The sequence below is a fragment of the Rhamphochromis longiceps genome, linkage group LG6, assembly GCF_057381845.1.
Source record: "Rhamphochromis longiceps isolate RC_006_pf linkage group LG6, R_longiceps_female_GT1.1, whole genome shotgun sequence".
Lineage (NCBI taxonomy): Eukaryota > Metazoa > Chordata > Actinopteri > Cichliformes > Cichlidae > Rhamphochromis > Rhamphochromis longiceps.
In genome coordinates this window covers 23,187,245-23,310,815 of record NC_140562.1, presented here as the reverse complement: position 1 = coordinate 23,310,815, position 123,571 = coordinate 23,187,245, and the positions used below count along the sequence as shown (strand labels likewise).

At 41.7% G+C, this 123,571-nt stretch overlaps 5 protein-coding genes and 1 non-coding gene across 8 annotated transcripts; 2 read left to right on the top strand and 4 right to left on the bottom strand.

Annotated features, from left to right (window-relative positions):
• Positions 1 to 8,676: 8,676 nt before the first annotated feature.
• LOC146667974 (ecto-ADP-ribosyltransferase 5-like) lies at positions 8,677 to 10,976 on the bottom strand. Its single transcript, XM_085409787.1, has 5 exons — positions 10,813 to 10,976; positions 10,560 to 10,655; positions 9,744 to 10,462; positions 9,233 to 9,280; positions 8,677 to 9,109 (listed from the first exon to the last, which is right to left on the bottom strand). Exons 2-5 carry the CDS (start codon positions 10,617 to 10,619, stop codon positions 9,031 to 9,033), a joined length of 906 nt encoding a protein of 301 aa, XP_085265913.1. The 5' UTR covers positions 10,620 to 10,655; positions 10,813 to 10,976; the 3' UTR covers positions 8,677 to 9,030.
• Positions 10,977 to 13,545: 2,569 nt separating this feature from the next.
• On the bottom strand, positions 13,546 to 27,447 carry glb1 (galactosidase, beta 1). Its single transcript, XM_085409786.1, has 16 exons — positions 27,229 to 27,447; positions 25,002 to 25,171; positions 24,510 to 24,660; positions 22,551 to 22,611; positions 22,371 to 22,465; positions 22,099 to 22,279; positions 21,879 to 21,937; positions 21,677 to 21,798; positions 20,781 to 20,821; positions 20,567 to 20,679; positions 20,314 to 20,388; positions 18,224 to 18,313; positions 18,026 to 18,139; positions 15,027 to 15,158; positions 14,488 to 14,727; positions 13,546 to 14,125 (listed from the first exon to the last, which is right to left on the bottom strand). The coding sequence occupies exons 1-16, from the start codon at positions 27,283 to 27,285 to the stop codon at positions 13,895 to 13,897; spliced, it is 1,932 nt and encodes a 643-aa protein (XP_085265912.1). The 5' UTR covers positions 27,286 to 27,447; the 3' UTR covers positions 13,546 to 13,894.
• Positions 27,448 to 30,606: 3,159 nt separating this feature from the next.
• ccdc86 (coiled-coil domain containing 86) lies at positions 30,607 to 32,042 on the top strand. The gene is made up of 4 exons (XM_085409784.1): positions 30,607 to 31,239; positions 31,428 to 31,557; positions 31,658 to 31,732; positions 31,865 to 32,042. The coding sequence occupies exons 1-4, from the start codon at positions 30,710 to 30,712 to the stop codon at positions 32,012 to 32,014; spliced, it is 885 nt and encodes a 294-aa protein (XP_085265910.1). The 5' UTR covers positions 30,607 to 30,709; the 3' UTR covers positions 32,015 to 32,042.
• A 5,274-nt stretch (positions 32,043 to 37,316) lies between these two features.
• On the bottom strand, positions 37,317 to 69,519 carry rnf24 (ring finger protein 24). Of its 3 annotated transcripts, XM_085409783.1 has the most exons (7): positions 58,398 to 58,872; positions 58,158 to 58,200; positions 56,173 to 56,322; positions 49,776 to 49,818; positions 49,147 to 49,188; positions 43,937 to 44,016; positions 37,317 to 40,689 (listed from the first exon to the last, which is right to left on the bottom strand). In XM_085409783.1, the coding sequence occupies exons 3-7, from the start codon at positions 56,313 to 56,315 to the stop codon at positions 40,548 to 40,550; spliced, it is 450 nt and encodes a 149-aa protein (XP_085265909.1). In that variant the 5' UTR covers positions 56,316 to 56,322; positions 58,158 to 58,200; positions 58,398 to 58,872; the 3' UTR covers positions 37,317 to 40,547. The 3 variants fall into 3 exon arrangements, with proteins under 3 accessions (XP_085265909.1, XP_085265908.1, XP_085265907.1); XM_085409782.1 differs by lacking the exons at positions 58,158 to 58,200; positions 58,398 to 58,872 and adding an exon at positions 69,050 to 69,519; XM_085409781.1 differs by lacking the exon at positions 58,158 to 58,200 and having other exon boundaries at positions 58,398 to 58,882.
• An 8,950-nt stretch (positions 69,520 to 78,469) lies between these two features.
• On the bottom strand, positions 78,470 to 78,551 carry trnas-cga (transfer RNA serine (anticodon CGA)). Its single transcript has one exon. It is a non-coding gene; the product is annotated as a tRNA-Ser (tRNA).
• Positions 78,552 to 101,304: 22,753 nt separating this feature from the next.
• Positions 101,305 to 117,843, top strand: smox (spermine oxidase). The gene is made up of 7 exons (XM_085409780.1): positions 101,305 to 101,444; positions 108,386 to 108,620; positions 110,481 to 110,707; positions 112,954 to 113,127; positions 114,304 to 115,024; positions 116,356 to 116,516; positions 117,301 to 117,843. The coding sequence occupies exons 2-7, from the start codon at positions 108,413 to 108,415 to the stop codon at positions 117,451 to 117,453; spliced, it is 1,644 nt and encodes a 547-aa protein (XP_085265906.1). The 5' UTR covers positions 101,305 to 101,444; positions 108,386 to 108,412; the 3' UTR covers positions 117,454 to 117,843.
• The last annotated feature ends 5,728 nt before the right edge of the window (positions 117,844 to 123,571 follow it).

The window sequence follows — 123,571 nt, the reverse complement described above, 5'->3', positions numbered from 1 at the left end:
TCGATCAGGCTTATTGGTTCTTGCGCTCGCACTACAATCAACCGATATCAGTTCACGTGTCAGAGGAAGAAAAAAGTAACACCGTCTAGTGTGGGCATGGACATTTAATTTATTTTTATTGCACAAAAAGACAAGATAAATGGCAAAGTGCAAAACTGCATCCAGGACAGAAATAACCGCATTATGCTGCTGACACTAACTTCAGTACTTTGCAAGCATCAGCCAAGATAGCATGCTAATGCTAAGCTAGCCAAGAACCCAGAGTGAAAGCTGAGTGAATGCCGACCCCAGCTGCCAGACCCTGAACCTTGACAGGTAACAAGAAGATGAGCAGTTAAGCTGCAGCTTCACTTTCTACCTGTTTATGTTTCTAATCAAAATCCCTGTGGCCCTTTTTGGTGTTGGTCTTCTTTTTCTTTTGGTGTGTGGTCAGCTTTGTATTCTACTACGAGAAAGATGTTAGAGACGTGTGTCCTCATTAGGTATTTGTGTTGGTGTGTATAACCTTAGCCTCAGGTTATATTGTTAAATGGTGATTATGAGTCAGTGGGTTTCAGCTGTTTTACAGAGTAACAGGAAAGTAACGTAATGAGTAGTAAAATGAATTACTTTTTCCTGGCAGTAATTAAGTAACGTACAGCTTTAGTTTTGAGAAAAGTGTTCTGGGTAATATGTGCAGTAATTACTTTTTTGAGTAACACTGATCACAGCAAAGTGAGGAAATACCTCAACAAACATGCACAAATATTTGACCCACAGCAACAATTAATTTGCATGAATGTAATTTAAGTTTATAAGTCTGAATATTTGTAACAAATTATACATAATTATTATTTTTAGTTATTCGGTTTAGTAACATGAACGAAGTGGGCTTATTTGTGTAAACAAACAAAATGATCACGTGAGAAGTTTCAGTTTTGTAAAATCTCCAGTGAAAGCGAATTTATTAACACAGGATATATATGAAACTTTAACAATGGCAGTTCATTCATACACTGGGACACACGAAAAACGAATTCAGTTTGAATAAAATGTTATTTATATGGCACCAAACCACAACACGTTGCTTTATATTGTAAGAAAAATCCCTACAATAATACCAATTAATAAAGACTAAACAAAACCAAAAACCTAAGTATGCCCATGATTCAGTAGCTTGTACAAACCCCTTTAGCAGCAGTAGCTTGATATAATCATTCTCTGTATGACTTTGTCAGTCTGTCACATCATTGTGGAGAAATTTTGGAAGTTGCTTCAGTTTCTTGAGGTTTGCAAAAATTTGTTCATGCACAGCTCTCTTAACAGCTCAGCATTTCAGGTAGATTGTGGTCTGGACTTTGACTGGTCTCAGTGCAACACCTTCATTCCTTTCTTACTCAGCCATTATGTTGCAGATTTGCTGCTGTGCTTGAGATCATTGTCCTGTTGCATGAGCAAGTTTGAGTCAAACTTTAAATGTCAGGCAGATGGCCTCACATTTGACTCTGGAATATTTTAGTATACAGATGAGTTCAAAGTGGTGGGGTGACCTCTACTGGCCACTCTAAAAACTACAGGTGAACTAACAACTGAACAGAATAAAACCATAACTACGGGACCTTTTGTACAGCCGCCCCCAAATGTATGAAGTACATTTGCTCACAACAAAAGGCAATTTTACAAACAAAGTCACGGTGATTGTCCTTTGTCTTCGTCCGGGAGGGCAGGCAGCACCACCAGCCTCGCCACAGGTCGGGTGAAGGTCCGGTCCTTCACCTTGATGTCAGCAGACCTGATGTGCCCGTCGGGACTGGGGTGGACTTTGGAGATGCAGCCCACGAGCCAGGAAGCACGAGGCAGCTGAGGATCTACGATCATCACCACTGAACCTTCTGTGACATCTGCGGGGGATGACCGCCATTTCTGCCGAAGCTGCAGGCTTGGAAGGTACAGCCGGATGAATCGAGACCAGAAGTGGTCAGCCAGCACCTGGGAGTGCTTCCACCTCCGGCGACTCAGGAGCTCTTCTCTGGGGTAAGCCACTTGAGGAAGTGCTCCGTCAGGCCGCCCCATCAGAAAGCAGTTGGGGGTCACTGGATCAGGATCACTGATGTCAGACGGGACATAACCTAGTGGTTTGGAGTTCAAGATGCCCTCCACCTCCACAAGGACCGTGCGGAGGACCTCTTCTTGAAGGGGTTGGGGTCCTACTGTAGTGTAGAGTGCCGTCTTGACAGACCTAATCGCCCGCTCCCACACTCCCCCGAAATGAGGAGCCGCTGGTGGATTGAAGTGGAAGACAATCTTATGGGGAGCCAGGAGCTTCTGCAGGTCAGAGGTCATGGCTGCAAAAGCTGCTTGGAGTTCCCTTTCTCCCCCACGGAAGTTGGTCCCTTGGTCTGAGTACAGCTCAGCTGGAGTTCCTCTCCTGGCAATGAAACGTCGAAGTGCCATTAGGAAGGCATCTGTATCGATGGAGGTTAGGACATCAAGGTGGACCGCTCTGATAGTTAGGCACTTAAAGATGATGCCCCACCTCTTCTCCACACGGCGCCCGATTTTGACCTCAAAGGGTCCAAAACAGTCCACGCCTGTCGAATAAAAGGCAGGTTTGTAAAGGTGGAGGCGCGCAACTGGCAGGTCCGCCATCTTGGGAACCGTCGGTCGGGCTCTCCATCTGCGGCACTCAAGACAGGTCCTTTGAAAACGCCTAACTGCTTCCCGGCCTCTCAGGATCCAATGAGTGCGCCGAATCTCCGCGAAGACCCTCTCTGGCCCTGGATGGCGCAGGCGACTGTCGACGTCCTGGATGAACAGGCGGGTGACTGGATGTGTCGGATCCAAAACTAAAGGATGGGAGCTGGTAAATGCGAGATCTTCAGAGCGGCGAAGACGTCCACCTACACGGATGACCTCATTCTCGTGGTCGAACTCAGGGGATAGTGCGAGGACACGACTGCTGCGACTGATGGATTTCCCCTGCTTAAGAAGTCGATACTCCTCAGGGAAGCTCTCCTGTTGAGCTTCTCTCAGGACGTTCATCTCTGCTCGAACGTAGTCATAAGCCGATGAAGTTCCACCGCCTTTGGCCGCCCCATGCAACTGCGTAATAGCAGCTTCCAGCAGCTGTGTCCAGGTGTCATATTTGCTGAAGTTCGAAGTGGCGGGGTCGAAGGTGGTAGAAAATCCACAAAAGGTCTCTTTACGGAGCTCAGATGGGCCTGGAGGCTCAGCCAGGGTGCCACTTGGCTCTGGAGGCCACTGTTCTGGACCTAGGAGCAGGAAAGGAGGCCCTTGACTCCATCTATTGGGTCTGGTCAGCTCGAGAAGGGACTTCCCCCGGGTTATATCATCTGCGGGGTTCTGGGCTGAGTCCACATAGCGCCAGGTGTGCGAGTGAGTTAATTCCTGGATCTCAGCCACGCGGGTGCCGACGAAGACCTTGAAGTGGCATGACTGGGACCTCAACCAGGTGAGTACAGTTGTGGAGTCAGACCACAGCACTATTCTCTTTATGTCCAGAGTGAGCTCATTTCTCAGGAGACGGGAAAGATGAGCTCCGGAGAGGGCACCACACAGCTCAAGTCTAGGCATGGAGAGAATGCGTTTAGGGGCAACACGGGAGCGAGCCATCAGGAAGGCTAGATGTGAGCTGCCATCACCTGTCACTGTTCTCATGTAGGCCACTGCGCCATAAGCCTGCTCTGATGCATCACAGAATATGTGAATCTCTCTCTCACTAACTGCCTCCATGATGTGCTTTGGGAGATACGGGCGAGGAAGCAGGACTTGTGCAAGGAACAGCAATTCCTCTTCCCAGGTTTTCCACTGCTGGAGTAGTTCTGGTGGAAGCTGCGGGTCATCCCATCCCCTCTGTTGATCCCAAAGGCGCCTCACCAGCATCTTGGCTCGGGTGGTGTACGGTAGGATAAAGCCAAGTGGGTCGTATTGGCTTGCGAGAACTTTATAAATATTCCGCATGGTGGGGGCGCCATAACTGATTTTGCGGTGTCTGTAACCCAAGGTGTCCGTGGGGAAGTGCCAGCTAAGGCCCAGAGTTGGCTCAGAGGTGTCTGATTTGTCTTGAGTGAGCCAAAGTTCTGCACTTGTGGATCTGAGGTCTTCAGGTAGGTGGCCAATGGTGCTGGGTTCATTACTGGCCCACTGGCGAAGGACAAATCCAGCAGAAGACAGGAGGGCTCTTAGCCTGTCCACTAGGTCCCGGGCTTCTTCAGGGGTCGGCACGCTCTGGAGAAGGTTATCAACATAGAAGCACTGTCCCACAGAGTGACGTAGCGGATCATCTCCTTCCGTGTGGTCCCTGGCGTGGCGCTGCAGAGCGAAGGTTGCACAGCATGGGCTGCAGGTTGTACCGAAGGGGAGGACCTGCCATTCGTAAACGGCCACCGGTTCCTCGGGGTGCAGATCCCGCCACACAAACCGCAGGAGGGAACGATCCTCGGGAAGAAGGCAAATCTGGTGGAACATACCTTTAATGTCACCACTAATGGCTACGGCATGCTCTCGAAAGCGAAGGAGGACACCAAGGAGCGATGCGCTCAGGGTAGGCCCAGGTAGAAGATGTTCGTTGAGGGCTTGGCCTTGGAACTGGAACGAACAGTTAAACACAAGGCGATCTTTGCCATTGTGGCTAACAAGGTGGTGAGGGATGTACCATGACTCATCTGCTTGAGCAACCTCAGAGGGGGACACCTTAACCACCGAACCGGCCTGGACCAACTTCTCTATCTCCGCCCGGTAGATCTTAGCTCGTTCTGGATCTTTCTGGAGCCTTCTCTCCACACTTCTCAAACTGGGAACGACAGCGTTAGGGCTAGCTTTAAGGTGTGGCATGTTCTCGCGGCGAAGGAGGGGGGTGGCATAGCGTTGGATGCCCTCGACATCTACACGAACTGTCTTCTGCTCTAGCAGGCTAACTGCATAGTTATCTTCTCTTGAACGGGTAACCACCTTGCCTTCTGGCACCGGGACAACATCTACCTGCCATAACTTCTCTACATGTTTGAGTAGCTCACTCACCTGGGGAGGAAGGGCAGTCGTGAAGAGGCACTGTTGTGGCAGCGAAGAGGAACCTATAAGGCTGGAGGGACCCTGTAGTGTCCACCCTAACCTGGTGCGCATAGCAGCAGGACCACCCGGTGGACCAAGACGGACAGCTTCAGTTGGAGTGATGAGCTGTGGGTGGTCACTGCCAATAAGAAGGAGAGGTTTGACCTTCTTGAAGGACTGGAGAGGCAGGCCTCGGAGGTGTCTGTACTTCCGCTGCAAGGACTCCACTGGGTAGCTGTGCTCGGCTAGGTCGATACGGGTGGTGGTGAAGGCGTTGCGGACTTTGTACTTCAGCTTAGGTTTGCCACCAGGGGAGATCTCAAATGAGACACATGATCCATGCAGAGTTTGCACATCTTGCCTGATAGTGCGCAATGGAAGTGTCTCTGGGATGCCTTGAAGGTCAAGCTTCTGGGCAGCGGTGGGTAGCAGCATAGTCCTCTCTGACCCATCATCCAAAACTGCGTGAGTGCTCAAAGTCTTGCCATTATGGTGAAGGATGACTGGGACAACCTTTAACAGGACTTGGCCGCTCTCTGTAGGACGATCGAGGTACAGGACGCCCGTAGGATTCTCACCTTCTCGTGGGGGAGCAGACACTGGGCCATGTGGCTTCAAGGACTTCGAATTCACGTCGTGAAGGACCTGCAGATGACGACCCTGACACAGGCTGCAGGGTTTCTTGAGGGTACACTGTGCTGCCTGATGGGAGCGTGCGCAACGCCAGCACCTCTTGTTAGTCTTTATCCAGTCTGTGAGTTGTTCGCGACTCAGCTTGATGACCTCCTGACACTGACTCAGGTGATGGGCACGGTTATCGCAAAAGGCGCAGTAGGGTTGCTGCCTAGCTTTGTTTGGAGTGGTACCTAGTGACCTGGGTGAGCTCTCTCCACTGTGAAGAACCGCAACAGAGCGTCTGCTTGGTCTGACATCAGGCTTCTCTCTGGTGATCGCTGGAGTGGGCAGGCCGTCATAGTCCTGACACCAGGATTCGTACTTTAACCAGGTAGCTAGGTCGTCCAGGGTGTAAGCCTGACCAGAATGGTTGTACATGCACCGACGGAAATCAGCTCTTTGCTCTGAAGGAAGCTTACTAAGGAGTCGAGCCACATGGGAGCCACACTGGAGTTCGACCTCCCCATCAGGGCCTAAAGTCTTCAGCATGCCCACGAGCAACTGGATGTGGAGAGAGAATCGCTCAAATGCGGCTGCATCCCCTCGGCGGATGTCAGGTGAGTCCATGACAGCAGCAATTCTTCTCAGGGCAAGCTGGTGGGGCTGCCCAAGCCTGTCGTTAAGAGCGTTCATAGTGTCACTGAAGGGCGTGGCAGAATGGAGGTAAGCGTCCGCTATCAACTTTGCTTCCTCCAGGTGTAGGTGATCTAACAAGACTTGGTACCTGAAGAGCTCTGAACTCTCCGGGGGCAATAAGTTCTCTAGCGCCATCTTTAGACGAGCAAATTCCCCAGGATCACGGCGTGAGAGCTTGGGAATGCTTGGACGAGGCCCCCTGTAGGTCAAGAAAGGAGTAGATGAGGACGGGGGTGGAGCTGGCAGTGGTTGCAATGGAGGGGGGTGTGCTCTCGGAGGTGGCGCTGGAGGGTAGGTGATCCTTGGCTGAGGAGAAGTGAACCCTGGCCTAGATTCATGTGGGGGGATGATCTGACTCTCCTGTGCAGCCATAGACTCCCTCTTCAGATCCTGGAGCTCTTTCATCATCATATCGATGCGGTCCGCCACTGGACCCTGGCTGGAGACAGACTCCTCCTTGAACACAACAGGAGGAGGTGGTGGAGGCCAGTTCTCTTTCTCTTCCTCTTCAGCAGGGGGTGGCTGGAGATGAACAGCAGGGGCTCTGGGCGGTGGACTGAGCTGCAGACTCTCTGCACGGTCCAGCAACTGCAGCAAACTAGCATGAAGGGCCTGGAAATTAGCCAGCCCGGCTCTCATCTTGTCATGCAACTGCTGGAACAGGAACCTTTCACGCTGTATATCTTCTAACTCTGCTCTCAATGGTGTGACATGGCCGTGTGAGCCGTCATCAGAGGGATCAGACGGAGGATGGTGGGAAGAACGGTTGTCGCCTCCTGTCCCACTTTCCTCCTGGTAACCTGCACCAAGCCCGGGGAAGTCAGTCCCATAAGCTTCATAGCGGAGGGGACGACGTACATTACGCCGTGGGCGCGCACCAAGAGCTGAGAAGTTCTGAATATCATCCATCTTGTTAGGGTAGAAGCAGCTTACATCCGGCTCGAAGGACCATTAATGTTGGGTAGATAGCTTGTACTGGAAGGACTGTAAGGTGCTTGTTCAGGTTTGCAGCTACCACTCCCCGGAGTGTCAGCCAGAACACTGCTCAAGGCCCGGATGAATGTTCAGAAGGGAGACAATGAAGACACCGAGGATAGTGCAGACTCTTGTATTGACTTCACACAGTTGAAGGTAACAGGGATTGTCAGAGGAGCAGGTATTGCATACAGGTTTAGGTGCGTGGGCATGGGTGTGTGTGTGTGTGTGGTCTGTTGCTCATTAACGCACACTTCTCACGGAATAACCAATTCTCTGCCGGTAATCTGGAGCAGAAAAGCTCAGGTGCTTTGCCCACGTTTCTCCCTGGACATAGTCTCTCATACAAAGCGGTGGGGTGACCTCTACTGGCCACTCTAAAAACTACAGGTGAACTAACAACTGAACAGAATAAAACCATAACTACGGGGCCTTTTGTACAGCAAGGTTCCCAGGTCCTGTGACTACAAAACAAGCCAAAGCAGCTTTACAAATCTAAGCTGTGCTTCATGATGTTTTTAGATAGAAGAAGCTTTATCCTGGCAAAACCTTCAAACAACCTTCATACCTGTTCAGAGTTTTTCTAATTGTCCTAAAGTTTAATACAGTGGAACCCTGACTTACGAATACCCCGTTTCACGAAAAATTCAAGTTACGAAGGCACTGAACGGCAATATTTTTGCCTGCCTGCCGCCAAGATGCGGTTTGTGATACATGTGGCAAGAAAGTGAGGTGTTGTGGCGACACCATTTACCTCGTCAAACACCTCAGAGTAAATCATATCACAGAATATGACAAGCGTATGTTGAGGCGAACTAAAGACGAGGAGGGGGACAGGTGCTGCTAGGGCGAGACAGACGACTCTCGAGGAGTCCTTTAGTGCTGCAGGCAGGCAACATGCTCAAATGGCGCACAACTTCAGTTTTCTGTATGATAATTCTGCATTATTAAGTGATAAGAACAAGTAATCTGACGTCCTGTAATCATTATGAAGCTATAATTTGAGATACAATAAAAGATACAGTAAAAAAAAAAAGTTTTTGTACAGAGTATCGGTATCGGATCAGTATCGCCGATACCACCCTGAATTATACTTGGTATCGGGTCGGAAAGAAAATCAGTGGTATCGCACATCACTACTGAATGCCACTTACCCTAATCAGTAAGGGCGTATTTAGTTTAGTCCTGTGAATCATACATTAAAGTTTTCCTGAAAGTCGTTTATGTTGTAATATACATATATTAAATATAATATACAATCATTTTCCAGAATTGCATTAAAGAATTATTGTATTTCCATTGTTGAATACTTGGAGGTACACCAGAAGCAACTGTACCAAACCTTTATTCTGACCTTATCGACACATATCGGCTTTTTTCATTCCCATCACTCATTTCCTATAATCATTTTAAAGGCATGCAAACCCTAACAAGAAATAATAAACACATACTGTATATATATTTCAAGTATGCTGTACATTTTTCTAGCGTGCATAAAGAAAATAAAAACTGAGTTTATAATTCACAATATATGACAGAAGCAGAAAACTGTATTTGACTATATTTTGACACAATACTGCAATACTGCAATTCACCACAATCTGCCAAATAAAGACCTAAAAAAAGGTGTATGAATAATCAAAGCAATATTGCAGATTATAAAACCCAGAAAACTCTGAATGATAACTGTTTTTGCTAAACAGCTAAAGAAACAGAAGATAAGGCTGCAAGCACTGATACAAGCCACAGGGTGGCGACAACAGCTGGAGGAGACCTGAAGACATGGGAAAAAAGCATATTATTATTATTATTATTATTATTATTATTATTATTATTATTATTATTATTATTATTATTATTATTATTACAAAAATAATCATTAATAATAATAGTTTACCTGTCTCGCTCTGCAACAGCTGTGGTAGTCTCCTGACCTACTGACATCCTGGATTGATAAAGGAGAGAAAATACTTTAAGTAAAATCTACTGACACGTGGTTTTATTTAAACCACACTCAACCCCAGTGGAGATGTGGAGAGCAATCCTCACATTTTAAAATCCTCTTTTTGCTACTTTTCACATCACTTAATTTTACATCATGCTTTCCAGAGTTTATAAAAGCTTTGATAAGCTGAGTATTCCCCAGTTATTACTGTGTACTTACAGCAATAACAACCACTAAGTTATAACAGAGTAACAGACTGTTTCAGACACCAATATTTCCCTCTTTTGATTTATGGGGCTTAAGTATTTTAGTATATGCAACTAGAACTTTTTTTTTTCAAATACATAAAAAACATATTTATATATTTAACATCACACTGAAAGATACATTTGTAGTTCTAAGTTTAATTTCTGTAGAACTAATAAAAAAAAATTCACTTTACTTGAGAGAATATGAATCTTACCGTGAAAAGATGTAACAGTTGTGTGAGCTTTTCAGTCCCGACTGTTTCAAATCAATCTCAAGGTATTCGTCACCATCCGATGTAGTTTTTGTTTTCACTTGTTCCACAGTGAAAACTTCTGCTGGAGATAAGAGTATTTCATCCTGTTCTTGACCGCACACATAGTCTTTCAGGTTGACAAAGAAGCAAGAAGTGAGATGTAAAATAGTATTCTCATTGACATGTTTAGGTCTCTTTAGCTCTTCATAGTCTGAATAAGCTAAAGTGAAACTTGTAAATCTCACTGTGGAGCCTTTCTGTGGTTGGTTTTTACCATCTTGAAAAACATAAAAGTTCTTGCACTCCTTTGGCTTCAGCAGCCTCATGGAGTCCATCAGCAGGAAATGAAGAGACTTGAGGTTGAAGTGGTCTTCATAGATGCTAACATTTCCACCCATTGTCTCTATTGCTTTGTTCAGTGTTTGTATGAACGATTTATCCTCATTAATATAGACTGAAAGTGCAGCACTATGCTCTTTTCGTCCTTGAGGGATCTGCTTTGAACACTCAATACTTTTATTCCACGCTTTCTGAAATCCTTCACTGTTATTTAGTTCTTGTTTTAACACATCTGACTCGATGAACTTCTTCATGGCCTCTTCACGGCATCCATAGTACAGATCATCCACAACATTTGTGGTCTTTTGGACATCCAGTAGTCTTGTTTCCTTCGCGGTCACCTAATTGATATATCACATTTAAAAAGACATTTAAAAAGACATTTTTAAATGTATTATTTTTTAACCTTCTAATATTTGTTTGAATTATGATTCTTACTTTGTAATAGACAGCTATAAAAATTATTGCAGCAAGAAGCATTCTTCTTTTCTGCCCCATTTTTCTGCCTCTTCGTCTACAGACTGCAAGAAACCACTGCAGGATCAAATGCGGATAGAAAAAAGTTCTTTAACACTTTACACAGTCCAGAAACATGGAACTGACAAGATGTGAATGATCAATTATTTGTTTAGTTTCCTTTGAATATGACAACTTCAAAGTGTTAATGTTGAAAAGGCTGAAAGGCACATACCTGAAACAAGGAGAGTAAACTTGCCTTAGCACCTCACAAAAAAGGGTGCAACAAACTGCAGGGAAGCCACAAGCACAGCAGGCTCCAGGAAATTTGGAAAATATATATTATGCAGCAGTAAGTGTCATAGTAATCCAGAAGTTAATAAATTGCTTGTAACTGCATACGGTAAAGTTTGAACAGGATGTGAAACTCATGATCATGCGCCTCATAACGAGAGCAACAGGAAACAAAACAGAGTGAAAGAGCGTTGAGACTGTAAGTGAGGTGTGAACATTACTGCCTTAGAGGGGGATGAAGTTAACTGTCACTGTTGCATGATAACATACTTTGCTTATGCAGACAGTGCGTGTTCAGCCCTTTAAAATAGTGAAGCCTGTGTGCTTCCAATTTGAGATCTACCGGACTGCGCTTTGGGTGGTGTCGTGTGGATCTACCACATATATGTGCTTAATAAATAATTGTTGTTGACCGGACCTGCTCTGAGTATTTGTTGTTTATTCTCAGCCCATCATAAAAGAATCGGGACAGAAATGAAATACATTATCTTACTATGCAGTTCTTTAGTCTTTCCTGTGTTAGGAAGTAACTTCTCACTGGAATACCTGATATCCAGTCATCCTGCTTTATCCACTGAGTTCCTGTAACCTTGTTCAGATTTGTTTTATAACCAGAGAAATCGCCACAGCGCTGTGAAAAAGTATCTTCCCTTTCCTGAGTTTTTCTTCTGTGTGTGTGTGTCTTTTTCTCACACTTACATGTTTCAGATCATCAAATAACTTTTAACAATTCTGTTTTCAAGGATTCAAGGAAGCTTTATTGTCATTCTCATCGCATGTTTACATGAGATGGAACGAAATTACATACCCACAGGTTTTCCACAGGTTTTCCATAAAAACAACAGAATGACAGGTAATAAAATAGTACCAAATAGTAATAAAATAATACAAATAAGTAATAAATAATACAGATAAGTAATAGAATAATACAAATTAAGTAAAGTGCAACAACCTGAGTAACAGTATAAAGTATAGAAGTGTAGGTATAAGTATTTTAGCAGCAAAGTATCTGTAGTGATTACACCACAGTAGCAGTTTCTTGTCCATTATGTATTGAGATGTCTCACAGCTTCTGGAATGAAGCCGTTTCTCAGTCTGGGGGTTTTGCATTTAATGGTGGTTTTGTTTTGAAACAATGATTCCATATAAAAGAAAAGAAAAGCAAAGTTATCCAGCCTACTGTGTAAAAAAGGTTATTGCTCCCTAAAGCTAATAACTGGTTGTGACACCCCTGGCAGCAAGAGCTGCACACAAGCATTTGGCAATGAGGCCTTCACATCTTTATGGATGAATTTTATCCCACTCTTTTTTGCAAAATTGTTTTAATTCAGTCACATTTGACAATTTCAAATCATGAACAGACTTTTTAGGACGTTCCAAAGTGTCTCGGCTTATTTCAAGTCCAGATATTGACTTGGCCACTCCAAACCCTGTTTTGATGAGCCATTCAGAGATGGACTTGCTAGTATGTTTCCAATCATTGCACTGCTGCATAACCTGAGCTCTTGAACGTCAGGGCATAAACTGATGGCCGGTCATGCTTCTTCAGAATTTTTTGGTAGAGAGCAGAATTCATTCATCCATCAAGTCGTGCAGGTCCTGCATCCTGACACAAGGATGGATGAATCCATTGTTTTATATCCAATTCTGACCCTAGCATCCAAATGTTGCACCAGAAATCAAGATTTGTTAGAGCAGGCAATGTTTTTCAATTCAATTCAATTTTATACAGCGCCGAATCACAACAACAGCCACCTCAAGATGATTTATATTGTAAGTTAGACCCTACAATAATACATACAGACAAAATCCCAACAATCATATGACCCCTATGATTAAACACTTTGGCGACAGTGAGAAGGAAAAACTCCCTTTTTAACAGGAAGAAACCTCCAGCAGAACCAGTCTCAGGGAGGGGCGGCCATCTACCGCGACTGGATGGGGTCAGAGAAGGAAGACAGGACAAAGTCATGCTGTGGAAGAGAGCCAGAGATTGTAAAATACTACCCAATCTACTTATTGTTGCCTTCCTATCAGCTGGAGACAGTCTGGCTATTCTCATCTGACCTCAAAACACTTTCACTCAGAGAACCGCTGCTCACTGGGTTACACAGTTTTGTGCAGGAAAATCCCAGCAGACCAGCACTATCTGCAATATTCAGACCACGTTCAGTCACTTGGACTTTATCAGGTTGTTTTCACCATGACTACATATCTAAATGCTTTGAGTTGGTGCCATGTGATTGGATTATTAGACATTTGTATTAACAAGCTAAGTATATCTAATAAAGTGGCCATAATGGCTTTGTTCGCCTTATGGTGATGGATACATCACACCCAGTATTTCCCACCACAAACAACGCTTACCTTTTATAGAGAGGACTACATGTTTTTGTGCACTTAAGTGCAGCCTCACCCAAGGCCACTTCAGAAGAACCTACAGCCATGTTTTTGGACACAGACAAGCCTCGGCAGCAGATCCCAACCCTTCCAACCACTGTACCACCACAGCAGCCAGGCGGACTGGTATCTTTTCATACAAAGACAAGACAAAGGGGATTTCTGAAATTCCAAATTATTTGGTTTTTATTTGAAAGGTGTATAAAGGTAAATCAAACTCAGAGTGCATGTAATGTAATGTAAAAGAATAAAAGCAGCAATTCCCTGATCTGAGTTTTGAACAACAAAGAAAAAAAAAAAAAAAACAGCTTTCAGTGGCTTTCACTTCATTCCCTTTTTGAAGAGGAAAAAAAGTCTGTGAATTTGGAATCATGTGGAATCAGTGAGGTAGAGAAACCCGAAGTTAATGTGCTGATAAAAAACAGGCTAAAATAATTCAGCAAAATGCACAAAAACACACATCATTGATATTATTTCCCAAATTTAACCACTTTTCATAGTTTAAAAAAAAAAAAGAAAGATTGTTGAGGTGACCCAACAAGTGCTAAATCAATGAGTCTAAATGTGCAAATAGATCCCTTTTGTGCAGCGGAGAGTTTTCTTATCGTCACAGTAAATCCTCTTTAACAACTGTGCTGTTTGTAGTCAGACTGGACTGTTGCATTGAGGATGGGGGTGTTGGTGAACTCCACAGTGCACGCTTTAGAGCCGCAGAGAGCCCCTTCAAGCTCCAGGACGGTCACATTGTTTGGTGCAGCTGTACTGAGGATGTTAGCAGGGACAAAAAGTGTCATCTGAGGCCCTCGAGTCGGCCAGTAACGTCCTACATTAAAGCCGTTTATCCAGATCTGTCCCTGAAAAACACAAAATCACAAAGACAAGCTACTTAGCCCATTTTTCATCAAAATTAAATTAAATAATTAACAAAAATTAAAAATATCTTGTGTATCTATCTAGATGTCAAAGGTCTAATACACCACCTGGTCCTAAAAAATTGTACACAATAATTTCATTTACCAGGATGCAACTAAAAATGAATATTCAGTCTGTATACAGTCACATAAACACATGTACTTTGAGGTCAAACTGTCACCTTCTATCCAGCAGACCCTCTAAAACCAAAAATATTAAATGCATAAGAACATTCAGCAGAGAAAAGCAAAACCTGTCTTTTGACAAGTTAGCACCAGTGCGTGCTATAAAACATGTCACATGCCTTTCTCCAACTGCTCAGCTTGATGTAGGTGTCCTGAGGGAGGTCTGGGATGCCGTCGGGTATCACGAAGCTTCCCCCGTAGAAAGCTGGAGGGGAGAGATCAGCTGGCTGAGGTGGATCAAAAAGTGCAGGCTCTTTTTCTCCGAGGAGGCCCTTCATGACTGCTTCATCAATACTGAGACTGTACATGGTCCAGTCGGTGAGAAGGTCCGCCCCCAGGGTCAGATTAGACACCAAGCCCTGTGATAAGAGAAGAGAAGATCTCACGGGACTGTTTTTTTAAACAGCTAACAATAATAATAATAATAATAATAGATAAACAGAAAATAGTTTTGTTTGTGTGTCAATTATTATGTTTTATTATCTGATCTCTGATTGATGAAACTCTGAAGAACCAAAAAAAACCCTACATGAACCTCTGGACAATTTTTACAAAAGTGACCAAATTCCGCATGACCATAGACCTGGGATACTTACACAAACACTAAAATGTCCAAAGGACAAACATCAGCACGACATGTTGTAGCACAGAAACAAACCTTGAAATCGTTGATCTGTTTTCCGTAGTTTACTCGGCCCATGTTCTCCACCAGTATGTCCACCTGACTTCGAGCCTTCCCGGTTACATTGATGCTTAAGACTTTATCCCTTTCAAGAATTCCTACAGCCAGCTTGAGAAGAAATTAAAAAAAATCTGTAAAAAAAATCCAGATTATAGCAGAAATAATCACATTTTCTTGATCAGTGCAAAGCAGTTTTTGGGGAAAAAGTGGAGATTATATCAAGTTTAAAAGCTTAACCTGTTTTGTTTACTAATCTATCTTATTATACTACCTGTAGTTTTAGACTTAAATGAAAATGTAAGAAAGATTAAGAACCACGAGGAGGTAACGGAAATGGCACTTTTAAAATATTATTTTCAAAATAATAATAACAAAAAACCCCACACCAAGTATCACATCTGAAAAAGATTTTAAAGGAAATTTGAGGGAAAACTAAACATCTAGAGCTCCTTTTTCTTTTCTTTTAATTTCAGTTCTTTTGAGATGAAGGAAGAAGAATCCAGATGCAAAAAAAATAAATAAAAAAATAAAACCTACTCAGTGAAAAAGGAGAGAATGATTTAAAGGTCTAATATATATATTAGGGGTGCAACGATATTCGTATCGATATTGAACCGTTCGATACAGTGCTTTCGGTTCGGTACGCATATGTATCGAACAATACAAAATTTTTGATTTATTTTATCAACTTTCCTTCTGACGATGCTGTCTGTGTTGAGCGCTCAGTGAATCTGCGTTCGACTACTCCGCCTAGGCTCGACAGTGCAGCCTAGGCGGAGTAGTCGAACGCAGATTCACTGAGCGCTCAACACAGACAGCATCGTCAGAAGGAAGAGCGCAGGGCATTCAGATCTGGCGTTTGGAATTATTTTGGTTTTCATGTGACGTATGACCCTGAAGGTAAGCGAGTCATGGACTAAAGTAAAACAGTATGTTTGCCATGCAATGCTCAATTACATGGGTGGGAGCTAGTGTGTTAGCGCAGTTAGCTCGTTAACATGTTGGCCATCTAGCCCCATGCACGGGGCGATCGGCGGTAGCTCGTTAACGGAGATTTGCCGTGTTGTGGCGTTAAGGTCATTTCAACGAGATTAACCTGAAAGCACTAGTGGGAACACAACGAATATGACTCGACATTTACGCCGACATCATCCTAGTGCAAAGACAAAAACAACAAGCATGCTACTAACTTTAGCCGAGTCATTTAGACAGCTGTTGGCACATGATTCTCCTTATGTGTTTAATATGCTGCTGAGAATATAGCCCAGAAGAAGCGGATAGTATAGCTTTTATTTTGGAAAGAGCCATTTCTCTGTAATAAACTCTCTTTTCCAAAGATGAGTGATTCCTCAATCAGATACAGGGCTCGCAATATCGCTAGCCCGACGTCCCGGAGCTAGCGATTTTTTCAGTCGGGCTACCAAAATCTATCTCTTCCCTGCCCGTCGGGCTATTGTAGGAAAAATATATGTCAATGCTTTTGCATTCTTTCAGAAATGTAGCTGGATGATACAGCAGAGGATTGGGAGAATGTCATGTGGTCAGATGAAACCAAAGTAGAACTTTTTGGTATAAACTCAACTCGTCGTGTTTGGAGGAAGAAGAACACTGAGTTGCATCCCAAGAACACCATACCTACTGTGAAGCATGGGGGTGGAAACATCATGCTATGGGGCTGTTTTTCTGCCAAGGGGACAGGACGACTGATCCGTGTTAAGGACAGAATGAATGGAGCCATGTATCGTGAGATTTTGAGCCAAAACCTCCTTCCATCAGTGAGAACTTTGAAGATGAAACGAGGCTGGGTCTTCCAACATGACAATGATCCAAAACACACCGCCCGGGCAACAAAGGAGTGGCTCTGTAAGGAGCATTTGAAAGTCCTGGAGTGGCCTAGCCAGTCTCCAGACCTCAACCCCATAGAAAATCTGTGGCGGGAGTTGAAAGTCCGTGTTGCTCGGCGACAGCCCCAAAACATCACTGCTCTCGAGAAGATCTGCATGGAGGAATGGGCCAAAATACCAGCTACTGTGTGTGCAAACCTGGTAAAGACCTATAGTAAACGTTTGACCTCTGTTATTGCCAACAAAGGTTATGTTACAAAGTATTGAGTTGTATTTGTGTTATTGACCAAATACTTATTTTCCACCCTGATTTACGAATAAATTCTTTACAAATCCTACCATGTGGATTCATGGATTTTTTTTTCCACATTCTGTCTCTCACAGTTGAAGTGTACCTCTGGTGCAAATTACTGACCTCTGTCATCATTTTAGGTGGGGGAACTTGCACAATCGGTGGCTGACTAAATACTTTTTTGCCCCACTGTGTGTGTGTGTGTGTGTGTGTGTGTGTGTGTGTGTGTATGTATATATATATATATATATATATATATATAAAATATTTATAAATATATATATATATAAATAAAGTTCAGTTAATAAACTGAACTAATAAAGACGAAATGACTTTATTAGTTCTACCTTAATTGTGGAATATCTCTTTTTTATTTATCCTGCTGTTGTTTGGCAGTAAAGTGTGCCGTCCTTGTCGTGTCATTGTATGCGGTTGTACTTTGTGCTTATTGCAGATCAGTTCTTTTCAGTGTTTCATTTCTGTTTTCATCTTTTGTAACATATCCAGCTGCATCTTTAATGATTTTATTATGATTTTTTTTCTTGTTTTATCCACAGCGGTTACTGCAAAAAAAATTATGGGTTTTGATGCAAAAGACATCGAAGTTTGTTAATGAATAAATAAGTGACTTACTAAACATGAACACAGGAGCCTAATCAAAAAAAACAAGACAACAACTTAATGAAAGCAAAAGTTGTGTAAGTTTAATGATGCATACGTTTGGCTTCCACCGAAATATTTAAGAACAACAGCTAGTCTAAACTTGAACTGACTGAGCGAACTGTGATAAAGTCTGGCTTCATATGAAGAACCACCTCCACCTAACATCTGATACTCACCCCGTCCACTGACACGTATGCTCTGTCATGGACCCCATTCAGTGGAGATGACAGTGGAGTTGGTGTGGTGCAGTCCATGGGCAGGATGGTCCTATAGAGCATAAAACCAAAAGCCTAGAGGAGCATAAGAGACTCGTTAATGACAGTACAAAGTTATTATTGCTGATAAAACGGGAAAAACGGAACAATTACTGGTACCTGATTCAAGTCGATGAAAGTCTGAGGATGGATGCTTCTGACAGGGCCAGAGAGAGACAGTACGTCTAGGGCATCCGACACGGTCTGGAGCTGCAGGTGGCACAAGGTCAAACTTTAATCTTTAATTTTCATCAGTCCATAAGCTTCATTATCCATTTTTTAATAAAGCAATGTGAAAATCATTATTAAAGTGCTAAAAAAGTAGCTGTTTGTCAGAGATTTACAGTTAACAAACAGTCAGGTGAATAAACAACACTGAGACACTCGAGATAGTTAACGTGCTGCACAGGTGAATCTCAGACAGAGCGACACCACGAACTGCAGCATTCGTTTATTTTTATAGGTTACATCGTCAATATGCAAATATAATCACATTTCCTGTTACGCAGGTCCTGATGCTGTCTGTGTGTAAGCTGTGTGTGTGTGTGTGTGTGTGTCACAAAGTGTGTGTGCTAATAATGTCACAGGGTGAGCTTCCTGTTTCTGCAGAGTTGGTACATTGTGTCTGGTGAAATATGTGAACATAAGTATAACATAACATTTGAAGCATAATCCAATAAAACAGTAAAAACTAGGGCTGAACGATTATGGAAAATAATCTAATTGCGATTTTTTGCCCCAATATTGCGATTGCGATGTGATATGCGATTATTTTTTAAGGTATTTGTCTTCTGTATTATTAAACAAAGACAAGCAATACATCATATAGTATGGCCAATACTATATTACATTAATTTTAAACTGTTCTTTCCTGGAAGACAGACCTCTGTTATGATGACATGAGGTGATGCATGAATTGATGACTGACATTTTTATTTAACTTCTTCAATCACAACAGTATATTTGAACATACACAATAGTTTATTTTTAGCTTACAAACATCTGAGCATAAAGTGCTGACAAGGAACCCTGGTGTAAACATTAAAATGAAAGTCAGTACAATGTGCAGATTGCAGAAATATACATAAACAAAATCAGTGGCTTTACCACACTCAGTTTTTCGACATCTGTGAACTACTAGACAGTCATTCAATTAAAAAATAATATTAAATAAATAAAACTAATAAATAAAAAATACACACATCTTACTGATCTCTGCAGTCAGTAACATTACACATAAAGTGCAAACATAATAGCAATTGTATAAACACACACACAAACACGCCTTTAAAGTTTAAAGGCGTGAAATTGGACGGTCTAGCCTTCTGATTAGCGTCACCGCTGTCTCGGTGGAGTTTAATAAACTCGGCCGTCTGCTTCTTGCTATCTAAAATATAACCAGACACTGGTGTAAATTCTCGACTGTCTCATACTTCTGTTTAATAAGTTTTCTGTTTGACGTTTAGTCAGCTGTGTGAAAACCAAGGAGGAACCCACCCGGGGGAGTTTTATTTTATCTAATCTAATAACTTTAATCTCAGCCAAACCGATTTACTCACGAACAAACAAAACACTGAAAAAAGCCCAACAATAACATTTTTAGGTTGTCTAAGTGACTTATATATTACGTTTAACCCGAGCAGCGAAACTCCGCGGTGATCTGAAAATGATGTGCCGGGAGTTGTGCCGTTCTCGGCCGCATCAGTAACCCTCGAGCTCCCGGCTAGCTGTCGAGCTGGTGGGTAGCAGACGCCTCTGAAAACGTCGAAGCACTTTTGCAAATATGGGATATCTTGATAAACCGAGCAGATATTTGATGTTTACACAACTACTTTCTCGCCTGAAAATATGTTAAAAGTTTATTTTGTGACCCAGAAAGATTAGTATGAGTAATTTTAAAACTTAGTAGCGGCCGCCATTGCTGGAAACTGGAGTTTGGCTGGGCCGCGCTATGAATTCTGGGATATGGTAGTAATTTGGACAGCCTTCGGCGCGTCGCTGTGACGTAATCGGTCTACAAATGCGGCCTCAGGAGGATGCAGCCCATGAATTGTATAATATAATCGCAGTATAATCGCAGCCTTTGCGGTTAGAAAATTGCACTTGATCATGTCGCGATATTATCGCAAATGCGATATATCGTTCAGCCCTAGTAAAAACTCTATAACACTGTTTTAATGACTTTATTAAAGGTGATGAGTATCACCCACCTTCTTCATTGTTACGGCACCATACGCATACTTTGGAGTTGTTGGTGGTATCGGCCCTTCTGGTACCTTACTGTACTGTTGGAAAAATGCAAGTTTGTCAAAATGGCTTATACAAGAAAACCATACTCAAAAGAAACAATGAATTACTTATTGTAACTACAGTTAGCGTATGCTAATGAAATGCTGCCACAGTGTTTTATTACCTTCACAGATATTAGACACTGTAAAAGTAGAAGCTTACGCTTGTTCGTACCATTTTGATCACCTCTCGGATGGCAAAATATTTCTCTGTGAGGTCTCCGGCTTCTGTGAGCGGAGCATCGTAGTCATAGCTTGTAGGCTGTGCAGCGTATGGCATATTGGCCCCTGAGGGTATTAAGTGACAGTCAGACAAAAGGCAGTGTTTTGTCAGAAGTCATGTGAAACAATCATCATCTCAGCAGATCAGTTTGTCAAAGTGGACTCACCATTCCAGTATCCAAAGTTGGTTCCTCCTATGAACATGTACCTGTGTGAGGAGGAAGGAAGGTGAGTACCGGTATATAAGCTAAAATATGCACCTGCTGTATTTGCAAATGTAGAGCAATTAGCTAGTATCCAATTATTTTACATAGCAATGTGTATATTCTTACAATAATTTAGCCCATTTCAATCACTGTTTGCCATAGTTGCAAACTCAAGATGGAAATGTTCAAGTGTGGATTTAAGATCAGACTCATTATTAATCACACACTACACAGAGTAATAATGTTTTACAGATCTGCTTCTTTTCACCTGCTCCCTGTAGATGTCACCTAAGAAGCTCATATGCCTCTTTGTTACCGTTATTCACAACTGTGTTGTCAAAGGAGATGTCTTTTTTTTTTTTATTGTAGAAGAAACATTTGGCTGAAACTTTTTGATCACACCACCCTGACACACTGTGGAAATGTAGAATGGTGTATAAACACAAGAGAATGAAAAAGGTAAATGAAGGAGAAATGCAAAGTGCATTATGGGATGGGGTGGTAGATCGGTACCAAAGATTTTTGTCACTTAAGCCTGTTGCAAGGTTGTTGCTAGGAACAGCTAATTTAATGTTTGTGTGGCAGTTGTAAAATTAAAACAATACAATACCAGTGCATAAATCATTTTAGCATCTTGCTAAGTGGCTGCTAAGCAACATGATGCTGCCATAATGTCTGATAGATAAGAACCTTCTATCATTTACCTGTGCACCATGTTTGGCCAATCACTGTATTAGGTGGCAGTTGTAGCAGTGGATTGATCCCTGGAGGCATCACTTCACCAATACATTTCTAGCTTTAGATGATACAGCCCTTCACTGTCTCTAACAATCAGTCTCTGAGATCCATAAACTCACAAGTTGACGTTTGCTCCCATGAGCAGCATCTCGCTGAGGACCTTAGCCACTCGAGTGGGCGACACAACCGAGTGATGTGATCCCCAGTGGTCCAGCCATCCAGTGTAAAATTCAGAGTTCACCTGTGAATTAAAAACAGCACCGTGAGCACCTAAAGAGAAAACGTACCATGCTGTGAGAACATTGTGAGGGCGACCCTTACCAAAGGCCCGTGAGGTTGAACTTGTCTCTGTGCTTTAAAGGCAGCAGTAACATTAGCACCTAGCAAAAGGAAGAGACAATAATAATCATGCATTTGTTTTTGCTACTTCCCTGTGAATGACTAATGAAATGTGACAAGGAGTCAGTGCAGAAAAAAAACAAGAAGTTTTCAGCTTAGAGTGTTCACCTCACTCTGCATTTTACCGTTGACAGATACCTACCCGGCCCAAAATCCACAGTGGCATAGAGGTCTTGTATTGAGCCACACTTGAGGTAGCCCAGCCCAGCCCCATCTGTAGTGAACAGCACCACCTCATCACCCAGGTAAGAGCGGAACAGCTTGGACAGGTGACGCATGTAGTTGTAGTCACAGGCAAAGTAACTGCCGTATTCATTCTCCACCTATCAAACAGGTATGTAATGATGATGTAAAACATAACAACAGCAGCTAAAGCAGGTACAAATCCAAACACCAGGAAAGTCCTGGACTCACCTGAACAGTGATGATCGGACCACCATTCTGATAGAGATACGGCTTTATCATAGGCAGCAACTTCCCCATCCATTTATCCACTGCTGCGATGTAGTCTGGAATACACAAATGACTCTGTTGCGAATTGTGCTGTATATACAATTTCTACTGGTTACATTACCATTTGCTTTTGTTTCTCACCTGAATCTGTAGAGCGCAGTACGATGTCTTTCTTTTTGAGAAGCCAGGCAGGCAGACCACCCTGGTTGGCAGAAATACACAAAAATAGATAACGTGAAATTTTAAATACACCATAAAGTCCAGTGAAACTTAAACAGCAGAAATATAACTTGCAATTCATACTAATATTAAGAAATTTTTGCTAAATGCATGTTTAAAGCTTTGAGGCATGGCATAGCATAGAAACTCAGTTTCTATTCGTTGCTAAAAAAGACAATTACTATGGGGACCACAGAGTATGTATTGCAGTAGAGGTTAATTATGAGGCGTGATGGGTTTCTGGGAATGTTATGATGCTTTGCACCAAAGGTTGGGAAGCTTTGCAATTCGGTTCATCCAGAGGGAAATATAAAATTTTACAGCGGTGTTCCGGGTCCCGAGAGGATCAACTCAACACTTGAAATTTGTTACTTATCCTTTTATCCATCAATTATTCATCAACAGTTTCTGACCAAACATTTAAATAAAAAGAAAATCACTGCTATCTGATTCATAAATTTCTGCAGATTTCAGATGAAGATGATACTAAACTGCACAGTGCTTCTGTTATAACAGCATGACTTTGCAGCCTGGATGATGAACAGGCTTGACTGCCTTCCAGACTTCTCACCATCTAAAAGCATTTAGCTTTAGTAAACCAAAAATACTGCAAAGAAGACCCCCAGGGCTGTTGAGCAGCTAGATCTGATATGAAACAAGAGCAGGACAATAGTCCTCTCCCTAAAGTTGGTCACATCAGTTCCCACATGTTTAGAGACTGTAGTTAAAAGAACAAGGGATGCTACAGAGTGGTAAACATGGCCCATCCACAACCTTTTTGAGGCATATTGATAACCTTCAAATCCAAAATTACCTTTTTTGTGCTCAACTGTGAATAAAAACATCACCAAATCACTGCACTATCCGGTTGTTAAGTCTGACGTCACTAGCAGTGTCTGGGTCTAAACTCCGCTGCAGGTCCATATATCAAACGATCACTATGGCATTACTGAGAGTTGAAAAACTGTCTAAAGTCTTTCATCTTTAATAAAATGATCAGCGTTCTGCTCTACCAGGTGTAACAATTGAGTTTAACATCCAGGCATCCATGAAAACGGAATTTATGACATTTAATGGAGTTAGAAGTTAGCAGGGAGTTAGCTCGCTAGCTTCTATCTAAATACAATATAGCATGTCCTGACTGCGGGGTTTTGGAAACAAATTAAAACGTACAGCTCTGTTATCACTTCCAACATAAATGAAGACAGAAAACTAAACAGCAGTGACGTTTGTAGGGTTACTGAAGTTGGGCTAGCTGGTATATAATGATGTGCTACGTGACCGCTAGCGACACAGCTATGTTAGCATAATATAAACAAGCTAACTTTTTTTCCACTCGATAAAAGTTAACGTGAGTGTTCACGGTGGTCAGGAACAAATGTAATCGCATGGCAGGATGCTGTAAAAGGACCAAACTTCAGCCAGGAGAACAACTGAGATAATCCATCCACAATACGAGGTTAGTCATTCATATACTGCTGCATGGGCTGGGCTGTAGTTACATCCTAAGGTTTTAAAAACTGAGCTTAAATAAATGATTAGTGGTAATAAAAGCCGAGGGAGGTCAACAGTGATCACTGACTGTTTTTTGAGATTAAATAGAAGAAAATACATAACATTAAACATGTTAACAACACAAAAGGCATATTAAACGCAGACTACTTTAGGCCCGGAAGTAGGATTCGTCACGTCATCACTTAACGACCGGATACACGGCGTCCCAGCTTTTTTGGAAACGACTGTGTAGATGACCAGGTAAGAAGCGGTTAAGGCTGATGGTGGGATTAGACTCTCCACATTATTAATAAAAGGCAAGTGCATGTTTTAAGTGTCCTGTAATAGTTTATTATAAAAACACAGTCAACAAACACTTTCACTCACCATGTCCCACTCTGCACATATGTACGGTCCTGGCCGGAGGATGACCAGCAAACCGATGTCCTGCGCCAGCTTAAGGAAATGCTCCAAATCTCTGTCTCCACTGAAGTTGTACAAGCCTGGAAGCGCTTCATGGTAGTTCCAGGGAATGTACCTGCAAAGTGACTGAAACGTCAGTGTCATCCAAACAAACAGGAAACCTGTCAGATGTGTTTGTGCTTTCATTAACATGAAGCTTTAAATCAAATCATACATCCTTAGTTCTATAACTATTTTGTCATGATTGCGCCATAAATTAATTTGGATTCACTAACATGTAATCTATTTACAGTTTAGTTTATAGAGCATCATAGTGCTAAGATTATGTGTTTGTTTGCATCAACAGAGCAAAACTGCCACAGTTATTAACTTATAAGCTGAGTTCATTCGCTTCAGTTTCCACATCAGTTCCACAGATATGTGAAGATTACAGTGAGTGAGAGGAAGTAAGCCTACGTCTGGATGGCGTTCAGGCCTGCCATGTACATCTTGAGCAGCCGATCTTTCCAGTAGACTCTGGGTATCCTGTTATAATGGATACTTCCTGATATGTATTGAAACTTCTCCCCATCTTTACGGAAGCAGTCATGCTGGTAGTCCACAGTGAATGAAGGAGATTCCCCGAGCTGCAGACAGATCACAACACAACAGATTCACATCTGAATCTTTTTTCCCCTTTTTTTTTTCATATTTGTCACACTTAGATGTTTCATATCATTTTACAATTAGACATGGATAACCCAGCCACATACAAAATATTCATTTTAAATGATCATTTAATTTCTTAAGGGAAAAAAGTCATCTAAACCTACCTGGCGCTGTGTGAAAAAAGCTATTGCTCCCTAAACATAACTGGTTGGGCCAATCTTAGCACTAACAGCTATAATCAAGCATTTGCGATACCTGGCAACATCACTGTGGAGGAATTCGGCCCGCTCTCCTTTACAAAATTGTTTTAAATCACACACATTGGAGGATTTTCGAGCATGAACAGCCTGTTTAGGGTTGTGCCAAAGACTCTCAGTCGGACTGAAGTCCAAACTTTGACTTAGCTCAACAAAAGAAACCTTCATTTCTTTTTGTTGAGCCATTCAGAATTACTGGTGTGTTTCAGATCACTGTTCTGCTATGTAACTCCGGTGAGCTCGAGCTTCAGATATTCTCCTTCAGAATTTGCTGGTTGAGAGCAGAATTCATGTTTCTGTCAATTACAGCAAGTTGTTCAGGGTCTGAAGCAGCAAATCAGCCCCGGAACATAACAATAACACCACCATGTTTGACTGCTGGTATTATGTTCTTTTTATGCAGACCTTCCAAAAAGTTCAGATTTTGTGTCATCAATCCACAGAATATTTCCCCCAAAGTCTCGGGGATCATCAACATGGTTTTTCAAATGTGTGCCTTTGTGTTCTATGTGTTGGTGGTTTTCTCCTTGAACTCTCCCATGGATGCCATTTTTGCCCAGTCTCTTTCTTATTTATGGGGCGATCGTGGCTCAAGAGTTGGGAGTTCGCCTTGTAATCGGAAGGTTGTCAGTTCGAGCCCCGGCTTGGACAGTCTCGGTCGTTGTGTCCTTGGGCAAGACACTTCACCCGTTGCTTACTGGTGGTGCTCAGTGGCGCCAGTGTTCGGCAGCCTCGCCTCTGTCAGTGCACCCCAGGGTGGCTGTGTAGCTTGCCATCACCAGTGCGTGAATGTGTGGATGATTGGATGTGTAAAGCACTTTGGGGTCCTTAGGGACTATTAAAGCGCTATACAAATACAGGCCATTTTATTTCTTATTCTTGAATCATGAACTTCACTGAGGAAAGTGAGACCTGCAGTTCATTTGATCTTGTTCTGGGTTCTTCTGCGACCCCCTTCATGAGCTGCTGATGCGAGGCCGTACACTCCTGGGAAAGTTCACCACTGTTCCACGTTTTCTCCTTTTGTGAATAAAGGCTCTCACAGTGCTTCACTGGAGTTTATGTGTTTCTTTAGATTGTCCCATGATGTGTTACTTTTGGAGATTGTCAGACTGGTTCTGTTTAAGTGATTTCTTGAATCAGCAGGCCTGGCAGGCAGTAATCAGGCTTAAGTGTGGCTAATGAGTCTGTGTATATTCATAATTTGAGAACGAAGGACATTAACTTTTTCACATAGTGCCAGGTACATGTGGATAACTTTTGTTTGTTTGTTAAAAAATGAAATGATCAGTTAAAAACTACATTTTGTATTTACTCAGCTTATCTTTGTCTAACATTACAAATGTGTTTAATGATCTGAAACATGTACGTGTGACAAATATGCCAAAATATAAGCAAACCAGGAAGCGCTGTTTCTTAGCACTGTATATTGCAGTGGTCATAATTTAGCAAGTTCGTGTTTTTATGGCACAGGGCTGACATCTCAGGTGATCTCAGGATGTCTCAGTAAAAGATGTCTCATTAAGATCCTGTAGTTATCCCAACATGGTTTTAAATGTTTCAGCTCTGCTAGACATTCCAGTGTAACCTATCGACCATTCATCTTTATAGTCTAAAACTCTGACAAACAACAACCGATACATGAGCCTGACACTACTGATGTTAAAAACCTTTATGATCTCACATCACAGCACCCAATTTCATGTTCGTGTAATGAGGCTGCAGAGTATGCACCAGACAAGTTTAAAACTTTATCTTTAAAAGCGTAGTCTACTCACTGATCGTCCAAAGAGCATCAGCAGAAGCAGCACGCTGCCAGTTTTGAGCACCAACATGATTACGAGTCTTCTCAGGAGTCCTGCTGCTCTGTTTCAGGCTCGGAGCGCATCCAAAGTTACCAAAACATGCAGAATTTATCTGAACACGGTCGGCGACAGACCTTACGTCCCTGGATCTACTGCGCGTGAGTCGTTTCATTTGGGCTCGCGGAAGTGAAATCATGTGATATGCTGGTGGAGTGTGGACGCTTTTACATCAGCAGAGGGCAGTGTTGAGCTTTTTATTCAAAGGGTTTGAAATAATGACAGTCACTGTTTTGAACTATGGGATAGAAGCCTTTTTTTTAAATGTACAATCTGACAGTATAGAGTAAAAATACAATATACAGCAGAAGGAAATATGGGTAAGAGAACGACAATGTATTAAATCCGCAATATTTTTATGTCTGGAAATCATGAGAGAGGTGAGGAACAGATGGTCTGGACCTGTGCGGAGGAGGGACAATGAATATACTGGATGAAGGATGTTGAATAAGGAGCTGCCAGGCAGGAGGAAAAGAGGACGTCCTAGTTTTATTTATTTATTTTTATTATTATTTTTTAAAATATTATTATTATTGTGCCGTATGGTGGCGTATGGACGCTTTTAAGCCAGCAGGTGGCAGTGTTGGGCCTTTTATTTAAGGCACTGAAGACGTTTTTTTTTTTTTTTTTTTTAAATATTCACAATGTAACATTTTACTTTAAAAGGTGTGTCAAGTAAGCTGTTTCATTTGGACTGTGTGTGTGTGTGTGTGTGTGTGTGTGTGTGTGTGTGTGTGTGTGTGTGTGTGTGTGTGTGTGTGTGTGTGTGTGTGTGTGTGTGTCTTTTAGTTACCTGCATTTTTCTCTACTAAGTAAAACCCAAGCAGATGAACCTATGAGGGACACTGTGGGGTGGCCTACAGATACTTGGCCTTGTCCTCGGTGTGAGCAGGGACACTGTGTGAGAAAACTGTTTGGATGTGGTTTAACTAGAGATAAGAATGTGGAGATAAAGACTTTGTGCAAGTTTTTGAGAATTTTGTTAAAAAATAAAAACAGTGGAGGTTCACCTCTGACAGGTGAGATCCCACCCTGAAAAACTTTAGAACAAAGTCAGGCAGTACAGTCACGAGTTCTTGGCCCTAAAGTTTTTACACCAATTGGTCAGGCACAGTCTAATTCTACTTAAAGCTTCGATCTTATCGCAGTTAAAACAAAATATTGAATTCTTTATAAGCAATATAATTATACAGAAGGCTGATGAGCCTATGAGCGGTGGGATGGCCATGTGTGTGGAGGGAAAACAAGTTCAGGTTCCCCTGTGATGGGCAAGATTCCCCTACAAAACAACACCCATGAACACTTGAAAACACTTGGCCTGTTTTCTGCTGTGAGCAGTAACATGTGCAACAGTCTATCTTCTGGGACCTTGCAAAAAAAAATAAAAAATAAAAAGCTTTCAAATTTACAGCAGATAGAAGTGAGAGGGGGCAGAGCTGTGCTATTTAAGAAGGCTTTGGTACGCTTTGACGTGGATTGACTTTATTGATGCCCGGGGCTTGGAGTGGCAACTTCTAATATGCTTTTTTCAGGTGATGCATCCTTATGCTGAAAAATACTGACAGTTAGTGTACCAGAGACTTGGATCAAATACAATTATTAAATTAAATTACAATTACAACAGCAAATTAAATTACAACAAGCAAACCTGTCTCAGTGTTCCTGTCAGTACCTGGTTAATAATCGATTAACATGCCCTTTATGGTTGGATTAGACAGAAAGGAAGCTTTGGGAAGGTCTAAAAAGGTGAAAGGTCAAATCATGTCATAGTTTCCTGTCCTCCAGGTGCAGTTCTGTTGTCTAGCTCTATAAGTTGCATGCATGTTCTTTTCCAGGAGTCGGTGTGGTCGAGGGAAGACTCAAGCAGGCAAACCTGTTTCGCATTTCCACTTACTGACAGCACTTTCCTGTCCCAATTCCTCAGTCTCATCGGAGACTCCTCTGTTCTGGAAGGTTAACTGCAAGCCTTACCCTCCCAGTTCCTATGGAAATACTTGTCTGAATCCATGTTTTGGTAACACTTACCTGAGGGAAGTCCTGGTCCTTGGAAAACTGCTTGTGAACATTGTGTGCTGTTGCACATTCCTGAAACTGTTCACTGAAACCTGTTAAATGGTTCAGCTGTCTCCCGTCACTGTGGATCTTGGGTAACACCTAAACACTAACACACTTTGCCAGGATAGTGATGAAGTCACTCTGGCATTAAAGTCAGACTCTTCCATCAGGGTCTGAAGGGTGACTAAATGTAATCACATCAATGAAGGAAGAGGATTTTTAGTTAAGAAAAAATGTTTTCACATCTCCCACAGTTAAGGCTCGGCTAAGGTTAAATGGCATGACTGAGGTCTCAGTTTTAATATCTGCTTCTAATAACTTCTGGTATTTATACCTGTCATAACTGCACTATGAAATATAAAAATACAACAAATCAAAAAAGGGGGTTGCAAGCTTTACTACTTGCATGGGTGTGATGTGATGAATCCAAACAAAGCCCTATTCCTTCTTTTTAAACTAAATTTGCTGCCCTTAAGGAAAAAAAAGTGTAAAATTGTTAGCTTATTTAACTTATTCAGTTGCATTTCTGAAAATTAAATCAGTAATAAGTTTGTAAATCGGGATCAGGTTGAGATCAGTGAAGCGCAAACTGATTCTGAGGGTTCAAATCTTTAAGGACCTCTACTGGTCTTTTTGGCCTCAACCCAAAAAGCTCAAAAAGGCCTCACAGCAGCTACTTACATTACTGAGGTTTACATGACATTTGATTTGAAATCCCCCTGTTTTAAATTTAGTAAAATATGAAACAAATTAAAGTTTACATATGAAGTCGGCCTATGAGGTTCTTCAGCCTTCATCAAATACTTTGACCACTTTCCTCTTGTTTGTATTTTAGCGTCATTTCAGGATCTTTCTCTCTGTGTTCTGTGGTTCACTTCCAGCAACCTCGCCTTAATAAGACATGCAACCAAAGACACTGACTTCTCAAATTTGATTGTGGCTGTAAAGAAAGAAGACACCCAAAATCCAAGTGTGTTTAATTAGTGTATATGTGAACTGTGACAAGCTAAATTCACTCACTATCTAACTCTAGAGGTATCTCTGAGACTGACTCACTGATGGAGCTAACTAAGCTACACATTGATGGTGTCACATTTATATGAGCATTATTACAAAGAGCAAACACCACAGTTTTCATGATAAAAGCTAAAGCCAAACAATGGCGCTCCTTAGAGGAAGTTCAAATTTGTAGTTTGCCCTCCAGAACTGGAGGTGGCGGTAATGTGAAGCCATGTTGTTTATCGTCGACACCGGAAATAACGCGACGTACACAACGCTGGGAGAGCTCACACGTGGAAACAGAAGTACGGTTTAGTAATGAGCTGTTACTTTATTTAAAAATATGCCAAAAAGAGGAAAACCCGTGTCAGAAGAGAAAGCCGCCGATGAGGCGGAACCGGGAGCGGAGCAGGTCCAGGAACCACCGGCGGAGGGCAGACGGACCCGCAGCGGCCGCACGTTCCGGACTCCAGCACCGGTGCTCGGCTCTGAAGCCCCGGTGAGGACTCCCAGCCGGAGGAGCAGGAGGTCAGTCCTCCAGGAGCTACCGGTAGAGGTGGAGGAAACAAATACAGAGGAGAAACCTGTGAGTCCGGCCGAGGACAGGTCCAGCATGCCAGCGGAACCAGAGCCCTGTCCCGGGGCAGAGCAGCCGACACCGGAACCAGCTGAGCCACAGACAGTGACTCCAGCGGCGGATACAGAAAACAAATCCACAGTTAACGGCAGCGGAGACGCTCCTCTGTCCAGACCTGTTCCAGCAGAGCCGGTCCCGAAGAAGCCTCACCTAGCTCCCAGTGAGAAGCCCCGCCCGGCCATTCCTCTGGGAAAACCGAAATCTGGAAGAGTGTGGAAGGACCGGAGCAAGGCGAGGTGAGGACGATTATTATTATTATTATTATAAAGTACTGTATGTGAATGAAAAGTACGTACATGGCAGTTAATGAGGATGGTGATGAGAGTTCTTGGTAATAAGGTTTCGTTTATAATGAGATGTCTTGTACAGATCGCCCTAAAGTTTGTTGGTAAAACTTTAGTGTGAACCTTTTTTGTCTTCTAAGGTTTTCAGCTTTAGTGAGAGACAAACAATTGTGCTCCTCTTGGGAAAAGAAGATGGAGGCCAAGCGGGAGAAGGCACTGGTGAAGCAGTATTCTTTGCAGCTTAAGGATGAGAAAGCTCGGCAGAAGGAGGTAAGGAGGCAGGCTGTGTGAGTGATGCAGGTCTGCTTGACCATTGTGTTGTCAACGCTTTGCACCTCACTTGTTTTTGTGTTTTTGCCTGTTTTAATAGGAAAAGAGGAAAAGAAGAGAAGAAAACTTAAAACGTCGAGAAGAGAACGAACGCAAAGCTGAGATTGTTCAAGTGGTATGTCGACTTGTCTCCAGCTAAAAGAAATACTGGCATATTCTTCAGTCCCTCGTGTGTCAATGCTTTCTCGGTTTATTGTAATATTCCAATCAGCTCATATTTGACTTTTATGTCTCATTTGTTTCTCAGATCCGGAATACATCAAAGATCAAGAGGATGAAGAAGAAACATCTCAGAAAGATTGAGAAGCGAGACACGCTGGCTCTGCTGCAGAAGTCACAGAAGCAGAGCGGCAAACCCACAAAGAAACAGAAGAACTCTGACCAAGATTTAACTTAAAGTCCAGAAATAAATGTGATAAAATTTATCTGTTCTGGATTTTGACTCATTCTTGTCTTCCACTCATTTATTTATTAAAACTTCACTGAGGCTGAGGGGGAGCACTGGTGGCTGACAGTATTTTTATATCACTACAAACTCATTTCAGTGCAACTATAATAATGCTGGTTTTATATTTGTGAAACTGTGTTTGATGATTAATGGGCTGTGAACTGATGGTTTATTCAGAACTTCAGAAATGGGAGTCTGAGATCATTTATGAGCAGATTGTCCTCCAAAAGTACATTTTTGAACTATAAAAGCATCGCGTTCTTAAGATTTAAAGTCTTGCTAGTACTGAGTTTGACCCCCTTTTTGCCTTCAGAGCTGTTTTAATTCATGGCGTAGATTCAACAAGCTGCTTGAAACATTTCGTCAGAGATTTTGGTCCATATCACTGTCATGTCCTGTGGGACGCAGCCATCTGAAGATAGGTGCACTGTAGTTTTTTTTATTTTTTTTTAAAAGAGTCCAATTCAATCAAAAGATTTTTCTTTGTGTCTGGAGTTTTTGTTCTGGAGGAAGAAGATCTAACATGTTTTTCTCCAGACAGCCTAAGAAAAATAGAAGTTGTTTAAGTGCAGTTAAAAAATGATTATATGAATAAAGCAGAATCATCCTGCTGTAAGAGATGATGTCCACTGGATGAGTCTGTGGGACTTTTCTTCTAACCTTGGTCGTGACACGTTAACGTCACCAGTAAGTATGCATACACAAGACATGGCTTTAGCATGTTGAACACACGCCCTGCTTCTCTTCACCTGCGACCAACCCGATTCCTTTGTAATCTGTCAATAATCTCACAATCCTGGAGATGCACGCATGAACAAAGCAGTTTGTTAAACTTAGGTGACTGCTGTGAAAGGAATGGCCATCCTTCAAAGGTGTCTCTTTCATGTCATTCCTCATGTCTGCCATTCACAGTATAAAAGACGGGAAGAACTCACAGCTTGAGGCGAAGTTGCTCATCTGAGGTGCAAGAAGACTCGGCACTGAGACAAGTTCGCAACTGAGCTGAGAGAAATTAAAATACAGGAGTGTTGTAAGTAACACACTTTTAATAGGTTGTTCAGCTTTCTCTTTTAGACCGTTTGCTTGTTAGACAGTAATGTTTAAAGTCAAAATATTACAATTTTCCTTTTGGTTTTCAGGCATTACAGAGATCAAAAATGCTTCTGACCATTCTGATACAGATCCTGATCATCGGCGAGTAAAACACAGTTTCTCATTTATTCTCTTTCTGTCTCATACGGATGTTTTACTCATCAATCAGCAGCATCAGCAAATGCCCAGACAAATTCCACTGTAAATTCAACCGCTCCCACCTTTGCCACTGCCACGACTGCAACAAACATGACAAGCACAATCAGCACCGCTACTGCGAACAACACTGCAACAACATCTAACAGCACTTCAAGCAACGCCGCGGTGGCCTCTCCCACTGGGATCATGTTCATGAGCAGTCTGGCTGTGTGCTACTTCACTGTCTCACTCTTTAAGCGCCTCCTTCCTGTTTAGCTTCTTCTTGTGTTGCCTTCATCTGATCTTTGTTATTCACAGAGAGGCATCGCACACAGTGTATCCTTAAATATCAAACAGTGTAATCATGACATGAAGCACTTCTGTTGACAGGTTTTAAGATCTAGGTGATGCAAAGTGGTCACGTTTTAATAAAAGTGATCAAACCGAAAGTTTGTTGTTCTTTTCTCTTCCTTACTTTAAATATATGTTGAAATGACCTTTTTGATCACTTTGACTCAGATGGAGTTATAACACTGTAATAAAAAATCTTATTATTTCCTGAAATAATTCTGAAAATCGATTTTTATGTAATTGACATAAAGTAAGGAAGTCTACCTTCGATTATCTGAATTCAAGAAGAAAATAAATCAGATCATGGAGTCTTTTGAAGCAGATTTTAAAAACAGGATAGACAGTGGAAGACCGATCAATAGTGTGATCCCAACAAAACCGGGACATGAGGTAAAGTGGGCCATCTTATCGCTTTAAAATTCAACAGAGAGTAATTGCAAACCATTTCAAACTGTTGCCAAAGCAACACTGGATGTTCAGCATTTAATTGATTTTGGTCTGAGGTGGCTGAGAGGACCAGGCCTAGTCCTCGATTTCACATGAGTGGGCTGATGTATCTATGCTAACTTGTCAGTTTTAGGGTTGATAATTAAAAAAGACAAACAAACATCTATCTATCAAGTAATACATCATAATCTATGTCAGGACAGCCCCTTGTTAAATAAAATACTGATATTATACTGATAAACTGCCTTTTACGAAAAAGCATTTTTAGACACTGGACCAGTTTCCCATCATGGGTCAGATCAAATGAGTCGTCTATTGGAGTTTTCACAGATATTCTGATGGTTTCTCTTCTTAAAAACAATATAAAATATTTGCTAGCACTTTATAATAATGTCACACTATTAAGTATTAAATAAGGTATTAGCAAGTGCTTAGTTCATCTTTTACAGAGCATTACTCCTCCTTAGTGTGTCATTTATAAATATATAATCATAATGATGTATCTGTATTTATAAATGTCATCATAAATGATGAATGAAGCTCTTACTAGCACTTTACTAATATATTACTAGTGCTTAATAGCGTGACATCATTATAAAGTGCTAACTAATATTTATAGATTTTAAGTTTGTGGGTGCTAGTTTGTATGTCGTATGACACAAATTCAAACGCTCACTAAAATGTGCACACAAGACATGAGTTCACAGTCAGATAAAAGGGAGAGGCTGAAATAGGAATGCTGACATAAAAGTGATTGGTGTTGAAGTAAAGTAGCATTACACTAGCATTAGGATAACAATGTCCTCAAACTTGAAACTTTTACAGGGTGACAAAAACAAGCCACACCAGTACTTTCTCAGCCTGTTCTCTCTGTCAGTTATTAACATGTGTATGAGCCACTGTTTACTGAAACAGACACAAAACAGACTGAGTGTGCTGTGCCCTGATGAAGGGTTTCTAACATGAGTTAAAACCAGCTGCTGTGTCGAAATGCCGTGTGGCCAGATGTTACTGAGTGCTCCCATTTGTTTAAGTAGAAACAACCTTATAGTAGCCACGACAACAGTGGATGAGTCCTGAGGACGAGAGGCTGGGGACAGGTTAATTGAATTTTGACATCATCCCTTGATGCAATAAATGCATATATTCTTACTGACAGGTAAAAATATTCAATTTAAAGCACAAAGTGAGACTGTTAGAGTGTCCCTGGCTGTAACAGTGGTTGGGAACATTTTCCACTGTATTTCAAATAAAAGGACACCTACGAAGGGTACTGTAAGTCCAAGTCTTATGCACTCAAACCACTTTTAAAAACCATGCAAATCAATATTGAAATTAATATTTTAGATAGACTGAAGGCCACTATATTAGGTAAACCTGTTCAGCTGCTCATAAACCCAAATATCTCATCAGCCAGTCATGTGGCAGTGACTCCGTGCATTTAGGCATATAGACATGGTCTAGGTGACCTGCTGATGTTCAATCTGAGCATGAGAATGAGGAAGAAAGGGGATTTAAGTGACCTTGAATGTGGCATAATGCTGGGGCCAGAGTATTTGTAGTCTGATTATTGTAGTAATCTGAGTATTTCAGAAACCAATGATGTGCTGGGATTTTCCTGCACAACCATCTCTAGGATTCACAGAGAAGATTCTCACAAGCAACAGTAACTCCAATAACTTAATTGGATATGCCTAGAAGCATCTCTGAATGCAAAACACGTTGATCCTTGAAGCAGATGGACATACCGGGTGCCACAACTAAGGACAGGAAACTGAAGCTACCATTCACACGGGCTCACCAAAATTGGGCAACAGAAAATTGGAAAAATGTTGTCTGGTCTGATGACTCTCGATAACTGCTGAAACATTTGGATGGCAGGGTTAGAATTTGGTGTAAACAACATAAAAGCATGGATCCAGCTTACCTTGTGTCAATGGTTCAGGCTGGTGTTGGTTTAGTGATGCGGGGGATATTTTCTTGGCACCAGCTGAGCATCATTTAAACACCACAGACTACCTGAGTATTGACCATGTCCATCCCTTTGTGGCCCGGTGTGTAGTACCCATGTGTGTGGAAGAAAAATGTTTGCAGCTACATCAAAAAAATGTATCAATTTTGTCAAAACTTGTTATTAAAATTGTCCTGCTTCCTTTCATATGCAGGAAGAATCCTACTGGGCATGCCCAGTGTCATGATTCTAGTTTATTTCTTTTTGGAGAAAATAAAAGTGTTACAGTTGCCTCTCGTCTGTCCTGCTCAACAACCAGGACCGCATCCATCTGCAATACCAGGAAGTATGCAGTCAGCAAAAAATTATTATATTGTAACTGAAAATGCAGTTTAAACATTTGAGTATTTAACCAGAAGGTGGCGCTGGTGCATCATATTTACTGGCAAACAGTCCCAACAAGGAGTAAATGATATCAGTGAAGAAAAAAAAACCCCCAAAGACTTAAGCAGAGGTGGCCTTAATTTTCTGAAGCCATTGTCAGTCACCAGGATAACAGTGGAACATAATTTTTATTTATATGTATAATTTTGATTTAATTCAAATCAGGTTTATTTATATAGCATCAAATCACAATAACAGTCGCTTCAAGGTGGTTTAAACTGTGGGGTAAAAATCTCTAAAATATTCTGGAGAAAAATTTAGACAACTAAGCATGAGCAAGTTTGTGGATTTAACAGGAAGCCAATACAGAGAATTTCTAGTGTCACAGTATAGTTTTGGATCAACAGAAGGCTTTCAGGGAACTTTTAGAACACCCTGCTAATACTGAGTTACATCAGTCCAGCCAAGAGGTACTGAATGCATCTTGAGACAGGACATACAAACATTATTTTTCCTGAGTTGTCAATTTAGTGATACATTTTGACTACATCTGGAAGAGGAAAAGACAAAACACAACAAATATCCTTCCAAAACTTGGAAACTTTATTTACAGTTCAACTCAAGTCACATGCAACATTTTCTTGAAATGAATACCCATGAAATTAGCAAAAAACAAGAAAAAAAAAAGCATATTATTTTCTCCAAAATAACAATATACAAAAATAGAGCTTACAAATACTGACTGTCTCCAAAAATATTCTGGCTGCAGAATTCTTAGTTTTACAAACAAATGTCTGTGAAAGTCCACAAACGTAATCAGTGTTAACAAAAAAGAGGCAAGAGGGTGTGTTCAGGTACGCTGCTCAAGCTGGGAGGTGGGAGGATTTGTTTGGACATTTAAAATAAAAACGGGGGGAGGGGGGGAGTATTGGTGGGTAAGGAGGTCACTACTGGAGCAGTGGTGAAATAAATAGCACACCATACAAACAAGAAGAAAGTTCACTTCAGGGCGTCAGTGATAGAGATTTCAAAATAAAATTAAATGGTCTGGTCGCTAAAATCAACCACGGAAATGTAACGCAACCCTCATCTGAAAGGAAAAGGTAATAACTTGACTCTTTTATGAATAAAACTGAGTCTGTCACATTCCCCCATCAAACGCCTTGCCCTAAAGGGACAATAATAAAAGTGGCTTGTGAGGCCGTCATTCGGAAGCTCTCCACTCACAATACGAGTAGATTCTCGGTGTAAAACTGTGCTCCTGACTGTCGTCTATTTATAGCCCGAGGTAACTCAGGAGCGGCGCTGACGTCAACGGTGATTTCAGCGGTGGGAAGTCGTTCATTACTATATTCATGACTGGCTCAGCTTCCAGCCTCTTCTGCTTACAGCCTCACAGAAACTCCCTCGCATCTCTTTGCTCGATCAATCTGATTCACCGTGGGTTGGCGCGCTCTCTTTTAGCGGGATCGGGACGGCACGCGGGAAGGAAAAAAAAAATCAGGTGGAAGGTGTTTTACAATCGAGCAACATTTAAGATAGAGCAGACTGCGGGGAAGTGTCAGCTGCCGTTCAGTTTACAGGAAGGAGCTTTTTCTTCTTTGTGCACCGTGTGTAAATACACTATTTACGTTACTAGCATCTACATACATCTAACAGTGGTGAAACAAAGTGGCAACTTGACTACGCAAAATAGCACATTTTCACATTAAATCTCTCCTTTTTCTCCTGAAACATACATTCAAAGACAAATCCACTAGCAGGAACAAAGCATTAAGACTTGTGTTATTACCAGCGTCTATCGGGGGACAATGGAAGAAAGATAAAGTGAAGATCTGGGATTAATAGAAGTGCAGAAAAACAGTCACAGCCTTTTTGTAACCGAAACCGAGAAGGCAACAAATTCTGCCCGTCACACGCTGCAGGATTTGATGCTGCTTCATTTGTTCAACATAAAACTCTTTTGAAGTGGAGATGTTGTCTGATACACGCCCTGCTCACCTAGTGTCCTAATAAGTCTGTTTGGGATTGGCCAATACGTTTCAATCAGCCTTAACATTTTTATGTAGCACCGTGCTGCTTCCATGCAGGAGGAGTGACCGTCACACAAGACAGAAAAATAACCCTGTTTTTGTTCTTATTTAATGTCCACAGAGGTCAACACTGCGGTGTGTGTGGCCTGACATTCAGATCAAAGCAACAATGGAAGAAGCATCGTCCACGTATTGTGAACCTCAACCTTTGTGTAATAATTGAGAAAGAAAGCAGCCAGAAAACAGAACAATCAGTTAGCATGTTAGCCCTGACAGAAAGCTCACTTTTTGTAGTGGGGGCTCATTTTTTGTTGCTGTTGTTTGTGCTTCTAAAAAAGGTAACACACAGCTGTTACTGAATATCACACATCATTGATAAAATGACTATCTCTAATTCATCTCAGAGTGATGAAGCTTTTTTCTTTTAGCCCAACAAGATATTAACAGGAGACAAAAACACAAAGGTCAGGGGTTCAGGGTTAATGTATGTGTGGCACGAAACAAAAGCACCTTGTACTATACAGAGAGAGGCGAGGGGCGAAAGCGCCAGAATACCACGGCCAAAAAGCTGAACCTGTGTGCGCGTGTGTGAATGAAACTGCTGCTTCATTACAACCTGCTGACTGCTACCTCTGTGGGTGGGGGCCAGAGGGGGGTTCGCGGCTCGAGCCCCTCCCAATGTATGTGTGGAAATGTTGCCTGAAAGCTATGCTGAGTCCACTAACTCGTTCTCTCTATGAAGCTGTACCGAGATATCACAATAAATATATATATATATATATATATATATATATCTATTTTAAAAAAGCATAAATACTAGAGCGGAAGCAAAAACAAATTCAGCGGTAAAAGCAGCGTGCTTAAACTCAGAAGTCATTCAGATTCAGATTCAGAGGGACGTGCGGTGATATTTCGAGTGACGCCGACTCGACCGTATGACACTTTGTTTCTGTGAAATGTTTGCGAAGACGAGTCTCTGCGGCACCCGCGCAGCTCGGCTTCAATGAAATAAAAACGCTGCGAAGCAAAGCGCAACATCTGTGTTAGTTGGGAAACGTCTGAGTGCTTGATTACTTCCGTTGGGTCTGTTTAACTGTTTAAAGATTAAGCATCAGTGCATACACACCAACACAATTTGAGGTTAAAACAGTGGGCACTGTGAAATGTTGATTTCCTGTGACTGATCCCAACTGTGAGTAATGCCTGGATTGTGGAGGGCTGACAGTATCCACACATGGCTGATGCTATAATTTGTTCACTGCATCATCTTTATGTGTTTGAATCCTTACAAAAAAGGAGAACTGTAACATTATGAATGAGTAATGATGTGGGAACAAATTCTTCATGTTTCATCTGAATTGTGTGCATGTGGGTTGTGTGCGTGTAAAAACCTTTCACATTCAGTCAGACATAAAGTCAAGGATACTTTGACTTCGGTTTCTTGTGTGTGTGTGCAGCACAAACTAAACAAACTTTCCAAATTTTCCCTTTCTGATGTGTATGTACATTTTGTTTGTTAACAAAAAAAAAATCCAAAATGACCTAACCCTGGTTTATTTGTACTGTACATGGAAATGAGCGTTAATGATAAAATATATTGACCTTGGGACTACGAGCCACATGCAAATTCAGGTTTGCCTTTCTCATAAAGTGCTTGTTAAATAAAAGAAAAACTATTGAGATTTTAGTGTACTGTAGTTCTTTTGTCTTTTCCTTCTTCCTCCTGGTCTTTCGCTGGTGTCCCCAGAAAAGTGCTTTGGTTGTGAAAAAGTTATCGACCGTCTCGGTCGAAAAGGAAAACTTCTTCGTTATCAGCTCTTCTTCATTGTCCGTGAAAATAAAAATACATGAAAACACATGACTCTCAGTTAGAGCAGATGTCAGGAAATCCTTTTGTGAACCGATGCAAAAAGATACGAGAGGTGGCGATGGCGGCAGATTCGCAGCTTTTGTGTAGATCTGAGCATTAGCTCCAGTTTCTCCAGTCTGTCCACGCACTCATACCAAAAGTGTACCTGTACAGGTAAGAGCATGAGTGTCGGGATGCGTGTGTTTGTAGTGTACTGTGAAGGAGGCCGTCAGTCTGCTACACCAAGTTCTCAATACCAGGCAAAGGCTGCTCTATCTGCACAGGAGGGTCTGTGCTGCCGGCCTGCTGGGCGAGCTGCAAGACGGGCATGTTGCACAGCGGGCACACTTTCCTCACCTCCAGCCACTTAATGAGGCACCTGAAGGAAAGAAAAAGCACAGCGCTTATAGTTAAAGGCAGGGATGAAAGAAGAGTGATTCAGAGGGTACAGGAAATATAGGATAGCAGCTTGTAAGCAGGAAAAAGCATCAAAATCAGAATCAGCTTTATTGATTATTATGGGTTCACATACACGGAGATGGGCTCCGGTTAGCTCTTAGCTCTCAATGTACGTAACGGAATTGATAACTGACAACAGCAATACGTATGGCATATTTATATTTACATGTGCAGTGGTGCCACAATGTTGTAATAAATTATGGAATAAACAAAATGTGGTATGTTTAAATCAATTTAGAGAATGTGCCATGACAGTTTTTCCACCAGTGGGCGCTAATAAATCGCATGATGTAGCCGTTAAAACATTCGCTTTACGGCAGCGGTCCCCAACCTTTTTTGCGCCACGGACTGGTTTATGCCCGACAATATTTTCACGGACAGGCCTTTAAGGTGTCATGGATAAATACAACAAAATAAAACTAGAACCGGTACCGAAAAAAAGAAGATTTATTCATAACACACATGAAAAGATCCAGGAAAACAGAGTTAACGATAAAAACGATAACAAAATAACGCTGAAAACCGATAAAAACCCTGAAAACCACACATTTCACACCTGAGCCTCAACTCTCGCGGCCCGGTACCGGTCCGAGGCCTGGGGGTTGGGGACCGCTGCTTTACGGGGGTTACACTTCTTTATTAAATCTACCCCATAGGGTACGTCATAACCACAGACCCCTTTGATGGAAACGAGATGGTAACGAAGTATGAAGAACTATGAAGAAATGCACTGACACTTTTGTAAACAAATAAAAACAAGACAAAATTTCTCTGGAGAGACGAGATCCAATCAGAATTAATCTCCTGCAGTAAGGTTAGACGCACACGTTTGATCAGCCCCCCCATTTTTTAAAACCTAAAACTAGACCAAAACTACAAGAATTTAGATGCCTAAATTATGACTAAAACTAAGTATGAATTAAAGACTTGCACATGAGTCTCAGGAGGGGTCACAAGTTAGTGATGTTTTACATGATAAATTACATCTGGAAGACCATCTGGTATAAAATCTATCCCAAATTTAAAAAAACAAACAAACAAACAAAAAAAAACCCACGCAGAGTGGAAAATAAAGGGGGCAAATAAATATAAACCTCATATACCAAAGACAACTTTTTTTTCTGGGTTTATCCTAAAATATTTGTGTCTGCATGTTCTCCACATGCTTGCGTGGCTTTCTATCCGGTTGTTCAGTCTGACGTCACTAGCAGTGTCTGGACCTAAACTCCGCTGCAGGTCCATATATCAAACGATCACTGTGGCATTACTGAGAGTTGAAAAACTGTCTAAAGTCTTTCATCTTTAATAAAATGATCAGCGTTCTGCTCTACCAGGTGTAACAATTGAGTTTAACATCCAGGCATCCATGAAAACGGAATTTATGACATTTAACGGAGTTAGAAGTTAGCAGGGAGTTAGCTCGCTAGCTTCTATCTAAATACAATATAGCATGTCCTGACAAATTAAAACGTACAGCTCTGTTATCACTTCCAGCATAAATGAAGACGGAAAACTAAACAGCAGTGACGTTTGTAGGGTTACTGAAGTTGGGCTAGCTGGTATATAATGATGTGCTAGCGACACAGCTATGTTAGCATAATATAAACAAGCTAACTTTTTTTCCACTCGATAAAAGTTAACGTGAGTGTTCTCAGTGGTCAGGAACAAATGTAATCGCATGGCAGGATGCTGTAAAAGGACCAAACTTCAGCCAGGAGAACAACTGAGATAATCCATCCACAATACGAGGTTAGTCATTCATATACTGCTGCATGGGCTGGGCTGTAGTTACTTCCTAAGGTTTTAAAAACTGAGCTTAAATAAATGATTAGTGGTAATAAAAGCCGAGGGAGGTCAACAGTGATCACTGACTGTTTTAGGAGTTTTTTTGAGATTAAATAGAAGAAAATACATAACATTAAACATGTTAACAACACAAAAGCCATATTAAACGCAGGCTACTTTAGACCCGGAAGTAGGATTCGTCGCGTCATCACTGAACAACCGGATAGGAGTTTTATTTCCACCTGGCCTAATGGGGGCGCCCTTTTAAAAGCGTTCTTTGCCACAAGTTTCATCTCATAAGTAAATACGTGTTTTGTTTCTCAGTCTTTTGGTCATTACCCAGAGCTCATAATAATAATTAAGTGGTCAAATGTAGATCACCAGAGGTTTGGCTTTCTGTCTTCCAGTGGCTGTGTTCAAGAGGAAAATATGAAACATATATCAGCTCATTAACCAGCAAAAAAAACAACACATACATTTGCAAACCGTCGCACATCTATTCCTAGAGCCGCTCAGACCCAAGTGTAGCCAAAATCCTCATAAAGAGACAGCCAGGTGAGAGGAGATTTATTTCCAGCTCTCAGAGTGCAACACTTTAAGCCGTTAATAACCACAAACAACATCTACAACTGTATGTACACATCCACAAATCTTGATACAGATTTTGATTACATGCAAGGATCAAGACAAACATATCTCTAAATTCACAAATAATTCTGCACTTGCATGACTCACTAGCACTTCTTTTATTTTATTTCTTTTTCATTAACCAAACATTCACTGGAACCCTATTTTTCTTGTATAATCTGCCTCTCTTCTCATCATTTGTAAAAAGATCTACCCAGCAATACCCTCCTCAATAAACCTTTTCCTCTGCACAGCGGCATGCCTTTCCTTACCTTGCACTAGAGCAGAGCAGTGTGTATATATAGAGGTGAGAGGTCACTACTCTTGCAGCAACTGCAGAGAAAAACTAGGCCAAGGGAGGCATCGTGCTGTTATAATGAACTCAGTTGAAGTAGGAGGCCATGGAGGGAGGTGTGGGACAAACAGGCTGAAGCAATCCAACATGTCATCTGCAGTTCCCAATTCATAAACACTGGGCTTTAGTTTAGTGTCCCAAAAACATGCAACTCTGAGGCATTTGTTATTGTTGGCTTCCACACAAACGCAACAAGCTTGACAATAATTGTTCACCCTAAGTCTCTGAAATTGCAGAACATCTAGCGATTTGTATTTACTATACCTAAAAAGTGGGAAAATCAATGGAAATACACCATCCAGATAAAGAAATCTTTAATGACTTGTTTGTCCTTGACTGGATGTGTACAAACGTGTGTGTCTGTGTGTGCTTGTGCATGTCAATAAGACCGTGTACTTACTTCCTATGAAAGGCGTGTTTGCATGGACAAATCCCCAGCTCATCTTTCTGTTTGAACTCCTCCAAGCACACTGCACAAATCTGAAAGAGATCGGGGGAGTTAGGAGGTGCTTTCTGTATAAAGCCATGCATCATTTTAGCTTTGTGTTAGTGAAAAGAACAAACACACACACACAAAAAAAAACTTTTACCAACAACACCAAAAACTTAACAAAAACCCACCCCAGAACAGCCTGAAAAAAAACCCAAAACCACGGAAAAAAGTCCAAGTGACCAACTATGCCTGTTGTATAACTCTGATGCAACACTCATGGGGACTTGTTCCGTTCGCGGCCAAGAGGCCACACATTACAGTAGTTTTGGTTTTCCCCTTTTCAACAGGAAAGCAATCAACACTGTAATGCAGATGGTGAGAGATTATCAGTTCATTTCTGGAGTCGTAAGTTAGAAAAGCTGAGAGATCTTCAGATCTGGTTTGAATGAAACAAGAAAGCATACTAAAGCCCACACTATGACTACAATTCAAGACTTTAAACTCGATTGTAAGACAGTAACCATTTCTGGGCAGTTCAGCTCAAGTTCCCTGAAAAAAAAGTCCTTGTCAGGGTCATTAAGAAATTCCCGATGAGCAGGATGTGGATGCCATTTTGGTTTAAACAAAAACACTTTCAACTAGCGTAACAGGTCACCTTATAGTTTTAGCTAACTGTTGTGGTTGTGTGGAATTCTTGGAAATTAGGAAGTGAAACATGTGGGGATGGAAAAAATAATATTCCACTGATCCGTTCACCCCTCCACCGCCTGCAAATTCTATTTTGGTGGCTTTAGATGAGCGTGATGATGAGCCCTTGGCCTTTAACTGGGTTAAGAATAGATCCTGGGTTCGTAATGTTGTCACAATCGATTGCAGTAATATTATGATAGCCTATTATGAGCAACACTGGCTCAATCATCCCCTTCCCCCTGACTTTGAGTAACTGCAGGCCTTTCATCAAAGAAACAATGCAGCCCTTTCATGTAGTCGCTGGAATTCAGCGCTCATCAAAATTCCCCTATGAGAGACCCAGCAGAGAACGTTATTTCTAAAACTCCTACACTGTAGGAGTTTTAGAAATAACGTTCTCTGCTGGACCTACAGCATCCATCCATCTATACATTTTCTTCCACCAATCCGATTCAAAGTTGCAGAGTTACTATAGCCTATCCCATCTGTCATAGGGTGGAAGGCAGGCAATTAGTTTTCCCCCATACAATACTGAGTTTAAATTAACTGGCAACTCAAGAAAGCATTGTTAAACCCAGATTTATCTTCATTACAACTGCTTGGGAAGGCTAGGAGAGCTTCCTAGCCTTCTTGGTAGTCTTGGTAATGTGGCCAGACTAATTTAAAAACGGTTGCCATTACTCCCCAACTGTTTTACATGGATTACGACTTTTCTGCACTTAGAGTAACAGGTTTTCTTCACTTCACCCATCTCTTTTTTGCTTCATTTCATACATATGGAAGGGAACAGACATAAGTATATTACTCCAGAAATAGAAAACTAGACTCTGAAATCACATTAGCTTCTGTCTATTTTCTCTCTTTTTTGTGTTTGATCAATGTAGCTGACTGACACGCACGCTCATTTTAAATTTGTGCAGAAGTGCAAGCATTGAGCGATGCCTGTGCATGACCGTCGGTGACGCAGGTCTTATTATGATGGAGATGCTGACGCGAATCTATGGTGGGGCAAATTATACAGTTCACAAACACCCAAGAACCACACGGCACACTAAGCGCTATTTGACGTGCTACTTATTTCAGGCATGCTGGCTACATTTGATCAATTCAGATGCAGATGGATTTCTCTTCCAGTAAGAAGAGTGCTCTCTCAATTTAATGTTGCTTGAAACAAATTAAAATGAGAAGTATCCTGCAAGAGTCATCGTTCCCAACCGTTCCTATAACTTGCAGCAAATCTTACTACCTATCCATGCCATCAATGGCCAGCTGGGATGATTTCACAGTGGAGGTAAAGTCTAGGGAAGTATTGTGAACTCTGAAATAGATAAACTGTTGGTCTATGAAGCCAATTTTCATACAGCCTTTACAGTAGAAGCTTTTAATGAGGGGCTCACTGGCTATTCAAACTCGACGACATTTTCTCTCTAACTTCTATTTTACAAGTGCTGAATGGATGACTGTGGATGAAAAGAACAGTATGGGGGGCTTTAGCTTCCACTCCTGAGGAGTTTTGGACACACAACACTTCTCTGTTAAGATGTCTGCTTTGGTCTCTTGATTGGTGAATAGATCAGTGTTCTTGTTTTTCTCAGTGCCTTTTTCTGTGGCGTCACCCTCACGGCTTAGATGTGACACTGTCGGCCAACTTTTGACAGAACCTATTTTTTCACTGTTAAGTGGATTAATCCTGCAAGCTTCCAAAAACTGTACAAAAAAAACCCAAAAGACACTCTACCCTCTTGTTGATTTTATTGAAGCAAGAACAGTACATGAATGCCAAGCAATGCTCTGCACGTACAAATTTACCAGACAAAGAGCGTTCTTCATTCAACTCAGCCAAGCAACAGAAAGAGATCAAATTAACAGGTAGAGAAAAAGACCATCCGAGGATCAGCGTAATGCTTAAAACGAAATTGTGAGAAAGAGCAGACGTGTGAAGGACTCCGATCTCCTCATCTCTAGTGATGAGAACATGTTGCCTAGCACGCTGGGACCACAAACTGTAATTACCACCCACAGTCTTACCACTTTCTACTGTGTAAAGAGGTACTAAGAGGAACATTAATACCAAGAGTTTCACAGTTTCCCCATCTGCAGACGTTTACTTTCATTTCAATCTCTGCATGTACACTTTTTAAAATTAAAAGTTTAGAGGAAGCTGAAGTTTATGATGATGCACTTACATTAAAATCAGGTTACTAACCTTTAGCCATCATTTTTTAACAGGAACACACAACATGTAACATACAGTTAAAAAAGATTTTTTTAAAAAAGCTCCACCAATGTGTAAAAGAAACAAAACACTCGCCAAAACCCATCAGTGACAAACAAAATGACGCTATAATGTATTAGATGTATTCTTTGAATTTAATGCAGCAAACATCTCTAAAAGAAAAGAAAAAAAAAAGCAAAATAAACTCCTCACAAAGCAAAACGAACCCTTACAATGCCAAATATTTGCTACATGAGTTTATGATACCTCCATATTATCAATCTAATTCTATTTTTTTAAAGATACAATGTAAACAATAACTTGCCCAAATTCCAAATAACACAAATTAATTAATTTCGTATTTGTCAGAAACTTCAATAAACACTCTAGTTTCAAATAATTTTACTTTTCTGGGCTTTTACACGGTTAAAACAACTGAATGTTTACAATAGGCAGTTGCTGCCACTTGCTAACTGTATTCTTGCATACATATTCCCAGGCTATTCATCCAGCTCAACATCAATAACTCTCAACATATGACCAACAACCATATCAAACTGATAAAGCAAATTACACAGCACTAGATAAGATGAATGAAAGATAAAGATATGAAATCATTACCTCTGCCCTACATAGATAGGAAAATGCAACCACAGCAAATAGACACAGTGTTATGTATTGCACTGCTGGAACATGACAGGCATATTTCATGCAGGTCTCAAAGCGTGACTTTTAGTTTTTTTTTAATCAAAGTCATTCAGCACTGATGTGTTTGTGCAGCTTTTCCTATTTTAAAAACGTCCCAAAAACAACACGATACACTTGGGAGTTGGGGGGAGGGTTTCCAAGCATCTGGTATATTTTTAGATGTGTGCACTTGTTTATAACTACAAATACACACACACACAAAATAAAAAGTCTGAGAAGACACAGAAGCATGAACTTCATGTGATGCTATTACGACAGCCACTCTTTACATAAAACCGACATAACATGTAAGACTGGGATCAAAGCCATGCTAAAAACAGCACCAGCTTAGGATGGTGCTGTTCAAGTTACAGACTTATATAAACACTCAGTGGGTTCCATATTACACTGCTATGCTATATATATAAAAGACCAAATCCACGTAGCTTAGGCTGTGCTCATTTCCACCGGGTAATCCTGTGAGCCTGGAACTGGGTCAGCCTTGTGTGCATATATATTATTGTCCTTAAACACAGCTTGGTTACTCTGTCACGCGCTTCATTCACACGACACTTTGTGATGCTTTCTCCCTCGATTCCTAATAACATAAATAAAACCCCGAAGCCTGATGGGACAGCAGGAAATTCCAGCACGGCTGATGAGAAAATATGGCCATGCCTGTGCCAAAGCACACACGAAGATGCTATTTGTTGACATTTCATTTTCGCTGCTCTGTTAAAAGGCTGTCCGCAAGAAGCGATGCAGCTTTACTTCTGCGTTTGTAATTTTCCAACCACACTGAGCTGACACCGAGCATTACGTAATAATAACAGGGAGGACGTTAATGCCTTAACTACACCTTTTCACATGACAATGAGTGAAGACACATGTTGAATGTTGGATGACAAACAGTGCGTATCAGTCATCACTGTTGTCAAACCAAATCTTAACAAACCCTGTTCAAACACGGTGAACGTCTGTTCGCGATGTTTATTGCATAACATCTTTGCGGACGTCGCACTCGTTTTACATTGTGGGCCACATAGGGATCACTTTGATGTTAATCCCAGAGATATCTTAATATAAAAAAGACATGCAATTCCAACAGCATGTGTCAGTTTCTCTACACGATAAAAAAATAAATGTTTGAAATTACAGATAAAGTTTTAGTTAAAAGACTAAAATCTCTGCCCTCCTTCACTTGTTCCAAAGCCATCCAGTTGGCCAGATTGGAGTCTTTGCCAGGCCAATTCTAGCCCCTGGATCTTATGTTTGATACCTCTGCTCTAAACTTTTTTTGTAACATTAAATTGTTGCTTCACAGGCCCAGAGCTCTGGACTTTGTTTTAAATTAAATGACGACCCAGGACATCTCCTATGCAAGTACAAAACTAAGAGGATGAGATTTAAAAACCTGAATAAAAACAGACGGTGGGGCTACAGCTAAGACGTTTGTGACTGACAGGTTTAAAATTGACAGAGAAAAGTGTCTGCTGCTGATACTGCGTGACAAACTGTTGCAGTAGACGCAGCAAGCCTTGACAGTGATGCCTGATATTAGCCAACGAAACAGAAAAGCACTTACCTCATGCAAATTTAGCTCTTTGACTTTTTCCTTCTGAATGACCTAAAGGTGCAACAACAGAAGAAGAACCATTAGTTAGATTAACACTGTATGAGAATAATTATAACCAGTTCCTGAACAGAAACATCACAATATTATACACTAAAATGTGTGATTAACAATCAGAGAGACACAACGCACAAAACATGTGTTTATATTCTGTGATGCCATGTTTGGATGCTTTTTGCATGCTGGTAATACACAGTATTACATAATGTAAGTTTGTTAACACCTTCCATCTCTCTTTCTTTCTTTACACGCTATTATCTGCTCACATCTTTCACATAACCGTGACTTTTCCGGAAGTGCTGGACGTGCACGCGTGCTTACAAAAAACACAAACCCTTTAAAATTCTTGCTGCTGCCTAAGGAGTCAGCAATGGGAATTTTAAATGATGGCCAATGCACAGCTGATATAAACTAGACACTGCAATGATACTTCATTTCTGCGGTGCATTTAGCTACAGATGATTTCCTATCTCTGAAGTGTGTGTGTGTGTGTGTGTGTGTGTGTGTGTGTGTGTGTGTGTGTGTGTGTGTGTGTGTGTGTGTGTGTGTGTGTGTGTGTGTGTGTGCGCGCTTTTTCTTACTTGTTTGTAAGCATATAGTTCTTTGTGCGCCTGGTGCCGTAACCTGGGGAGAAGTAAAGACAAAACACCTTTTTGATTAATAATTGGCCTCCTTCACTTGACTCTATAACACAGAAACAATCCACATGTCCTGAAAAATTTTTTTCCTAGAGTCAGTCTACTCTAGTTTATCAGCAGGGGTGCTTTAATTAAAATGATAAACACTGTCATAACTTGGTGTACATAACTAGTTCAGAAATTATTTCGCTAAGAGACAGAGCAGTGCGCAACCATGAGATATGTTTGGGTTGTGCATTTTTCTCGTGAGTGCACGAGTCCTGCTTCTGGCAAGCTTCACCCCCTCACACAGGGTAAGTAAAATATTTCTAAAGCAACATGTTTTTAAATCTTTTTGACTAGCAATGCAGAAGCTGAGAGCAGGGAAGAGAGCCTGGAGAGCTGGAGGTATGCAATGGAGAGGAGAAAGAGTAAAGGCAGCAGAAGCGAGACAGAATACACGTGTGTGAATGAGAGGGCAAGTGCAGGAAAGGAGACCATGCAAGGATGAAAGGCAGTGAAGGTCGATGAGTTTAAATACATGGGGTCAACCATCCAAAGAAACAGACAATGGATAAGAGAGGTGAAGAAGAGAGTGCAGACACGGAGATGTAGTGAGACCTACTATGATGTATGATTTAGAGACGGTGGCACGGACAAAAAGACAAGAGGCTAAGCTGAAGATGCTAAGTAATTCACTGGGAATGACCAGCAGGGATTAGAAACGGGTACATCAGAGTTTGGACACAAAGTTGAAGCAGCAAAGCCGAGATGGTTTGTTGCAAAGGAGGGCTAATGGATATATTCATAAAAGGGTGTTGAAGATGGAGCTGCCAGGCAGGAGGAAAAGAGGAAGATCACAGAAGTTCATGGATGAGCAACAGAAGACATGCAGAGGGTTGATGGAGGCAGACGAGTCGCTGTGGCGACCCCTAAAGGGAGCAGCCGAAAGGAAAGAAAGAAGACGATGAAGGAGAACGCAGTAGTAAGCAAATTACATATTAACAGATACTCTTGGTTTCCTGTCAAAACAAGCACTGAACCTAAGGTAAAATATCAACTCACATCACCAAAAACACAGCGGATCATACATTAAAAGCATTACTGCAGGTTCCTGAGGCACTCTATAAAAGCACAACAAGAGTACCGGTCGATACAACCCGAGTTTAAGCTACAAAAAACATTCAGACAACAGGAAGAACACTGGATAAGAGGTTCTAGGTACTGAGAGGCAGAATAGCATATGCAAAAACAAACAAACAAATAAATAAATGAAATAAAAAATTAGGGAAGGAAAAAAAGAGCAAAAGAGATAGGAAAAATTCATAGGTTTGTAAGATTTACCTCCATTACAAGTAACCTTAACCTCTCGCAGCAGAGTGAGAGGGATCTGTAAAACAAGCAGCACAGTCTAGGAGAGAAACTGACATTTTGAAAGAGGTCAGCAGGTAAAGGTGCAGAGACTCCCAGGGGTAGGGGACAAGATCATGGGAGGGTGGGTCATAGGTGACTGATGGGGGGGAGGGAGGGGGGGGTGCTCATTAGCCCACAAGTACAATGTAAAAGTGGGCAAAAGTGGGAGAATACTTAATATGAGAACCAGGTGCCAAATAGGATAGAATTACGCTGCAGTCAGTGCCACCTACATAAAAACATGTATCATCTGCCCTGTGGTATCATGAGCACGTAATGAATATTATAAACTGCAGTGATGACTAACAGATTCAAATATACTTGCCGCATTTGTTCAGTGCTCCTTTTCCACGTTACAGAAACACCCAATACTTAAGACTCTTTGAATGTTTGTGCAAACTGAACTGCATATTTTGCACCTGTGTGTGTATGGATTAGAGACTCGCTGAGAGATGTGGTTGCGTTTCTCTGTGAGAGTCTGCCTTCTGTCAAAATGTATCTGCGAGTATATGTCTGCTGGAATCTTGCGAGTGAACTCTAACGTGTTACTTCATCTCTCCTTTCTCGCCCCTGCCGGTGATGCTTTACTGCACAGAAACCTTAAGATTCCCCCTTCATGGTGGTGTGAGCCGTGTCCACAGAGCTCCACAAAGTATTTCCCAAATATGGAGCAATCGTGTCATTTTTTTTAAATTATCGGACACCATGAGAAAATTTATACATATACTCATAACTGATTCACCCTTTGGGAGACTGCATCTTTAGAAGTCTTTTTATGGAGCCAAAATCGCTCATTTGCATTTAGAGAGTGAACCTGGCAATGTCAGCTTTTAGTACTGAATCATGGGACTGCATCAAAGTCATTAAGTGTCTCTTTACAGTTAGATGAGGAATTGTAAGGACACAAGAGGAGTTAATCTACTTACCATTTGCCCTGCAAGACAGGACATGACAAGACGGCGAGGGGAGAAATTTTTGAGCAACTGCTGCTTCTCACTGTTTTAGATAAAAAACGCTGGGCATTATTTGTGTTCAGTCTGCTGCTGCTAGGATAAAACCCGTGTTGCAACAGCAGCCGGGACAATTTGATTAGGCCAGTCGGCTTACAAAAGGAGCTAGCAAGGGAATGAAATCATGTCCACACTAATACGTTTTCATTTTAAAAAGAAAAACTTTCTGGATGTTTATAGCTAGTGTCCACATGGCCCTGACTCCTACAGCAAAGTTCTGAAAATGCTGCTGGACACATCTTAGCTTGTGCTTTTTTATTATTCAAACTAGGAGCGCCGCAGATCAAACACAGTTTAATGTCAAGTCCAGCTAATTAGGATCTTTTAGCTAACGGCCCTGCTAGGTCATTCCTAGAATAGCTTAGTGTGTGGGATAGGGCTGTTCGATATAACGATATATATCGGATGACGATATAAAAACGTCTATCGTTTCATTTTACGCTATCGTTTGTTTCGTGGTGTCGCAAAATAAACTGTTTATGGCAATATTTTTTTATCGTTTTGATGGTCACTGTAGTGGCTATATTAATTTCTTAAAGTTCTCTCTTTCTCTTATATTTTATATAACCAGTGTTGGGGAGTAACGGAATAAATGTACCGCCATTACGTATTTAAAATACAGAATATGAGTAACTGTATTCCGTTACAGTTACCGTTTAAAAAGGTGGTATTCAGAATACAGTTACTTTGTTGAAATAAATGGATTACACGGCGGTACTTTCCTGTTTCATATTGTGGCGGGTCAGGACTGTTTGGGTTTTGTTTGACAGCTACGTTCTGTTGTTCCAGGCGGCAGCGTTACGGTTGCCATGGTGACGCAGTCTCTCTGCAACTGTGTGTTTCCTGGGTGAGAGAGCGCTTTTTTGTTGTTGTTGTTGTGCTAAGCTAATAGGCCTAATGAATGTAGCCTTATGGCAGTGTAGTCCGTGCTGCAGGGAGAATGGACTGCCATACCAGTTATGTGTCTGTGAGCGCGAGGAGGGAGAAAAATGTGAGTGGAAAAGTACGAGCTGTCACCGAGCAGAAACAATAATAACCACTTCAGCCAAGAAGAGTGCCTGACGAGCCCAGTTGTAAGTTAACTATTAAGACTCGACTGTACACTGTGTTCGTGTTTTCCTCCGAAACAATAAGTTCCGTTGGAGCAGCCTTTCAACGCCTCTCTCTGTCTCTATTTTTCAGCTACGAGCCCGACACGGAACCAACGTATTAGCCAGAGGTCCCTTTACTACGGTTCGGAGCCACGGACCTTCAGTAATAGTAATAAATCACACAGCAACAGTACATTCATGCAGTTGTAAAAAGCATGATAATATATCCAAAGTAATCCTAAGTATGCAGAATACGTTACTCTCATTGAGTAACGTAACGGAATACATTACAAAATACATTTTGGGGCATGTATTCTGTAATCTGTAGTGGAATACATTTTAAAAGTAACCTTCCCAACACTGTATATAACCACACTACGGACGGACAAGCGCCTGTTTTTATGCGTTGTCGTTAGCAACAACGACGGTAAAACCATCGCGTGTCCGCTTGTTTATGTTCCACATAAACCTTTCACAATAAAGCTCAAGATCCTGTTGAGACTTTTCAAAATAAACTGAATCACGTGAAAGAGCAGATTATTTACGGATGAGAAGTAAAAAAGAGCCAGCAGGTGCTAAAAAAATAAACCTTAGACTCAAACGTTAGAACAGGCAACCCGCAGCACGCCGTGTAATAAATACAAAGAAAACGGCGGCCGGTACAACTTATGTCTAAAAATGTATCGTTTCATGCATCGGTTAAAACACTCGACTCCGGGTAAAGGACGCGCAGCTGGAAACACTTCCCGCAAGTCGAGCTGCCCGAGATTCACAGAATTTACAGAAAATGTTACATTTTTGTGATTTATATCGTTATCTGGACGATAAAATTCTTATATATCGGGATATGAGATTTTGGTCATATCGCACAGCCCTTGCTGGGGATGTTTTAAACTCCCCAAAAGAAACATCCTGTTTTGTTCTTCTGTTAAATGAACATTACGCTGTCTCTTCACATTACAGACAAGCGGGACTTGCCATGCTCCAACATTACTGCTATCTTTCTATTAACTAGCTACAGCCGCTAACTCAATGATAACTTAACGGAAAAGACATGTGGCTGTGTGGTAACATTTAACTGTGTGCACTGGCCTGGTTAATATGTACGTTAACAGTTGGATACTTGTCAGTGTCTCAGCTGCTTTGCCAAGTCTGTTGCGTTGCTGTGGCTGCGTGTCCGTGAAGATCGCACCATTAGGATGATTGCAAACGAGTATCTAAATTTTGGTACTAAATGCTATAGTAAGAATTGGCCTCATCTGGACAGCCAGACACGCATTTGGAAGCAGTTAGTATTTGCTGTCCTCTACCTCATGACCTTCTCTAGAGAACAAAAAGACATCAGCCCTGGCTAACTGGACACTTCAACATGGATTATGAATCACAACACGTTCACGCCACTTCTGTCAACACAAACAGTTATGCGATGTACGCTTTTAACCATTTCAGTAAGTCCAGAGATGGTTTTCGTAACGTTACTAAACAGATGAGTGTTCATCTGTTTAGGGATGGTTTTTTGTCAAAAGCAGCGTATCAAAATGAAAACGTATTAGTGTAGATGTAGCTGGTAAGTAGCAATCTCTGAATTTTCCTTTAAAGGAAATAATTACACTAAAGATGCTGTGCTTACAAAGGGGCTTAAAAAAAAGATTAGTTACAAGCAACATGTTTAAACACCAGTGGAAGTTTAATGCATATCCTAAAGGTTTAGGTTAGGTTAAGTGGCAATAAAGCAGCAAATAAATAAATGAATAAAAAAAGTTATTACTAGTTTCTTTGACATGTAGTGCCATGATCATCATAATGTATCAAAAAACCACTTTGGATATCAGCCATTTTTAAATATTTTTTAAGATATCAAATTGTTATATATGTATATCAGAGAAACTTTCTCCAAACTGTGCTGTTGAAACATTTTTCCCCACTTGTGAGAAAACTATTAGCAAATGCTTATTAACACACATTTCTCAAAAAAAGGAAGAAAACAAGAGCTTTTTTCTTTCCCCACAAAATCTCAGCCTAAAGCGGCAGTGACAAGTGCCATACAGTATGTTGTTAAAGGCTACAAGGTCATGTTATGTAACCAGCTCGCACGTATGCACAAGCATTTCCATGTTTCTGAATTACTAGTTATAAAGAACTCATTAACATTAAGCCATTTTCAGTACTCAACATCTCCTCACATTATGCAAAAATATGGACAGAGCTAAAGTGAAACAGTACAAGGGGAATTCTGAATGAATGTGAGGCAAACAGACCTAGAGAAAGAGCTATCGTGCCGTTGCATAATGACAGTTTTCAAGTGTCAGATGAGCACTGGCGCTGATGGTTTGGTGGTCAAGTGGTACGCTGTGTTCTAAATCACCATCGTCTTCGAAAACAAGCTTCACACAACCTCTTCTGGACAGAGCTGTGTGAATTACAAATGTGCGCGCAAATTCCAAGCCTGCTGGGGCTGATTTACAGGAATGGGAGAGTAATGATTGGAATTTGCTTCCTAATTTGCACATGTAAATGAATTTGTATAGGCAAATCTGGGAGCCTTCTCAGGTTAACTGATTTACAAATACCAACACAAAAATCAATAAATAATGAATGTATTAAAAAAAATACAACAATGTGTCTCTTTAAATGATTAATAAATGTTTGTATCTTCCATCCTAGCTTTTCAGAGACCACATGCGGTACTAGCACCAGATTAATCTTATGCACACACTAATGTTGCCTGTATGACACTTTATGCCACAAACCCGCATGGCAAAGCAACCATTTCTCTCTCACACACAGACACATTATAAAAATTCCAATCCTCCGCTGATCCCAAGCTAAAGTCTGCATGACTCTTACCTTATTAAGTAGCAGCAGAAGAGGAGGCTGAGGATGAAGACAAAGATGGCTGTCCCAAACACCACAATGTAGATGTTAAGGGGAAGGTTCTGGAACCCTATATTTGGCATCCTGAAACTGTAGTGTGGGAAATCGGAGCTCATGGATAGCCTGGATGGAAAGACACAAATGGACATAAGTACTTCCAGACACCAACACAGTCCACAGAAAGAAAACCCCTTTGTACCAGTAAGAAAACTAAATGACTCTAAGGAGCTGGAGCTGAGGGCATGTCATCATTTTAGAAGTGCTGCTTAACTGTAATACCATATATCTACAAGTGTTACAATTAGTTAACCTTGATGAAGTGATGTAAAATACAATGTAATGATAAAACACGGGTTAACTGGGACTTGTTGTCCAAAGACAAAAACCATCCTGCATGAAGGTAAACTTAAACCTCAGAATCTGCAATGAAAACAAACAGCAGGGCAATGATGCAACGAGTAATAAAGGGCAACTCAGAAAGCACAACTGTGACATTATAGCATTCACGACCTCTTGGTATCGAACCACTAAAGCTTTGTTTCTACCAAAACAAGGCAAGAGAACAGAGAAAATTGTTTATTTATGTAATTTATATCATTTAAAAAGAGTGTAAACACATGTGCAGGCAACTTTTGTTTAATATTTTCTTCCATGTTTGTACTTCTGATAAACTTAATCCATCAAATCCAAGGAACACTAACAAGGATAAACTGGCCAAGTGCTCTTACTCAACTTATGAAAAAGGACAAGACTGGGCATGTCTGAGCCTACCCACAGAAGATGAGGAGGGGGGACCGGAATAACTTTTGCTCCTTTTGGACCCGTGTCTTGTGCTCCTCCCTCTTCCCTAAAGGCTTCATTCCTGTACACTTCCCAAGTGGAAAGTTTTGGAGGTTTTACTGAGGCCATTAACAATCCCCTGCTCACTGTATAACTGTCCACCCCCCTCCCCCAAAAAAAGCTTTCTATTACATAACAGAGTCACCTCCATATGGTGGGCACTTTCTTAGCTTTATTTCGAGGCGCTTCTACATGACATTACTCCAGCTGGTATTAGCAATCATGATAGCTGCCTTGCTCCAGAGCTGCAAGTCATCCATACATAAACGTGGTTGGCACAGCGTCTCTTTCTAGCTTTACACAAGAGCAATGCAAGGCACATGGTTTATGATACAGGAGAAGTAAAGGACCTGATGTTCTCCTAACAAATGTTTCAGTGGCTCAGCATGACTTTGAAACTGTCAGATTACAAAAAGACTGTAAAAGCTACGAGGACCGAGATTTATCCCTTAAATATAAAGAGCTCTGAGTGAACTGAGCACATGGAGTCACCAGTTTAAAGGGGGGTGAAACGGGAAAAATGTCCCAAATATTAGGCACAACAGCCAGGTCAAGCTTGAGTAGTATCTCAGAGGAAACTGAGCCCAAATTGTATGTGTAAGTATCACATCCCAGAGGATGGAATCCGGCGTTTAAGATAAGCATAGCTTAGATAAGGAATGAAGCTAGCGTGCTGTCTTCAGAAGAGAGGCTATTGAACTCAAAAGCTAACTGAGTTTTTTGTTTGTTTTTTCCTCCAAAGACACTTTGAAAAGACAATTGCTGACTCAGAATAGAAATGAAATTCTTGTGACTTTAACAACAGTTTCCTCTGCTGGCCTGCAAAACATTGTGGTGCATGTAGAGATCAGAGTATTACATGAACATCAGGGAAAGTCTATTATATTCAATTTCAAATATCCTAAACTCATAGGGCTCCCAGTGGCCCCGTGAGTTTAATCATTCATGAACGAGCAGCAAAAAAGACATTTCAGTTTAGAATTTTGCCAGCTAACTGAAGCTTGGTAGCCTCGCATGTGCAAAACTCAAGCCCCAAGCTCAACTGTCTTCTTCACAAACAAAGTCCAGGCAACTATGCTCTTGTTATCCGATAACAAACATGCCTCTGTGCTGCGTACCTTTGACACAATGTGAGAAGCACCTCCAGAAACACCTCCAAAACTTGAAAACAAAACACACACTTTCATTTACAAGATTAGTCCTCTGTTGCAATCTTGCGTCAGTTCACACAGTTAGAATAATTTCTTCGAGTAGTTCAAGCTACCAAGTTACACAACTACATGTTAATGAAATTATCTCCAGACTGCATCACTTATATTTTTGTTAAATATAGAATAAAGAAACTCACATATACATACCCTATTGGTGCTTTCATGCTGAAGAGCAGAAAAGTGTGCATCTATCTGTAACACAGGCCTTTACAAAGTGCCATGCTGTGTCCTTGAGAGCCTTTTCACTGAGTGCATCTGTTTGGATCATATCTGCGCCCTGTTCATAAAGGCTCCCTGCCAAACTCGAGCCCCTCTCTGCTCTCCGACTCTTTTTGGCTTCTCTGTATTAACAAGAGCTGAGCCGAAACTGAAGTTTTGGGGCCAATTCCGACTTACAAACTGTAGAGATGGAAGGTTGGAGACACGGCTCAACTCCAAACCGCATTGTGACGCATGCTCTGTTATTTGTGAGACTCTTGTAAACAAAGGAGCCAAAGTTGGCAAACTACTGTAACTACTGTAAGACACAGTTCCTTTATCTGCATTCAAGTTCAAAGAAAAAAAAAAGCTTCTGTCTGACATATCAGGCCAATATTGGTCAACATTGTCCAACCAACACAGCCGCAGCATCATACCCGAGCTTAACTAACCACAGAAACATGCTGCGCAAACACCTCTGGAGAAATCTGAGTGCGACACACTGACAAACCTGTTCCTCATAGTAGATAATTAGGACAGAGGTCTTCAGCACAATCTGGAAAAACAGACGCTGGAAAATTGGAATAAAACTAAAACACTACAGTTTGGAAAACTAGTATTTAGTCGTATTATATATTTTTATATGTCTAGTATTATTTTTTATTATTAAGTTTTTAAATGTCATTCATAAAGAGTGGCATTTTGTCAATGGGGAACAGTTTAAATACAATAATGAGTTTCCACAGTTCCACAGTTCTTAAATATCGCAAAGTAAACAAAAGCACATAAACTGACATGTGACCCAAGCGCTGAACTTTAACTCTGTTTCTCTGAAATCCAGCACAGATATGGTTTTATTGCTTGCTATATGAGAGACACGTAGGTCAGGGATCTGGTTACTGGGATGTGTCTATTAGGTATGCTGGTCACGGCTAATACGATCACACTGAAAGATAGGTTTAAGAAGTCTTTTGCCCTAAACCATGAGGCTGTGTCTTTCACTCTGTGCAGCATCCCTTCAGTATCAAGATTCGCTGACTGACAGGGTCGTGGGTACATCAAGATCTTGAAATATAACCCCCTTGCAGTCAACAACTTACATACCTCCAATTTTGTTTGTGTGTGTGTGTGTGCGCGCGCGTGAGGGGGAGCGGCATCACGTTGTCAAACACAGGAGAGTATTAGAAAAGGAGCCAGTGTGAACTGGGTGATATAAATTATTCTTTTTGTATTAAATGTATCTGCTCTCCTCATTCCTCCCTTTCTTTCACCACCTGCCTGTCTCCCTCAGACATTTTTACACGGCCTCACCCTATTACGTAACCAGCAACAAGGCTATGCACACTGCAGATGCATTGGAAATGAAGATGAGTGGGAAAATCTTCACATTCCTTGTGCATGGCTTTGTGAGACATGATTGAAGAAAAACAAAGCAAAAGTAATTATTCTATTTTCATCAAGAGTAAAATAGAAAGGAATTCGTGCAAAGTACAAATGAAGAAAACATGACTTTTGATGTTCACCTTTTGTCTGACCTCTGATATTTTATTGTCCAGATTCATGTGCGATGGGACTAGAAAGAGTTACTCCACACTGAGCTCCTATATGTGGGTTTCCTAATGATAACAGCATATTCTTGCACAGAGTTTATTTCAAGAAGTTGCATGATCCACACGACCAACCACAATTCTTCAGTTTAATGTCACATCTTGGGGATGAATACACACAGGAAGAGGCATGACAAGCAAAGGAATTCCTCATAAAATGTTCACAACTGAACACTGAAATGTCCAGTATTTTGCGTTAATGCTGAACACACGTAAGCTTGTGACGCGTGTCACAAGCAGCAGAATCACGCATCGCTATCGTCAAGCGGTTACATACACGACTATTTTAGCGTAACTGACTGCACAATGCCCAAAGTACAGTGCCGCAGCACAATGACTAAAGGACACAAAGGATACATTTTGCCTGCCGAATCATGGGATTAAAAAAACAAACAAAACAACAACATTATCGGGGTGTATCTGCAGAATTTGTTGTTTTTGTGTCAGCAGGATGTACTTAAACACAATACACAGGGCACATAACATCACGAATGTCAGCAGCAGACTGTAAAAACAACAACCATGTAATACGTGACAAGAGAAACAATAGCTAGGTTTCATTTGACGTAGACGTGACGTCGACGTAAAGCGCGAAATTTGACTGGCGGTCGGAAGTGAAAAAGATAAGCGCAAAATCACAGACAGACAGTACGCAAAATGCCTATGTCCTGTTGTGTTTACGGATGCTCCAGTAGGTCGACCAGAGAAACTGATAAACGGTATTTTAGGGTACCAAAAATAGCCCAACGAAGAGGAGAAAAATGGAAAATTCTAACCGAAAAACGTAGGAAAAAATGGATTTTAAATTTACGTTTACAGTCGGGAGGAGCAGAGTCTGCCAATGCCCGTGTCTGCAGCGACCACTTCGTCAGAGGTAATGTTATGTTTGCAAACGAACTTATTAGCATTAGGTTGTCGTTAAATTCTCGTTTACTTAGTGCTTTTAAGTTAGTAGTCTAATATTGACTTGATTGGGACTATAGGCTGCCCAAGTGCTTTGGATGACGAAGAGTCGGAGGACTGGGCTCCGACGGTCAATCTCGGCTACGAACGAAAACCCAGATCGGAATCAGTTCTCAAACGAGAGAAAAGAATGAAGCTTAAGGCAGAACAGCATCGATGTGCAGAGGCGATTTTGGATATGCAACAGACGGCTGAGAGCCCGGATTTGAGCCTAGTGACAGTGGAGAACAGGCTACTAACCCTGCCATACAATTGCAATGAGCTGCAATCACTTCTCCATCCTCCTTTGCAATTACCCAAGTCTTCAGAGGTGTCTCGTTAGACCGCTGAGAATGGTTTACCTTGAAACAAACAACTGTCACTCTAACGAAGTCCTAAGGATGTGGCATGTTTGTTGACGTTAAAGCCGCTACCGCTAACTGTTAGCGTGTTTAAGATAAAGCAATATAAGAACAAACACTCACCCTTGCAAACACCAAACTGTATCCATCACGGAGACGTTCTGTTCCAAGGTTGTGGACCCACCCGCTGACAAAAACATTGTACGCCTCCAGACTCTTGAAAGCTTTCATTTGCTGCCTAGTGTAGTAAGAAGTCTGGAGGACCAAGTAGTTGGTGATATCCACAGCCTCGATAGTAGGCAAATCCTTTACTTCTGTGGTGTATTCGGACATTTTCAAAGAATACGGATCACGTCCGATATATTTTTTAACTATCTGTTTATATCTCTCCCGAGAAACGGGGTCTAAAGTTGCACAATAGCTGCTCTCCTGACTCTCCACAGTGTCCTCCATGTTTACTTCCGCCCTCCACTCAAAAATCGCGCTGCCTCCGCACGTCATCAGAACCACGTGACCGCAACCCAACTATTACACGCAAATTAAACTTGTGCGTCAGATCTACGTCGTAACTTACACCATAAGTGCAACCCCACCTAACCCTACGCCGCAACCTTCTACGTAACCTGGTGTGCACCTCCCAATAAATGTAACTACAATCGAGTCCATGGTTTGTTTGTTTTTTACATTGTGTTATGGTTATACAAACATAGTAAAATTATAAAGCGAGCACTGATAAAGCCAGCCAGCACGTGCAGAACATTTCCCTAACCAGAGAAAACTGAAAAACGTAACTCAGATTGTTTCCACAGTTTTATATAATGAAGATAAACATGTGTTGCCTAACTTACTGGGAAGTCTCCAATCAATTTTCTACAAAAGCAAGTCATCATAAGGACACGTGAAAAAAAAAAAAAAAAAAATCAATGAAACTTCAGATATTTGTGTACATTTGTAGTCTGTGTTTGTTTTGTTCCTACCTACAACTGAGCCTGATTCTGATTTGATCACAAACTTTCAACTCCGTTTAATTTGAAGCAACAGCTCTCCTTAGACCCGAGACAAAAACAAGCCGGAAAAAATAATGGGAGAGCTGTTGCTTCCCATTTGTCGGAACACTGTGCTTCTCCTGGGGATAACATCAACTTCCTAACTAAGAGAGGAGCAAAGACAATGTCTCAGACTGCACTTTTTCATCTCTGCTGGCAGGCAGTTTCAACTTTTAAACTATTTCATAACTTTTTTGGGATTTTTTTTAACTGACTGCAGCCCATGAAGAAACTTTTCCAGTAAGCCAGTGACTCATGATTTATCTGTGCAACAGACTGAAAGCAAAACAATGTTATGCAGTTGTTTCACACTGTAAAACATTCACATCTACTTGAGTCTGATAGGTCAGCCTGATAGAAAAATCTACACGTACGTTAAACCCACTAAAACAAACCAGATGACAATGTAGCCACTACAGAATAAAGTCCTTATAAGAACGTTAAAAAGGGTCACCCTTGGATACAGACCTAATGTTTTCAATGAACAACCCAGGATAGGAACCTTCCCTTTCCATTCGCTCATTACCACACCTCCTGATGAGCATTGTGTAACTTATTAATGATATAACTCACTGTTTGTAAACCTTAAACGTAAAGGACACACCCCGCCTCCACCACCCACAATCCTGCCTTGAACTTCTGATCAATAGAAGCTGAACCTTTTTGAACGAGTACCACATGATCCCTCTATGTTTCTACTTTCTTTTGTCCAGCAGCTGGTGAGTTTTACTGCTACTGGGTTCCAAAGAGGAAGAAGTAGTTAAAACCTTAACAAATTAAAAAAAAATGTTACCTATATAAATAAACACCAAACTGCTTTTAAAACAACGCCTAAACTTTTAAATCTGTTGTACAGTTTCTTATTATCAGCCCTCAGCATTATAATACACAAGATGCTGTATGAAGAGAAGTGGAAATTTCCACTAGCAGCCATGAACGGCCATGAGGTTTGCACATCTGAAACTTAATATGCCAAAGGGCAGCAACAAACACCAGGGCCTCACAGGCAGAGTAAGGGGCTCTTTAAAATGTGCTGGCAGCGAAAAGTGAAATGTCTGCACTCACATGACACTTCACTTACATATCATATTTTCAGCAGTTTAATGTTCAGATAACTGAATCTAAACACAGCTGATCCTTATGCCTTAAGACAAGAGTATGATACAAGCCTCAGCGTGAGAGAAGAAAGCTTTTAAACAGTAATTCAATGAAAAAGATGGATTATGTTTTGCATGCAGCAGATAAAGACATGGTTGTGCATCTCACTATTTACTTTTGGCTAGCAGTGCCCACAAACGCTTGCTTTTCCAAAGTTGGACCAGGTTCTACAATAAGTAGGTCACTGTAGCTGTAAATCTAGTTATGGAGACGTGGGAGACAGGGTTGTCAACGGGGGCGAGCTCATAGCAACTGATGACACCTAACAGAACTGCATGCGCACTTATACATTCAGAAACATGCATGAAATCCACACATATAACAAGCAGTCTTCGTCATCATTAAGTTTCCCTAGAAAGTGTTAACTGTAAGGCTCCTTTTCTAGTGCCGGAAATGTTGAGTATACTTTGTCACTAGCAAAGACGCCGCCCCTCATTTGCTGATCGGCTGTTCGATACGGTGTTAGCCTTACTTTTTAATCTACTTGTGCATATTTACCGACTCAACACATGTGAATCAGTGAGGAGGGCGTTTTTACAATAGGTAACCAGTCATTTGTAGACTCCTCAAAATAAATCACTCTTTATTAATTTTATCTCCCTGCAACAGAGACAGAAAGCCAGGAACAGTTTTATAAAAGGAAGTCATTAAAGAGACACTGGGGACTGGTGTGATTACTTAATAATAATAGATGAAACATGAATGCAGTAGTACAGGATTTTGAGGATTTTCTGGCATGTCCCAGTTCAAAAGCCAAAACGTTTACAAACCACAACTTTTAACCATCATTAACCAAAAAGAAAAAAAGTCTCCAGCATCAACAACCTCGTATTCACTCGACTTTCATATTCATATTTTTTCCCTGCTTGTCTGTACTCTACCTGCCTTGCCTCCACACCACAGCTTTAGAACCACTGGTGTAGTATACGGAAGGGCTGTATTTGCAGTAGGCTAATTAGAGTTTTATGATGTCAGTACAGCCTGTTCCCATCCCGCCAGCATTAATTACTGCATATTTGTCAAAGCTAGTGGCTCAGTCAGGTACAAGGTGGCCTTGGAAATCTTTGCTCCTGAAACACTGGGTCAAAGCACGAGTGAATCAGAGTGGTCACTCCCACCTCATCGTTTGTCACATCTTAAACTGAACCAAGCGGCTGTCAGTGCTGAAATATAAACAGCAAAATTAAAAGGCCTTGACAATTTGTTACAAGAAAACCAAATTTAACTATAACTTCAAGCCACAAGTGAGACAAAGGCTCATAGTAGAGGTGTCATGAGCGGGGAAATAACCTACAGAGAGCAAAACCACTTGTGTACCAGGCTGTACATGGGCGTCTGTAGTCTATAGGGATTGACTCCCTTTTGGCACCAGCAACAAATGGCCATTTGAAGCTTGGCATGTTTTGGCACTTGTGCTTTGGCTTAATGTTCAAACCCCAAAGGCTCACTTGTTTACAAGTTTCTTTGAGCGTTCTTTCACTTTCACTAGTCTACCACGCTGTAATTCACTCCTGTAATCGCAAAGATTAGAGTTTACCTTTATGGTTTTTTTCTCTATGGTGTTTTGCGTGCGGTGATAAGTTGTTATTTTTCACTCGGTTTAGTCTCGATAGTGTTGCTTCTAAATGAGAAAATCTGCTGCCTACTTCATGCTAACTTTTAGAGTATGTTTTTTGAGGCTATATTCAAGCCATACTTGAACATTTGATTGATTTCTCTTCCTTTTTAACCATTTTTGTCTGTCTCCGTCTCCATGAGCTCATCATCGTTCCTCAGTGGACTTTCACAGTAACACAAGACGACACAAATACGAGAAAACTGACACACACAGCTGCCTCATAGCACTCTTGCCCCTGTGCTTCTCTGCAGTTTCTTTTTTCACCCTCCTTTCAGCACTCCCTGCCACCTCATTAACCAGTTTCCATTTGACTGTCAAAGTTTTACTTTCTTTTCTGCTCTTCATTTTATTTGCAACTTCTCGGCTGTTTATTTGCCTTCTAAAAAGCAGCATGATCGCTGAACAGGCTCGTGGTTAAATTGTAGCAAGCAGCGTCCTTTTACAACTACCTACTTTAGGGAAATGGGACCCTTGGATGTGCAAAGTGCAGGGTCACAGCTAGTATAAATAACCTGTAGTCATGTGAGGGTGAGTAAGTCAAGTAGAAACATGAAAACAAGCTGAAGTCATATCAATTCTTAGCGTTATCTGCTATTGACCCACAGGGAATCAACAACCAGCCTATGTCAAGTGCAACTTTTGTAAAGAAAACAAGCTGTAAAACTAGTCAGTTAACCCATAGTTAGTATCAGTGAGTCCATACATAAGTGAATTTAGTACTTAGCACTTAAGTACTTAGTTGAGGCCAAGAGCCACAAGTGAATGATCAGTGGGTGAAATCTAAGCATTAGATGATTTTCAAAGGGGATCATAAGTATCTCTCTTCACCATATACTCACTAATAGAAACCCTATATTTTGGTTTATTTACTATAATTAAATTGGTTATCATTTGTGAAGGCTTATTGTGATACAGATACATATGAGCACAGGAGCGTACACAAGGATTTGTGGATCAATTACATCTCAAGTGCTGCAGCCATCAAGCTTGTATTTCCAGATCAGAGAATATTTGGAACATGTTGGACAGGCTTTAAGCATACACCATGAATTTGTTAAGTCACTAGTCTATTTAACCTTTCCCTTAAGCATTAGAGCACTTGTGGGATGTGTGTGTGTGTGTGTGTGGGGGGGGGGGGCTTCCCAGCTTAATATGACAATGCTCATTTCCTGTGAAACAGGACAATTACACAAGAAGCATTAACACACTGTAAGGAAGCATTTAGCAAGTTGACTGGAGTATAACTACTTGCTTCAATTCAATTCAATTCTATTTGTATAGCACCATGTCACCCCAACAGTTGCTTCAAAGTGCTTTGTATTTTGAGGTAGAGACTCTACAAAAATACAAAGAAAACCCCAACAATCATATGACTCCCTACAAGCAAGTGCTTTGGTGAAAGTGGGATGGAAAAACTCCCCTTTAACAGGAAGAAACCTCGAGCAAAACCAGGCTCAGGAAGAGGCGCCATCTGCCGCTACCGGTCGAGGATGAGCGGATGAAGACAGGACAAAGGCATGGAAGAAAGGCAGAGATTAATATTAACAAACAATTAAATGCAGATGTGTGTAGACACATAGTAGGTGAAAAAGGTGACTGAAGAAGAAGTACTAAAGGCATCATGGGAATCCTCCAGCAGCCTAGACCTATTGCAGCGTAACTAAGAGATCACAGGTGGATGTTTTTGTATCTGTGACACAGCTTTGCCTAGTTTTTCTGAGTATCTAACAAGTCTTCAAAGAAGGCATTAAAAAAGCAGAACGGCCATTATTGATGCTCTGTCAGACAGTGAAGTAAGAGGAAGCCCAACCCCTTACTGTTACAGACATCCAGTGTTGCATCACCAGGTGCCCTTGAGGAAAAAAAACAGCCCACTTTTTAAGTAAACAGGCATGGACTTCACTCCTTCCCTCATGGAAAATTTCTGTGTAATCGGTTGCACCATCAATTCATTTCCTCTAACTAACACTATTTTTCATAGACTTACAAGCTATTACCATCATGGACTGTTCGCTGCCTGCTCTCACTGAATATTCACTTACATTTTTTGGTAGTAAACTTTTGTTACAATGTTTTCTTTTCTTTTTGATGGCTGAAACTGCACAGAATCAAACATGCTACTTCGAATGCTTGAAGGCTGTTAAAATAAGCTTTATTAAATGGATTTCACATTTATGAGCAGGTTAGTGTTAATGTACAACCAATCCACTTGAAGACTGAGTGATTGCTAATGCTACTATCTTTATCAATACGCTAGATATAGGCATTATACATACGTAACCCAATTATTACATTGTACAAATTAAATATCCCTGCTTGCCTTACTTGTAGAGGAAAGAAAAAATTTGGGGGGGGGGGGACTGCCAAGCCATTTTTACTCAGTTTTGTACGTATCATTCAGTCACATGCACCAACCTGTCATTAGTACTGGTGGATAACGTCTAAACTTTTGGAACAAGCCATTTAATTACTTCATAGCCCAAAGTCACAAAGCAACAGTTCATACAGCGTGCACAAGGACTCTATTCTTAGACCCCTGAACGTCAGGGAACAGTTGAAATATAAACTGTTCAATGCTGCGACTGCATGTTTTCTTTTCCTAGAATGAGTGGGTGATTGAATGTGTGATTACACTTTACATTGTCTCGAATTGTCTACTTCACAGCTGAGACCACAGCTGCAAGTCAGGTTTGCAAGAGTCAGTGCAATACTGCAACATTGCATCTAGAGTTCACAAACGAGTTCAGCACAAAGACAGCATAACACTTTTTTTTTGGCCACAATCACCTATGAGATGCTGAACCATTTACGTAACCCATGTTAAACACACTGTAATAGCAGAAAAAAGTTAAAAATATTGTTTAATATTAAAATAAAGTATAATATATTGCTCATTAATCTTTTTGGAATATGTAGATAAACAAATCATTGCCTTAACGTCTTGGAAATTCACACTATTTTTCCTCAGTTATAATCAAAATGTAGAGTCATATGTGGGTGACCAGATACCAAAAAAATTTGTGTTTGTGTGGGGCCGTGCTGCCAGGTAGACTGATATTTTCATACTGAACTTAAAAATAAAAATACATATACTCTGCAGGATGCCAGATATGCACCTAAAGGCAAAATAAATTACATCTGAAAGCTACTTATCCAACTCTCTTGATGAGTAAAAACAATAAAAGGGGGAGTTGAAGTTTGCTCTTATTGTCTCATACTCTTTATATTATGTGCATTGTCTGTATTTTCAGCTGCTTTTCTGTCTGCTGATCATCACTGGAGCTCAGCAGGGATGCACCCATCAATCGTTGTGCTTTTTTAAAGCCATATCTGATGATTTTGATCATTTATGTGTCACTTCAGGCCACATTTTCCTCTGTGTGAAATTGAAGAAAAACTGTATTTCCCACTGTCGTTTCATTTTCTTTGAAGTAGTTTCTGTTACATCTCTGTGGTGTAACTGAGCCATTCATGATATGGTTGTTGCTCATTAAAGAACAGGAGACCAGTTGGGCGTGGGCTCCCAAGCTAGTAGCCGTCAGGCTAACCTTAGCTTCAAATGACATAGCATTACTTAACGTGAGCAGCCCCCCTCCACCCCCTTTCTTTTACTACTGAAAAACCATTTAAGTTCACTTACACAAATTCATGAACATTCAGTCATTTCCCTGAAACATTTTAAGTTGTTTTATAATAACTTGAAGAGTAATTTAGTGCAATACTGTTAGTTTTGGCTGGTTTTGAACTTAAATTGGGAGCATCAGTGCTTTTTACCAAGTTGGGCTCATTGGATGTTAACAGTTGACAGTAAGCTAGCAGCTACAGATAACAGGTTAATTAAAATAAAAAGAAAGTACTATCAACTCACCAGCGATCCCCCCAGCAGCCCCAGTAGTAGCCGTGCTTTTCTACAACGTGCTTCTTCTAATAGGCTTTAAAGAAAAGGCGACAAGTCGATCCAAACCGAAACTCGTCCTGGCAGCAAAGAGCCGTCTTATCTCTGCGTTACCAAATCCCCGCTGTAGGGCGACGATCTCATCACACAACCCCCCCGGCCTGCGGTGTTCACGACTCCTGGCTGTTGTGGTTATCACGATTCTTGATTCATTTGATTCAAAATCAGCGATGAGTAAGAGAGCAGCTTGCAGTGGCGAATAACTGTCTCAGAGGCGGGCGGTCTTAGTTTTTTTCCAGAGAAAAAGAGCGCTTATGGGAGTGGTAACCGAGCTTGGCAGTCTGCACGGTTCGCACGTAGTCGTTTGTTAGCCCACTACCACAACTAGCATATAGATCCCACCTCCTCCTGCTAGTCGGATCAGTGTGCACAGACCGAGACGGGCAACGCCACTGGAGGTTTTGAGGACAGCCTGTACGAGGGGAGTGATGCTAGGGATGGAGGGAGGGGGGATGCTGCACATGATGGTCACGTAGCTGATTGCAAAGCTGCACTCACAAATAATGGTTGGAGTCAGAACCGATGCTAGTTCTCTAAATGTTCATAGGTTTCATAGAAGTGCAGTCATTTCCTGATTTATCGACATAAATATCTTCTGAATTAACTAGGTTTTATGTTTTCTAAATATTTTCTTGTAAAAACAGAATATCGTCTCCAACTAAGTTCTGTTTTAATGTTTTAAAGTATTTCTATTCCCAAAGAGCAAACAATTACTTGAAAACTTTAATACAGTTTTTCTTGGTTCTCTCGGTGTTCTTGGTGAATTACTAAATTCAGTTGTAATAACAACACTTTGAGTTTTGTAACAAAACTTGTAATGGTTGAGTAAACTTCAAATACATATTACAAAATTGTTTTAGCTCCGGTCAAGCAATAATATCTCCATTTCTGTACATTCTGTAACCATAATGACAAAAAAGTAAACCTACACTTATTTTAAATTATTATTTATTGGCTTTGGTTTATTTTATACTGAGTATTATATGCATTGTAGTTCATTATATACTGCATGTAACAACTTTCAAAGCTTACTAGGTCACAAAACATTGGAAAGACCTTACATGAATTATATATCTCTTTACATGTTAGCCTGAATTTTAAATAACTAATGAACCGTATTATAGTGCACATTTGCTTTTAGCTACAACATATTTATTTCCTTTTGCTGTTTTAGTGCCCACAGGTGATATTATTATGTGTGTTTTACTTTGATTTGGTTGTGGAGGTTGTGCTCAGATCCTCAAGGTAGGGTTAGACTTAAAAGAATTTAAAGTAAAAATGTCCACATGGCCTCATATGATCAGTCTTTATAATCTGATCGTTGATTAGTTCTTTCAGCGTTTTACTCTTACAGGGATGAAACTGAAGCTTACTAGCCTGCATTTTATTTACTGAGCACAGCTGGCTCACAGATTTTTGAAGTATTTAAGTACCTTAAAGTGAGAGCTAAATAAATGCTCATCACTACAGATGAGGGTATGAGTCATAGCGTATATACTTAACATATTTCATTAAAAGCATACAAAGTTACTGAGTGAAAATCCATTAATTTACATGCTACTAACATGTTTAACTATAGTGACTCAACTGTTACCATGTTAAAGAAGCAGACACCCTTCAGTATTATTTAATGTTATTCAAACCTACAATTGTTTGTAATCTATCTCTAAATATCTAAAAGAAACAACTATTATTAGTCATCATGTCTGCAGTAGTGAACTGCATGCTCGGGTTTTTCTCAGATTTAAAAATAAATGTGGTTCTTGTCCTATTTTTTTAGTGAGGGCAGAGAAGCAGAGCCGTAACTGGCAGTAATATCTTAAAATCACCTAATTTGGAGATCAGTGCCTAATTTTAGGTTCATTTTTACCGCACAGAAAGGCAAGTGGGGATTTTCTCTGAAATCAGTTTTATTTTAATGAAATCTAAAATGATAATAATACATGACAGAGCTTTAGAGACATTTTGGTAGGTGATTCATGCTTCATCAGATTACTAACCTCTTGATTTCCTTTGCTGCTAAAGCACTGACAAGCAAAACTTGTTGCAAGGGCTCTTCTTTCTTTGTTCATTTATTTTTATAGCAAGTCTCATCCTTTCTTATCAGCCAATGTTCGGCCTGAGGTCCTCAGATAAGATCATCTTTGAAAACTACTTTTTAAAAGATTCTTTTTAGCAGTTAGTCTATGTTTGTGTTTCCTTCTATATTTAGCATATTGCAGATGTTCAGTTTTTATCTTGTTCCTCTTACCCTGGTTTATGAAGTCAGTTTATGAGTTTTATCTACATATCTCTGTTCTGTTTGTTCAAATTGATTTTTTTTTTTTTCATTTTATGGCAAATACCAGATTTGATTATTAAACTTGAGCACATAAAACTAAACAAAATATGTCAAATTTAAGGTTTGTTTGTTTGTTTTTTACATATAAAAGTATATGTATTTGCAGGCTAAGAATTATTTATCCACCCACAGGTGACAAAATGCTGTCATTGGCAGAAAAATGAAATTTAAACACAGCAAAAGAAAATTTGTTACTTTGAAAACTTTAACTGTAACTCATTCTACACTCTTATGGTATTAACAAGACTATCGTTATCGTCATTGCAATTTGCCATTCATTCACAGTAGTAACGGAGTTAAAGGTTGTGGGAGGTTGGCATGTTACTTCTGCTGAAACTCGTTGCCAGCTCCTGACACACATTTCAGCACTTCCTTCCAAGAAATATGAACACCGTATCCAGGAAGCCACACTTTGGCCACCCAGCCCGGCACTTCATTTCCTTTGAAACTAGTGGAAGAGCACGACCATTCCCCGATGCACATCACCATGAGCGCATGTCAATGAGGTGCCAATGACAGGGCCGCATTGTGAGATAGGAGCAGAGTGGGAGTGCCATGTGACACTCCTGAATGGGCTGCCGGGGGTTGGCTGGGGGAGGAGGATGGCAGCATCCACAAAAGCCCATTGAAGGATTGCAGACTAGGTACAAGTCTGGCACTGGTCCTCCTTCCCTTCCATGGGACAGCAGGAGGAGGCTGCTGCTTGGTACTGCCTGAATGGTGGGATTATTTCGGAAGAATTGGAGAGAGGAGGTTTATTATCACCGTATTACACTTCCTCCAGTATGTCGATGACCATTATGCCCAGATCTGCATATACACTACTGTCTTGTGTGCTTCACCAGCATAGAAAAGACTGTTGTGTTAACGTATTTTCAGCAGTAAATGGCCCATAATGTGAGCCATGCACACACACTTGCATACATCCACCCTGTACCAAGGGCTTAAGTAACTGTGACACTCCTGTAAGTCTACTTTTAGCCATAAAATCACTTTGTTCAATCACCATAAACTGATATGTATGTTTAATGACTTGTAAAACATGCCTGAAGTTTGATATATTTTTTGTGAAAAAGTACATTTACCATGGTTTACTATGTCTAATGATCCTGGTAGTGTTTGTAAAACGAAAGCTTGCATAGAGGAAATAATAGTATAGTAAATAATATAGTAACTAATGGTTAATGGTCTGCCATTTATATAGTGCCTTTCTAGTCAAACTGAGCACTCAAAGTACTTTTTACTACAAGTGTCATTCACCCAGCCACACGCATGTTTCATGCAGCACTTTTATATGTGCCTAAGCACTTTGTCTAACATTCACACTCTCACTCCGATGGATTCAGTATCTTCAGGTCTACTTGGTGTGCAGAAAATCATAGCAAATCTCAAATCTACTGTAGCAGCGGGAACTATGACATATTATGGAGTTTGCAGATTGCCACAGCTTTTTGGATAATTAAGAATGAAAACCAGAGTTAAGTATCAACAAAAAACAAAACAGATTTATTACAGTACGTGAAGCCTTTATATATTTTTCAAAGGTTTTCATCCTGTTTTATTTCTTGAGGTTACAGGAATCTATCACAATCCACAAGTCCAGTCCAGGGCAGAGAAACATACCTTTGCTTGGTGTAACTTGTGACTGGTCCTCATGGCAGTCTTATTAATGCATATTTGCTTCCCTCCAGTGGAGATGATGGTGAATTACACAGGACCCAACATATTTCACATGTGAAGACGCTGTACATCCACTGCACAGAAAGACTGTCATGCTGACTGTACGTGAGAAAAATACAAACAGGAAAACACCAATTATTATCTGACATAATACCACCTTTCAGAAAGGGATCAAGACAAACTGTAAAAACACAGGCTAATTAAATTTCAAGGGTTTATCATATAGCATATATGATATATGATTAAAAAAAAGACCGTTTAAAGTAAGGCAGCACTGGTTGATAGCGGATTAAAAGCAACAGTAAACAGATAAGCCGTAAGGCCCAGTTGTATCCCAGATACAGTGCATTAAAAACTTAATGTGTAGTTTTGACTCTTAGAGAAAGTAAGCAGACCCGTCCACATGTTATGCTTCATAACAGATCAGCACGATTGGTGCTGTGCTTTACTGTATAAACCAAAAACATTTAAGACATTTAAAGTCAATGTGAGAAAAGAATGGGGCAAACTAACTGTGTTAAATTAATAAAAAGCCAAAGTTCAGTATGATGTCACTTCATTGTGCTTTTATTCTTACCAGCAATTACAGTGCCAGTGACACTTTAACACAAGGGAAGCTGGGACTTTTACACAGAGAAAGTCATCTCAAACATACCAGAAGGAAGGTTAGAAAACATCAGTAGGAAACATGAAAGAAATGTTAAAGTTATTGGACGGATTTATCCACAGCAATGCTGAACTTTGCCTGTAGAGGGCAGAGTTGTGGTTTTTAGGCTGTGCTGCACTCAAAAAATGGGAAACCTGAAGGATTTAGTTTATGTTGGATCTAAAATATTTTTGAGAACATTAATGCAGTATTTCTATATTTCTGTGTTTGAGGACAGACCATATTTTCTGTCCTCAAACTGAAATACTAATAAAAAAAATATAATTTTTGTGTCCTAAAATGCTTCAGTTAAAACAGCCACGTGTTATATGTTACATACTGTTGCCCTTGCCCTCTGACATTATAACTTGCTGCATGTATCCTTTTAGAGGATGAAAGTGGGTGTGATGTATTCATTCAAAGGTGCTGCTGTCACTCCGTGTTTACATTTCAGAGACAAGTTGTTCTTGTACTTGTGCAAGTACAGTTGCCCTGCCCGCTTGGGTGTGTTAGCACTATACAGTCTTGTCGTTTACATGCGTAGATATTAAAATGCAAAACTTAGAGCAGCAATAAAATAGTTAATTTATACATGCAGTTTAAAAAATGTGCAGAATATAAACAGATGCCTGTATTTATGTAGCATATTGTCCATGGTAGCAACAGGAAAATGAATGTTGCTGTATTTTAATGGGATATAGTCTCAAGATGTTAATAATAATACTTTGGTATTTCTTAAGCAAAACAAACATAATTCATTTGAACTCAGAATTTCACCAAAAAAAATTGCATTCCTGCTACTTTGATGTAAATAAATATGGTAAAAATTTGATATCTTCTTTCCATAAATGATTTATCTAGTGAAAATAGACGGTTTGTAGTTGTATTAAAGGTTTTCAGCAGTGTCAGTTGTGCTTTACCATCACTGGCATCATTGATAGTATACTGTATGTTAGTTGCTGGGCTGTCAGCTACCTGACAAAACAAGTGAATCGAGTCTCACCAGCTGTCATTAAGGATGCCTGAGGCTAGGGTGGGGGGATTCCCATTCCTGCCACTCCCCACTGGCCGTAAATAAATAAAATAGAAAAGATTAACAAGAGGAGCCCACAGAGAGTGTATAGTGCTCCTATTGGGAAAACCAATGTGTTTGGCACAGCAACGCATTTTGCTGTGCCAGCAAGCAGGACGGTGTTTAAAAAAATGAAATAAAATAAAGGATGCCTGGGGAGCAACTGAACTTAAACTATGATAGGATGAAAACTGTGCCTTCTTTTTCAGCATCCCAAACTTGCCCTAATGGACTGTGATTTGGTGACAGTGGAGGACATCTGAGTACTTATCATACTGGAAGCAGCCAGCAGAAGATGGGTAAACTGTGGTCCTGAAGGGATGGACGTGATCAGCTCCAAGCAGTTGACCATTCACATTTGACCTCTGGCATCGATGAGGCATTTTTACCCATTAGAACTGCGGCTCACTGGATAATTTCTATTTTTTTCCAGGCTATTCCGTGTAAACCATAGAGATGGTTGTGTGGGAAAATCCTAGTAGACCAGCAGTTTCTGAAATGGTGTGTTTACACCATACACCATGCCACATTCAAAGTCACTTAAATCACCTTTGTTTCTCATTCTCATGCTCAGTTTGAACATCAGCAGGTTGCCTTGACTACGTCTACATGGTCAAATGCATTGAGATACCGCTATATAATCCTATTTTATATGAGGTTTTAAAATGTGTTGTGGCTCTTTAATAACGCTGTTATTGTCCAACTTTAACCTCTTAGGAGTCCACCTTCTTTTCATTAAAAGTTTGTGCTGCTGTGCAGATCACCCATGTTCAAGACTTTGTTTACAAAGCCGACGAGCTGTGATTAAAAACTTGAAGAACATGCAGCATGTGAGAGAGTCAGCATCTCCTGCAGTTTCTGTGACATTTAGAATCAGCAAGGTTGTTCAGCTGCAGTGCGTGTTTTGTAACAAGAGAGGCCTACAGTCAAATAACTGTGTCTCCCAGTGGGATACACATAGCAGAGTGGCTTGTAACGAGGCAGCATATCCAGTGACAAACACAGCAAACACAGCCCAGATGAAAACAACAGTGTGTTTGTTGACCTCACGTGGATCAAAGAATGAAGGAGGGCGAGTACTAGCGATGCACAACTGTAGCTGTAATCCTTCTGTCCATTTTCTCTTGCTTAACCAATTCAGGCTCGGGAGGGGGGCTGAAGACTATCCCAGCTGTCATAGGACAAAAGACAGGGTACAGAACAGCCTGTAGCAGGGCTAACAGATAGAGACAGGCAATCATTCACACCTACGGCCAATTTAGAATTGCCAGTTAACTCATGCATGGATTGTGGGAGGGAGCCAGAAAGCCCAGAGAGAGCCCACACAGGCATGGAGAGAACATGCAGCCTCCACACAGAAAAGCCCCAGCTGGCCATGGATTCAAACGCAGCACCTTCTTGCTGTGAGGCGACAATGCTAACCGGCATTTGTAGCTATGAGTTAAATCTAATTCAGAGCCTGCAATCTATTTTTTGCATGGCTTCATTTTGAACATGTTAAAATACAATAACAACAACAATAATTACAATAATAAATTTAATAAGTTCAAAAAGGAGTAGGAAGCAACATGTGCTTATTTAATCCCACCAACTTTCTACAATTCAGTAACTACTAATCATTACATTTGTTTCCTTGTTTATGCCCTATCCTATCACAAATCCTTCTTTTCAATTTGTTACATTTATTTGGCTTTAATTCCAAGTAACATGCCAAGAGATAAACAAATATATAATCACATACAAAAGTATGCACACACATATACATACACATACATGTCCATACACACACATATGTCAGAACACTCAGTTTCCTCACTGAGCCTGTTCCTTGGCTTCATTTAACTTTTGAGTGTGGTAAATTTAATTCCCCCCTTAAATTGTATCCACCATCTCTTTTGGACAACAAAAGGATGACATTATGAGGAAGTAGGTTGTTTACTGTTCCATAAATAATTTGTGTCATAATTTTAGATGTAGCACATCATACCACTTTTTTAGGCTTTATAGCAATTGTTCTGTTTCACTGGATTCCAAATGCAGCAGGTCACTGCTTCTTCAGATAAACTCTACATTTAATCACTTCCAGTCAGAGACATGCTGGCAGGATGGAAAATGAAGACATTATTCTTCTAGACATTGTCGTAAGTTGAGCTGCAAAAAAGAAAAAATGAGTTAGTTAATTAGCTCTATACACTCTTGTCTTTTACATGGGTAGAGATATAGATATATTCAAAAGGTTAAACATGGAAGTTTTCCCCGCTACTGAGCATTGTAGGTTCACATATAGTTTATTACCTCGGTATTTTTCCATGACAGAGCACCAAAAATAACTGCTTTAAGGGGAAAAATACAGTAATTATATTTTAAATCCTTCTTATTTGTAATATACTGCCCTACCAAACTTTTTGTCTGAGGTGTTGCTTCTGTTCTTAGCTGATGATTGGAAATGGGTTCACAGCTGCACTTCAGTGAAACACTGCATCTGGGTGTTGGTCACTCATCCTTTTCCTGGACTTCTAAAATAACCTCAACATGTGTACATGCCAGGTCAGCAGGTTACCGCTAGCTTCCCCCTGCCCTGTAGGAGCACCGGATGACTGACTGCAAAGAGCCTGGATGCTAATGTGATTATCATGCGTCATTTTTTTGTTCTTCAGGCTAAAGATAAAGCAGGAAATTGTATTCACTATCATTCCCGTCACTCTACATGTCTATCTTTGTCTACTTCCTACCTCCTGAAACTCAACATCCATCTTAGTGCTTATTTTATCTTTATGTAGCGACCCATTGAAGTGATTGTATCAGGAACCGCTTTTTTCACCTTGATTTATGCTGTTTTTTTCTACTGATTAAGTAAACAAGAGCTATTGTTTTAATAAATTAATTTATAGAGGTGTTAGCAGAAGGATGCAGCAATAATCTTTGGACTACCTAGTGCCAGTTGCTTTATATTTAGAGTACAAATAAATTTGTACAACGTTACTCAAAAAGCAAGCCTTATAGCACGATCTTAGTTTCTTCAGTTTGCTGTATTTGCTATAATGTAGATGTTTTGATTTTATAAGCCATGCCAACTTCATAGGCTGCAAGCCCTGTTGTTTGACAACAGGGGTGTCAAACATAAAGCCCAGGGGCTAGAATCGGCCCAGCAAAAAGTCCAATCTGCCCCGCTGGGTGTCTTTGGAAATTGTGAAGGTACAGATTTTTTTACTTTTAACTGTATTTTGATAAATTTTACAGCTTTTCCTACTATTAAAGACCTCTCCTGTTATTCATACCACACCAAAGAAATTAGAAGTCTTTCTGGCATCTCTTCATTGGCACCCTGTTTAATTTAAATGTTGGGAGGAATTATTATATAGCATTTTTCTACTCTCCCAGAGGATTCAAAACATCATGTATATATTAACATTTTTCTATGCTTAAGAGCTTTTATCTAACAGTCACACCTGTTCATATTCCAATGGGTGTCAGTATCTTGCCCAAGGCATCCATACTGGAGCCAGGAATCAATCCACTACCTGATTAGTAGATGCTTTAGGTTAGGCTGACTGGTTTGTGAGAGCAATATGACAGCTGTGAAGTTGAGAACGACGCTGTGAGCAGGATTTGAACCTGCGCAGGGAATCCCCATTGGATTTCGAGTCCAACGCCTTAACCACTCGGCCATCACAGCTGCAAGCCAGCACCCTTCCCCTCACATACAAGGTCTTAAATAATGAGGTTTTAAATAATAAGGCCAAATCTTGTCTTGAAGCGCTCATAGTGCCATATCACTACAATAAAGTACTGTTGGGGCTTCCCATGATGCACCGAGTGTTTCCTGTTCACTCACCTTTTTTCATTCACTATGCGCTTACAAACCTCTTCATTTAATCAGTAGTTTTTATTTCTATCTGGCTCTCTTCCACAACATGTTTTTTGCCCTGTCTTTGCTCCCATCATCCCCATCTGCTTGCAGGTGGCTGCCCTGCCCCGAGCCTGGTTCTGATGGAGGTTTCTTCCTGTTAAGAGGGAGTTTTTCCTTTCCACGGCCGCCAAAGCTGTTTCTCAAAGGGGGTAATTTCATTGTTCAATTTATGTAGACTGTCTGGGTAATTTACAATACAAAATGTTGCAGAACATTTTCTGTAACTTTACATGTGTTTATTCATAGATACAGCACCTGCTTTTCTTTTACTTTTCTTTTTTTTTTCCCCCTGTCCCATACCCAATGGATTTACTTTGCCAAATGGATCATCGTGGCATTGCCGTATTGGTCCATTTGGTCGATCTTTGTTTTTATTATTTATTATATTTTATTTTCAGATGTTACAGACGGGACAGACATGAGTGAGAGATAGGAAAGGGAGAAAGAAAGAGGAAAGAAAGGAAAAACAGAAGGGGAGAGGGACAGTGAGAAAGGGGGGGAGAAAAAAAATCTCCTGGATCACCTGTTGAGAGAAGAATAGAAAACAAGCAAAAAAAGACAAAAAAAAAACAAAGCAACATACTAAACACAACACCATCGCATTAATCTAGCTAAGTGTAAACAGCAGTAAATACTAAATATTCAATGTTGTTGTGCAGCACGCAGGACAGATGTGCTTCGAAGTAGCAGCCAAGAAAGGTGTAATTTGGGTCTGCGAGCAGTGAACACCCGTGTGCATACCTGTGTGGATCAGCGCGCTTGTATTCCAAAGGTTTCTCCATGTAACGATCTGCTAGGGAGTGTGGGGGGGCCACAGCCCCGTCCTCCAGGGTGTGAAGCAGGTATGGAGGAGATCAAAACTCCAGACATCCAGAGGCCCCCAGAACACAAGAGACCAAGGAAGACCAACAGAGGGGCAGCCGCGCCACTGTTCCAGTAAGAGCTGAGGAGAGTCCCAGATGAGGGCTCACTCAGCAGCCGCGGAGCAGAAGCCAGGGGGAGTTGCAGTGACGCGCCCGTGAGCTGTGCCTGAGTGACCGAGCCCCAGGCCGAGAGGCCGGGGGCACCCCACCCCCGAAGGGGCCCGAGCGAGCCCCAGGCTCCAGGCCCCGATAAGCGGCCCCCAAGGAGTGAGCCGGTGTGTACCTGGACGCCCACCCCCAGACACAAAGAACCACCAACGCACCGACACCTGAGGGAGTCCGCCACCGGCAGGGGAAGTGGTGGTGGGTGGAGATAGGCCTCCATACCTTGGAGGGCCTGAGATGTCCCCAGAGAGGTGGCGTCTGATACCCAGCCTGACATATAGACACAGACATACAGGCACACACAGATACAAACATCCATTCCCACCCTCATGCTCTCATATGCACTTACTCCACACTCAACCAACGTGGAGACAGACATAAAGAGACGCTGTACACACGATCACACTCCCCAAGCGTACTCTACAAACCGGGTCTAGGTACCCTTGCCCCTGGAAGGGGGAACTGCACCCAGACCCAGGTGGTGTTACCCTTTTCCCTGCGGTGGGGAGAGGCAGACCACCCCGACTCCGTAGCAGCAGGGAAGCCCCACACTCCAGACCGCAGTCGGACGGCCAACTCCACCCAGCCCTCCCGCTCCAGCAGGCCGCAGAGAATGGGGGTGGGAGAAGACTCCAAACCTCCCTCCACCCGCTCATTGTAGTGTTGATGCATGTGTGTTCTAAGGTGCAATTAAAACCCAGGAGGGCATGGAGCTACCTGCCAGAGAGCAGCAGGTAAGCGCATAGTCCCTCCTGCTAGCCCTCAATGTCTAAGTGTATTTAAAATTGAGAGGTGGGCAACGACGCCAGGGGTGAGGTGTACACCCTGATGGTAATTTGGACTCCGTGATTGTGCCCACCCCCAAGATCCTATATGTATGTGTAATGAGAGTGTGAATAATGTGAATGTCTAAGTTGTGGGATAAAATTGAGGCAGAGGCAGCCAGAAGGGGACAGAGGGAGGGGGGGGGGGGGGGGGGGGGGGGGGGGGGTAGCCTCCTCTGCACCCTGGTGACATACCCCTACTCCAAGGCCCTGCATGTGTGGGTGGTTGTGGTGGCTCCCCTGCTGACCCCAGTAGGCACTCCCACACTCCGCGACCCGCCAGGGAAAGGGGGCCCAGGCCCATCCAGACCGGGGCCCAGTGCAGCAGCGCCTTCCGGCCCCACAGAGCCCGGGACAGTCCACCCAACCCCACCACAGAGAAAACTGCACCCACCCCACCATCCACTCATCTTCCAGACTACATAAGACAGTAAACGCCCAGGCTGAGATCTTCCTCCACCTCTCCTGTATCTCCCCCTCCTGCTTTTCTTTTACTAACTGCAATTGAATGTGTAATTAAACATCTTTACACCACAGAAAGGGAGTTTCGCTGGTTGCGCCCACTTAGGTTTAGACGGGGTTTAATATGGCCCTCGATGTAAAATGAGTTTGACATCTCTGCTCTAGAATTTCTTTTTCAGAGATTCAAAGAGATAAAGAGTTACAGAAAGTTGTGGTTATAAGGTTAAGAAGCACAAAATAATAATTTTGTTCTTCACACTTCAGCAATTGCACCACCGGAACTCTTAAGGGATTTTACCTGCCAATACGTTGAGTAAGCTGCAGACATTTGAGTCCTTGCTGCCTAAAGGAGGGACTGGTCACCCTTATCATTCTGTCAAGCTGCTACGTGGGATCCCATAAAATCCGGCATAGACAGTCCAGTTGACTGAATAGTTCTTGCGTGGTTTAGATGTTTGCTTTGGGTCATTGGGTCAGTTATCAGGCTTTACTTTTGTCTCAAATCTTCTTTTTAGACAAATGCACCAAACTGTGACTGTTGTGAAAGCAACCCTGTTTTACCCTTCTTGTAAAGAAGACTTTTACAGCTCTGCAAAGAAGCAGCATCGTCTTTATTTCTAACATTGTCACCGGTGTGCTGCTATGGCTGTTATTAGGCTAATATTTGAGGAGCTCCAGAGTATTTGTTTCTCTATAGACTCTGACATATTGTCTCTGTTCTCAGATTTGTGCACCACCTCCCACTTTACTTTCTATTCTGGTTCGAGCCAGTTTGTGCTGTCCTGTGAAGAGAGTAGTACAAACTGTTCAATGAAGTGGAAATTCCTGGGAAGTTTTATCTTCTTTTTTTTCCATTTCGTGATCACATTCAAGCACACACCGTCTCTGAAAGCTATATCTTCCTTAATCAGTACAGCAGCTTTTAGCTGGGTTAACATAAATGGAAAAGTGCCTTTTGATTGGAGTAAAAATGTGACAAAATCATCCTCCAGAATACAGGAGTGATGCTAAAAACGGTCCCATTCATTAGATGTTTTATTTTTTTAAATAATTAGGAATTTATGATAAATGTTCTGTTTTGGTTTTGGCTTTTTTCCATTCCTAAAGCTAAAAGGAAGACACAAAGAAAGAAATGAATTACATGACAGCAGTTGGAATAATGGGAATGTAAAGAGAAAAGATTTCCACTCACAAACAATCCATTATAGGCACAAACCGAATGAACCATTCTGTTGTTTCAGATGAATAAAAAACAAAAAGCTAGGCTGGATGTGTTCCTCTTCCCTCAGCATTTTCCTTTATCCTGTTTGCTTTTTAGTTTGGGTCAACAGACATCTTTAGCTTAAAAAATGCATCATTGCAGCATGTTCCGCTGATTCAGCTGGAGAAGTAAAAATGGGCCAAGGAATTGAATATGCTGAGTAGAAACAAACATCCAAGTGAACAGACACTGACAAAGTGAGCAGCTCAGTGTTACCACAGTGCACGATGTATTTAGAGAAATCCATCCATGCTTCTATGCTTGATTTTCTGGAGCGCAAAAACAGAAGCCTTTAAAAAAGCCACCAGCTGTTAGACTGGAACTACCAGATTAGACCAAAGAGAAACAAACAAACAAAAAATAGAGTGAGACAAACCACATACAACACTGTATAAGAGATTGCAGCTGTTCATTTGGTGCAAATCTCTGCTGGCATTATATCAAAAATGTCAAAAATATCCTTATGTAGATGTAGATTTTTTTCACTATGCAATTTTTTAAAAAACGAGTGGTATTGTTATTATTTTATTGTAGGGGTGCATATAAATACTAAAGTATTGTTGGTAAGAAACACAAAGTAGCCATAATATCTGATATAGATAAAAACCTTCAGGGATTTTGTTTGCTAAACTCCTGATCATGTAGGATGAAGTTTGAAATTTCCCCTCATAAGAGCCATTTAGTTTTGTCTCTTATATTTTTGTTACATGTGTGTTCCCTCACATGTAATATGACATTGTCACTTTTCAACAATGCTTTCCTCCAAAACTCCTTTTGTTTTAATTGCAGGGGAGATCATTACTGGTTCAGTGTAGACTCCTTCAATCCTGCAGCTTCATAGATTCATAGGCTCTTTGTAAATGTATAGTTTTTAGTATTGTCGCATATACCGTCTTTATTCTATAATCAAACCTGCAATAACCTGAAGCTGTGATTCAGAGATGTTCATGGCTGCCATGCCTTTGTTTGTTTTTGGCCATGGTTTTCTTTGCTTGACAGCGACTTAAAATGGGAACACCGTGGCCTCTAAAGCTAAATTAAATTAGCACATCGAGATCATGCGGAGAAAATAATCTTAGCACAGACGTAGTTCAGAAAAGCAAAGCGGTACATCTAATGGGAAGTCTTTATTTCCAAAAGCATGGATCTGGAGACAGCCACAAACCTGATGAAAACAGGTTAACTGTAGAAGAAATAAAAAGAAATAAAAGAAACTGAGAAATAACAAATAAGAATCTCCCACCCTTTCACTCATAGTTTAGCTGATGTTTAGAAGCCCTGATGTGCATTTATTGAAAACACAGTTCTAAATTGGGTAATTTAATCACCCCTTTCGGATTCATGTTCACTATAAAGACTTCTTTTAGTAACACGTCTTTCACTTCCTATATCCTACTAAGCACATGTCCTTGCTTTATGTTTTTCTTATGAAATAAAAAGTAAGAGGGAGGGAGGCCAGGATAGATTTTTACAGCTCTGGTATAATAGTCTAAACTGAGCTGTGTTATTCTTTTGGACCTTCTCAACAGGCAGTTTAATAGTTAACATGTTTGATATAAGGCAACTTGAGACTAGAGAGAGCTGAGGAGGAGGGAAGCATCAGTTTCAGCGAGCAGGGAAAGATTTGGCCGAAACACTTCGTCACAGGGCTCCTTGTTACACTACAACAACAGAAAACTCAGACCTCTGGCCAAGACCTGTTGCATAACCGGTGGTGTGATAGTATACACAAAAGGGAGAGTAAGGGGAAGCAGGGATGAAAGGATACAAAGGAAAATGGAGCTGACAGTGAAGTCTCTGGAGAATTAACGCCTGCCGTGATTAGCACTTAAAACTTATACATTCCCATAGATGCTTTAACATGCTGTGGTGTGATTATACGATATTACTTAACTCAGCCTAGTCATGACATGAAAAATATCTATCTAAAATCTTCAGATGTCACTTTAAGTTGTGTAAATGTATGCAAAGAGGGTCATTCATTGTGTGAACGTGTCTAATTTTATACTGTGGTAAGACACAGCGGATGCTCTGCTTTGTTCTTGGACCACTCGTAAATGCAGCGGAAGCATAATCTGTGCAGGCAGCGGTCCACGTGGGAAATGTTGCTGAATGCTTCCAAACAGATGGGGCTACTTGGAGTCAGGTCACACCTCTGCAGATGTCATTTCAACTGTTTTTTTCTGCCATTCTTGGCTCGGATGCAGGCCGATCTTGAATGCTAATATGATCTGACGCGATAACACAAATGAAATATCAATTAATTAGTAATTTGGAAATACTTACATTTACCAAAAAAAGGCACTTTATTGAGTGGCTCACATTAAATTACACCCTAATGTTCTGTGACATTCATATTGTTATATATCATGCAACATAACGTTACAAAACTACACCATGCTAAGTGCTCTTTCAGAGAGAAGAGGTTTTCTCCTGGCAGTCCTTCCAAATAATCTACACTTGTTCCATTCTTTTCTAATTGTACTTGAACTTTAATGTTTGACACGCTAACTGAGGTCTGTAGAGTCTGAGATGTAGCTTATGGGGTTTTTACAGTTTCTCTGAGCATTGCTCAGTCTGATCTTGGGGTGAATTTGCTGGGACCTCCACTGTCAGGAAGACTGTGGCAATGTGATGACACACACCTGAATGCTCCAGACCAGCAAACTGACCATTCTTGGTCTTTTACAGACACACACTTGCTGATGATTTGTTAATAAAGTCTGTTTTAGTAAGATCAGCTGTTATTTAGCTTCTTAACTCCTAATGGAAGCAATGAGAATCAGAATACTTCATTAATCCCTAAGGAAAATATGTAAGCATTTTCTTGCAAGAAATGTGTTGTCAGAAGGGGGTTTTGAACCCACACCTCTAGGGGAGACTGCAGGCTAAACGCAGCGCCTTAGACCTTGCAGCCAGAACTCTTTTAGGGGGCTTTAATAGCAAATGTGAGCTGGATATAGTGTCTTCAAGCTTATCTTACATATCTAATAAAAGCAACAGTAGTTGAGGTGGGTAGGGCTTGTGACAAAGTAAATTACAATTGGACCCGGAGAATCCTCAGCTACTGTCGTTATTACACTGTTGCCTATTAATGATCAATCTGAATGTTGAATTAAGTCTCCCAATGCTAATAAATGTGCTAATAAACAAAATACAGCTTTTATAAAGGCCGACTTTTCATTTATTCCAGAAAACATTCGGGCCTCTTACATAAGTAAGGAAACTTGCTTTTCAAAATGTTCTGCACTGAATGCCCCGAGACTCAGTAGCGAATGCTCGTTTGAACTCAAAGTAGACCTTGAAGTCTGACCAAAGAAAAGTTACACTACAGCAATAAAGCCTGCTAGTAAAGATTGCACTCTGATTGGTCTTTTGCACCCTGGTCACTGCTTCCTGGAGTCACTCTGTAGTGTTCATGCAAGTTGCTTGTTGCTGGGAAATGGCTCAAGATCATAAAAGGCAGTTGTAGCCAGCTGACTGGCTCCCCTCTTCATTGAGTTCCTGTGCATGCTCCAAGTTACCCATGAATGAAAAGCCACTTTCTTCCTCTTCTCTGGTGCGTGGCTACGCAGGAGAGAGAAAGGGAGGTGGAAAAGCAACGGACAATACAGTAACCCAGCGCTGGCCTGACACACAATGTGAGGTCTCTGTGCCCTGGTGGACCAACACACAGAGAGGCCTTTCTCGTGATCCAACTGCTTCTCCAATCCCACGCCAGCATTTCTGTGCACTTTAATTACGCAGCAAGCACATGCATATTCACGTGCTAATCACGTCACCTCAGCAGAGACACCCTGTAAAGTAATTAAGACAGCAGAGGAACATGTGATCAAAGCGGATCAGCACAAAGAAAGGACATTAATTGTTTGGCGCTTATATAATACTGTCAGTCAAAGCAGGCTGATTGTTCTGTGTTGATATGTTTTGCTGTGACCAAAGGGTTTCCTGCTGTGTCCTTCAATGAGCTAAAATAGCAAAACAGTGATCTCATCAGCCCCCGTATTCAAGAAAGTGTGCAACATAACGTCCATTTACCTAAACTGCTGTTTATTAAACTACAAATTATTTGCACTTTGCATTTATACTGTGAGTTTTGTGCGAAAAACCTAAATTTCAATAACGCTGGAAGATGCTGTACAGACAAATTAAGCAAAGGCTGCTTAGTATATTACACAGGAACATATGTATGCATGATACACACAGGGCATCCTTCCATATAATATTCCACTAGACTGATTTTCTTGCACAGGCTGCTATTTTCAGTAAAGTTAGAGGACAATTCAGTGAGATGCTTCTATTCTCCTTTCATACAATAGAATATAAAGCACCTTACTTTATAACTTAATGGTAAAACAGCTCATCATTGGTGTGGCATCTGTTAAGGTACTGCTTTTGAAGTTACTTGTGCCTTTGTGATCAGTGTAAGGATTTTTACAACAAATTAACCATTTAAAAACTTGGGCACCCATGAAACTTAAGACATACGTATGATCATTCTTCACTGTAACATAGAAATATGTTAAAATGATATAAATAAAAATTGAAGCACCGGTTTTGAAGTTTTGTTTGCCTTGATGTACAATAATTAGCCACAGAGAATAGATTATTGTCTGTAGGAACAGAAATGAACTTTTACTGCATCCCTCTGTCCAAGATGTTTGCTACATGACTGAAATAAATAATAACATAATAAAAATAAACGAACCCTTAGATTTGCTCATGCTCAAAAAACCCTGCTGGAACCCCAGCACACAGCAGCACAGAAAGGCTTGTTCAGCAGAAAAAGCAGAGTAGTGTTGTGGCTGATACTTGATCTTTTATTGGATTTTATTTTCTGGGCTCGCACCCAGTTAGAAAAACAAAGACAAAATGTTTTGTTAGCTTGATATTCTGCAGGATGACAGCATGAAGTAGCAACACTTTGCCCTGAAATTTAATAGTACCATTTATATGCAAAGCCTCTTAAATTGAAGGCATTCACACAGTGGAGCTCTTGAAGCTTTCTGCTTCACAAGTTTCTGAAGACTCAGCTGAGTTGCAGTGCTTTGTGGGAATATAGCTTTGATGGCACAAGCTGCATCATTCCAGTAGACTTCTAGTGGAAGAAATTGTTGCACAAGTTTTAATTTTGTAAAACTTCGGGGGGGGGGGGGGGGGGGGTTCTCTTATCAACACAGGGTAAAAAAATATATGCCTATAATCCTATCTGCAAATATAAACATCCCCATTATTATTTGTTTTAATGTCCCTCAGAAAGTTGCACCTGAACCAGATGCTTCCTATAGGCATCAATGAGACTCCAGTATAATCGTGACTGGATATTTGAACACGCTTCTTGAAAGAATTTGTAAAGTTTCATTAAACTTGGTTGGCACAAACTCAGTCCTTAAGCATAGTCCACAAATTTTCAGTATTTTCAGGTCGGCGCTTTGGGAAGGCCATTCCAGAAGTTTGACGTTAGCCTGCTTTATCTTTCAAAAAGCAGTTTTGATTTTTTGTTTGGGATCATTTTGACCATCTGACCATTAAACCTTTCTCCAGAAGGCATTTGGCCTGTCCATGTGGACAACTCCGATTTTCAGTTGAGCTTGAAGATGTCGACTTTGGAGCAGGGGCTTCATTTTTGGGGCAGCTCTTGGTGGTTCCTGGGTCGTTCCTAACTCATGCCTTCTCAGGTGTCAGTCCGTTAGTACAATAACTTGTACTTATGTACATTTTTTGGAATCTGCAGTTGTTTAGAAATAGCTCCAAAAGACCTGAATTATAAATCTACACTTCTCCTTCTTAGATCTTCACTGAGTTCCTTGGACTTTCCCATTGCTCTGAGTATCGGTCAATCCAATGAGTGCTGGCACGAAAATTATTTTAATGCTATGAAAGAGAAAATACCAATTTCTACTAGTCAATCATGATCACCAATGAAATAAACAGGCCTCGACCTGGTTTAAAGATACTGTAAAACCTTCATCAGCGCTTATTTAAAGATTTAAGTCAGTGTATGCTTACACAATAACATTCATGCCCATGATGAGTGCATGTATATTTCCTTTATTACTTCACACTGTGACTGGTGAGCTATACAGAGTTTTCTGAACTCTAACAGTTAAAGAGAGCACAGGTCATATACTCACACATTTAACACAGAACATTGTTTGAAATATGTGAACAACAGCAGAGTTTTATCAATTTTAGGTGTACAAGAGGGAACACACACAAACAGTTTTGTCATTGCTGCTTCAATGTAAACCTTCAGTGAAAGGCTAGGCTGGGGTCGGGTGGTTTCTGGCATGATTCAGTCATTTCAGTTCTTCAGAAAAAGGAAATACCTAAAAGAAACTAAGGCAAGACTGTTGGAGGTGCCTGCTGATAATTCCACAAAGCATCTAAACTGAAGGTTTCAAGGTGAGATTCAGGGAACAAAGTAAAGTAAAGCCTTAAACCTCAACAGGAAAGAGCAAGTAAACCAATTTAATGATTAGCGCACAACTCCAGTCAGACTAGTTACACTTTCACCAAACTGTCATTGTTTCACTGGCACAAAAAATATTGCTGGAAACATTTCTGAGTCTGTGTAATCCATTTCAGACTTGGTAACTTGGAGCATTGTTAAGAGAAATACCTCGCTGTCATGCACAGAGAAGCAGTTTCCATTTTTTCAGCAGCATGATCATGCTTTATAGTTTATTTATTGAGGTTCTACTGAGCCATTTACTAATGGTGATTTACACACAGGAATTAGTCATGTGGTGTTAAACTATGTCAGATTTATTTACCAACATATTTTTGAATTATATCTCCACTTGTTTCAATAATGTCCTAAGAGTCAGCTGATATTTTTTTGGACTGGGACAATGTGCCTGAAATACTAAATCAGCACATTATGAATAATCTGCTGATTATTCAAAAGATTCAAACTTCCGTCTTTCGACTAAGCACCGAAAAAGCACAGCACAGGAAGGGTGGCATCGTGCAAGATCAACGTCTAAAATTATCAGCCTGAGAACAAACGCCGAAGACATCCGAGAGGTGCACAACTGAATCATCAGGATAACTTCCTGTTGACTTTTGGGTTTGGACTTGTGGACAAAACAGTCAGGGGTGGTCTAGAAGTTAAACTAAGGGTCAATCCATTAAACAAACAGCTCCTGCTTCCCATGGAATTTCCTCCTCCACATGAAACAAGTCCACTGCGGGGACATTGATTTATATACTGTGTCTTGTCACGGAGAAGACAGTCTCCACTGTGTTTAACGGATGTCTGTAAACCTCTCTCTTCTCCCCCTTGTGTACGTACTGATAACAATTTGAGCCAAATTTTGGATTTATCACTCCATAACAAGTGTTTCTACTGATTTTCCACCCAGTTCTAGTGTAATTTGCTATACCTCAGCCTTTTCTCCCTGTTTCCTGTCCTTAAGAATGGCTTCTTGACAGCCAACCTTCCACTGAGACCATTTCTGATGAGGCTTCAGTGAACAGTAAATGGATCATCTGAAGGTTCAGATGCATCATCCAGGTCGTGTGTCAGGTCTTTGTTTGGATTTTTCCTATTTCTGAAGGACAGGACTTTCAGATACTGTTCATCTGCTGGATATAATTTTCTAGGCCTGCCACTTCTTTTTTTGTCCTGCACTTGTCCAGTTTCCTCAAATGTTTCTAAGGCCACGCTGTACACCACACACTGAGATATGCCAAATTTTGGTTATAGCTTATATTTCCACATCACTCTGATTGATACAAATACTTACTGACCTTGTATTGATTATTGACAAATACTACCCTGCTGCCCTTCAGTTCCTAAATTCTTTTTTGATCTCATCATTGTTTTATCACTGGTTCAATATTTCACCTCCCTACAAACAAGACGAACTGGTCCCTCTGTGGTATTTAAACCTCTGATATCTTTTAGTATTTACTCGTGGTAACTACAGTAAACTTCCCAGTTGTTATATAAACTTTGATTTTCTTTATGCAACTCAAACCCTGACCAAACTGGTTTTAGGTTCATTAAATCTTTCTTATGAAATGTAAGATGCTGTAGACTAGACTCAACCTGTGGGCATTGTGTAGATTTTTTAAAGGTTACATTAACCCCTTAACTGTGTTAAATCTGTTTGTTGTTTGATACTTTTTTCTTATTTTTAATGTTTTACATGCTCCTATTCACACCTTAAGAGGGAGTGCAATGGAAAAATGATGTTAAAGGGTAATAATGCACCTCTACTCTGCAGTTGTTTGTTTTGACTATTTTTATGACCAGTTCTTTGTGCACCACACATTATTGTGTACTTAATGATCCTGGTCCTATCAAAACAAATTAATCTATTTTAATTATAAAACCATGCTGGATAAACACCCTATTTATCTGTCTAATCTCCTATCATGTACCAACAGATGTTATAATTCACCCTCCTTAATAGCCACTTACCCTGGATTTACTCAGAACTATACAACATCTTTTTGTTTGCACACAGGTCAGGCAATAATCTTTAAAACACACACACACTGTAATGGAGGAGGTCACTGTAAGTGGGATGGACTTGACCTCCTGACTATGACTGATGTAGATGATAAGGTGCTGACTCTAAGAATCCACAATCTCAACAGGGTTGTCCGATAAGAACAGATGGCATATCCACAAAATCCACTGCCACTCAGGTATCTGTCGTTCACTCATTTATTTAGCAAGAATCCGAAGCACACATCCATAATGTGAGTGAGGGGATTTAACAGACTGTAAAATGCTATATGCCGTGTGATGAGTGATGGTGTGGTTTAGTCTCATGGACGCACACCGCTAACAGCATTAGAAGGAACGAAAATCCACACGGTGAGTAAACTCTGCTGACTCTTCCCACCTGCAGCTCCGACCGAACTCTCTGCGTCGACGTGTGCGTAGTGATGAGGTAGAATTGTGTCTTCTGATTGGCGAAGAGAATGGGTTGCCTCCAGAGGTGTGGACTCGAGTCACATGACTTGGACTCGAGTCAGACTCGAGTCATTAATTTTACGACTTTAGACTTGACTTGAAAAAATGTTCTAAGACTTGTGACTTGACTTGGACTTTTACACCAATGACTTGGGACTTGAATTGGACTTGAACCGGTTTACTTGAAAAGACTTGATATTTTACCCCAAATATAAAATTTAACACGCATATTATATAGAGATTGAAAATGTAACGTCATTCACGGGTAGAACCGCAAAGGATTCTGGGAACTCGTGGCAAGCGGTACTAGCGCACGCAGGCTTTCAATTAAAATCAGTTATACAGCGATAAAAAAAGAAACACAAAAATGGCAAGAAGCTGTTGTATTATTAACTGCAATAGCCGGTCGCATGACAGCCACGGGAAGCCGACGGGTAAAGAGATCGGTTGTTATCGGATTACGTCGTTGAAGAGAAATTGTTCGAGCCATGTTTCCGAAGTAATAAAGAGGCGACTGGATTGCAGCCATTCAAAGACCAAATATAACGTCCCAGAACACTCCAGCTCACAGGTTAGTCTGCTCCAAGCATTTCCACACAGGTCAGTCTGCTGTTGTAGTTAATGCGTCATTTTTCTTAACATAATTGGTGATATAGGTTACAAGCAAGTCTGGCGCTGAACAGAAATTGTCGCGCTATGCTCCTTTATTTATTGTGCATAAATAGTGAATTGTCCTGACACAATATTGCGTTTCGCTTCTGTTATTATGGTACATTGACAAAAACATATACTTTTATTCACAGGATAAAACTGTTGTTTTGTATCACTAATTGCCCAGTGCGATTACAGCATACAGTATTATTGTCACTGCTACATTTCTGTGATGCTACCAGAAATTATTTCCACTGCTAATTAATTACCGTTGAGCTCAAAGGTTATATTAATAAACGGTTAACGAATGTGTATTTATGACGACGATTTGTGAGACTGGTAAACTTATGATACATACGATGGTCTTTACTTTCTACACGGTGCATTTCAAGGTCCTGCACCCATCCGTCGGTAAACTGTACCTGGGCTTGTTGCAGTGACCGGAAGTTACTAAACTTCATGAGTGTATGCACTCACTCCAAGAAGCGTATAATTATAAATATGCATATAAATATGCTACGATGAGATAGCTGACTTCATCTAACTAGCAAATGTTTTCCAGGCTACGTTGGTGATGCAGTTTTTTTTTTAAATGATATTTTAAAAAAAATATCATTTATTTATGTATGATATTTTTGTCATGCGATTTTAAAGCCGGTCCTACAACCGCATCCAAGAATAACATGCAGCTTATCTCAGAACTGTCGGTGAAAATTATTCTTGGAGCTAGGTTTAATTGAGCTGCATTTTAAAGAGGTGCAATTTCACAATTTGTGTATATTTTCTAAGTTCACTATTTTGTCATGTGTTGAGAAAAACACAGATTTAAAAATTACATGGTCTAATATTTACATTTAGCATATAACTGCAACATGCTTTTTTTCGTTTTGTTTTTTTAAGACTCGAAAGGACTTGAAATTCAAAATTTCAGACTTGTGACTTTACTTGGACTTTTACACCAGTGACTTGAGACTCGACTCTGACTTGCCTGACATTACTTGAGACTTGACTTGAGACTTGAGGATAAAGACTTGAGACTTACTTGAGACTTGCAAAACAATGACTTGGTCCCACCTCTGGTTGCCTCACCGCTCATTGGCTAAACGGCAGCAGTATGCTGATATCTTACTCCGCAGATGTGGCTCCGTTCATGAGTTCTGCGAACTGGCTGGCCTTTTGTACAGCCGCCCCCAACTTTGCGGAGCAAAGGTGCACTTCACTAGGAAGGTCAGGCAGTAGACTCCGGTGGAAGAGCTGGAAGTCTGATAAGTCGTGCCACTGATCGTGTATATGTCTTGTCTCCAACCTTTATCTGAACGGTTCGAACCCTGCCATCTGCTCCAGGGATTACTTGGCTGACCTTACCAACTGGCCATAGGGCACGAGGGAGCTGCTGGTCCACAATGAGAACGATAGTGCCAACAGTCAACTCATCTCTTTCCTGCTGCCATTTGTGCCGCATCTGGAGTGAAGGTAGATAATTCCGGATGTAGTGGATCCAGAATTGATCCGCCAAGGCTTGACATTGTCTCCACCTACGACGGCTCAGGAGTTCTGCTTCTGGGTAGACGACCTGTGGCATACCGGAATCAGGCCGCCCCATCAACAACATGTTGGGAGTGATCGGATCAATGTCTGCTACGTCTGAGGAGACATAACCTAGCGGCTTAGAGTTGATGATGCTCTCTACCTCGCTGAGTATCGTCCTAAAGACTTCCTCGGTGACATGCTGCGAGCCGAGAATAGTATGCAGTGCAGACTTGATGGAACGAATCTCCCGTTCCCAGGAACCACCGAAATGTGGAGCCTTTGGAGGGTTGAAACGAAAATGAATCTGCTGGCTGGCCAACTGTGACTTCAGAGCTGGGCCGAGTGCGTTGAAAGCCTCCTGGAGTTCAGAGCTACCACCTCTGAAGTTGGTACCTTGATCCGACAGCAGTTCGAAGGGCTTCCCATGTCTCGAGATGAAACGACGCAGTCCCATCAGGAATGAGTCAGTGTCCATGCTGGCAAGCAGATCAAGGTAGACTGCGTGGGTCGTTAGGCATTTGAAGATGATCCCCCACCGTTTCTCTGTACGCCGCCCCATCTTGACAAGGTATGGGCCAAAGCAATCCACCCCAGTTGAATAGAAGGCTGGGCGATGAAGTCTTAAACTGGATAATGGAAGGTCAGCCATCTTGGGAATGACCGGCTGGCTGCGCCACCTCCTGCATTCAGGACAGTTGTACTGGTGCTTCCGGACGGCCTCTCATCCTCGAAGTATCCAGAATCTGCGCCGGAGCTCAGCAAAGACCCTCTCGGAGCCCGGGTGAGCAAGCTGGCGATCGCAATCCTGGACGATGAGCTTTGTGATAGGATGCTGAGGGTCAAGAACGACAGGATGCAAGATGTCTTGACTGAGGGTTTCACATCTGCGAAGCCGCCCCCCTACCCGAATCAGTTGAGCCTCTGGGTCATACTCAGGAGCTAAGGCAAGTAGGCGACTGCTGGCAGCTCTCGGTTTGTGAGATGACAGCCGAACAAAATCTTCAGGGAAACTGTCTTCCTGTACCTTCCGGAGGAGTGCTAACTCCGCTTGCCTGTAATCCTCTGCCGTGGGTGTCGAGTCAGCAGCTGTCCCATGGACAGCTCGAACGTAAGCTTCCAGCAAGGTCTGGTAGCCACTGAAAGAACCAAGCTGTGAGAGCCGTAATCCTCGAGTGATGTCGTCGGCAGGATTGTCGCCTGATCTGACATATCTCCACAGGCTCCCTTCAGTTAGCTCTTGAATATCTGCAACTCTAGAGCCCACAAAGATCTTGTAGCGGCAGGATTGGGACTGGAGCCAGTTCAGGACTGTAGTGGAGTCGGTCCAATAGACAATGCTTGAGATATGAAGGGTGAGTTCCCTCTTGAGGACGGCAGCAAGCTGGGCTCCCACATGAGCAGCACAGAGCTCCAACCTCGGAATGGACTGTTGACGGACGGGAGCAACTCGAGATCGGGCAGCTAGGAAGGCTACCTGGATTCCCCCCATATGATCTTCTGTCTGAAGGTAGGCTACAGCTCCATATGCCTTCTCAGATGCATCGGAGAAGATGTGGATGCTCTGCTTGCAAAGGGATGGGTCTGTCTCTGGCTGCACGTAACAACGTGGCAGGGAGACATCAGGGAGCTGAATCAATTCACTTTCCCATGCATGCCACAGCTGCAGCAGGTCGATTGGCAGATTTGGATCATCCCAGTCTCTCCTTTTCCTCCAGAGATGCTGCACCAGGATTTTGGCCCGAGTGATGTAAGGAATGAGAAGGCCAAGCGGATCATACTGCTTGGCCAGAACCCGATAGATGTTGCGCATTGTGGGCTCCACCAACTGCTCAGTGTGCCGAATCTGATATCTGAGCTCGTCAGACTGACAGTGCCATTACAGGCCCAGAGTCCGCTCTGGTACATCAGTCCCATCGGGGGAAAACCACAGTTCACTGCTCTGTGAGACTGATCCAGGTGGCATATGACTGATGAGTTCTGGGTAGTTGGAAGCCCACTGTCGTAATTCGAAGCCACCGGTGAGCAGCAACTGCTGGATTTTGTTAACCAGTTGCTGGGCTTCGGGAAATGATGCGAAGCTCTGGAGGAGATTGTCAACATAGAAACATTTCTCCACTGTGTGACGGGTATCCTCGCTGGGGCTGCTGTGATCCAGAACGTGCCGCTGCAGAGCATAGGTGGCACAGCAGGGACTGCATGTCGTCCCGAAAGGCAACACTTGCCATTCGTAAACCTCTGGTTGCCTCGTGCGATCCATATCTCTCCAGAGGAACCGGAGGAAGGGCTTGTCCTGAGTCAAGAGGCGGACCTGATGAAACATCCCCTTGATGTCACTGCTCACTGCAATGGGATACTCCCGGAAGCGAAGTAACACACCCAGGAGCGTGGAGCCCAGGGTAGGACCAGGTAGGAGATGCTGATTCAGGCTGTTACCATTGTGCACGAAAGAACAGTTGAAGACAACGCGATCCTTGCCATTATGCTGAACCATGTGGTGTGGTATGTACCAGGTGCTACCATCCATCTCCATGTCTGCGATGGTCAGTTTACTCACATAGCTTGCATCCACCAGCTTCTGAATTTCCTGGTTATAGGTGGCTGCTTGTACAGGCGTCTTCAGGAGGCGCTTTTCCGTAGCTCGCAGGTGACCCAAGACAGAGTCCTTAGTGGAATGAAGCGGGACTGGTTCCTCTTTCCACAGCAACGGGGTGGCATACCGGTTGATACCATCCACCTCCACTCTAATGGTCTTCTCCTCTAGCATCTTGACAGCCATGGTATCCTGTTTTGAACGTGTGGCCACCTTCTCATTCTGGTATGGGAGAACATCCATCTGCCAGAGCTTGGCTACATTACTGAGAAGTTCAGCACTGGGAGTCAGGGTGCTTGTGAGTAGACACTGAGGAGTGGAGGCTTGATGTAGAAGAACCTTGGCTGGACCCTGCAGAGTCCAACCCAGCCGTGTCTTGAGTGCAGCTGGTCCTCCCCGTGGACCCAGATGGACAGGCTCTATTGGAGTCAGGAGATGTGGGTAGTCAGAGCCAATCAGCAATAATGGTTGAGCTTGGTGGAATGAATGAAGTGGAAGACTTCGCAGGTGGCGGTAGGACCTTTGCAGTGCATCAGCTGGATGTGAGTGTTTGGCAAGCCCAAGCTCAGTGGCAGTGAATGCTCTTTGGATCCGGAACCGTCTCCGAGGGTCAGTGGCGGAGGCTATAGAGAAGGAAACGGAATGTCCTTCCACCGTTCTAATATCTTGTCGGATGGTTCGGAGCGCCAACTCCTCCCTCTTTCCCTGAAGGCCCAGCTCTTGGGCAGCACTGTGAAGAAGGATTGTGCGCTCTGACCCATCATCTAGGATGGCATATGTCTCTAGCTTCATTTTGCCATTATAGAGGCACACCCTGACCATTTTCAGTAGCACACAGCTGGTCCCCCATGTTGGATCAACGTAGTACATGACGGGTTGGACAGCTTCCTCCGCCGGTCTGTCAGAACTAGTGGATCGCGATGCATTAATCTCATGGAGTGTCTCCAAATGCACCTGATTGCATTGCTGGCATCTAGCTTTCAGGTAGCATTGCGCCTCTGGATGGTCCCTTCCACATCTCCAGCACCGCTTGCCTGTCTGAATCCAAGACAACTTCTGCTCTATATTGAGCTTCTTGAAATCTGTGCACTGATTGAAATAGTGCTGAAGATTATTACAGAAGGGGCAGAATTTCTTTGGCTTCCCCAATTTGGAAACTGGACGTGATGCCTGTTTTGGAGGCTCTGGGCCTTTAGCAGGAGGGTCGTAGCCCAATAAGACGGTTGTGGTTGCCGCTGCAGATCTCTGCTTGGGTCTGGCACCCTTCCCACGATCCACACGTGGCTCTCGAGGTTGCTGATGATGATGGAAATACACATCATCATCTTGGATGCGGACTTCATATTCAAGCCACTCTGCCAAATCTGCTAAGGTTGGGATGGGTGTCTGAAGAGGATTGATGAACCGCTTAAACTGCGCTCGAAGACTGTGTGGCAGTTTGGACAGCAGTCTGGTGACGTGTGACCCACACTCTAGTTCTGCTCTCCCCTCTTTCCCAAGCTGTTCTAACATTCCCACAAGAGCCCTCACTTTCAGGGCGAAAAGACGGAACGCTCGGCTGTCACCACTTCGCACCGGAGATCTCCTCGGCAACAACACGTCAGTGATCCGCTGCAGGGCAAGTTTGTGAGGTTGACCATACAGCTCTATCAGGGATGACATGGTCTGGCTGTATGGATAGCGACTATTGCTGTAGGAATCGGCAATAAGGAGGGCGTCTTCCAACTTGAGGTGATCGACTAGGATCTGGTACTTGAAACGTTCAGTTGCATCGTGAGGCAGGATATTGTCAAGGGCCATTCGCAAACGAGCGAACTGGCTGGGGTCATCAGACGTGAAGTATGGAATGTGTGGTGTTGGTCCCCGGTACACGGTCTCTGTACTTGGTAGAGGTTCGTGCTGACCATATTTCCCCCAGGCTTTGGAATCAGTTGGCGGCCAGCGAGGCGGGTCCCCAGTCATCTCCCAGAAGCTTTCTGGTTGTTGGCGCTGAAAGGTGTATGGCTCTGCATATTCAGGGGTGACCTGCCTCTTCACACATGCTCCAGGCCCATACTCGTCCTTCACGTTAATTTTCCCGACCTGTTCAGTCACAGGAAGTTGACTGTACTGATAAGGTGACGTACATCTGAAAGGACCTGAGGCTGCTGCACTAGCAGGAATTTCTGATACCGGAGGTGGTGGAACAGGGAATGGCTCAGCACTCTGAGGATCAAGTGGAAGTGATGCCTCTGGCCAAGGTAAATCCTGTATGTCATCCTCTGGTATGTGAAAGGAACGTACCGTGTGTGGGTAGTGTCTGGAGGCATGGTCAGGATGAGGAGACTGAGGCATGGAATCAGTCCACAAGGACTGCCTCTGGTCCTGGGTACGGGGGCCTAATGCAGAAGGTTGGGGAGCTGGTGACGTCTGGAGGGCTGAGGACCGGAGAGAGAGGGCACCAAGCAGAGTCTGAACCTCTCGTCTGAGCTGATTATTATCTTCCTGCATTTCTCTCAGTACTGATAATACCACGTCTGAGGTGCCATGCTGAGAAGTCTGGTCAGCTGGAGTGGCTGAGGTGTTGGGATGTGCCCCATGGTCATCAGGGGACTGGTTGTGCGACACATGCACCTGTGGTAGTGATCTCCTCGGCAACTGCACCAAGAAGTCATCGAGGTAACGAGGCCGATGACCATCGCGACGACGACGAGGAGTGGATGAGAAAGCCATCTTGCCTGTGAAACTGTAAATCCGGCTCGAAGGACCATGTAATGGAGGAGGTCACTGTAAGTGGGATGGACTTGACCTCCTGACTATGACTGATGTAGATGATAAGGTGCTGACTCTAAGAATCCACAATCTCAACAGGGTTGTCCGATAAGAACAGATGGCATATCCACAAAATCCACTGCCACTCAGGTATCTGTCGTTCACTCATTTATTTAGCAAGAATCCGAAGCACACATCCATAATGTGAGTGAGGGGATTTAACAGACTGTAAAATGCTATATGCCGTGTGGTGAGTGATGGTGTGGTTTAGTCTCATGGACGCACACCGCTAACAGCATTAGAAGGAACGAAAATCCACACGGTGAGTAAACTCTGCTGACTCTTCCCACCTGCAGCTCCGACCGAACTCTCTGCGTCGACGTGTGCGTAGTGATGAGGTAGAATTGTGTCTTCTGATTGGCGAAGAGAATGGGTTGCCTCACCGCTCATTGGCTAAACGGCAGCAGTATGCTGATATCTTACTCCGCAGATGTGGCTCCGTTCATGAGTTCTGCGAACTGGCTGGCCTTTTGTACACACACGGTGCAAAATCTCAAATAAATTTTAAACTGCTATTCCTACTCTGGATTGTTCATTATGTACAATGAATCCAGCTCTGTGAAAAATATACAATATATTAAAAAAAAAAAAGCCAAAGTTATGAACACTTACAGATAACAGTAAATTTTTACACTGAACCTTCAGGCCTGGTTCAACTAAAGGCCCAGACCTGAATACAAATTGAAAATTTGTACTGATGCTCTCAGCATTTTATTACATGGAGGGCACAAAATTAGTCTCAATAAACACATCCATCAAAGCCTCATCAGCCAAGCTGTGATTAAAACTACAAAAATAAAATAATTTTTCTATGAGTTAAAACTACAACAGCCTGGTTATGTCGATGGGCACATCCTTAAACTAATACTGTTGAAGTACTATTTCATTTTAATAGAGCATTCAGACTGTCTTCATTTAGCCACACTTGCCCACTCTCCCGTGTTAAAAGCGCTCCAGATCTGTCAGACTGTGAGGGCATCTCCTGTGCACAGCCCTCTTCTCACAGCCTCACAGATATTTCTACTGGATCCAGGTCTTGGTGTTAGCCTTGTTCTGGTGACGCCATTCTTTTCATGATTTGAAAGCATGCTTTGGATTGTTGTGCTGAAGGTCATTCAGCATCCTTTATGTAAGACTTCCCTCTTTACGAATAACTTTTTTAAAATTGCAGTTCAGCCAACATTTAAAAGAGTTAGATAAAAAAAAAATCACATGTAACACAGGTCATCAGACACGTGGCGAAAGAAATCACATGTAACACAGCTGACGCGAGACAGACAATTGATCAGACACATGTGGATAAATACCACTGTTATGGTAGCTGTGTGGTGGCCTATGTCACTGTGTTCAGTCTCATGCCCCTCCAAAGTCCAACACACTGTGACTTGGTGCTCTGACCCCCATGAAGTTAACTCATATGTTTATGACAAAATTTCATCAACAGCAAAATGCAACAAATCCTGGTGTAGAACACCAAAACCAATTTTGGCTCAAATTTTCTCTGTCAGATTTGGATAGCCATCGGTTGTAACATCTACCCATTTGTCCCTGTCTGTTCAAGCATGCAGTTATCTCCAGGAACCTTTCAGTGAGTGCATTGGTGCCAACTCCATAATCTCAAACTCATTTGTTAACCCACATACAAATATGAGTAACTAAGGTGTCTAGGGTACAATAACCAAAGGGCTGGATGTGACCCAGGGGCCGTGCAAAGCCCAGGTCTGATTATGTGACTCTGGGGCAAACTGTTCATGTTTTAATGATTATTTTCACTGTTACACCATATTTTCTCCACTTTTAGACGACTGTCTTCACTATCTCACACAGTATACCGTATCTAATGCCTTAGAATATCATTTGCACCCTTCTCCTGACTGATACCATATCTTTCAGCAATGCTTTGTAAGCTCTTTGTAAGATGCAACCAAGTAAAGTCAGAAAAGTCTCAGGACAGCTGATCTTTGACTTTAATCAGCCACACTGGTGGCAGGTGTGTTCTGACTACTATTTAACATGAATTTGAATCTGATTGTTTATTTTGAACACAGTCATATCCTGACAGTATAGATAGATATTGGTGTCTTTTTTTACATCACAAAAAAACTTCCATTATAACAGGGCTGTGCAGATCCTGATGATTGAAATCATACACTATCCATCAGATGCATGTAAGTAAAATCTATTTATATAGCTCTCTTTAAGACAAGAAACCAATCACAACGTGATTTACGGAGGTCTTAGTAAAAAAGACGACTACTACACGGTCAAAAATAACACACATGAACCAAGTAAAATGACGCGGAACGCAACGTTACCCGAATGTCTGTCTGAATAGATGAGCATGTGTGTGCTGTCTGTACAGCCCACAGCTCTATGGGCACAGGCGGAGCGGGGGGCAGGTCTGTCGTCATCGCTCCTGCTGCATTATTAATGAGGAGGCAGCGCCACGGAAAAACTGGCTCCTTCTGGTTTCCAGGCATAAATACAAAGCGCAGCCGGTCTGAGGAAAAAACGGCACAAAGGAAAACGGAGCGCTCTGAGGTTTTACAGCTAAAGACCAAGAGAGTCAGGTAACCAGCTCTTCTACTAAAGGGAAAAAACTGACATATTTGACAAGTTATTATTCAGCAGCGGGACGGTAAAGAGGACCGCCGTGATTTTAATTGTTAACGTAAGGGGGTGGAAAGAGGCTCTGTTATCTGTGGAAACACTGTGACAGCTCAGGGGGTCCTGAAGGCAACCGTACACACAAAACGTGACCCACTTGTTTGTGTTGAGAAAATATGAACGGGCACTGCTGCCTGTGTTTAAGCTCGCCGGTGGACGAGCACATCAGATGTTAGTTGATGTATCGCAGGTCTTTCTCTCTCTGTGTGTGTGTGTGTGTGTGTGTGTGTGTGTGTGTGTGTGTGTGTGTGTGTGTGTGTGTGTGTGTGTGTGTGTGTGTGTGTGTGTGTGTGTCGGGACAAAGTGCTCAGGCTGGAATAAGGTGGGTTTTTGCTTCTCGCTAAATGTCCGCTTTGAGGTGCCTTCAGGTGTTGTATGTTTGTTGTTGTTCTCACCATCACGTGTTGTCTTTCATAGATAATTAGTTAAAGTAACGCAGTAACGGAGTTTGCTTTGTTTCAAACTGCTGCCACTTTGGCATCACAGCTGAGCTATACGTGGCAGGGGGAGGCTTGTACTCCAGCTGATCCAAGCAGGATATCCACCAGGGAATCAAACAGTCTGATTTCCACAGATTTTTTACCTTCTCTCTGCTCTGCTGCTTTTCTAATGATCTTTGAACTCGTTATCTTCAGTTTATCGGATTTTTTTCTAGACCTAATTAATTTTATTCTTAATCATTTACTTATTGATGAGTTCTATTTTATCAGCTTCTCACTTTCTCGTACTCCCCTTCTTTTTTTTAAAAAAAAAAATAATAAATTATGAATGAATCCATGAAAATGATTTAATAAATAAAGTTGTCCTTGCAGGTAAAAATGTTATATGTAAATCAAGGGGATTTTTACAGCTCGACAACCCCAAAAACAAAACCTGTTGTTAACCTCTGTCGTGATTTCCTACAAATATAGCTTAAAATACCTTTAATTGGTTTTCTCGCTTTACATGTTTTCTGATTTGTGAATTTTATGCTTTGACTCTATCAGTGGTCATTTGTATACCCTCTTTGTGCATCTCTAATTGATTTCATTAATTATTGGATGCAGCAGCATCTTAGGGCACGGCTCTCCCCTTTATCTGCATTTGGAGAAGAACAGTGTGGTGTATAAAGGGGCACGTCGGTGGAGTGTTTATGTCTTTGTGAGCGGGGTGCCTCCGGTCCTTCCTCCCAGCTTGGGAAATGTAGAGATGGGAGAGAAGTGTGGAATGTCTGGCCTTTGGCAACACCCCCCGCCCGACTACCCTGCATTTTTCTTCCCCCATCTTTTTTCATGTAAGGATTTAGAAATGTCCATTTCCATGCTACTACTCGCATGGGACCAAAAGAGGAAATGCAGATGTGAGTGTGGACACAGCTGGAAAGGGCTGTGTTCACAATTAAAGCGGAGAGGAAAGCAGTAAAGATGAGAGCCACGAATGTGCTCAGACTCAGTGATTTAAGACATTCCAGCCCAAGACTCGCCCTGCAACTTGACAAGTCCACCAGCACGCACACTGTACTGTAGATTGCTATTTCTAGGTCAATGGTAGCCCTACCCCCTCCCCTCCCCGTCTATTCTCCTCACTCCACCCCACCCTCAGCCGTCTATCTACCCAAGGCCAAGCCACACATTAATCTGCTCTAGTGGTGTAAAGCCTGGTGCGGTGACATGTGGCGAGTGTATTACCCAGCCATAGAATTACATGCTACCACGGAGTGATGCGCAATCTGTCAGTTCAGTGTGTGTGTGTGTGTGTGTGTGTGTGTGTGTGTGTGTGTGTGTGTGTGTGTGTGTGTGTGTGTGTGTGTGTGTGTGTGTGTGTGTGTGTGTGTGTGTGTGTGTGTGAGAGATTAAATGCTTTCCATCAATTAGATCATCATCCGTTCAGGTGAATTTTAACAGTGAAATAGGATTTCTTTTGTAGGTCAAGCCAGATTTCATCAGAGTTATTCTAGATGGGTATGTTGCACTTACATTTCAGCACAAAGAAGAAAATGAACCTTACATGATTTCCAACATGGCCTAAACCTGGTTTGGGATCTTGTTTTAGGCACAAGTTCCCCCACGTCTGAGTGTCTTAGTCCGAGTGTGTGGAGAAGTGGGGAGGGGGGAGACAAAGCCTGTAAAGTCCCAGTTCTGGAATATAGAGGGTAGATAGAAAGCATTTCTGAAAAATTAACAACTGGGACTGTCACAATGTTGTCATATACAACATTGGAAAGTGCTGACACAAGGTCAGCGTGTTAATGTGCGTCTCCTCCAAAGTGGTGGTCAGAGAAGCTGAGGCATTTATCATAATGTAAACAGTAAGTACAAGTCACACATGAAGGTGGGTCTTTATTGGTTGCTGGAGATGATTCACGTAGTTACTTGTGTTTTCTGTGGACTGTGTCTGAGGAAACGCTTGCGTAATTCATCCGTAGAAACTAGTTTAACATCATACACATTTGCATCATGTGAAATAAAGAATTTAGCTTAAAAGGTTTTGCACATACATACATATGATCAGAGGCAATGGGCTGAAGGATATAAACAAAAAGGTACCCAACTAATAGCTCACCAGCATCCTTTTCTCTTTTCTGTTGTTGTCATTGTGTTTTGTTTTCTGCCACAAATCAGTTTCCTGTGTGATGTTCAAACTTAACAGCTGCAGAATTTAAAAAAAATCAAAATCACATAATGCCACAAAAACGCATTTGTACACCACATTCTTAAACAAACTGCCTTTGAAGCAGCAGAGCAAAGAGACATGGTAGTTCCCGACTGGGTTTTAAAAAACCGAAAAAACCAAAAAAAAAACATTTTTGAGTCCTTCATGAATATATTATTGTTCCAGAAATACATAGAGCAGACTAACACCAAGCTCTTTTAAAGCCTGTGAATGAGTCCATTCATGTTGATGCTGAATTCATATTTCAATTTTAGATTCTGGGAATGTAACTGATGATTGGTGTCATTGTTAAAACTGTTTTCTTGTTGTTGTTGTTGTTTCTGTGTGCAGAGAGTAAATGGAACATTTCTCAGCTCAAAGCATTCATGGCTGGGATTAGTTTCAGAGAAAAAGGCAAAACTGAAACTCATTTAATACTTACAAAGATGCGATTCAGTGTTTTAATTGGTAGCTTGTTCACAAGTGCTAATGGAGAATGGAGTCAGTCGAGCGTTGTGCATGGATTAACCGCTTAATATTCTTATATGTTAGTAATAATACAGTTTGAGAAAATCAATAGATTATGTGTCCATGGATACTAGGGCTGCCACAAACGATTATTTTGATAGTCGACTAGTCACCGATTATTTATGCGATTAGTCGACTAATCAGATCATCATCCACTGGACGTAAAACTACAGCTTATTGCACCAGCAGCATCTGCTCTTATATAACTATCATTAGCTTACAGCTTTAAGCTTTTAAGGTGCTAACTAAAAATAAAGACAAGATGATAGTTTATTCAATTTTAATGAAATTTGCAGATTGTTTCGGTAAAGTTTAATAAACTCCTTGCTATCTAAAATATAACAGGACACCGGAGTATATTCTCCAGCATCTCACACTTCTGATGATCAGCTGTCTGCTTGAGTTTATTCAGCTGTGTAAAAACTATAACTTTAATCTCAGCCAAACCGATTTACTCAGGAACAAATAAAATACTAAAAAAAAAAAAGCCAAACAACAACATTTTTAATTTATCTAAGTGACTCATATATATTTAACCTGAGTCGCGAAAGACGGCGGTGGGTTTGAAAACAATTTGCCGGGAGTCCGGTGTTCTCACGGCGCTAGTGACCTAGCCCCCGGCTAGCTATCGAGCTAGTGGGTAACAGACGTCTCCGAAAACGTCGGAGCGCTTTTGAAAATATGTGGTGTCCTGATAAACTGAGCCGATATTTGAGGTTTACACAGCTACATTCTCGCCTGAAAATATGTTAAACGTTTATTTTGTGACCCAGAAAGAATAATAAGAGTAATATTAAAACTAACTAGCTACCGCCATTGTTGGAAACTAAGCTGGGCCGCGCTATGAATTCTGGGACACAGCTGCTTCTTCTTCTTCGGGGTTTAACGGCAGCTGGCATCCTTGTACATGCTGTGCTGCCATCTTCTGTTTCAGTCCGTTATTACACTCTTAAATCCTGCTATTATTCCTGCGTCTTTTGCGATCTTACAAAGCTTCAAACGATGCGTCGACTATTAAATCAGTCGTCGACGATTTTGATAGTCGACGTAATCGTGACTAGTCGACAAATCGTGGCAGCCCTAATGGATACACAATATTGTTCCAGTTTACAGAGTGTATAGAAAAGATAGACATAGCTTCTTGGTCTGAAAAGTAAAACCAATGTAAATGTGCCTCGAACCTGCACTCGTCAGATTGGGAATTGTGAGTGTGACAATCATCTGATTTCAAAACGCGTGAAAATCCCAAATCCTGTTTTTCTAACAGTACGTATTTCGATTGTTACCAGTGAACGACTGCAGAATTAAAGCACTTTGAAATCAGATGTTTCTTTTTGATACACCCTGTACTTTTCTAATTGCTTTATGGTCTCCAGCATCTCAAAGGACAATAAAGAAGCATAAGCGTTATGGCGAGCTTATCTTGTGATTTAGAAGTCGCTGTCATAAGATTGTGGGGTGTATCTCAGTTTGCTATGCCAATCACACCCATTTTCAAAAAAAAAAAAAAAAAACCCCAGATAGCAGCGGGCAAAAGCTCAGCTTCTAGGCAGGACGGTGTCAGTGGGTGATGTCGTGGCAGCTGCATCCGTCTTTATATACAGTTTATAGTCTAAATCTGTAAATTCCAGCAAAACAAATAAACATCATCCACGGGGGAGAGGAAAATAAGAAGAAAATTATTTTATTCACAGTGTTGCTCCGTGATTTGAAACATTGCTGAAAAAAGAACCCCTCAAACATAGTAAATATTGGAAGAAGCCCCTGTTCTACAAATCCAGGAAGTCTGACCTGTATTCACGAGGAGGATCATGAAGTCAGGCCACATGTCATGTACTGACGGGCAGATTTGAGGGTTTAACGCACATCTGTTTCAGCCGTCGGATACGAGCGTTTCTCGTACAGATGTTCTGTCAAAGCTTGTGGTTTCCTCTCTGACAGCCTTTTTGTTCTTTGATCAGCTGATCTTGCAACTGAACTATCACTGCTCACAACTTTCTTACAACACAGTTCCTCCAAAAAACCCTCCAAAATCAAGTCAAAGTTTAATATCTGTGCAGAGGCCTATTGTGTGTCACAGTTATGTCTTTTTGCGGTCTGCAGAGTGCGTGTACGTCTTTCAGCTGGGTGGCCTCAAGCTAAACGAAACTCTGTCTATTTTCTAAACAGTATATTATGTACTGAACTCTCTCCGGTGTTGCTGTGGTAACAAAGCAGGGAGTTTTGTGTGTGTGTGTGTGTGTGTGTGTGGGGGGGGGGGGGGGGCAGGCAGGATATGGGTTACCTCGGAAGACATTATGCTGATGCTTGTACAAGTCAGGAGTAGGAAAACAGACCTAAACGTTATCATATAATGGTGATAACTTTTGACCGATATATCTCCCATAAGGAACTACAGTGTTAGTTTGTAGTGACGTTCAGGAATGTCCTCCGTGCTGTTTCCCACACTCATCCACAGCTGTCCATACATCGATAGCGAACAGCCTTGTGTGGCTGAACAACAAGGTCGTCTGTGTGTTATGTCTTCACAGTCACGGTGTCTCTGAGCAGTTTCAGTTAAATTAGAGGGACTCTGGCAAGAAATGAGCAAGGGTTTGCTTTTGTGCCTTTGTATAGTCTATTCTCTGATGGAAATAACAGGGTTGTCTCATCGCTTCTAATTTGGCCTTGTGCTTAATAATAAACAGACACACTATGGGAAGGCAGAACATTAGCCGCATGGCATTAAGTTAATCACAGGTATAAACACAGCTGTAAATGTTGGTTATATTCACAGGAATGCCAATAAGCAGGACTTACCAGTTGTAAAATAGGTTGTGTGTGGCTTTATTTTTGTGTTAAAACAAGAACATACTTAGACCAACAAGCAGAGCACCAAAGAGGCCCAGATTTGACTCTGGTTTGAGGTCTACTGGTCAAAAAGTTCTGGTTTGGTTGGGTAGTGTGAATAAATCATCGTCTTGTGTATGCTACATTCGCTGAACAAGATCATTTTATTATCTTATTTTCACCACGTCCTTGTTATTCTTGTTATTCTGTAGGTGAAACTGGTGAGAGAGAATTTAAATTCCATTCTTTTTATATGTCTTTTTTTTTTAATATTTATCATCAATTCCTCTCCAAGGTAACTGCCTTTAACAAACCCTGCCACTTTTTTCTGTCATCGTCCTGAGGGTGGTGAAGTCATGCCCAGGCAATACGTTTGTCAGGCAGCCAACAGCACAGATGTGCAGGGAACACCTGTAAATGTTTTGGGTTTCGAAAAGTCCTCAAACTGAAATCATCACATGGATAGTCGCCGCAGGCTCTAAAAACAGGGTTTTGGAAGCTAAGAGTTTGACAGACTTAAAGCTGATCTTTCTTGATGTAGAACCTCTGAGCAAATTGGCACTTTACAAACACACGCACGCACAGATATACACATGTTGTGTTGCTGTTACACTTGTTTTACATGTACATAGCAAATTTGAGTTAAATAGCTTTAGACTTTATTGTCCTCTTGGGTAGTTTTGCTCTAAAGGTTCCAGTGTCAAGTAAAAAATGCACTCTCAGTAGTTTCCCTAACCTTTCCTATACATAGCAAAACTACATAATGTGGAGTTTCTGAGTTTTACATGTGTATTTGTCACCCTCCTGTCAGTGTCATCATTTGTAACTTGGTTCTTGTTCTTTGCTCTGTCCCCAGCCTTCATTGCAGAGGAGTTTGGACGGCATGCAAAGTTGTGAAATTTCCTCAGACAGCACTGATGATCCTCTTAGTAGCGGCCTACGTATTCATCGGCAGCCTCGAATAGTAGTGATTGGAGCTGGCTTGGCTGGCCTGGCCGCAACTAAGATCCTACTGAAAAACGGCTTCACTGATGTCTCTGTCCTAGAGGCATCGGACCACATCGGCGGGAGAGTTCAGAGCGTTCAGCACGGTGGGAGGATTTTTCTGTCTTAACCCAAAAATTAGCATCACACACTAATTGGGTTAACGGGTAGAATGGAGATCTCCAGTTGATTAAATCATGAAGTTCTATGTCAAGTTATATTATACGATGGGGCAAAGTCTCTAGAAAACCATTGTGCTTACTGGCAATCATTTGAATGGATCATGGACGAGGTCACTGGTTAAGTCGTTTGGAAAGCTTCTCTGTTTTGATTTTGTTTGGTTAATAAGAAGTCACATTACCCACACGAGTGTGATTAAGAGTCTAAGTTGGCTGTTAAAGATATTGGAAAACAGCAATTTATCAGCCCCGAGAGTGTGATTGAATCAACTTTATCCACTCAAGACAACATTAGAAAGCTGGCTGTTTATCAGCATGAGCAACTAAATTAGCATTAGCTAACAGATCATTACAAACTGTTTTAATATATGAAAATTGCTACATGTTGCACTTTTAAATGGATTTCAGTTTTATCTGTTAGCTAAAATATGAGGGCATCTAGCTTAACTTCACATAAACGGTGAATAAAATAGTTGGGCGTAGCCACCATCTCGTCACTCACACGTAAATGAAGTCCTGTTATGGTGAGCTGAGCATTTTCGCTGCTGCCGTCTTATTGTTCACTAAATGCACACAGTCCTGACCCAAGAAGGCATTTAGAATGAAAATAATTTACAAAATGTTTTATTATATGTAATCTGAAGCTAGTAACTGAGCCAATAGCCAAACAGCCCCTGTAGTTACGCGGCTGTTTGCTCAAAGGTCCTTGCCTGATGACCGTGTAAATGCCATAAGGCACTTCAGCACTGACTTCACCTGTCATACCTGGAAGCTACGTCCATCTTTATGGATGAAGCCCAAAAGCTTAAAAAAAATTTGATGAATGAATAAAACACAAAAACTTGCAAAATGGTTTCTGTAGGTAGCTAGCTACTAGCTTTAGGAAGCCACTTCACTTCACTGTTAAACAAAATGTGCTAATTAGGTAAACTGACCTAGCCATGTTCGTCTTAGCAGCGTCTTATTGATCTTATTTTAAACATACAGACCTGCATAAGGCCCCTTATGAACCCAATAACTGTACAGAAAAGGTTTTGAATTTTATGCCAGAAAAACTAAGTTAATAATTTTGCCCTATTTAGGTAAAAAAAATTTCCAGGTAACAGTTTAAAATCTGCTGAGGTTTTCCCAAGAAGACAATATTTGACATATGGTCAGTTTTTAACTTTGATTGGTTAGTTTCAGTTAAACTGTGCTGTTAATCAGTCATACAGTCGCACAATCAGGATTTCCTGAATATGCCAAAAACCGCACTTCCTCAAATGCATTTCTACATATTTTAGTGACGTTGTTGTGATTATCTTACAAAATCAACTGAACTGTGAGTCTTAGGCAAGAAAAATTTAGCCTTCCACTGATTTCCACCATGATGAATTCTTCTAACTGGCAAGAACAAACGAGCGGTTAATAAAAAGAGCCTGGCTCTGTGCGCATAAAAGGAGCCACATGTAAAAAACATGCACGCATTCGGTTACACGTAAGTCTATATGTTAGGTGCTGTGTTTGTGTGCTTGAGTGCGTGTGGTTACTTCTGTCGTTTTATCAAAAAGTGAACGCATACAGTGGGTTTGATGCTATTATCCTCAGAAAAGAAAATTCATGGTATTCCACTGGGGCTTTAGCTTTGGTATTTTAATTGCATTGACCTACTTTTGAACTCTATAATTACCCAAAACTCCAGAGTGATTGTGCTTGAGCCAAGAAGACCGTATATACTGCATCACTCAGGGGCACTTAGGAGACCCTGTGTTCTTTAAATTAATCTCTATTGATTTTTCTGTACTACAGGAAAAGCAACTTTGGAGCTTGGCGCTACCTGGATCCATGGTGCCAATGGGAACCCAGTATACCACCTGGCGGAGGACAACGGGCTGCTTGAACACACCACAGATGGGGAGAGGAGTGTGGGACGCATCAGCCTGTACACCAAGAACGGTGTGGCTCACTACCAGACCAATGTCGGGAAGAGGATCCCCAAGGACCTGGTGGAAGAGTTCAGTGACCTGTACAATGAGGTGAGGGGACACATTTGCGCACAATTGGATGCACACATCAGCATGCAAAAATGGAAGTGTGCACGAACAGAGATGCTGGATGTTCAACCTGCATAACAACTCAATATGCAAGTGAAATTTTGCCACATATTGTCGGCAGTAGCCAGATTATATAAGGTCAGCAGTAACCATTGAAAAAACTCACTGTGCAGGCTCACTTTGTTCTAGCTGTAATCCATGATTTTAAATCCAGAATATGTTAGGCTGGATTAATAAGAATGTGGATTAAGTGATGCACAAGAGCAACGCATTTGTGCAGACATGGAAAAACAGGCTGGAACAGCTTCAATAAATTATTGTAGTGAGCAAGGTGATTTTACTGTAGCAAGTCTTCTCACGCTCATTACATTTTCTTTTTCTTTTTTTTTTACTGTTGTGTAAGTTGTTGTTTAAGTAGGTCACATCTGGAAAAGCACTTACAGAGAGAAGGTATAGCAGCACACACACATTTTTCTTTTCAGCATCTGTGCAGTGACGAATCTGAATTTTACAGCTTCGCAGATATGAGCAGAAAAAAGAGCTTTACATTATTTTAAAACCTGAAGATTTGTGGTGAATTGTCCTCTTACAGTGAAATGAGTCTATGCTGTTCAAATCACTCCAGTTTTCCAGCTCTTGTGAATATAGTGCATGCTTTGATGCACATTTGATTGCACAAGCTCTCTTGGTATTTGTGATGCGTATAAAAAATTGGTTTGACTTTGAAAGGGAAGTGATCCTGTGCAACTTTGCGGCCCGCAAAGTTGCACAGGATCACTTCCCTTTTACCACACGGTGTACTGTGATATCATCCAGCCCAGGCTGAGGAGTGATGTGGACAGGGGTGAACACTCTGTCACCCTTAATGATTATGGTCCGTGTCATATGAAGGTTGCTTCTTATGCCCTGTGCTGGGTTTCTCCTTGAGGTTCAGCATTGGTTACTGTCCCTTTCACATGTGTAATATTGAGTTGTTTCCTTAATGAATAAAGTTGAATATGTTTAATATTTATGTGGTATAGTTTAATTATTCTCTCTCTATTAGCTGTTAGGTCTTATTCATTCACTTGTAATATATTTATGCAGCAATCTAAAAGGTTTTTTTTTTATTGTATATCAAGTTAAATCAACCTTCATTTTTCACTAGAAAATCACTATGAAATGTCAAAAATCAGAATTTAATAAAAGCCAAATTCAGATCAGTGCTCCTGTCAGTTTACACTCACAGCACCTGCAGCCAGCAAAAAAGAAAAATGTCACAAGCAATGAAAACAAAAATAACTTCAGTGATTTAAGGAGCTTGGAAAGAAAAGCGTCTGGACTTCTTTAGGTTGCTTGAAGATGTTTCACCTCTCATCCGAGAAGCTTCTTTAGTTCTAGGGTCAAATGGTGGAGAGTCCCAGATTTAAACTTAGAGTCCCAGAGAGCAGCCATTTGGCTTTTCTACCTTTAAACCCTGTGGGAGTATCCCCCCCCCCAAAAAAAAAAAAGAGGGACAAAAGGGACCCCCTGATGATCCTCTACCTAATCACATGAGCCAAGGTGTGAAAACGGGTGTGGTTCAGTGATTATTCCTTGAGCGAAACGAAAAGTAGTTTGTAACAGTCAGCAAATAGCTCAGCATTGTGCACATGCTGATTTAAAACAGAGCTGGGAGAGAGATCAGAGCTAAGAAAATGACCAACACACATGCAATCAAGCAAGAAACCATCAGGCACAAGGGGAATTTGGGGGTTGGGAAGGTGAGGTAGAGTCAGGAAGTCAGTTGGAACCATTTGTACTTAGGCCCAAGCGTAACATTCAACCTGAAATGTCTAAACTCCAGTACATGGGCTGCATTCGGAAAGTCAGGGATTCATTAACTGGAAGTCGAGACAACAGCTTTGCGCTGTTATGTTTTGACTCAATACATGTTGATGCATAACTGATGTGGTCCTTACTGGCTGTTCTTTCTAGGAAATGGTTCATAATCAACATTGTGGAAGCACATTTTGTCAGCACACCAGCATTTCTTCATAGTGTCCTTTACCGCTGTCTTTGTTCTGCTTTTTACCGGCCTGTAATGTGTTGTAACTTGTTCTGTCTGTAGTGTTTCGCCATGATGCCAGTGTTTAGTCCTGCAAGTACAGAAATCTGGCCTGGACTGAAATAAACTGGTTTCTTTTAGTTCCTCATTTCACAATGCCCTGCTTTCTTTACATCGTTCCTTGCCTTTTGCTCTCGTTTAGGTGTACGAGCTGACTCAGGAGTTCTTCAAGAACGGGAAACCCGTCTGTGCTGAGAGCCAGAACAGCGTTGGCGTTTTTACACGAGACGTGGTCCGCAAGAAGATCATGTTGGATCCTGATGACTCTGACAGCACCAAGAAAGTCAAACTGTCCATGCTACAGCAGTACCTCAAGGTGTGCGTTGTTTCGTTTGAAGACAAACATTTGTAAATTTGGAGTCCTAGAAAATAACTGATACTCATGAACCCCGAAGCTTTGGTTTGTTTCCTTATCGCTGCCTATAATCCATGTAGCTATCAATGGACAAATAAATATTATAAATTTAAAAAAAAAAAGGCACAGTGAGCGGCGTAAGTACAACTTGCAGATAAATAAAAACAATCTTGCTAACATACGTCATTTACATGGGAATGGGGCATCTGTCTGGTATGATTGCCATAGCAACCCTAATCTTTCATTCATAAAGTAGGCTAACATTGCTGTGGTTAGCATTTAGCATGGGCTAGCTGCCTGTAATTCACTTTAATCAGTTAAATTGGGGTGACAAGTCACAGCAATGATCACATTTTCCAGTTTAATGTGAGCCTGCATAGTCCACCTCTCAGGATACTGCTTAGTGATCACCCTGGATTGTTTTAATTGGGCTGAGCGATTCATTTTCCTAGAGACTACATGAGAATCTGGGACTGTTACTTTAACCTGCTGCCATTAACGGTCGCATCGCAGTAGCAGATCCTCTGCCTCCATCTTCCTCTTTTGTTACCATCCTCTTCTGTCGCCAATTAGCTCATAAAGGGATGAAGTCAATAACATGGCATAACAGTCCCAGTGTGTCATGTGTCCCCTAGGGAGATTTACTTGACCACAACTAGATAGACAAATAGATCTTGATTGACTGTCGCCTCACATAGTTGTTGAAAACATTAATTTTCTATCAACCCTGCAAGTAGTACAAGCAAAGCTATGCTAACCTAGCTCATTAGTGGCCTAGGTACATCCTCATAGAACTGAAGTTATAGCCTGTATAACTTTATATTTCAAAGTGAATATAAAGTGAGTGCATGTGGAGAAACGCAGCAGGGAAGCAAATGGCAAACATTAGGTAACTGCTGCCATACTGGTTCACCAGCTAATGAGCCAGAAGCAGGTGTAGCTGTCCTCTAAACCCTGTGTATTCCCAGTATGTTTAAACTAGTTAATTCATGCTGATTTGTTGAGTGCAGTAGCTGCAGAGATGTCTTGCTGACACGCAGTAAATACTTTAATGGCTGCAGAGGTTTGATTTTGAATGTTAGCATTGCTACTTTAGTGACACCCGATCCTCTATGTTGATGTTGCATCATGTTTCAGGTGGAAAGTTGTGAAAGCAGTTCTCCCAGTATGGACGAGGTGTCCCTGAGTGAGTTTGGTGAGTGGACGGAGATCCCCGGGGCACATTATGTCATCCCTGAAGGTTTTATGAAGATCATGGAGCTCCTGGCCCAGGACATCCCCTCCCACACCATCTGCCTTCGCAAGCCGGTGCGCTGCATCCACTGGAACTACTCAGCCCAGCATCAGGAGGTGATCACTAAGAGCAGCGACGACAACCACAATGAAAACAACCACAGCAGCCAGCCTGTGATGCGGGGTCACCCTGTCAGCGTGGAGTGCGAGGATGAGGAGTGGATCATGGCCGACCACGTGATCGTGACGACCTCTCTGGGCGTGCTGAAGCAAAACCACGAAGCCATGTTCTCGCCCTCTCTTCCCGAGGACAAGGTCCTCGCCATCGAGAAGTTGGGCATCAGCACCACCGACAAGATATTCTTGGAGTTTGAGGAGCCCTTCTGGAGCCCCGAGTGTAACAGCATCCAATTTGTGTGGGAGGACGAGGCCCAACTGGAGCAGCTGGCCTACCCCGAGGAGCTGTGGTACAAAAAAATCTGTAGCTTTGATGTCCTCTATCCACCTGAGCGCTACGGCTACATGCTGAGCGGCTGGATCTGTGGGCAGGAGGCGCTGTACATGGAGCGCTGCGATGACGAAACGGTGGCCGAGACCTGCACTGAGCTGCTGAGGCGCTTTACAGGTGAGGGCATGTAGACGCAGATGTATAGAGCTTGGACAGTTTTACGCTCATAACAAGATATGCTATTCTTATGACTTTTTAAAACTGCATTTAAAATAGGATCTAGTTTAACTAACAAAGAACTATTGAGGACAAATAAGAGATCTCTACTTTTATAATCTTCACTTCTGTGGATTTAATAAACCAGGCAAATTCAGCTGTAACCTCCTTCTTTAATTCTAGTGAAGCCTTCACTAAGAATCAGTCATCTAAAACTAACACGGTTCAGTCTGAGGCTGTGAGTTCAGTGACTCATTTGTACTATGATTAAGGTTGGGTCATTGTACTTCATAGAAAGGAAATGATGTCACCTTTCAGCTGTGATGTAAGCACCTTTTTTTTTTCTGCAAAGAAAGGCTGAGAGATAATACCGCTGAATGACTCTGGTGCCTTCTTTGTGTTCGGTGAACAGCAGCTTACCAGTCTCGTGTCACCGCTCAGAGAGCTGATGTTGCACAAGGCAGAGAGTCATTTATTGTCACTGGGATTTTTAACCATCCCTTCTTTTATACATACACAAACAATCCAGTACTTGCTGCTACCAGTTACATGATGCACGTCACATCTTGCGCAACTGGGGGAAAAAACAGAAGGCTGACTAACTGCTTCAAAGTGACTGGAAGCTAAAATGTAACACGCACTACTGTTTGGCAACTTGCATAAGGTAAGAAGTGCAGAGAGGAAAGGTCTCGGATTATATTCTACCTCAGAAGTAGGTCACAGAGACACTTACTGTCACTTCATGATAAGGTCAGTGGACTGTAATTTGCACAGAGAAGCCAAACACATACAGTCACTCCTCATTTAGGTCAGCGTGGTTTAATCCCTTCAGCTGTTTGCTTAATTGCATCACTCACTGGTGCCTCTCTGCTCGCACACAGTCACAAGTTGATTTGTGTTGGCAGATTAAACATCCAAGTGTAAAAGCTAGTCCAGGTTAGCTGCTGGTCTTTCATATAATTTTACCATTTTAGAGGTATCTGAAAAACATCTCAACAACTTGGAGTTGCTTTGAAATTGTTGTACAGACATTTCTTTCTTTCACACCTGATGATGATGGTGGCTCATGAAATGTCAACCATCAGTTATCGTTCTCTGCTTTTGTTGTTTTAGGGATGGTTTTTAAATCTTAGCATCCTAACCCACTGACATGGTAGCTCCTAAACATGTTGGATCTGCCACAGTGAGAGCTGAGACGGATAATAAGAGCAGCTATTGTCGACTTGCTGACTGTCATTGTCTTTTTATCTCAGCTGACTCCTTTGTCTTTCCACCCTTTCGTCCATCTCCAGGGAACCCCGACATTCCAAAGCCCCGGCGCATCCTGCGCTCCTCATGGGGCAGCAACCCGTACATCCGAGGCTCCTACTCCTTCACCAGAGTCGGATCCAGTGGTGCGGACTGTGAAAAGCTGGCCATGCCACTACCTTATGCCAATAGCACCAAGGCTCCAGTAAGAACTGCTTACATTACAGTTGCTAGATATTTAGTTGTCATTTATTGATTAGTAGACATCCTTTTTTTTTTAATGCACTACACAAACTCTTTGAGTAGAACAGTGCCATGTAAGTGCCAGTCTATTGACCATTTTACCACTTTTATCCATATACTGTATGTTGACTTTACACTTTTTCTTTATAATTATTTCCACAGTTCCCTTTCTAGAAAATGTTTTACTGATTATTTTATAGTTTGAAATCTTATATTTTTTACTTAGAAGCTGAACTGTTCTGAGTGTAGACGTTTGGGATGGCAGTGTTTTTGCCCTCATGGTTTGTTTACAACCTTCGGCCACACTCAGAGATCATGTGCCCAGTGTGGCCGCGTCATCACATACATGTCAGAGCCCAGCTGGTGCAGAGCGAATACAGCTGGTGTCAGGAGGGTCCGAAGTGCTGATTGCAGGCCAAAAGTCTAGACCATGAAACTCGATGCATTCTGGGTGAAAGGGAGAAGGGGCTAGGAGTGTGGGGGTGGAGGATCCGTGTGTTCACTTGACACTGCTGAAGGAACGGCATGACCCCCTTCTGCTGAAGTGTACAACCCTGGCAAAGTGAAATCCCGAGCCCTCAGGAAAGTTTCTGTAGCCTCCTACATGTGGAGCACTAACAAGGGAGTGAAATAGGAGCGAGTGCCTCAGGAGAAACAGAAAAAACCAACATGATGACATTGATGGATCGTGATTGAATCTCATTTTTGTTCCCTCTCTGGTTTCCTCTCCTCCCCTCTTTGCTCAGCCCTTACAGGTCCTGTTTGCTGGAGAGGCCACCCACAGAAAATACTATTCCACTACCCATGGTGCTTTGCTATCAGGGCAGAGAGAGGCCACTCGCCTGATGGAGATTTACCAGGACTTGAACAGCGCGGAAACCACGAAGCCTAATATATAAAAATAAATGAACCTCTGACTAGTGAAAAAAATACAAACCTGTTGAGTTGAAGCTTTTCATCCTGATGATTAAGTTATACTTAAAAGCATAGCTCGGGCATTATTACACCTGTAACAAATGACTTTTGTTTCTATTGTACTGTAGATTTGAATCATGCTAAATTTTTATTTGAGATGTACTGTTCAGAAGTTGCCAATGGTGCTGTCATTTCATTTCTTTATCATTCTTTTTTTAATCAGTAATTTAATGTTTATAATAACAGCATCTGTAATTTAACTTGTTTTTGTAAGTGCCTTCTGTACGTAATGCTATGTTATTTCGAAAATAATGAAAATACTAAACAAAAAAAATCGAAGGTTTTAACAAAATAAAAGTTTTATCATCATTTAATACGGTTTTGTTTTGTTTTCTTGATTCATTAAATTTATTAAACACACCAGTGGATGTGCAGATGTTCTCATTATTTTGAGTGAGAGGGAGCACAAAGTGGTGCACGTGGAAAGAAGAGGAAAAAGGCTCCAAAGTGACAGATGGTGTTAGAACAGGCCTCAGCCCAGCCTCCACTTCTGTTGGACAACACTGTCAATCCTCTTAATCAGAGACGGAAAAGACCAGGGAAGGTTTCAATTAACAACAAATGAAAACAGGTTTTAAATTCTGTGTTTACGCCCCACCAATCATCATTTTCCAGAGTCAGGTGGTCGTATGAAAACAAGCCCTCTTTAACTACAAACCCTCACCGCTTGTTAACACACAAATCTAACCAGCTAATCGCATGACAGCAACTGCATGATTCAGGCATGGTAGGTCTGAATCTGTCGCGATTGTTGGTGCCAAATAGGCAGGTCTGAGTATTTTAGAAACTGATGAGCAGCTAGAATTTTACTCAAAAATTTAAGGGAACTACTTAAAAAAATGTTTTAAAGTATTACAAAGAATGCTCTGAAAAAGAAAATGTCCAGTGAGAGGCAGTTCTGAGGAAAAGTGCCTTATTAATGTAAGAGGAGAATGGCCAGACTGCTTTAATGTTAAGTGGGGGGTAATATTAACTCAAATAACTACTGGTTAGAACTGAGGTATGCAGCAGAGCATCTCAAGATGCACCACAAGCAGCAGAAGACCGATTCACACATGCTGACCAAAATTGGATATTAAAAGACTGAGAAATGGGATGTGTCAGCAACAAAAGTTTCATCACATCAGGAGAGCTAAAATGACTAAATTTTTCATTTAAAAAAAAGTTTTTTAACATTTAGGCTATTTTTCATTAGGGGAAAGAGTAAGTGGCTTTTCCAACACTGAATATGGGAAGCTTTAAGGGGAAAAGTTCACAACATTGACTTTCACCAATTTGTGCTAGCTATGTCAACAAACACGCTAACTGTTGGACTTTATAGAGCATGGAAGAAAATAACTTATGTGGAGTCTGGCAGGCAGATGTCAGTTCAGTGCATTATTTGTTTCAGTTGCTTGTAGATTGTTCAGAATTAATCTCACAGAATTGATAAATGGTTCAGAAAAGTGTTTTATTTTAAAACATTCACATATAATTAGAGAACTCCAAGACCGGCACAAAAAATAACTGCAGAGGAAAGTAACTCAAAATTGCCCCTCTGTGCTTTAAGGATAAATCGGTGCACCCTGACAAGCACCATGTCACGAATGGTTACCCAGAATCCATTACTGATCACATGTTTGGTTGGAAGTTTCCAATTAAAATCTACTTAGGCTGCAGATCTGTAGTTGTGGTCAGCTTTATTTAAGCCACATTAAGGAAGCAGCCGAAAGAAGCCTACAGTACTATCAGTTCTGCACAGAGACTTTTACCTGATTTCCAAAGTATTGCAAACAGTATGTGTTTCAGATTTTTGCCTCAATGTCTCTTTTTCAACCCAGACACTTCTTTTTTATTTTCCTATATGCCCCAAAACTTCTTAGTCTCAAAAACTCACAGAAATCCATGCATCAAACATTTGGCATTACAGGGTTAAAGCACAGAGACGAGATAATTTGAGGGTTGCGAATCTGCACCCTACAGGCAGCTCGGCTCTTATGGGAAACAGCTGAAGCACAGACTGACGACCACATAAGCAGCAAGGACACAGATCCATCTTCGTGATGTAAACTTGCTGCCAGATATGAAAATCAAGCAGCGTCAGATGGTGAACGAGAAGGAGAATAGACTCAAGTTCAAACGTGAGAATGACGTGCATCCAAGAGTTTAACGTGTCAGTGCTGAGGGACACGGCGCGCCCCCCGAAGATGAACAGACGACCCGTGTAGGCTCTTTAATTTTGTGTTTAAACTGTTTGGGAACTAAAGCCTCTAAATGGTCACGGGCCACCCACACAGGTGTTTTCACTTTGTCTGATTAGACCTCGTCTCATTACTGTGTGGGCAAGTGCAGACAGAGCCTGACTGAAGTCGCTGTTATTGCTCCTTTCAAGGTGGAACAATTCGTACTGCCACACAGAAAAAAAAGGGAGCTTTAATTCACGACTGAGAAAAGATGTCTGTTCTCTAGCATGGGGTGCATTCTGTTCTCACTCAGTGCAATCCACAAAGACCATCACGCACACATTCATAACAACATTTCAATGCATTCCCCAAATCTTGGAAAAATGTAAAAGCAGTAAAATTACAAAGTCGAAAGGCCCATATATAAAACTAGATAGTCGTAATTCCTGGTATCTAATAATAGTGTTGATATTTGTGCACGTTTGCTGCTTAAATGTATTTGAATTTGAACAAAGGTGACCTGCTGCTCAGCTGCAGTCCCCAGAACATGTTTCAGAAGTCATCAGCGGTTTGGCCTTCACAACAGACTTTCTGCTTGTAACTGCAGGAAAACCATTAAAAGCATTAACAATGACTCACTTCAATGCCTCTCTGTGAGCATGCAGGCACACAATGTCAGGACAATCCCTCAGAGAAAGGCAGTAATGGTTTATACATTATACACCTGTGTTTTTCTGCACTGAGCTCGAAGCGTCGCTTGTGAATGATGTCTGATGTATGTGCTGGATCGATGGATGGCTCGATGTGAGAAAATGAGTTCCTCCTGTTCCTATCGTCTTTTAATTTGAGCAAGAGGCAGAATAAATATTCAACCTTGATCTTTTGTGAATCGGCACCAAGCCTCTGGGCAACTTTCAGCCCATCTAAGCAGAGGTGGAAAACCCCTGAGTGGGTTTGTAATTAAAAATGAGTGAAACCCTTCTTCCTTTTTCAATATTATGCAATTAACTGTATATTTACCTGTACGTGGGGCACTTAATAGATCAGCTAAAGCTAGGATTTGTAAGTAAATACATTTAAAGATTACCAATATATCTACTTTTTATCACCTGTTAGCTTAATTTATATTACATGCATGTATATTGTGCTTTCCTTCCTCCCTACTTGTGGAGCTGTTATGTGGTATTCTAGCTGACAGTTGGGAATGTGCAGTGTTGGGGAGTAACGGAATACATGTACCGCCGTTACGTATTTTGAATACAAAATATGAGTAACTGTATTCCGTTACAGTTACCGTTTAAAAAGGTGGTATTCAGAATACAGTTACTTTGTTGAAATAAATGGAATACACTGGGGTACTTTCCTGTTTCATTTTGTCGCGGGTCAGGACTGTTTGGGTTTTGTTTGACAGCTACGTTCTGTTGTTCCAGGCGGCAGCGTTACGGTTGCCATGGTTACAGGGCGACGCTCTCTCTCTCTGCGACTGTGTGTTTCCTGGGTGAGAGAGCGCCTTTTCGTTGTTGTTGTTGTTGTGCTAAGCTAACAGGCAGAATGCTACAAGCATAGCTCTAAAGAATGTAGCATCATGTTCAGTGTAGTCCGTGCTGCTGGGAGAATGGACTGCCATACACGTTATGTGTCTGTGAGCGCTAGGAGGGAGAAAAAGGGGAGTGGAAAGGTACGAGCAGTCATCGAGCAAAAACGGGAGCTGGAAGCATGTAAATATAATAATAACCACTGCAGCCAAGAAGAGAGCCTGACGAGCCCAGTTGTAAGTAAGCTATTAAGACTCGACTGTACACCGTGTTCGTGTTTTCCTCCGAAAACAACAAGTTCCGTTGGAGCAGCCTTTCAACGCCTCTCTCTGTCTGTCGCAAGAAAAGTTGACCCACACAACAAAGTAGAGCCATTTTTCGGCTACCAGCCGACAGGGACCCCGCCGTATTATGCTGGGCTTACACTGTGCGATTTTTTCAGTCGCGCGATTCAGCTCCTGCTCAAACTGTACGATTGACTCGCAGGGGTTAGAAGTTCATAGGTCACGATGCAGGGTCTCACACTATACGGCCCGATGCTCTGATGCGACCTGAGTGCTCACACTGTGCGTCCATAAAAATGAAGGTTATAACAGAAATTCTGTCGCTCGCTCTCCCTCTCCGTCTTTCACTCACACAGACACACCACCACCATCAACTTTGCTAAATTGCTAATGAAAAACATTGGTCAGGCAGCTGTGATTGAGCAGCAGTGTCGATCCAACTATTTTCACGGTTGTTGTGGTCGTGATAATTTTGTGAGGCCACATCGAAAGGGCTCGGATGGTTCTACAGGTTGTGCCTCCCTCGCTTGTGTCCAGATCACACGCTGCACTGCCGTGCTACGCCGTCTTTTTCGCTGACATTTGTGTTTGCGCGTGCGCAGTGTGGCAAACTGCGGCGACACCCTCACGACCAAGCGATTGATGATCGGGAGCTGGTCGTGAGGTGTCAATCGCTTCTCGTTACCCCACGTATACTACACGATGCACGACGCACGATGAAGGCCAAAATCGGGCCGATCGCCAAAACGATCGCACGACTCAAAAATCGGCTCAAAATGGGCCAAAAATCGCACAGTGTGAGCCCAGCATTAGTCAGAGGTCCCTTTACTACAGTTCGGAGTCGCGGACCTTCAGTAATAGTAATAAATCACACAGCAATAGTACATTCACGTTGTTGTAAAAAGCATGATAATATTGTAGCGGGTCAGGGCTGTTCGGGGTTCTGCTTGTACAGTTATGTTTTGTGTATGTTGCCATGGTGACGGGTGACGCCCTCTCGCTGCGACGGTGTGTCCTTCCGGGGTCAGAGGGCGCCCTATGTGTGTTGTGGTTGCCACGCTGAGCAGTTAGCTAGTGGCAGTGTGTTCTTCTGCAAATGTTATAAACGGCTGTGCTCCCTGGCTAGCTCACGGGAAGCAAGACCAAACGATACCTCCGTCTCCTCCTTGTCTGAACTCGCCACAATATATTAAGTAATCCAAAGTATTCAGAATACGTTACTGTCATTGAGTAACGTAACGGAATAGGTTACAGAATACATTTTGGGGCATGTATTCTGTATTCTGTAATGGAATACATTTTAAAAGTAACCTTCCCAACACTGGGTATGTGTGCCACAATAGCATGTAGAGACCAACACCTTATATTTGGGAAATACCGCTAAAATAGAAACACACTTCCTCATATTGAAAGGTTAGTTCATGCTTGTATTACTTCTAGGCTTGACTACTGTTATTCATTATTATATCACGTTGCTGTAAAAGCTCCCTGAAAAACATTCATCCAGAATGCTGTGGCAAAAGTAGACGTGCTCTCTGCTTTTAGGATTAGGCTTGAACGCTTATAGTTTGGGCTGGATCATCAGGCACTCTAGCAGAGACTAAACTTTTGAAAAAAACATATGCCTGTGTCAACTCCACTGCCTGCTGTTCTCTGCTTCCCTTTGCAACAGGATGTTAGTAATTGCTTTCACTTCTTCCACTTAACAGAATTGAAACTAGAAGTACAATACATAAAGAGCAGCGCGGTGGTTAGCACTGCTGTCTCACAGCAAGAAAGAACAAGGTTCAAATTCACCATCTGGCCTGTGTGGAGTTTGCATGTTCTTCCTTTGTCTGCGTGGGTTCACTTCCAGCTTCCTCCCACAGTCCAAACACATGCAGTTAGTGGGGTTAGGTTCAGTGGTGATTCTAAACTGACCATAGGTGTAAATGCGAGTGTCTGTCTGTTAGCCCTGCAACAGACCTGGATCTGTCTAGGTTGTACCTCGCCTCTCGCCCTGCGGTAGCTGGGATAGGCTCCAGCTGCACCTCTGACCCTGATAAGGATAAGTGGAAGAAA

Excerpts from the sequence above, each read along its gene's own strand:
- LOC146667974 (XM_085409787.1), bottom strand. The coding sequence starts at position 10,619 with ATGGGGCAGAAAAGAAGAATGCTTCTTGCTGCAATAATTTTTATAGCT. Across the intron at positions 10,463-10,559 it reads TTATAGCTGTCTATTACAAA|GTGACCGCGAAGGAAACAAG; the intron begins GTAAGAATCATA and ends TATATCAATTAG. Across the intron at positions 9,110-9,232 it reads GCTGTTGCAGAGCGAGACAG|GTCTCCTCCAGCTGTTGTCG; the intron begins GTAAACTATTAT and ends CCATGTCTTCAG.
- rnf24 (XM_085409781.1), bottom strand. The coding sequence starts at position 58,438 with ATGCACACTTTTCTGCTCTTCAGCATGAAAGCACCAATAGG. Across the intron at positions 56,323-58,397 it reads AGCATGAAAGCACCAATAGG|GCTATCCATGAGCTCCGATT; the intron begins GTATGTATATGT and ends CTTTCCATCCAG. Across the intron at positions 49,819-56,172 it reads TTCTGCTGCTACTTAATAAG|GTTACGGCACCAGGCGCACA; the intron begins GTAAGAGTCATG and ends ACTTCTCCCCAG.
- ccdc86 (XM_085409784.1), top strand. The coding sequence starts at position 30,710 with ATGCCAAAAAGAGGAAAACCCGTGTCAGAAGAGAAAGCCGCCGATGAG. Across the intron at positions 31,240-31,427 it reads AAGGACCGGAGCAAGGCGAG|GTTTTCAGCTTTAGTGAGAG; the intron begins GTGAGGACGATT and ends TTGTCTTCTAAG. Across the intron at positions 31,558-31,657 it reads AGAAAGCTCGGCAGAAGGAG|GAAAAGAGGAAAAGAAGAGA; the intron begins GTAAGGAGGCAG and ends CTGTTTTAATAG.
- smox (XM_085409780.1), top strand. The coding sequence starts at position 108,413 with ATGCAAAGTTGTGAAATTTCCTCAGACAGCACTGATGATCCTCTTAGT. Across the intron at positions 110,708-112,953 it reads TCAGTGACCTGTACAATGAG|GTGTACGAGCTGACTCAGGA; the intron begins GTGAGGGGACAC and ends GCTCTCGTTTAG. Across the intron at positions 116,517-117,300 it reads CCAATAGCACCAAGGCTCCA|CCCTTACAGGTCCTGTTTGC; the intron begins GTAAGAACTGCT and ends CTCTTTGCTCAG.
- glb1 (XM_085409786.1), bottom strand. The coding sequence starts at position 27,285 with ATGTTGGTGCTCAAAACTGGCAGCGTGCTGCTTCTGCTGATGCTCTTT. Across the intron at positions 22,612-24,509 it reads TATGTGCAGAGTGGGACATG|GGTGGTCTGCCTGCCTGGCT; the intron begins GTGAGTGAAAGT and ends TCTGCCAACCAG. Across the intron at positions 14,728-15,026 it reads AACAGATCAACGATTTCAAG|GGCTTGGTGTCTAATCTGAC; the intron begins GTTTGTTTCTGT and ends CTCTTATCACAG.